We start from the raw sequence: 144,179 nt of genomic DNA, 5'->3' as shown, positions 1-144,179 counted from the left end.
CACACATCGTCATAGGAAAACTTGCCTCAAGAGAGACAAATTTTGTCGCTTTGCTTTCCCAAGGTTCCCCATGCCATTTACAATCATTCTCAGACCCACTACCAATGACTACGAAAACCGAATGAGACACAAGAAAACTTTTAAATGCATTAAGAATAGCCTTGATACACTTGCGACTGAAACTACCGTTTCCTTTGAGGAATGGCTACAAAGCCTGCATTTGATGTTCGAAGAATATACTTTGGCAATAAAAAAACTCACTATCCACAGCAGCAATCTTCTTGAAACAAAATATGAAGGGAAATTTATACAAACAGTTTCAATCCCACGATTGCAACACTATGGGAAGCAAACACTGATATCCAGGTCGCCTTGAACCCACATGGTGCAGCAAGTTACTACACATCATACATGACAAAAGTCGACAACACATTGATAGGAGCAATAAAATCTCAATTTGATATTGGTGTAGCCAATAACGCAACAACAATTTAGCGGCTACGTAAGGTCGGCAACACTATTCTTAACACACACCAAATTAGCGCACAACAAGCATCTTACATAGCACTATCGTTACCACTCCATACTACAACTCGTGACTTTGTATACATAAGTACTAACCCTCCGGACCATCATGCATTAGTTCTCAAAAGAAAAGCATCTCTACAGAAACTAGACTCATCTGACATAAACATACTCTTCCAAAATATTATTGCTAAATATGTTGAAAGACCACAAAGTCTCCATCATCTATGTTTGGTTGAATATGCATCAAAAATTCAAGAGGGAATGACATACAAACAATTGTGCAAAGCTAAGATCATAAGATTCGTGAAATATAACATTCTTAAAAACCCAGAAGACCACTATAGAGAACAATGCTTGCTATATCTTCCTTGGATCAATAATGAAAACCAACATTTGACAGAATCCTTTGCATGGAGTGATGTATATAACCAATATATACAAGTCATAAAATCAAATGAACTCAAGTTCAATAAAGGCCCAAGCCCAATAGAAAAATTTCAAATGCACTACATTTCCTCCCCAACCACAACTAGTACAACTTGCAATGACTCACATGCCTCACATCATGTAGACATTCCTAATGGTGTGCACATTAATATGCACTCTAAAAACCCTTTCCACCTGCAACATTTCAAGTACACGTCCATGAAAAATGACGACTTCCATGCAGGCATTGACAAATTAAATGACCAACAACGACACATATTTGATGACATAATGTTGAAAAAACAAATTCAGCCCAACAAACAGATACACCTCTTTCTCACAAGACGTGCAGGAACAAGAAAAACATTCACATTACTATTGTCAGTATAAGGATTGCAAAGATTTTACAGCCATAAAAGCGCACCAAATCCAAAATCTCCAATAGCATTGCTAATGGCATACACAGGAAAGGTAGCTTTTAGTATTGGTGGCATCACAATCCACTCGGCACTTCACTTGCCTCTAATTACCTCTACACAAACAAGGTTGAGTGCCGAAAAGTTGGATGTGCTTTCTCTCCTTTATAAAGACTTGAGAATTGTAGTTTTTGATGAGGTGTCTTTGATAGGTTCAAGCGTGTCTCCATGGCTGACTCTCGTTTGCGAGCAATCAAGCGCATTCACGATAAACCATTCAGTGGGTTGAATGTCATTCTTTGCGGTGATCTATGTCAGGCAGCCCTATTCAGGATAGTTGGATCTCCGTGCAGAAACATACGCTTTTAGAAGCAATTTCCCCATCATATTGGCACACTCATCCACAATGCTACGAACTTACATTAACAATGTGACAAAACAATCCAACGTTCATAGATATTGTTAATAGACTTAGAGTTGCACAACGTACTTTTGAGGATTTGGAATATCCTAACAACAACTACTATAGACCTGTTCCAATCAGCCATCAAGTTTCTCGTCTGTTTTACTCCAACAAAGAAAAGGACACTCACAATCATGTTGTTTTCAATCAAATGGAGGGAACACCCCAAACTTTCATCGCTATTGATAAAAGAAATAACTCATGCAACAAAACAATTAACATTCATGCAGATCCCAAATTCACTGGAGAATTGCATTCCACACTGAGCCTGAAAATAGGCATTATTGTCGAGCTATGCGTAGGGAACTTGGATATTCTTGATGGATTGGTTAATAGAGTAGAAGGGGAGTACAAAAACTTTACAGAAACAAGCAAAAAAACAATAATCTGGGTTCACCCTATAATTGGAAAGAAAAAACGCTATGAAAATCAAACATTGTATTCATCAACCCCAATTGAACGTGTCGTTCGTGAATTCCAAGTCAATTACAGTGCAAACACTAGCCTTCAGTCCTGAACACATAAGAACACACGGTCTCATATACACAGCATTGTTACGTGTTCGAGACCCAACTAATCTTTACCTACTCAAAAAAATACAACCTTCCCATATCAAGGTCGACCAAGCTGGACTAGAAGAATTGGATCCTCTAAAAGTGCAAGCTAAATGGATCTCCACCAAAACTCATTACAACCTTACTCAAACACACATATCATCATTCAATCTTTGAACGTTGTGTCCTTCAATAAACACATACAAAAGATTGCAGCAAATTCCATGCTAATGACATCACATGTACCTTGTTTGCAAGAGACAAGACTAACAAAAACAATAGCACATCCAATACCAAGCTTTCTACAACACCAATTTAATGCAAAAGTGGGTGTTTCAATTCTCCACCAAGAAACATTAATCCACTTTGACCATGGGAATATCTCTTGTCCAGGAATTGAGATGTTGCATACAACGATCAAGTTCACAAACAACAAAATCATCAAAATAGTTTCCCTTTACAATTCGCCTTCAGCACGACTAACAAATTTAATAGACGCATTAAAAATGTTGCTTGAACAACACACTATGGAAATTCCAATCATTATCTTGGGTGACTTCAACATTGACATTAAAGTTCCTAATACTTCCTACAACCGCCTTTCCTCTTTCCTAAACAAATATAACATCAGACAATTGATAAAAGATGTTACAACTATCTATGACTCTTCTTTAGACCATATTTGGGCTATCTCAACAATCTCCAAATACGAATCAGGATCCAGCTTCATGTACTGGTTCGATCACTCCGCGACATACATTATGCTACCTTTTGACCACATTTAACATTGCCACTCTCCATTCATTTGTCATGCTGCAGGCCTCAGTGATCTTTCACCTTTTTAAAAGAAAAAAAAAATAGAACTGAAGCAATCTCTTTTCAATCTAAAGTGTATAACCATTTCATATTTGCTTTTACTTGTCTTAAATATGGAGCATTTCAAGATTTGTTACTCAAGGAGGCATATTCTTTTCCATGGTGAGTGAATCTCTCTCTCTCTCTCTCTCTCTCTCTCTCTCTCTCTCTCTCTCTCTCTCTCTCTCTCTCTCTCTGTGTGTGTGTGTGTGTGTGTGTGTGTGTGTGTGTGTGTGTCTGTTTGTGTGTCTCATGACAGCTGCTACTATGAAAACGTTTATCGCGACATTTTACTATAGAGAGAGAGTCCAAAATGGACTCTCCAAAGAAGAGAGAGGGAGACGAGATGCCAAATTTTTGGTGTTCAAGTATTACTATGGATATTACCGTTGGCAATAGTGAACCCTCACTTGGCGCTAAAACATTCAAATTTGGATGTTTCTATCTATTTTGCTTTTTAAATAAAATAAACAACATAATTTTTATTTATGGAAAAATGATTAAAAAATGATATTGACAATGGTTATTGAATGAATCAAATTACGAAAAGCCCTGTGGCGGCTCTATCTCACTAATGTTGACTGGTAAGTAATACACGCATCGTGCACGAAACAAAAGAGGCTCGCACACTTCCCTCGAACATTGTACACATTTCACCTGAGCGGCTACATCCATGCATTCGTTGCATTCTTCACATATTAAGAGGCTCGCACACTTCCCCCGAACAACGCACACATTTCACCCGAGCGTCTGCATCCATGCATGCTTTACATATTTTGAAAGGCTTTACATAGTGGTGCCAAAGAGCTCTCTTGTCATGAAAAGGTGTTGAGCAAGGAGCACAATAAAGAAGCTCTTCTTTATAGCAGTTTTAAGTAATGGAAGCACTCTTGCATTGCACACGATACAAAATTTTAGCTCCACTTGCACCCATAATGCTTTGAAACAACAACAGAATGCAATGTGTGAAGGTGGATGTGAGGGAGAGAAAGAGGTTACAATCATCGTTATTGTCTGTAGTATTATCACGCAATGATTTGGAGCCAAAATATGAAAATTTGTGAACATTTATCTATCTTCTGTAAAAATTACAAAATATTTGTTATTTTTTATAAATAATTGTTATAAAAAATTATAGATATTTGTCATTAATTAAATTAATCACACCCACTTGATTAACATAATTTAGCATGCTTCACAAAATTAGAGAGAGAAAGAGAGCGAGATAGAGAGAGAGAGAGAAAGATGAATGGATGACACGACGATAACTTTTCATAACTTAAAGTATACAAAATGTTTATGAATCATCTTCCAAAAGATCTCTACAAGAAGCGTCATCCAATTCCAAGCCCATGGATCCCAAATCAATAAAGAGAGAAAGTAAATTGTTGTTTGTGGATGTGTTGCCTTCATCATTTTCCAATTCGTTATCCTCCATCTCATCATCATCATCATGGAAATCATGCTTGCTAAGATTGGCGGCCATGGGACTTGAATCATTGATCTCTGTCTCCTCTGAGTAGTAGGTGGGAGAGGGTCCAAGATGATCTCCACTTCATTAGTGGAAAAAATGGTTCTCCCCGGCGGTGTTACGGGAACTAAAAACCAAAGTTTTGGTTGGTGGATTGATGGATAATAAATGGTTCTCCCCGACGGTGTTACAAGAACTTTAAACCAAAGTTTTGGTTGGTGGATTGATGGGATATAGATTACCTACATAAGAGAATTTGAAAGTGAGTAACATTGGTATAATTAATGTTACAAGTAAATAAGGGTAAAGAAGGTAATCACTCACCTGCTCATAATTGCACGACAAAACTAAAATTGTCATACCTCCCAGGGTGATGCACACTAGAGTCCACCATGTAGAGGCCATTCTCAAGCCGTCTAGACACATTTGCAAACCACTAGTTGAAGAGTCTGTGTACACGGATGTGTGTGTGCGAGAAGAGGAGAGGGAGAGAGTAGACCGTGTGTGGGTGGAGTATGGCTCAAATGAGCTACTCCTTATCCTTTGTATATGTACAAGAATAAGCTTAGTAGTGGGCGAGCGCCCATAGCCTGGGCGGTTGGGCAAAGCATAGATGCCTTTACTCCAACAATCTCCTACTTAAAGTCCATAGTGGCCTAAGTGGCCTATATTAGTATAAACCTGTACAAATGTGAAGCATCATGAAGCTTCACCCTATGCCCATCATCTTAATGCAATGTGCGAACCGCTCTATGGTTAAGCTCTTTGTAAGAGCATTTTCATGGTTGTCATTGGTGTGAACTTTGGCTAACTCAATGCGTTTGCTAGCCAAAATATCATGTATCACATGATACCTGACCTAATGTGTATACCAAGGTATCCTACTAGACGAGATAACCATACAGCTTCCTTGCTAGCACTAGAAATTGCAACACACTCAGTCTCAGTGGTGGAAGACGAAGTACAATTTTGGAGACATGATCTCCAAGAGAATACCGCTCCAGCAAGCAAGAAAACATAGCTCCTAGTGTCCACACAAACCACATGATCTGAATCAGTGTATCCAACTATGGATGCATCATTGTTCCCAAAGCGTAAGCACTTGCTAGTTGAACCGTTGATGTATCTCAAGATATGATTCCCAATGCTTTTTGTCTGGATTTGCCATATACCTACTGACCACTTTGTGATCCTTCGCCAAGCCCAAGTTTGAGCTCCAAGCTCCACCATAGCCGGCGAGCTCACATCACTTCCATCTCTCGTCGAAAAGCTCTCGCGCATCGATGGATGCCATAGCTCTGAAGAGTGCGTGTGCACGGATGTGGTGCTGTGTATGCAGGAGAGAGGGAGAGAGTAGATTGTGTGTGGGTAGAGTATGGCTCAAATGAGATACTCCTTATTCTTGGTATATGTACAAGAATAAGGTGAGTAGAGGATGGGCGCCCATAGCCTAGGCGATCGGGCAAGGCATAGACGCCTTTACCCCAACACCGCTTGCACTCAAAGATGAAGGTATGAACGGTTCTAAAATTGACCTTTATTATCCTTTCAATAGTCCCACAGTACCTAGCTTCATCACGATATGTGTTAAAGTCTCCCATAACGTCATAGTCCATGGTGGTTTGACGCTTATCAATGTGGCATGTATGAAAGTGGTGACCCTTTGACCACATAGAGTTAAAGGAAAGGCACTATAAAATCAAAAAAAGTCTTTTATTAATTACAAAGACAAAATCAAGAAAAAACTATACAATATGGTTTAAGTATATGAGTACTCTACCTTCGACACACAACCTCGTGCATACTCTCATTCTTTGTCAGTGATGTCTTCTCCGCGTGCTTTTGCTTCGATCATTCTCTCATGAATCCATTCGGCATTAATGAGATCTGGGAAACATGCAAGGCATCAAGGCACTGGGATGCCCTCCTGCCCCCATGCGCTTGCTTCCATGCTTCCTTCTCCTGCAAAGACCTTGCCTTTGCCATTGTCCACAACTCCACTCACTTGGTCATAACCTTTGCATTGAGGATGCAAAAGTTATTGATCACTCGAGATAGATCCATATCCATGTTAGATAATTTTCCCTTTCCACTTGGCAACAAGTGTGAAATCATCCTTGCATCCTCCTCATCTGACCACATCCGAGGCATTGAGGGATCAATTTGTGTCAAATACTCAAAAATGTAAACAAATGCCTCTTGTACAATCCGTCCTTGAAACATGTATGCCTTTGGTTAGGACCGTAGTCGTACAAAATCTTTGAGAGTCAATGGTACACACGATTTCCACTGCAAGTTGTTAAGTAGCAGGGATGGCACTTCAATTTCTTTGGAGCACAAGATAACAATTTCTACAAGATAACACACAAGAGTACATTAAGTGGTTTTTGAGGGTATTGTGTACATAGAAAAGTTCAATTGAGTGGAGATGTGTTGTACCTTACTAACTCTCCGAATTTGAAAATATTTTGAAAATAGCTTCCCTCACTTTCTTGTCCCGGCATATGCACATACTCACCAACAAAGTGAACTACAGTGTCAAAAGAGTAAAACAAAATATGTGAGGAATTCATACACACAAATCATATCATATCTAAACGAAATGAGGGAGAGGATAAAAAAAGAGAAAAAGAATTACTTGTAACATCTTATGCCAATCATGGAATTTCAACCCATACAATTGAACGCTTCCACATTTCTTTGCTTTTGTGAAAGCTCCCTTTAGTGACCTCGTGTATCACGTTGGTGTGCAAATAGATGCAATGGAACACTTCACTTGATCTAGCTCATTTTTTGTTAGCATTCATGGGGCTTTAGGAAGCACAATCTTCCCATTGGGGGCTCAACACGGAGTGGTGAAAGGGGGGAGACATTTCAAGGCTCTCAAATCCTCCTTCGCCCCTAAAGAGTCTTTTTTGCCCATAATGTGGTCCCATAGGGTGTGAGATACATTTTTGAATATGTGCATGGGATCTAAGAGGTATTTTATTTTTAAGTACTTGCAATATGGAGGCCTTAAAAAAATGAAGTACCTCGACATACCTTTTGATGGAGTAGTCAGGGTTGAAAATCAGTTGTAGTGCTCTTCTCAAATAGTTGCCCAATTTCCCATCATGCGCTTTAGTGGCGTCCTCCCATTTGTTGGAGCCTTGTATTTGCTATGACTTTGGCATAGGAAATGATAAGTATTTGGATAGGTTACACTGCGCAAGGCATCTAGCCGCTCCATCACCAATGATTGCCCACAAGTAGGACAAGCATTGTGGCCCAATGTGGACAACCCTACACACATATCGCATCTTTAGAGAAAAGCTTCAAACTTTAAATGATGGAGAGAGAGTAGAATGAACATAAAATACCAAAAATCTCTTCAAGCCCAAGGTAGTCGTGCATAGTCCACATAAGGATTCCCCTCACAATGGCCTCTCTCCTCTCCTTTGGATGTGAAACATCGACAACGGGGATGCCCTTCCATAACTCCTCCAACTCCTTGATGAGGGGCTCGAGGTAGACATCAATATTCTCTGCCTTGTACTTCCTTGGCACAAGAAAAGAAAGAAGTATATTGCCCTTCTTGGTTGTCTCCCATGGTGGAATATTGTAGTTGATGATCACCACAAGCCATGTGCTCCATGATGTGGAGTTGGTGCCAAGGGGATTGACACCATCTCTTGCTAGTCCAAGACTCAAGTGTTGAGGCTCTATCTGAAACTCTAGCCATTGAGTCTCTATGTGACTCCATGCAAGTGAAACATCAGGGACACACATCATTCCATCATTTGAGTGGTGGTTGGTGTGCCATGTGAGAAGCTCCACTATAGATGTGCTTTTAAACATGTGTTGAATGCGAGAGATAAGTGGAAAATGCCTCAATACCTTGGGGGGTAGGTGTTTGGGCACTCAAAAGAAAAGTATCCTCCGTTGTTGCTTCCCATTGAGTACATGGTCAACAATCTTCCTCGCATATGTTACCTTCATGAGACAATAACTCATCAACCATGTCAAACATGTGCTCCTTCTCAAGCTCAAGGTGTCCCTGAGACATGTGTGGAGGAGCTATTGAAGTAGGGCTAGTAGGAGGGTCACCACGCGCAATGCCTTCGTCCAAGAGCTCTTGTCATTGTCTTTCGGCCCTGGGTTCCAGAGCATCACCGCCGAACACAGACCAATGGGGACCATCCTTAAGCAAGGGGGACTACACTCTCATCTACTCGAGCACTTTTTTGAGCACGCCAAAGCCCTTCATTCTCCACATGCTCCAAAGTAATGTGCCTCAAGCGAGGGATTGCATGTTTGCACTTGGTGCAGGGACAAGGGAGTTTTTCCTTGAGCCATCGGTCACGTTCGTGGCCATTCGGAGGGCCACAATCATCCCAATCGTCATGCAAGAACGCATGCAAAAAATGTGTGAAAATCTGTTACAATAAATTAAAACTGCAACAACACAATAAAAAAATGTATATGATAGGAAAAGAAATAAAAGATGAAAAAATAGAAAAGTTTTATAAAAAACATGTGCTCTATAGTTTGAATAGTTACTAGAGTAGTCCTAAGCTAATTTTTCAATAGTGATAGAGAAAGAAGTAATTAAGTAACAATTAAAAAATATATATATTAAAAATTAGCTGAGGACTACTCTAGTATCTACATTAAAAAATTAAAATACTAGAGATAGGTTATAATGCAATCTAAAGATAGCTGGGGGTGCTTTGTACCACGTCTACCTCGGATACTCTTTTAACGGTTTAAAATATAACATGGTAATACCCACGATAATATGTGCGATAATAATTGTGATAATACGCGCGGTAACAAACGTGGCAATAATTGACGTCCAATAAATTCATTTTGAGCAAAGTATGTCGTGTTTTTCAACATACTTTGCTCTCTATTCTTGCCCGCTATCGCACATGATTGCTCAAGCTTTACCTCTCTCCCCTCCTCTATCTCTCTACCATCCCCTTCTTCTCTATCTCTCTCTCTCTTTCTCTCCCATCTCTCTCTCTCTCTCTCTCTCTCACACACACACACACACACACACACACACACACACACATAGAGTGTCTATTTCAGATTGCAAAAGAATGGGTTTTTGTGGAGGGGCTTATCACGAACGATATTGGATGCTCAATCTAATCAGGTAACCTATCTTCTACAAGTTAAGGTAAGCACCTAAACAACCACCCCCCCCCCCCCCCCCCCCCCCCCCTTCCCTATTGTATTATACCACACACACACGCACATAAAGTTTAAAACAAAGAGAAAAGTAAAAGCATACCTCTTCTATTTGCTTGTAGGAGTATATTAAGTTTAGGGTAATCGGTGTAGAAGATGGTTTTTGCTTGTAAATCGATATAGGAGTAGATTAGGTTTAGGGAAATCGATGTAGAAGATGGTTTTTGCTTGTAAATTGATGTAAGAGTAGATTAGATTTAGGGAAATTGATTTAGAAGATGGTTTTTCCTTGTAAATCGATGTAGGAGTAGATTGGGTTTGCTTAAACCTTGCTTGATCAATTAGTTGAAATTTCGAAAAAAAAAAACTAATGGTGTGTAAATTAGAAATTAAAAGAGTAGAGTAGATAGATAAAAAAGAAAGACAAAGTCAAAGAGTAAAATAAAAATAGAAAAAATAGAGGGAGAGAGAGAGAGAGAGAGAGAGAGAGAGAGAGAGAGAGAGAGTAGAAATAGAGAAATGCAAGTATAATTAGATATATCTATTAGAGAGAGACAGAGATAGCAAAAGAGAGGGAGATATAAATAAAAAATTTAGAGAGAGAGAGAGAGAGAATTAGAGAAAAATAGGTATAAATAAATATATCTATTAGAGAGAGAAAGAGAGATAGAAATAGAAAAATAGAAGGTAGAGAGAGAAAAATGGAAAGAGGTAGAAAAGGTAGAGAAAAAAATAAAAATTGTGGAGAGAGAGAGGGAGATAGAGTAGAGTATAGAGAGAGGGAGAGTAGAGAGAAAGAGAGAGATGTAGAGAGAGAGAGTCCCTTTTTAATCGTAGTGTTGCGGTCTATGGTCTACTTATGTATGGATTATCGCAGCGTACCCTTGGTTTTATCATGATTAAGATTATGATGATAGCTAAAGAGGTGCCATTAGACTATTGGCACTTCTAGCCCCTAGTTAGGTCTAATAGTATATATGTGTGTGAGTGTATCTATGTGAGTAAGTGTATGAATGTATCTATGTGAGAAAGAGAAAGAGCGGTGTAAAGAGAGAGGATTGGGTGTAGACATGTAGAGGTATATAGATTAGATATAGAGCTAGGCCTAATACTTAACCTTTAATGTAGATGTCGCGAAGAGAGACCACCTACTAAGGAGCAACCCAGTCATTCGTCCTTTGGTTGGTTCACATCCCAAATGGGCCCCCATCTAGGGTGGACATCACCTCCAATGAACCCAAGTATTGAGGTTGTAAGTCCAAGAGCAATGGATTGAAGCTTATATGTAGCTAATTTTTTGTGAGCATGAGTGTAGATTTCTTTTTGTTATTTGCAAGCATGGCCCTCTTACACCTACGGAGGTGCCGGTCCATCTATCCAGATTCCGACCTCCAACGTGCATTGTCTTTGCAAGAGAAGTACCTCCGTTCGGCGCAGGGATTATTTGGCCACTACACTCAATAGCAACTTGTAGCCTATGGTCTTTCTCAATAGACCACGCCATGGGGAAGCTAGGGAGGGACTACGTACATCCAAAGGCTCACACCGACGACACCTCCTTCTATGCTCCCTTCTTACCGACCACTTTCCCTTCTATCGCGGGGCCCCACTCCCCTTCCATCACAAGGTCCCACACCATTCCATTTGTCTCTTACTTAACATAAGCATCATGACAATCCACAAGTGCTCGACGAACTTCTTCAAGCAGTGCGCGCCAACGTTCATCTCATGGCAGTGAGTGTCATGAGAGATGAAGCGACGGGGGATCTTGTGGCTTTGCTTGTTTTAGTGGTGGACGGGGGATGGAGTCCCCTATTTTGGAGTGTGCCGATCTAAGCGCAGATGACAAGGACACTGACGCACTCGTGCTAGACATGCATGAACACACCTAGAGGATAAAGCATGATGGCGAAGTCGTCTTTGGTACAGCATAGGACAGGGCATTTCGGAGTCATCTTTATATTCTTATACACTTCACGTATAAGAATTGTTTTATAAAATTCTGAGATCAACAGTCAGATCATGCATGCTACGTCCAAGAAGCGTTGCATGCTCGATTTCCAAATGCCCCCAATGAGTGTTTTTCAACACAGTGGTTGAAGGGGTATACCAAAAAAGGAAAAAAGAAAAAAGAAATCTAGTGTACAGCGTGCAGCAGCTAACTAGATCACAAATCCAGAGAGGAGCTATTGTGAAGGCAACATGACAGATGCGGAGTGGGAGTGGGGTGGACAATGGAGAAAAAAGGCAAACAAGTTGCAATGGGCTCATCCCACAGTCAACAGCGCGATGCTCAGGCCAAACAAACTCCCACACACTATGGTTCGGGAGGCAGAGCAGCTCAGCTTGGAAAGACAAATATGTAAGTTTTTTTAAATTGGGTCCTTAACCGGTTCAGAAAATGGTTTAGTTTATGAGGTTTTCTTGTTATTATTAACTTAGGAAAATATCACTTTGACCCGCCCAACCAGAGAGATGGCTAAGTATCGAGAGTGGCACACAGAATTCGGTACTTGGTGATGGTTGTTGGAGAACCAGCACATCTCTTACGAGCAATTTGACTCACCAATCGGATCTCTAAACGCGATAATTGTGTACAAATAATATTGTATTATTTGTTTTGAGTTATTAATTTGGTTTTGGTTATTGTAGAGTAAGAGTGATCAAATGTATGTACCTATAGACGAGGAAGAGGACTTCGATAGATAGTTAATTTTTTGTAGACCTCTTTTACAAGTGCAAATGTGGCACAAAAAGACCCTATGATCATATGTATATGAAACTCATCTAAATTTTTTATTTTATTTGTAATTTTTTTAAGTATTGCTCTTTTGTACTTTAAATCATCAAGGTAAGGTGTAATTTGCAATTTCAAACTCTGTTGTTTTTTTTTAATACACTTTCCAAAATGCAATTGATGTTTCATATGTTTTATGCAGGTCAAAAATAAAGGTGCTCATTCGGGCCACCCGAACTGAGCACCTTTATTTTTTATAAGCCGTGGGGCGGTAATAAACATGGCAATATGCACGGTAATAAGTGAAGTAATAATCGCGGATATATATCCGTGACTATTACTGCCACTATTGCTGGCAAACCATTGTCTTATTCATTGTCGGGGTGATTACCACACACGCAAATTTTCTCCCACATTTTCATTTGTTAATCCGCGACAATGTTAGCAGTTCTAGATTTTTCCTCTTATAGTGTGCACTAATCAAGGCATCCTTGTTTTTAAAAATAAAGAGGTGCGCATAGCACTTCTTCAACAAGAACGACTACTCAAGGGCACCTGGTCTAGATAAGTGAGGCTTCAACCCCTGCTTAACTCAAAGTCAAGAAGCAAGAACTTCAAAAGATATGGGATGCACAAGCAGCTGGCAAGTGGACCGTCTATCAAGGAGGCAAGGCTCGAGAACTCCCAATCCCTCCCCACATACCCTTGCCCCCCACCCCACTTCCTAAGTGACATATGTCACAATTTTGTTGTATCCACATCTAGCCATGCCCCCATCTACCCTCTTGATAAGAGACACTATCATGTATGTTTTCTTGGTCCCATGGGTCATATTTGGCCTCCAAGGACGATAATAAATCTCTCTCTCTCTCTCTCTCTCTCTCTCTCTCTCTCTCTCTCTCTCTCTCTCCACGCGCGCAAGGATTAGTGTTATACCCAAAACGCCCATGATGATTTTATTTTATTTTATTTTTATTGCAAGGTATGCCCAACATGGGTATATTGATGGGCAATGGCACAAAAGCTCTTATATGTTTTCATGGTCACAAAATGAGGGTCTCTCTTGTATGCCTTTGCCATTACACAAGAATCTAACATGCAAAATATATATGCATTATTAGTTGAGAAAAAAGATTGAAAAAAGATGGGGGGCGAGGGGCGGATTTGCGTTGTTTGTGCATTGTACAAAACAGAAATTTCACAATGCAGAAGCTTGTCAAGGGTTGTGGTGCAAGATGACTTATATTCAAATTCAATAGCATGATATCCTAATCACAAATCTTTTTGTATATTGCATAGGATATGAAGCAAGTGCACCCTTCCAAATCCAATCACTTATGCTTCCATCTTGAGGCATGTGGCCGTCTGCAATAAGCTAACATAGGCAAACAACTTAACAATGTCTTTGTCAGTGAGGGATCATTGAAATGTGTCATGCTCGGTACTTCTTTAGTTCCCATGTATGCCAAATGTGTCAAAGTTTTAGAAGCACAAATTGTGCTTGACAAGCTCTTGATTCAATCTCTCATCTCTTGCAACTCACTCATTGGCTTGATAGATATGTTGGAAGGGGGGAAAGGGAAACACACCCAATAACACACACTCATACATGCCTCTCTATAGCTCAGATGGAATCACAACACCCTAATCCACTCAAAGAAACACACCAAACAACAAAATCTTTGTTGCAAACACTGGTCTGCACATACCCAAGTCCACAATCACACACAAAGCTTATTGCATCTCAACCATTACAATCACTTTCCGATTCTCAACCACACACAAAACACCTCTCTCTTCCTCCTTATTTGCACACACACCAATTGGTTCGGGGGTTCACACACAGCCTACACACACTGACACCTTTGCACAAGAGAAAAGAAAAGAAGAAGGAATGGGGGAGACAACACCAGAGACGATGCAATAGAAGCTTCCTTCTTTTCCAACAAGTGATTGGCTATGGTGGATCATACACCAGAAGGCTACCTCACAGCTCTGTCTCCTTCTCTGTCCTTCCCACAACCTCCAAAAACAACAATTTACGAAAACTTAAATATCTTTCAAACAGTGTAGAATTAGCCTAAAAAAGCGTTTTCCTTCAGACTTCATGGACCGTTTTTTTTTTTTCGCGCTTTGCAAAAAGTTTACATAATAGGACTTTTTGCTTGTCCACATGCAGAAAAGATCAGCTACACATCCACTTCACTTTCTTTTCGTATCACAAACCGCATGGCCTTCACTCCTCCACTTGATCTTCATCTCCTAAGAGGTTTTCCACATGAATAACCTTCTTTAAAGCATCGAGCCTCTATGTTGATCCACATAACCACATAAATCATACACATCACAAACTTTTTCGTCAGCACTAAATCTTCACATATGCTTTGACATTCGGGCACATATCTGTAAGCACCTTGGATACTGTTTTTCACGCTTTCTGACATCAACACTTTTTGGCTACATCAACGTGGTAAAATTATTTGAGAGGCAATAATTCAAAAAGATGTAGTTCTTGGCCATAGTCATGATGTATGTCCAGCGTGTTGTACTCGCATCAACGTTGAGGGATTGGCTACAAACCATGAAGTGGTCATTAGTCATATAATCAGCTATACAATGGTGAGCTTCTTTACTAATGTGAAATCCAATGGAAAAGAGACACGGTGGTTCCAAAACTCATACCAATGGCCATGCTCACTCGTCTAGTAAGCTAATTTGGACCAGGTTTGTAAGATGTGGTTTGCACATGTTTGCTTCCTATATACTCTACAAAGTTAAGGATCACAAAGCAATGTTACATGGGCCATTGCAAAATCCAAAGCTAAAAGGAAAAATCCTCCCCAAATTCAAGACCACCCTCAGAGCACATTCTCGAAATTTAGCTACTTTTGAGAGCCAATTAAAACACAACTAGTTTAAGACTCATTACAATTTTGGACACAATGAGGTCTGCCTATGCACAAGGAGACTTATCAATTATAACAAAAAACAAAGAAGCCATGAAAAAAGTGCAAGGATTGGCTACTTCGAAGGTTGTGAAACCAAACCAAAAGTTGTCCATATACTCAAAAATACCTTTATAGAGGCGTGACACATTCATGCTCAAAAAAGAACTTTCATTATAAGTGTTTTCCTCTCTTGTGCCTAACTAGAGTCCCCCACATTGAGGGTAATGTTGCCTTATGGTGTGGGACAACGCGCCCAATCTTGGAGTAGACAAACAGATTATGGTGGGGTAAACAATTCCCAAACTCAAAATTGGAAAAATTATGCAAGACGTTTGAGGCTTAAGAAACCTGTAGAGTCATGTGTCCTACTCTAGGTAGGTTCTATTTGCAAAAGCATTTATTGACATGCATAACATTATGCAAAGGCTTGGGCCAAACCTAGAGGGACAAGAATTGAATTGGTTTCAAATGCTATAGCCTACTGCTCTTTATGACTTTGAGAACCTAGTCAGACATGTCATTGGATTGCACACCAAGATAATGATAAACATAACACTATGACTTGAGTTTTACGCTTTAAGCAAGAAAGGGTGAAACTATGAGAAATGCATAGTGCTCACACAAAGCAGTGCATTTCCACATGCCCAACACGCTAGACCCAAGTCATGGCAAGGTAGTTTCTTACTTCCAAGAGGGTCTTTACAATTGTACTCACTTTATTGTGTGCATTGGTATGCCATCAAACACGGTGACAATTCTTCACCAAGTCCAAGACATACAATGGCTTCTAGTGCATCCAAGGACAAGTTTCAAGTGATAAAGTGTGGAGCCCAAACAACATCTTTTCCAGACATGTCATAATTATCCCAAAAAAAGTTCCAAGCAAAAGTACAACAAGAGCAAGTTGTCTAATGCATCCAAGGAGAACATGCTCACCTTAGACATGGAATGGGTTGCAAATCTAGTGATGTAAGGTTAGGTATTTCCCATTGATAGTCTCCTTTTGTGTTTCAAGTGTGAAATGTAGAGCAAAAATGACATTTTCTATTATCCAATAAGCCGGTGCCAAGAAAGAGAAAACAAGAGCAAGATGATGAATCAACTTTATGATCTGCATTTTATCAAGCTTAGACTGATCACAAGTTAGATTGATATTCCAATAGGCTAGCAATGTACGACATACTCATGCTCCTATATAAAGTCCTTTGGCTATTGAGCCTTTTCTTTTCACAATTGATAACCTAGGTTGTTACCCATACATGATGGTAAGGGGCCAACTCTATTAGAAACATGTTCAGAATTTCTATAAGTAAACTCTAGCATTGGTAAATAATGTCCCTAATCAATTAGATTTACATTAACATAACCTCTTTGTATACTCAAGAGTACTTTATCAACACTCGTTTTAACCGCCAATTTAAAGATGATTGCCTATACCAAGATCGAGGGTGATACCCAACTTTTGGAATACTACTCTTCACAAATGGTTACACCACTTCCTACTGTGATTGCTAACAATGTTAATAGGTAGGCTACATAACTTATGCATCTTCCCCACATGCCCTTGCTAAAACTTTTAGGCCTTGATTTGATAGTGGACTTAATAGGAGTAAACATACATCTTGGTAACTGGTATACTTCTACTCAAATAGAATCCTAGCCTCGATTAGTAGGTTAACCAGCCATTACAGACAAAGCAACATAGCTATGGACATACTAACATAGCTATGTTTGGGGCACAGAGACTTTGCCAATTTATGGACACAATATCTGGCCTCTCCACAACAAAATAGTGGACTATCAAACTATGTTAGCAAATCAAGACAAACAATACAAAATCTCGATCACTCTTCCTACTAACTAGATTGGTAGTGTCAATGAGCAAAGAAGCTTTAGTGTACTTAACTACGAAAATATACCACTTCCAATAGTTCAATTTCAAGGGTGCCAAATGATTTCAAGCGAGGAGACAGGGTCTGCAGTAACATCTTGGCTTGCTCACCAAATCATTGCCTCCCACCATCTCTATGGTGGTATACAAACCACCAACTCTCTCTCTATCTCTCTCTCTCTCTCACATGGAAATGAAACTTTCTTTTGAGCACATAAACCCACACCATTGCAGTGCTGACATACAATATTTGCGACATCAAGAAAATTATCACCGTCATGAATCTCAAAAAATAAAAATAAAAGCGAAAGTGGTTAGCGCAATTTCATGTCTTCTTTTCCCTTTAGCTCCTTTGTCCTTATGGTAAGATTCGGTTACTTATTTAATTTTTACTCAGTCTGGTTGAGTTTTCGATTGCGTAACCAGCTTGCAAGCTGTGAAGCCACTTCTTCCAAGCCCCGAACTAGGGGCAGGCTTCTGATAGGTTGATTCAACTTATTTAAAATCACAGCCCTCCTGCACAAAAAGAAAAAGTATGGAGAGACCACCACTCGATTGAAAAAATTCCACAATTCAAATTTCTGTCTGGAAGACATTAAACTGTGCTCGAGGCCACGATAGCACACCCCAAACCATGAAAGCACGGTGATCCCCAAGCCCATCAAGAACTGCAATAATGAGAATCCATTCCCCTGCTGTGAGACACATAGCAGCTAAATACGTTCAAGAGGTTTTCATATTAGCAAAATTTGCAGCAGCTGCAGTTACAATTCCACTCTGACTACATGCACTCAAATCAGCAGTCTATCCTTCAACCTGCTCCCTCAATCGTCTGATGGTACTACGCACAGTTACAGCACTGGCAGTACTGCAATAAACACAACAGAAGCATCAGTCACCAGAAGGCCCTGACCAAAGGGTGACTCGTAACAGCTTAAGAGCACAACCGAAGAGAAAGTGAAATCTCCTCGCACCAACAATAATTCTTAGCTTAATGTTTCACATGTGAAGCTATTGCTAAAGTGCAGGCATTTGCTCTCAACACGTGAAACATTGAAATGAGGAAAAAGTGCCTAGCTCACTTTAACGTGTAGGCACCACCGGCCTTGATCTTGTTGCAGTCCTTGCAGGACCAGATTCCAACAGCTTTCCTCTTCACTGCAAACTGCACATTGAAATAAAATAGTGAACTTCTACGGAAATTTGATTCCAGGGATTGGTAACTACCTAGGATTAAAAACAAGATATCCATATCCTGGCACTCCAATTCTAACAATTTCTTCCTCTTCACATCATTCTCGGAATTTTGAAAGCCACTTCACCCTAGAGGGAAGATACCATCCTCTTCCTACACTAGAGGATAAGCTGCAAGAACCTTGCCAAACTTCACATGTGGAGCTAAGTAGACCATTGACAGAAACAATCTCCTGCTGATACTGAATCACCTCAATTAAAACTTGTATGATGCAAGGCGACGAAAAATCAGTGACACTACACATACTATCCCTCTCCTGCCCTGTGAAGTCAACTAGCGTATTGAAACAGATGCCCTGTATTACTTGGCAAGTTCACAGTTGTAAGACGTGAGGTAACAAATCAAAATCAACTATATGCCCTGCAATGTATCAGGAAAAACCGGCCTTAAGGATTCCCATGAATATAAAAAGCGATACTACAGAGCAAGGTAGAGAGACAAAATCCCACCCTGAGTGATTTGTAGCCACAAAACGGTTGACAACCTCCGTGGCGTTAGGGAATAATAAAATTCCAGCTTAATAAAGTATAAGGACTTACAACAGAGCCTTATGCAGAGAAGCAGGAGCAAGACAGGTAAGAATACATAGTCACAACTGAAGTATTCAGCAATGTACAAGATGACAATGCTAGTCAAACTTGATCGTATGTGAAGGTCATGCATGATAACAAGCATAGTTGATTGTCATTAAAAACAGCTGAATACACAGTGGAAAAGGGATGTCTTAATCTGCAGCCAAATGCGTCGAGTGACAGACGATCTTGAGTTCCCGCATCTGCAGCCAACCCTTGCAGAGAGTCCAGATCAAGACTACAATGGGTAACGAGGCCTACAATTAACGATTTGCTAAACTATGAAACCAGATGCCAGCAAATAATATTTGTTGTGGTGATAAGGACATCCAATCACGGATTAAGAAACTGAGGGAGCTATTAAGTTTACACCAAACAAACAATCGGCAAAAAAAGGCAGAAAAACACCAATGATAGCAGTAACACTAGGCTCGCACCTTCCCACAAAATTCACAGAAGTACTTCGCATGTTGGCTGACCTCCATCTTCTTGATTTGCTTCCTCAAACTCGCACCATAACGGGTTCCTGTCCACACAGAAAATCCTTAGGACAAAAACCCTGCGCAATACACACGCAGCAGAAACAGTACATGTTCTACCGCTACCCATAGACACATACACCAGAAGCAAAGAACACACCATATTTGCCAACAATGCCTGCCTTCTTTGTTCTCTTCGTCTGCGATCAACCAGGAGGAGGTTAGCAAGCGTGCGTGTAGTGAGTGTGTGCGTGTGTGTGTGATGGCGACGGGGAGAGAGAGAGAGAGGCACCATGGCTGCTGCAGATGTGAATCAAAGTGCAGCACTCCTGTCGAAATGGGAGCAGAGAAAACCGAATGCCGGAAAGAGTTAACCTATCGCTTGTTTTCAGATTTAGGGTTTGAGCCTTTGTCCTCGTCCACGAGAGCACGTTCACACGAGAGAGAGAGAGAGAGAGAGAGAGAGAGAGAAAGAGAGAGAGAAGAAGAAGAGATTTTATTTTTATTTTTTATTTTTTATTTCTATTTTTGCGGGGGGGGGGGGGGGGGGGGGGGGAGGCATAGGTACATTCGTCCTAATGGTAAGAAACCTTTTTCGGGCCCACCACCTCCATTGGTGAACTCATCACCCCGCAAATGCAAGGAATTCGCACTCTTTTCAGCGTGGAATGCCGGAGGGGGAGGGGGGAAGAGACTACCCGTCCCAAGACCTAGAGAAATGTGCAGGGTTGTGGCACAGTTACATTCGTCCTAAAGGGAAGAAATCTTTGTCTGGCCTACCACCTCCATGACCTCATCACCCTGAAAATGCAAGGAATTCACACTCTTTTCAACATGGAATGTGAAACAATAATTGATTAATCAACGTCACACACAAAAAAATCTCAGCCTACTTAGAAGATCTCCTTCCACTCGTTGATGCCACTGCAGTAAGTGTACCTTCTGCATAATGTGTGAATACTTGAGTGCGATAAGGGCAACGACGGTCCCACTAGTTGTGTGCAGTCTGAATCCTCCCTTACACACACCTATGTTCCAAAAAGAGGTTGCCTAATAATGGTTTGTGCTTATTAGGTCTAAGATAATCAATTGAAGACGAGTAATTAAAGCATAGGCCTACGCTTCGAGTGTGTATAATTGATGGAGAAGCTTGTAAAGGTAAGTTGTGTTATAATGCTAGAACTACTCCAACAATACTAGTCACTGAAATTTACAGACGAATAAGAATTGCTTTCCCTTCTCAACAATTATGCTAGTTTGAAAGCACTTGTCCTCGATTGCACTACCACATTTGACGAACTTTACAAGTTGACAATGTTGTCTCAATTAGCAATCTACACCATACTACCTCGATTGGTGATTTGTACATAACGATCATGCTGCCTCAACTATTGGTGATCTACACAATAATAGGCATTGCCTCAATTGAGACTCTACACCATATGAAGGAAACATTGGGGAACTTCAAATTCCAAACATCTGTTGCCTCAGTTGTGGCATCTACAAACACTACCTTAGCTAATAGTATGTGCCCTATCTATTGTGTGTCACTCTAGTGATTGACAGAGATTGGAGAGCAAGAAGGGGTGCTTGAATCCATTGAGTTTCCTTACTTGAGTGGTTTTTACCTATTATCTACTATCTATGGTATTGTTGATTAACATGGGTAGTAATCACATCGTTATCTAAAATTCTCTTAGGGGTCAAAGCTTCTACGTCAATTTGTAGTAAAGGAGGATTTTCAGTCACTAATGCAATGGCAAGATTGTGTTTAAGTGGTCATAGTACACTTACCAGAAAAATTGACATATATGCCAATGAGGAGGCAATTCTAGCTTGTAGTTTGTAAAGGGGGAGCAAGTTTACCTTAGGATTGTTTTCGGTGTCCCTAACTCTCTTTTTTCAACTCTTAAGGCATACATACCGGTTTTCTTTGTAAGCCATTGTGTTGGGGTATAGAACCATAGTGGTCGTCACCTTATGGTGACTAGCCCTATAACCCTAGACTAACATTAACTCACTCATTCTCCTTCTCATAAGCATAAGGAACCCTAGTACACACATATTGTGTGGTTCCACCCAAAGCCTCTCCTCTTTCCCGTTCATCTACGTGTCTTGTTGACCCATTTAGTATATTAAGCTTGATGTTTTTGAATAAAGTGGGCTATTTTAGAAAGGATTAAGCTTGATGCTTTGAATAAATTGGTCTATTTTAGAAAGGATTTGGCTAAGGTCTCTAGCTATTCTTAAAAGGAAGCAGAAGGATGGAGTTGGATATGTGCAAGAGAGAGAGAGAGCACAAGACACACAGATATGGTGGGAGAGAGCCTGCCCTCTTCTTCCAATAGCACACAATAGCGCATTCGTTTGTGTATGGCTTGTAATTGTATATCTATACAATTAAATGTTAGCAGACATAAGTTAGTGATGGATGGTGGGCGCCCAACCTAAGTGGTCAAAAACCCAACATTCTTTCACTTGATGGCCAATGTGGGAGGGCATAAAACTATACAACGTGTACAATTAGTGAGTGCATCAATTACGTTCTCTGATGTATGTATCTTCGCCAAGGCAAGCTTCTTGTTTGCTAGGCAATTGTGATGTGAGAGAGAGAGAGAGAGAGAGAGAGAGAGAGAGAGAGCACATGACACACATATACGGTGGTGGGGGGGAGCCTACCCTCTTCTTCACGATAGCACACAATGGTGCATTCATTTGTGTGTGGCTTGTAATTGTATATCTATACAATCAAATGTTAGCAGACATAAGTTAGTGATGGATGGTGGGCACCCAACATACATGGTCAGAAACCCCCAACATTCTCCCACGTCATGGCCAATGTGGGAGGGTGTAAACTATGCAATGTGTACAATTAGTGAGTGCATTGGCTGCGTTCTATGATGTATGTATCTTCACCAAGGCAAGCTTCTTGTTTGCCAGGCAATCGTAACTCGATTGATAACACACATCAATGTGTTTATGAAACACCAAATTCTTAGCCAAGGCAATAGCACTTTGATTGTCACAGTGAAGAACTGATATCTTCTATTCTAGTCCAAAATCTCCAACTAAATGAGTAAGCCATACAAATTCTTTGCATGCTTCACTCAAAGCAACATACTCTGCCTTTGTAGTGGAAATTGACGCATGGTCTTGAAGAACGGATGTCCAAGAAACAGGAGAACCAACAAAAGTGTAGATCCAACTAGTTATTGATCTACGATTGTCAACACAGCCTCCATAATCATTGTCAATATATCGCCCAATGGATAACTCTCCGTGACCATAGCATAATTGTCTATTCGTTGTGCTTTGAGAATCAATTTGACAGCATCCGAATGCTTCTTTCTAGGATTGGACATATAACTACTAACTATTCCCATTGCACATGCAATGTCACGTCTCGTAGCCACCATGGCATACATGAGAGTGCCACAAGCTGAAGCATAAGGATCCTTAGCCATCGTGGCTTTTTCCTCATCAGGTTTTGGATAATTATTTTTGTTGAGTTTCAAATAGGCATGTAATGGAGTACTCAATGACTTCCCCTTCTGCATATTGAAACACTCAAGCACTTTCTGCACATACTCTTTCTGGGACACGTATAACAGTCTATTCTTACGATCGCTAGTAATGCGCATACCCAATATATGTTTGGCATCACCCAAACCTTTCATGTCGAACTGACTATGTATCTTCTGCTCTAATACCAGAACGAAGGGAAGTGAAAAGGCAGAGTCTGACGAGAGAGAGAGAGAGAGAGAGAGAGAGAGAGAGAGAGCACATGACACATAGATATGGTGAGGGAGAGCCAGCCCTCTTCTTCATAATAGACCACAATAGCGCATTTGTTTGTGTGTGGCTCATAATTGTATATCTATACAATTAAAGGTTAGCAAACATAAGTTAGTGATGGATGGCGAGTGCCAGACCTACATGGTCAGAAACCCAACAATTCTTGTTATGAGACTGGGCACCCTCCTGTTGTAGTGGTTAGCTGCAATTGGGATAGCTGGCGTAATGGTTAATTATGTGTTGTCTATTTATTTTACTAATGGTCTTGATATGATTTTGGGAATGCCATTTCGTCATGAATTTGATCCGTTGATTAATTATAAAACACGTACAATGTCTCTCACTCATAATAATACAAAATTCTCCATCCAAGAAACACTGGCACATCAAAAATTTCCACTCCTCCAAACGAGCAATTCGAAAACAAGGGAAAACATATCTGGTATTGGTAAATCAAATTTCTACTGAAACTGAAACTTCACGTAACTCCACACACGATGAATTTCTCTCACACTTTAAAGATTGTTTCATGCTTGAGTGAACTCACCGATGCAAACTTCAACAGTGACTTGAGTTTTACAATTAAAACGTTGATTATTAAAAACAGTTTTGACCTTGTGAGGTGATGAGATTTCAGAGAGTGATAGTTGCTGTGCCAATCGTGTGGAAATGAAATCATGGCTACTACCATCATCTAACAGAATGGTGGCATTTTCACCCTTAACAGTGCCTTGCACTTTAAAGAAAGTGTGAGGAGATATAGGAGTACCTGAGGATGGGTTGTCATCGTTATCATAATCAGGATCATATCCCTCACCGTAGGCAGCTTCCACTTGATTGTCGTCGGGTGTAGCATCTTCGATGAGGTTAAGAGCCGCTCCGTTGGGGCGGTTGTTGTTGAAGGGTTTTTGACTTGAATTTCTGTTGACTCCATTGGAATGGCCATTGCCCTTAGCATGACCATTTGGGCACTTATCTGTATAGTGACCATATTGAAAGCATTTAAAACACTTCACCTTTTTGTAAATGAGTGAAGCTCATTAGTTCTTGCATGACCCATAAGGGGAGTTCCCACTACAACTATTTACAGAGCCGTGGCTTATTGAAAGTTATTCTAAGATACTGTGCAAATATAAAACGGCCAAGAGTAATTGCCGTCGCCTCTTCATCAACTCCCCGCATTCCACTCTACAAAATCATCATCAACTCAATTAAAAATAAATAGACAGCACATAATTAACCATTACGCCAGCTATCCCAATTGCAGCTAACCACTACAACAGGAGGGTGCCCAGCCTCGTAACAATTCTATCTGCTTCAAGAACTTTGTATCCAATCCAATATTTATAGTAGCGGTGTGCAACTTATGGCAATAGACATGAAACAAGAGCAAGAATGCACCTCTACATAGCACCAAGCTCTCTCTCTCTCTCTCTCTCTCTCTCTCTCTCTCTCTCTCTCTCTCACACACACACACACACACACACACACACACACACACACACAACACACACACACACATAAGCTCCGCCACACCCCTATTTATGTCCATGCCACCAGATTGCTTGGGTACATATCCTCGTGAAACAACACTTGAACTTTTTATAATAAGCTTACACTATTAAGATCAATACTCATACTTAGTATTATGCGACCACTAAGCCACAACCCCAAGCTCAATGTGCGAGATCATGTGCCCAACTATACGATATGTCACATTCCTTTCCCCTTGAAAAAAAAAATTTGTCCTCAAAATGTTTATTAAAAGAAAAGGACGTAAAATTGAGAAACCTTTTTAGAAGTGTGCTTGCTCGCTTCCACATAGAACTCTCTTCAAAAGAATCTTTCCACTTGGCCAAACACTCTTTGTATATTGCATGTCTGGTTGTCTTTTTATGAGTATCTAGTATTTTCTCATGCTCACGAGGAAGAGAGTGAGTATCAACGACTTCTAGAATTTGATCATCTTGGACCAAATTATCAGAATCTCCCAGTCTTTTCTTAAACCTTCTAACATGAAACACCGGATGAATTCCACATGTCTTTGGTATGTGGGAGTTTGTAAGCTCTATTCCCTATTTTCTTAAGTATTATTCAAGAACCACAATACCTAAGAGATAAATTTGGCCATAGTCCACAAATCAAAGTTTTTTATTTTTTACGCACCTTAAGATAAACTTGTTTTCCTTCCTCAAAGATGAGCGGTTTCCTATGAGGATTAGAATAGGATTTAGCTCTATCTTGAGATTTCTTAATGTTTCATTGAGCAAGTTTGGGCATTTCATTCACATCTTCAAAGATGTCTTTTGTTGCTTGAATTTTCTCCTTTTGCAATCCTACTACACAGAGAGCTTTTGGTTGAAATCTACACATTAACATGAATGGACTATATCTTGTGGTGGAAGAGCTTGGCACTATTAAATGCAAACTCTGCTATGTGTACGTATTTTTTCCAATTAGTTTGATTTTTTCTTACATATACTCTTAGCATATCCTTTAGGATCTGGTTAGCTCATTCAATCTAACCATCTGTTTGTGGATGGTTAGTTGTACTCATGCTCAGGGTGGCCACTTTAAAAATGTGTATCATATCACGTGAGTTAATTGGAGAGGAATATTAATAGCCCACAACATATACTTTATGTATACATTAAAGGAAGGTGGGGTTTTTTAAAAATAGGCCCACAATATGTAATTGAGGTAATATTGATAATCTCTTGAATGCACATGATATAGGGACATTTTGATAAGTGATCATCCTGAGTACTCGTGCCAAGCTTGGTCTCAAGTCTAGCAAAAATAGCTCTCTGATAGTGGTTGCTGAATTTTCTATCTCCATCAAATATAATGTCTATAGGTAGCCCATAACATCAATATAGACGCTCAACAAATAATCTAGCCAATTCATGAGCCTTTGCATCTAAATTGGTGGGAAAAAAGCTAACCACCTGGTTAACCTATCAACGATTATCCACACAGAGTCATTCCTCTTTTGTGTTTAGGTAATTTGATGATGAAATCCATAGAGAAACTTTCCCATTTCTCTACTGGAATGCCTAATGGGTGGAGAAGACTCCAACCTTCAACCTCTCAACTTTATTGATGTTGTAACATAGTCCAGGATGTCCTCTTGCACTTTTTACCAATAAAATTGTCTTTAAAATATACTATAAGTATTATCAACACTTACGGGTCCCGCACTAGGGGTATCATGACACTCATAGAATATCTGGCACCTTAAATCTTGATCCCTTGGAACACGTACCCTACCCTTGTAATGGATTTGAGAGGAATAGACTACCACCATCACTTGAACGTAATCAAAATAAGAGATTCATAACATGGTCAAATAACTACAACTAGAAATTTACACACACACACACACACACACACACACACGACACGATATTGAGGGTCAAAATGACCGACCCCCATTTTGTATTAAAAAAGCTTTCAATGAAGCTAAATCTATACTATAGATAAAGAGAGGAAGGATGCCAACATCCCCCCCACCATATGGCACTCCTAGATGCATCCGGCGAGTGGAGAGAGAGAGAGAGAGAGAGAGAGAGAGTTTGTTCGGCTCAAAGAGTTCAAAATTGACTTGAACAAAAATGGATGAGGGCCTTCAATTTGAAGGCCGCCTCCTTTATTTCATGGGAGCACCCGTCAAATCATTCCTGCAAGCTGAGCGAGAGAGAAAGAGAGACTCCCATGTAGGCCTTCCACTCGAAAGTGCCACGTTCTCAAAGAGGTAGCCTCTCTATAGAAAATCACACACTTGATGTACCTCTTTTGCATGAGCTATCAGTAGTGAAGCTGCCACACGGAATTCCAGACAGGTAGTGGTGCGTGCAAGTTTCTATTGGGCTACTATTTGAATAATTAAGGCCCGTTAGCAAGCTATGAGAAGTCTTGCATTACAAGCTGAAAGAGAGAGAGAGAGAGAGAGAGAGAGAGAGAGAGAGAGAGAGAGAGAGAGAGAGAGAGAGAGAGAGAGAGAGAGAGAGAGAACTCCTGAAAGCTATGTTGTGTTTGTGTATGTCGGCAGTGCATGTGCATGGACCACCTCCACTGTGTAGAGACCTTCACCACCTCCTCTCATGTGTGTGTGTGCGTTGGGGGGGGAGAGAGAGAGAACTCCTGAAAGCTATGTTGTGTTTGTGTAAGTCGGACGTGCATGTGCATGGACCACCTCCACTGTGTAGAGACCTTCGCCACCTCCTCTCATGTGGAGAGAGAGAGAGAGAGCTCCTGAAAGCTATGTTGTGTTTGTGTATGTTGGCCCTGCATGTGCATGGACCACCTCCACTGTGTAGAGACCTTCGCACCTCCTCTCATGTGAGAGAGAGAGAGAGAGAGAGAGAGAGAGAGAGAGAGAGAGAGAGAGAGAGAGAGAGAGAGAGCTATTGAAGCCCCTCGATTTGAGCTCTTGCAATCGCACCAGCTCCATCCCTGGCACGGCGCTGAGTGACCTCTCTTTGCTATAGACCTCCCTTCTCTTCATATGGCTCTGTTTCCTAACTACGTTAAAGATGAGGTGAGCGAATACCTGTTGGAGACCGTGATGGTATAAGCCATCTTATCATATCCGTTAGATCTTCAGTGCAATACTTGGCAAGAGAGGGGGGATCCACCCAGACATCGTGCATGAGCACCAAACAAAAAGAAGCAACCGATTCCATGATAGATTATACGTGCATTTAAGAGCTTGAAACCATGGCATTTTCAAGGCATCTTGACACAATACTCATGGACGTGGATGCTGTGAATAGTAAGGTGGTGCATGGCCCATCTAAAATGTTCATGTCATGAGAGGTGCAAAGCATGTCAGAGCATGCCATGCTTGGGTGTCACTGCGTAGTTGTATGAGGAGTTCGATCATCATGGGTATGGAGGCCATGGATAGTACAGTGATGCATGGACTGTCTACAATGTGCATGCCATTAGAGTAGCAAAGCATGTCAGAGCGTACCAGGCTAGGGCATCACTGTGTTGTCATATGAGGAGTTTGATATTCAATGATGATATATATACATCATGTCCCATGATTCCCCATCCTCCCATTTTGTCAACAACATCTTCTTGCAACTACTCCATAAAAAACTCTGTTAACAACATTTTCCTTTTACCCTTTGGCTTCTTCTTGCATCCTAGTCCGTCAATAGAGTTAGAGTAATCTATCAATAGAGTTAGCACAATCCGTCATCCCTCCTTCCTCATCCTACACTCCACCTTTGTGGTGCTCCCTTGACATGGACACACTTCCCTCCCGTGTGCTCCATTGCCAACTTGGTCATCCCATGTGACGGAGAACCCCTCTTTTTTCTACGGGCCACCGTCAAATTGGGTTTTTCATGGTCCTTGAAGGGATGTCAAGTAGCGAGTTACACAATTGAAGGTTAGACCTTCACGTTGTTAGGTGTCATCTTCTAAAAATTCACCCATGTTTTTTCGGGCTTTGAAGAGCATGATACAAAGGTTAATCATGGGAGAGCTCAACTATTGTCTCCTTTTTTAGCTCTGTTGGCCACGATCTATATTATTCTTGAGAGGTAAAGTATGCTTAACAAATTGACTTATGATGGTGTAGGGTTAATGACCATTTTGGTGAAAAATAGGGAGCAAGTGGAGACAAAAGTTGCATGGATTAAAGTGTCTGGATTTGTTTTCATACTACAACACTGACATCGTTATTAGTGACTACTATATATCGACAGTTGTCATGGTGACCAATGTTGAGATTGTGGAATCCATTAGACCTTTCAATTGTAACTCTTTAGTTACGTTAATTACTAAGTTTTGTTTGTTTAGGTCTTAATCAAGCTCGTGCAATCAAATTGTGCAGGGTTGTGTTTGATCCTATGGAAGCAAAAAGTCTAATGTGTTCAAATGCACATGCCAATGGCTATGAAAAGTGAATATTATCTCACTTGAGAGAGAGAGAGAGGTCGCCACAGGATGGTGCTCCTGACCCCACACCTCCCTTCTCCTCTACCTCGATCCATGCTCCCATCCATGCACGTTGGTGCAGCCAAAGTGTGTCGACTATAACAGCGGGCACAGATTTTCACGGCCAGTCTCAAGCTTTGTCGGAATATTATGGCCAGATGGCGCACCAGAAAGTAGTCAAAAAATGACTGATCGATTGGCTGGTGGCCGATAGTCAATGGTCGATTTCAAATTGGACTTGTCTTCTCAAGGGCGGCCACACATGGACGCATTGGAGAATTCAACTCAAACTTGTCTACACAAGGGCGTCTACACACGGCTGCCTCTCATGAGAGAGGACAACCCTTTTGGCCGATAAAAGGAGGCCTTTTCTACACGCAGAAATGGATTGTGAAGCATTGTGAAGTTGATGTGAGGTGGTGAGAGTGAAGCAAGGCGGGAGCTCCAAAAGGGTATAATCCCTTTGTAATCTACTTCTTGTTTTGAAGTACTAAAGCCATTGAGTGGCTGCTTTCCCATGGACGTAGCCCACATTAGGTGAAGCACGTATATTGTCTGTGCTCTCTCTATCTCTCTATTGTATAATCTCTCGTGTTTGAAAATTATCTCTCTCCATTAAGTAAACTACTCAATTATCTACTTAGCTACGTCATATTCCCCAACAACTATTATCAAAGCAAGGTTTGCTCGTAGCTAAATTTTCTCAAGGAAAGGATTCTTTGAATTGAGTGGGAGTAATGGCGGAGGAAGCGAAGCTCAAGATAAAGAAGTTCAACGGCGTGTCAGTTAGAAAAGAATCTTTACAGTCTAAAACAGTCATCAAGGGAGTGGTATTGTAAATTCTACTCGTTCATGCTCTTTGAAGGCTACAAATGTAGCGATATGGACCATTGCCTCTACACTAAGCGAGATAAAGATGGTAGTTTGCTGATTTTGGTCCTTTATGTGGATGATATGTTAATTGCCGAGAAATGTAGGGATGAGATTTCAACCTTGAAGTCAGAGTTACATGCAAACTTTGAAATGAAAGACATGGGTGAAGCAAGCCATATCCTTCGCATGCGCGTTAAACGAGACAGATGCAAGAAATTGGTCTATATGTCTCAATCTGAGTACATTGCTAAAGTGCTCAAGAGTTTCAATATGGATAGGGGATAGGCATTGAGTACTCCATTGCCTCCATATGTGAAACTTTCTAAAAATGATTGCCCTAAGTCTGTACAGGAAAAGGCTGAATGGCACAAGTGCCTTATTCATATGTAGTTGGGAGTTTGATGTATGATATGATTGTTACACGTCGTGATATTGCTTTTGCAGTGGGAGTTTTTAGCAGATATATTTCAAATCCAGGCAAGAAACATTGGGAGGTAGTGAAAGGGGTTATGCGATATTTGAATGGTACAAAAGACATGTGCATTTGCTTTGGAAGAAAGGAAGCATGTGTAATGGGTTACACGGATACAGATTATGCAGGAGACTTGGACAAGAGAAGGTCCACTTCAGGCTATGTTTCTGAATTCACTAGAGGCGTAGTTTCATGGTGATCTTGTTTGCAAGATTGTGCTACCTTGTCTACTACAGAGGTTGAATATGTTGCAGCTTCATGAGCTTGCAAGGAAGCTATATGGCTTGATCAGCTAGTGGGAGACTTGGGAATCAATGTTGAGATGCCTGTGTTACATTGTGATAGCCAAAGTGCTATACAATTGGAAAAGAATCTAGTGTTTCATGCAAAGACAAAGCATGTGGATGTGAAGTATAACTTCATTCGTGAGGTACTTGAGGACAAGCGATTGCAGCTTGCCAAGATTCACACCACTAAGAATCTTGCTGATTTGCTCACAAAGGGCTTACCTTCAGAGAGCTTTGCACATTGTCGCGCACTCATGGGCATTGGGTAGATGATCATGGTCATTGTCTACCTGTATTGTATGTATATATACATTGTCACCCCGTCTTAAAGGCACATTGTCCTTTCAGTGGGAGGTTGTTGGGGTGGTAAAGCCCAATGTGCCGCACCTAAGTGTTGGGCGGCCGGAGACTATCGGGAACTAACACTGACCATTCATTCTACATAAAAGAATAAGGACTCATAACCCTAATACTATTGTGTTTGGAGTCCACCCAAACCTATGTCTCATCTCTTCTCCTCTCTTCTCCATTCCTACACACACACACACACACACACACACACACGCTCTCTCACGTGCACTTCAGCTAGAACAAAATAAAGATGCTTACATCAAAAGAGTGGTAATAATCAAGAAGGGGTAAGATGATGGGTCGTGGAGGTCTCAGTATTTCATAAAGCATTTATGCTCCGAATAAGAAAACAATATTTTGCTGGTAGAATATCTTCCTATCAATATACATGTCTACATGCATGTGTTGCAAGAAACAGAAAGGAAAGACTTTTGGCCTATTGTTATTATCCATGTCGGGTGTAGGGAACCGATTGCTAGAGTTGCATACCTTAAGTGTTGAGAAGGTGACACCTTCACCACATGCCTCTACCTCTTATTGAAGTCCGCACAATCCTCCACATTAGGTTCAAAACAGACTGGGCGAGAAGAGTCTACCTCAATCGGCTTTCCATTATGCATGCGGCGGCGGCGCTTGGATGGTCGCACTTCACTTGAACTCTCTAGGCCTAGGGAGAGCGTAGGCGCACTTGCATCCACCAAATGCTTTAGGCTTTGTGGCTTGTGTAACATTTAATGGCCTAATAACTTGTGTGTAGCGGAAATGAGCATGAACATAGTGGGCATTTCATTAGAATAGATTTCTAATGAGAATTACAAGAGTGCTTGGGTGGAGAGAGCAACAAAAAGCATAACACCTAGTTAGATAGCATCGACAATACTTTCAAAAGAGAGAGAAATTAAGCTAATGACAACAGTTGAGGACCGGATTTACATGGAGCCGGTCCACCCTCCAAAAGGCTTTGTGTTATGGTTTCTCCCATCAAGAGAGACATTGTACAATACAATTCTTTGTGTTCCTTCAAGACTAGCTAGTGCAATGAAGATGAAAGCTTCATGCACTAAGCAAAACACTTAGCAAACACAACTTGAATTATCCCCGTTCTCAGACCCAAGACCTCACACACCTTCGAAGATGGTAAGAGCTAGCAGGGTATGAGAGTAGATTGAGAGGAAGAAGGAGTATCTTACGAGAAAGATGTACATCTCCTCGCATAATCACTCATATTAGCATAGCTTAGCTTAGTAATTAGCTTGGTAGAGGAGATGAGCATGCATTGAAGCTTGGCTCTTGGTTGGATTTGCATCCACATGCCAAGAGTGTGTTGATATAGGCTTCTATCTCACAAGCTTGGAGTAGGTGATGAGCTCTCCATTAAAGCTTGGGAAGAGATAGTCTTCTCTTTCTTCACACATGAGATTGTGTGAGTGTGTGTGTGATAATGCCTTGCAAAAATTAGCCCCCTCTCTCTCTTGGGCGAGCCCTCTTGCTATTTTCTCTTGCTGAGCCCTCATTGGCTCTCCCCAAGTCAAGCCAATGACTATTAAGAAGCATAAGTGATAGCCTTCTGACATGTGTCCCCCTTTCCCCTTTTGTGAGAGCTTTAGGTAATTAAATAATTAAACTAAACTCTCATTGGACCCCTTTGCCTCCTGGCCAATAGGAATCAGGCAAGCCATTGGGCTCCTGAATGCTCATTGGACCCCTTGTGAGACTACCCAATAGTCTTCTAGGAGACTCAATTCTCATTGGTTTCTTTTATTAAATGTTTTTAAATTAATTAAACTATATTTTCTCTCGCTTAATTCTCATTGGTCCACTTCAAGGGTCATCCAATAGAAACTGGACACACCTTGTGGGCATCTGGCCTAGGGAGCTGACATGTGTCCCTCATTCCCTGTGTAAAGGGAGCCTGTGTGTGTGTGTGTGTGTGGCTTTCTCTCTCATCCCCTAGAAGAAGGGCTCGCCCCCTCCCATGTAGGGATATGTGTTGACTTTGGAGAGCACACAAAGCATCCAATTCCCCCTAAGCTTTAACCCTTTGGACACAACCTTTGAATTTTGGAACCTTAGCATTTTGGAAGTCTTAATGGGCTGAACCTTAGGGTCTTTTTAGCCCATTGTTGCACATGGCTCTTTTGCAGATGGCCCCCCCTTTGGATCCCTATTGTGGCCGGTCTGCTAGCTTAACCAATATTCTAGCCTTTTCTCCCCTGGCACTTCCCCACATTAAATTATTAGCTTAATATGAGAAAATCATTTAGGAGAATTAGATATTGATTATTATGACAGTTTGGACTTTGTGGTTGATATAGTTGACGACTCTTCTCGGACCATTACAGAGAAAACACTTGGTGCTACACAAAATTTGACTGTCGTGAGAGTGTTGCAGTTCTTAAAAGCAAACCTCACCATTCTTTCTTCACCTCTTCTATCGGCACTCATTGACATAATGCTTTGGTTGACGACAATGACGACATTTCATAGCCCTTCCACTTGATGCTCTTGATTTGCGATTAGCACGAGCAATGCGAGATGCGGAGCTTACCTCTTGGATATTGATGATGCTACAACCTAGCAGTAGCACTTCGATGAAGGCGGTCAGTGCTTCTTCAGTCTCTTCTTCCTCCGTTCTCCAATCGGAGAATTCTTGCAGCCATTCGTCCATGGTCGACGATGTGCGTTGTTTTCAGCATTGTAAACTGGAGGTTTCCGAGAAGCCCTCCTCAGTGGGGGCACCAAATGACGAGCTCAAAGCGCGACACGGACCCCGCCGGTCTCAACGCCAGGACCGTGCACGTCGAGCTGGCCATGGTGAATGAACAAGGGGCACTACCTAGCTTTGAGAGGTTAGGACGCGGACAACGGTGATTTAAAATAGCACAAACACTGCACACACACACACACACACACACACACACACACACACACACACACAGAGATAGAGAGAGAGAGAGAGAGAGAGAGAGAGAGAGAGAGAGAGAGAGAGAGAGAGAGAGAGAGAGAGAGAGAGAGAGAGAGGATCTTGCTGAGGACGAGAGGGGAGAGATGAGGGAGGAAGGTGTGGGAGTGTGTGTGTGTGTGTGTGCGAATAAAGAAAGAGAGAGAGGGAGACTCTTGTCCCATTGCATGGCGGCCCCTCGTGGGTTGATGGACGAGGGGGGAGAGATATTTTATGCGCCACATGGGCTCGGCTGACAAGAGAACGAGAGAGGGAGGGTATGAGAGTGAGTGGGCGAGAGAGATGCTGAGAGAGCGGGTGATGGGGAGAGGGGCTGAGGGTGGTGCCAAAGGAGGGCGGCCCGTTGTCGGCGCATGCATGGGAGGAAAGAGGGTGGCGGTAGTGCAGGGGAGGAAAAAAAAGGGATTTTTTATATTATTTTTTGCATTATTAAGCCTCCCCGGTTAGGGTTCGTTCCCGTGGCCGCGGCTCGTCAAAGCCGGCCATCGGAGGGCTAATAATGGGCAGTGAGACGGGCCATGACCAGGGGTGCCACAGAGCTGGGCCGCGTGGGTCGTGAGAGAGAGAGAGAGAGAGAGAGAGAGAGAGAGAGAGAGAGAGAGAGAGAGAGAGAGAGAGAGAGAGAGAGAGAGAGAGAGAGAGAGAGAGAGAGAGAGAGAGAGAGAGAGAGAGAGAGAGAGAGAGAGGGGGGGGGAGCCACAAGCCTGGTATGGCGGGTTTGCCTTGTCAAAGTGTTAGCAAGACTACTCGAGATCTGCGACGGATGAAGGGTTGAAAATGCGCCATTTGTTGCCACCGACCGACCGGGGCACTGCCGAGTCCTCCGGTGGTGTTGCCATGCTTCGGGTAGAGGAAAAAGAAACGTTTCTCTTTTTTTTTTCTCTGATTTTTGAAACCCGGCTATCAATAATAAAAATGCCCAAAAATCATGTGTCATGTCTGAGCTTTACCTTGTGGACATGAAGCATTAGGACATCCATCCCCTCTGAACCTACACATTCTCCGACATGTGCCAATCGTTTAAAGTGCAAGTGTCAAATGTGATGATCCAACCGCTATCCCATTGTGGACATGCTATCAATAAACTCCCAAAATTCAACCATGTAAAGATAAACCTCTAGGATCGAAGGAAAAACTCAAAAATTTTCCTTCAGTGAAGTGCAAACATCCAATAACCCTTAAACCTACTACACTATAAAGCATGTAGATAATCTGCCATAACATATAGCATCATATACACCACCAAGATCATATGGCATGTAGATCAACTACGATAGATCGTGCACATAACCATGTCCTCCTAGATAAAATGGTATCAAATACTTAACAAACATGTCGATCACATCTCTGTAGCACCCCCTATAGTCACATGATTCCCATCCAAATTAAACATCAAATGGAACACGTCATAAAACTAAAGCAAATAGGTAGTCATCCCCATCCCTGGCATAAATGGTACTAAATCGACATCACCCTTTTGATACGCAGTCTAAGCATGCAACAAGAAACCATCTCTTAATATAGCATCCATAACACTATTTAGTACCTGAAAATCTGTAGGCATATCATCTCTAGCTAGCTTGAAATCCACTAGAGTTTAATATAGTATTTGCATGAGTTCTCCATTGAGAGATAGTTTTCAAATTGCATTTCATCCTCTCAGCAACACCATTTTGTGGAGGGTTATATGGAGCAGTCAACTCTCTTTTGATGCCTTTGGAATCACAAAAATTCTGAAAGGCTTTAGTGACATACTCACCAGCCATTGTCTGACCTTAAGCGCCTAACTTTGTTGCCAGACTGATTCTCCACCAGTGCCACAAAACTCTGAAATTTTGAAAGAACTTCATCCTTCTTCCTGAGAGGATATACCCACACTTTCCTTGAGAAGTCATCAATGAATGCATCAAAGTACAATGAACCTCCCATGGATACATTAGGCATAGGTCCACACACATACTATGCACTAACTCTAATAGCCCACTTTTCCGAGTGCTTCCCCTTTTGTCATCATGTAAGCTTTCACAGCCAAAGCATAACAATCTGTTGCATAAGATGTGTGGCGAGAGCCTAAACGAGTACGACTAGACAAAGGTGCGGCCAATTTACTGTCACGCAAAGTGTGCAGCAGCCATTTTCGCATACCTCTAGCCTGCTCATTTTCAGCCCTTTCTTCATCAAGTACATCATGTACATATGCATCAGTAATAGGCTGATCTATAACATTTTCAGAAACCCCCATAGACTGTACATTTACCTCATTCGAAATTACATTCATATTTCCACCACTGAAAAGAGGCAACAAAGTGTCATAAATATCCTGTGAGCTTACAAAATTGTCTCTAGTACATGACAGCAAGGGCTGAACAGAATCTTCCACAAACACTACATCCCGTGAAACCAGAATACGCTTTGTTTGCGGATGATATAACCTGTAACCTTTGCTTTCAGCACTATAACCAACAAAAATACATTTGGCAGCCTTATCATCCAATTTTCTGCGTTGTGTTTGTGGCACCAAAGCATATGCCAAACAACCAAAAACATGCATGTGCTCAATAGAAGGCTTTCTATCATGCCATGCTTCATATGGAGTAATAGACTACAAAGCTTTCGTAGGACACCTGTTAAGTACATAAGTGGCACACGTGATGGCCTCAAGCCAAAAAGAATGCGGCAAAGCTTGACTTTTGACCATACATTGTGCCATTTCCGTTAGTGACCTGTTTTTTGTCTCAGCAACACCATTTTGCTTAGGTGTATAAGGCACTGTATATTGGTGTTTTATCCCACGACTAGCCAGAAATGCATTAAATTCATGAGACATATACTCCCCCCTCAATCAGAACGAAGGGTGCCCATAGTACATTTCGAGACATTTTCAGCCATAGCCATAAATTGTTTGAAGTACATAAGAACTTCGAACTTTGCTTTAAGCGGAAATACCCATGCATGCCTAGAGTAATCATCAATGAAGGTCACGAAGTAAAGGTAATTGCCCAAGGATGGAGTTGCATGGGCCCACAAACATCACTATGCACAAGCTGCAACCTGCATGTGGCCCGAACTGAACCATCCTTTGGAAACTTGGAACGTTGCATCTTACCCAAAATACAGCCTTCACAAACATGTTGGCAGGTGCTTCAAGAGGCGGCAAAGAAGCAACCATATCAGATTTCTGCAACAAACGCAGCAAACTGGCAAAATTCAGATGACCAAAACGTGCATGCCAAAGTTTTGCATCTAAAATAGCCCTTGAATCTGCAACAGTATTTGCAAAATTTTGTCCACACTTGTCATACAAAGTGAGCTTATACAGCCCATGGCACAAAGCCAGATGCAACAATTCCATCACCAAAACTGAGATCATGAACTGTACATCTGTTATCCACAAAATTTGACTACAAGTCCAAATCTAGCAAGTGCGGATACAAACAGGAGATTCTTCTTGATCCCAGGTACATAATGTGCATCAACGAGTGTGAAGGAACTGCCATTTACAGCAGTAAGCACAATCTTTCCAACTCCCTGAAGCGGATAAGAGGCATTATTGGCACAAGTGGCTGAATTCCCACGAGGGACAGACTCGAGAGAGGTAAACAATCCACGATGTGAGGTAATGTGCTTTGTAGCACCATTATCGAAATACCACACATGTGAATCTGCAGCAACTTACAAGCATGCATCATGGACAACAGGATTGTAAGTGCACTCTGTGCTAAAAGCCCATTGTGCATCAACATCAGCAACACAGTTTCCTTTCACAGAAGACTCAACAATGGTTGCATTTGTAGTGGAACTAGCATTTGCAGTGGAACCACCCTCTTTCTTCTTAGCCTCTTTGGCTTTCAACTTAGGACATGACTTGATCAAGTGATCATTAGCTTTACAATAATGGCAACGCATCTTCTTTTTTCCCTTATCACCAGATTTTCAAGACGAATTGCTACCAGTAGAAGCATTAGGAACATAATTTTTGCCACTCGCAGCAAAACCATAAGAAGTGGCTGCATTACTGTTACCACCCTTTCTTTGAGAAGCAATAAAAGCATATTCAACTGCACGCTACCTAGTCCTGTTTTTTTTGGAAAGTGACTCTTGCAACAACAATGTGCATAATGCATCAAACTTGACAACTTCAGGATGTCCTTGGGTCATCAGTCTCCAAGACTAACAAAAGTTTGGTAGGAATTTGGTAAGGCATCAAGAACAGTCTGCACAAGGGAACTGTCTGAAATGACTTCACCTGTAGAAATAAGTTGCTCATTGATATCCTTGACACCAGCAAGGAAAGTGTCCATATCATCTTCCTCATGCATAATCTTCGACTCCAGCTCTTTACGCAGCAAAGCAAATTTACACAGCCGCTCTTTACGCGGCTTGTATAAAGACCTGCTAGAATATCCCAAGCCTGTTTTGCAGATTTTGTTGAACGAATGTGAGGAACAATGGTGCACTTCACAGACAACACAATTAATGCATGAGCTTGCTCATCCTTTACATCCCAACGAGCTTGTTCTGCCGTAGGCAAAACAACTCTAATAGCAGCAATTTTTGCAGCAAGACCTGCAACATCCTCAACATCGCCTACATCCTCAGAACCAGGACGTTGGAGAGGGGGAATGGGGGAACACACCCGGCACAAACACAAGGGCCTCTCTATAGCTCAGGGTATTCACAACACCCGTATCCTCTCGAAAAACACCTTCAAAGACACTTCACACTAGCAGACCACCACCTTCTCAATTTTCACTGCTCACACACTCCACAAACCATCAAGGTACACCCACTACCACTGCCTGTCTCCACCCTTACACACACACACACACACACACACACACACACACACACACACACACAGCCACTCAATCTCACTCTCTCACACAAAACACTGTCGGTCCGGGGGGGCATACACTTCCACACAGCCGGCACCGACGAGAACCATGAAAGCAGGAGAAAGAGAAGGGGGGAAGGGGAAACAACAGCGAGAAGAGGCAACAATGGCTAGATTGCACTTTGCAAAACATGCACACATGCTTACACTGCCATCACCCTAGCCATTTTCACAAGAAAATACAAAGGGGTTTGACAGGCACACTCCTCTGTCCAAAAGCTCACTTTGCAGGCTTCAAACGACACCCAAAAGCCAGGAAAAAAGCCCCTAATTTGGTCCATTTTTTACTTTTATAGGGTGGGGGGTTTAATTTGGGAAATTGCCCTTCAATTGGTCCATATGGCACCTATTTTTGATATCTTTTGGAAGGGGCACCGCCTTGCTCTATCTGCTCTCTTCTTCTCTCTTTTGCACTTGGGGGGGGGCATTAGCGATGTCGCTATTGCCCCTTGGCTTTTTATTTTTTATTTTTTTTAATCCTTCATTTTTCACCCCTTTGTGGGCTTAGCATTGCACTGCTTGGTTTTGTCTTTTTTCCCTCTTACTATCCGACTCCTCCAGCCTTCTCTTTGGTCCTTGGCCACCCTTTGTCCGGCTTCCATTTTGCTTTTGCTTTGCTGGACGGCCCTTTAAACGGGCTTCTTGCCACGTGGGACTCTCACCTTTTCCAACCTCATGCTTGCATCCTCTCTCTCTATCGTGGGACTCGCTCCCTCCCCTCCATGGGCAATAGCGATGTCGCTATTGGGGGGGGGGGGGGGGGTACACCCTTTAACTCCAAAAATAGGGGCCCTTAGCGGGTGTGGGCATGGGCCGTGACTATCCGCCACGTCGTCACTGTGAACAGCATCGCTGAGCGGGCGCAAGGCTGACCAGCCAAATGTCGCCACCGGTGCAACCAAAACACCCTCCATCTCCGCCCTGCAGGGCCGCGCGCTCACGCCACAGTGCCCATTGGGCGGCAACCATCACCGAGCTCCCCGGGAGCTCCTTCTCCCATTACACCTACACAAGGGCCCACGCCCATGCTCATATACCCCGGTCGCTCGCCACTGAGCCCCGCATGCGGGATTATCCAGCCTCCACGTGGCAGCTGCTCGTGGGTTGTCTCCAAAGACACCCTTTTCCATGAGAGAATTGTAAAAAATTCCCACTTTATGCCAAATTTTTGGTCCTCCTTGGCCCAGCTCCCATTTTGCTTACGGCCCCAATCTCCAAGCACTAAAGACCCACTAAAACTCCTCGTTTCCTTTCGTCAAATTACCTGCCTCTTTCCACATTTTGAGGTTTCTAAGACTGCCATCCGAGGCCGCAAAAAAACGGGAAAGTCATTTGCAAACCTCTCACTGCCAAATGCTCCCAACTTCATCTTGCCGCATCTAGTTGACCTAGTGTCTGATTGATGCACCGTTGATTTGTGTTGGCTCCACGTGATGCACACCATCACCGAGAACTTTGGCGAGGCCCAAAAGACGCCAGATGGCACGTCCTCCAATGCGGTCAAATGAGCTTAGACCCGGCCCCCGAAAAAAATTCAACTACCATATCTTCCTAACTAGAGCTACGATTCGCATTCCGAAAAGACAGACATGCTCCGTAACTCAAGCTCTACACATGTATGCACTAACACCAGTTTGGGCCACTGTCCCCAGCTGCCTTGTCCGTCGGGGATCTGCTACACACTCTTTCTTTAAACTGCAATATCTTGAGCACCCCGGCTCCGTTTGACGAGCTGTCTGGACCGGATTCTAGAGCACAATGAGCACTACATCTTTGGACATTGACTTGGCATTTTGGTCACCTTCATCTGCCATCCCATCTGGACTATCCCGCAACACTTTTTGCCTAAAGAGACTCTTTAAGCATACATTCCCGCTACCCTTTGGCTACCAAGGGCCTTGGCACCTGCCCTAGCCTTCTGCACTGCACTCGACTGCTGCCCCTGCCTCACTACAAGAGGTTGTGTGCTCTTGTGACGCTGTTAGCGACGGAAATACACTGGGTTTTTATAACCCCCGGCGTCGCTAAAACCGTCACTACGAGCGTCGCTACGAGAGCGTCGCTATATGCATCGCTATAGGCGTCGCTATATGCGTCGCTATATAGAGACGCTCATAGCGACGGTTATAGCGACGTTTACACAGAAGACTATAGCGACGCTCATAGCGACGCTACAGAGCCATAAATAGCGACGCCCGAGAGAATTTTTTTTTGGTGGCAGGGCATTCAATGCCCTGCCACCCATCAACCATATTGTACTTGATTCACTTTTTAAAAAAAGTGCAAGGGTAGATAATAGACCCAAAATAGTCACCCACAAGACGCATTGTTTGCAAAATTGACAATTGTACACATCATAGGCAAAATAAATTGATTGGCAAATGTAATAATGACAATTGTACAACATCATAGGCATAAAGAATTGATTGGCAAAAGGAACTATGGTGACAAATGTAATAATATACATGGTTCAAAAAGACGTATAAAATCCGTCTCATGATACATAAGCTATGAGAAACCCTAAACTAATGCTATCTAGCTACGGCTAAACTGACGTCGTCTAGTCAGACGTCTCATCGCGTCCAAGCGGCGTATCTGTCGGATTCTGCAAAAAAAGACAATAAGACAGCTTTCAGTAAGTATAAACATATAACGACATTTATAAAACAATACAAAAAATAAAAAAGAGTAAACCCTAATACTAACCATGCTGCCGCGAGAACTGAGAATGTCCATCAGGGCGTTTAAGCCCTTCCTGCCTGCGTACTCGCGCTCGTACGGTGTGGGATCACGTCCTGTCATCGACCACTGTCAAAACATACAAAGATTTCATTATGTTAGAATTAAAAAACTCATAAACCCTAAATTATCGAACATAAAGAGCAATGTGAAAACACTTACAAAATCGGCCTCAAATGATGCCCATCCACCGCTCCCCAAGTGGTGCGAGCTCCCTGCCTCTACTCGCGCTCTGGCTGCATCCTTTTGTTGCTTCCACTTGTCGGGATTCTCGCGCGCTGCTCTCTTCGCATTCTTCCAATCTTCTTTGGCCAGCCAATCTGGCCTGCTCCACCCATTCTTGATTGCTTTTTGCACTTCGGAACGCTTGTATTTGCAGTATTCGCGCATTCGAATCTTCATCACGTCTTCATTGAAGCGCTGATCCCGTGTTGGAACGGGAAACTCATCATGAAGTATGCTGATGACTCTGTTTTTTAAATCACTTGGTACTTCACTCCATTTGTTTAGTATGTAGTGTCTAAACAGCTGAGAGCAAAGACCACGCATGCGCGAGATCACCTTCTTGCCGTCATCATCCATGATGATGCCGCCGCTAATGTCGACGGAGTAAGGCAAGCCCTCTGGCCGGTGACGTGTGAACCTGGGTGTCCCGGCAGGGGTCTCTAGCGGCGTGTCGATGGGGGTACGGACGTCAGGTGTCTCCACCGGCGTCTGGGCCCCGAAGCGAGGAGTGTCGAGTGGGGTGGCTCTTGGCGGAGTAGGTAGAGGTGTGTAGCTTCTAGGAACAGTCAGCCGTGCAAAACCTGGCGTAGATGGCGATGCTGTGGCTGGTGTGGGGGCGGGCAAAGAAGGGGAGGGTAAAGAGCCTCGTCGAACACGAGGCGGTGTGGAGGCATCGGTGGCGGAATCCCCACAACAACCGCCACCGCCACCACTAGAGCGCCGGTGTCTAGACGAGTGTGAAGCTCGTCTCGTCGACGCCGAAGCTTCGGAGAGCGCCGAATGCTCCGAAAGAGAGGGAGATGCGGATGGAGTAGGAACGCGCAATGATGCGCCAGAGCGATGACGCTCCACGTACCACTGTCTCTGCTGCGGTGACAAAGAAGAAAGAAACTCCTCATCATCCATACCTGCATTAAACACACGAATATTTAAACTTAATATCGAATGAATAGAGTAGACAATGACGCAAAGACCATTAAATACAATGACGTAATGACGCATATAAATACAATGACGCAATGAATTGAGTGATAGAAGAGGCAAGTCGAAAACTCAGAATTTTCAATCAAAAGATGTGAGCGCGAGTAGAAAAGAGCGTTATACACCATGGAAGGTACTTAGAGAGCCAGAGCTTTTACAACACGGAGCAAAATTGTTCAAATACAATATTTGTGGCTTTAGGAGATCTCTCTCTCATCCTCGCATAACTCAGCATAACTTCCTATATCTATATAGAGCTCTCCGTTTAAACACATATCCTCTGTTTCATTTCGTAGCTCCTCTGCATGCACCCCATATAGAGTAGTAGCATCTTGATGCTCGTCTGGCACCACCGCAGCGGCTTCTGATTGAGCATCTTCTCTGATCTCCTCTATTGATGTCGTTGTGATTGGCACATGGTAGCCTTCATACGTCCTTGCACTACGAGGGGCTACCTCTATGACGTACCACCAGTTTGATGTAGACTTTGTAGGATGAAATATTACCTGCCAGAGCCACATAACTTACATGAGAGCTTTCAAGCACATAACTTGTAAAAGGGGGATGTTAACTATTTACATACTTACTTGTTCACAATGCTCGGGTAGTACGAAAGTGTCTCTTAGGTCATTCCATTTCTTAGTAGAATCCACCTCAAGAAAACCAGACTCTCCTCTACGCACAGTAGCGTTGCGACCCTCCATGATTATCTTGAACCATTGCACGTCGAACAAGTCGACAAAAAATCCTCTGTAATCGATCCTCAAAATCTCTTGCAGCGTGCCGAAGTAAGTGAGTTCCGCCACCACAGGATCTGCATCAGAGGAACGTCGTCGACTAGACTGTTCAAATTTTGCCATGATTCCACAATCTTGAGTAAAACGCTTTTTATCGATTCGTTCCACCCTAAAATGTCGACCTTTACACCATGCTGCTGTGTATGACTTATACTACAACGAACAAAGATTATGAGTGGCCGTTCAAACGTTTATAAATAAAGTCACTTGCTAGTCGTACATTGCAAACTTACCTTGGTCGCGCAACCCCGAGAGTACTCCCACTCTTCTTCAGTCACTTCGTCACCGCATTGTTGTGCGCTTTTCAATTGGTTGTGCAACCATCTTAAGCTCATGAAGGTTGGTAGGCTCTCCAGAACCGCTAGATAGTGCATCGGTGGTCGTCTTCCCCGTCTCCACTCGATTCGTGCCCTTTGTCGCTCTTGCTTTGCATCCTCATATTGTGAAATCCACTTTTGCATCACTGGATTGTGAAGCATGCAAAATCAGTTGATTTTAGCCTCTAGATCTTCCGTCATCTTCTTCTCAACACCGAGATTGCACATGACAATCCCAGATATGCGCTCATCATCTATGGTTCGCCATAGCGTGTCCCGGGCTTTATCAAATCCGTCTAGCCACTCTCCAATGTACACTAGGGACTCTGATACCAACCAACCTTCTGCCATCCTACCCTCCGGACGTGCCTTTTGACGCACATATCCCTTGAGCGTTTTCATGAAACGTTCTAAGAAGAACATCCATCTGGAATGAACTGTGCCAGCTATTTCCACCTCATCAACTATGTGAACAAGAAGATGCACCTGAATGGTTAGCATGGTAGTAGAAAAATGTTTCTCAAACATGCACACAAGCTCCGCAGCATTTAGTTTGGCGAATGGTATGGAGTCTACGTTGATCTCCTTTTGTGAGATCCATTGCACCAGCTTTGCAAGTTTGTAGATTGTGTTACGGACGTCGAGAGACAAACATCCCTCAATGGCAACCGGTAAAATAAACTGTAAAGTATGTGCAGCAATGATATTAAAGTCCACTATGAACATACCTGACACATTTTATGCCAATCGTGTGACTTCAAACCGGTAAGCTTTCCTTCTTTAGTAAAACACGTTCGGAGCGAGTGCATTACGCCAGTGGGGGTCCGCAAAGATCGAATGGTCTCTTTTACTTTGCGTTCTTGGGCTCCTGTGAAAATCCATGGTGCTTTAGGGAGTTTTATCGATCCATCAGACGCTGTTTGCGGCCAATATTGCTCCATACGATCCACATTTCTAAGGTCAACTCTGGCTCCCAAAGTATCTTTCTTGCCGGTTAGATGGTCCCATAGTAGATTACCCACATTCTTGAATATGTGCATTGGATCGAGCAAGTGATTGATCATGAGTCGGGGCCAGTATGGTAACTCGTACCATAGAGATAGTCTCTTCATCCCTGGAGGCAATCTGTCATCGCACATCTCCTTCTGCTCTAACCATGCTTGTGTAGACATCCTTGGTGGCTCTCTTCCCAAAAAGCCGTCGCGTAACACATGATTCTCTGGAAGATACGCTTGATGACCTTCGTAGATTTGCTTCTTCAGTGAGGGTGCCCTACGTGCATTCAGTCTAGGTCCACATGTGACACATGCTCTGTATCCGCTTGTTTGAAGCCCTGCATGTATACACATGATAATAGATCAACTATGGGAAAAGACAAGATTTACAGTGTCTGAGTGAGGAGTGTCAATAGATCACCTGAGCATTCTGTTAGCCCGGGATAGTCATGCATGGTCCACATTAGAATGCCTCTGATCAAAGCATTCCGTCGTCCTGTGTGTCGGCTCACATCCACCACCTCTATGCCAATCCACAATTGTTGTAGCTCTTCCAATAGTGGACGAAGATACACATCCATATTCCCCACTTTATATCGCCCAAGCACAATCAAGCTTAGCCATAGGTGCCCCTTCTTCGTAGTCAACCACGGGGGAATGTTGTAGTTGACGATGACAATGGGCCATACACTGTAAGATGTTGATCTTTGACCAAATGGATTTACGCCATCCATAGCCAGGCCTAAGCGCAAATTTCGAGCTTCCCTGGCAAAATCCGACCATGTTCCATCTATATGTTTCCACGCTACGCAATCTGCAGGAATTCGTAGCACACCATCCGAAGATTTATTCTCCTCATGCCATGATGCTAGGGCGGCCATGGACTTACATTCGAAGAAACGCTTGATGCGAGGAAGTAGAGGGAAATGTCGCAAAACCTTTTGTGGAATTTTTGTCCCGTGGAGATCTACTCGATATCTTTCGGAATCACATTTCGGACACTTCTCCATGTCTATGTATTCCCCTCTGAAAAGAATGCAGTCATTAGAACAAGCGTGGATAGAATTGTAATCCATCCCCAAGTTTCGCAAAGTCTTTCTTGCTTCATCTCGGGAATCTGGCATCACATTGTCAGCTGGTAGTATGTGCTCTTTCAGCAATCTACACAACATAAAAATATGATACAGTCGTGTAAAAATCTATCAGATCATTATACATTTAGAGTTTTATTAAAGTAAACTAATTGTAATAGATCACCTGAAAAGCGCTGTGACGCTAGTGTCACTCCATCCAAACTTTGCCTGCATGTTGAGAATGTAGACATGTAGTAGTGTTAGTGTGTATACGCGCTTCACCAGGGGCACTTTTCTCCCACTGGGTTTTTCCCCCTGGACATCTGGTGTGAAAGGACACCTTATCTCTTAGGGTTTCATATAAGCTTTGTAGCTCTGAGTTTGAACACATTATTATTATTATTCCAATACAGAGAGAGAGACTACAGAGATCTCGTACACAAGCTCTGTGTCTTCTCCTTCTCCATCTTCTTCCTACTCTGAGTTGCTGTCTTCCTTCTGTTTCCTGTTTCATCATCTTCAACAATTGGTATCAGAGCAAGGTGATTTCCAGAGCCTCTACTTGCGTTTTCGCGTCCGCGCGCGCAATCGCAGTTTTCAGGCAGTTTTCGGAAAATTTGTTCGTGGGAGCATCCTCGACGTTCCGGGGGTATTCTGACCAGGCGACCTGTGGTTTTACCCCCCTTTCGAAGCCGTTCGAGCCCTCAGAATTTCGTTCTGAGCAGCGTAGCAGAAGTTACTTTTCCGAGGCGTTTAGATCAAGAGGGTGTGCTTTTTGACAGATTTTCTTCAGGTAAACAGTTCTTTTGGGAAGCAGCTTGTCTTAGCTTTGTGCTGAGATTTTGTGTAGAGTTTTGCTTGGATTGGAGAGGAGATTTGTGAATCTCTTGGAGGTTCTTTTGCTCTCTTGTGTGCATCTACAGTATGGCTCAATCTACGGAGAAAGAGATTTTTGGTGCGTTTACATCCGAAGACAAATTGGATGGTACCAACTATTCTCTTTGGTCTTTTATGGCCAAAAATGTTTTGGTTGGTAAAGGATTGTGGGATTATGTATCTGGAGATGAAGTTCGTCCAGGTAGCATTGCACCTGCCACGCCTGGTCGTGGTGCAGCTTTTGGTGCAGGACCCTCACAAGTCACTCCAGAGCAAAAGAGATGGGATACTAAAGATGCACAGGCTATGGCTGTGATTGCCTTAACCATAAAGAGGACAATCACACCACATATCAGATCTTGCAGAACTTCTGAGGATGCTTGGAACACTCTGCAAGCTATGTTTGGAGGAAGAAACGCTGCCAGAATAGAGTTTTTGAAGAAACAACTTGACAAAATACAGATGGACGAAGGTGACGATATTGTCGAGCATCTTACAAAAATCAGGGATCTTAAAGAGCAATTGCTTAGCATTGATGAAGTGATTCCAGAGAAGGACTTGGTTTCCAAAACACTCAATTCACTACCACCATCTTATTTGACTTTTCAGACTTCTTTGACTCTGTCTTTGCGAGCTAATCCTGACCCTCTTCATTTTGAAGAGTTAGTGGCTTTGCTATTGCAGGAGGATCAATCACGTAAGAACAAGTCTTTACAGGTGGATGGTATGGATCATGCTCTTGTTGTACAGAACAAAAACAGGGGTAAAGAGAGTGCTCATCACTCCAAGTCTAGTGCAGGACAATCTTCAGAGAAGTCTAAAGGTGATTCCGACAAGTCCAAGAAGAAAGGTAAATGTCACTACTGCAAGAAACCTGGTCACTACATTAGTGAGTGTAAAAAGCGAATTGCTAAAGAAAAGAAGAAAGAGTCAAGTTTGGTTGTTTCAGCTTCTGGTGATTCTTCTACAGCTAAAGAAGAGTCTGCAAACTTTGTGCAGGATTCTTATGCTTTTGTAGTATGTTCAGATTTTTCTGCTTACAGTGTTGACAAGACACAAATGATTTGGTACTTTGATAGTGGTGCATCCAAGCATATTACTTCAAGGAAGGATTTGTTTTGTTCATTGGATGCAGCTCCAGCAGGAAAGAAGGTGACATGTGCAAATAATGCTTCTTATCCAATCAAAGGCGTTGGTAAGATTTTGATTACCATTTCAGATGGTTCAGATTTATGCTTGCCAGATGTCTTATATGTTCCAGGGATCAAGAAGAATTTGTTGTCTGTATCCTCTCTTGCAAAAAATGGTCTTCGGGTCATTTTTGAGGATGACAAATGTGTTGTACGAGATCGAGAGAATGGTTATTCTCTTATCACTACAGGTACGCTGGAAAATGGACTATTTGTGCTAGATCGTTATGAAAAGCAGATTCAGGTATGTATTGCAGAAACAAAGACTCAGGCCATGCAGAATGCTGAGTTGTGGCATGCTAGATTTGGGCATGTTGGTTATGGCAGTTTGATGACTTTACAACGTCATAATATGGTGCATGATTTTTCTTTATTGGAGATGCCACCAAGACATGTATGTGAAGGTTGCGTTCTTGGAAAGATGCACAGATTTGCATTTTCGCAGGATGGTTCAGTTAGAGCGACACGAAAGTTGCAGCTTGTACACAGTGATGTATGTGGTCCTATGAGGACGCCATCTTTGGGAAACAGCCTTTATTTTGTGACCTTCATTGATGACTTTTCCAGGTTTTGTTGGGTGTATCCACTCAAAGCAAAGTCAGACGTGTTTGCAGTTTTTCAACATTATGTCGCCATGGTTGAAAATGAAACAGGTTGCAAAGTACAGACTCTTCGTACCGATCGAGGAGGTGAATACATGTCAGGTGCATTTAAGGATTTTTTGGGAAAGAAAGGCATTAAACACCAATGCACTATGCCATACACACCACAACAGAATGGTGTTGCAGAAAGGAAGAACAGGTCTTTAATGGAGACAGCTAGATGTATGCTCAAGGCTAAGAGTTTGCCTCATAAGCTATGGATGGAGGCAGTTGCTTGTGCAGCACATGTTTTGAACAGGTGTCCTACTCGTGCCTTGAAGACCATTACTGCATATGAAGCTTGGTATGACAAAAAACCTTCAGTCAGTTATCTTCGTGTTTTTGGTTGTCTTGCTTATGCTCACATCCCTCAGCAGTTACGTGGAAAGCTTGATGATAAGGCAATCAAATGTATATTTGTGGGGTACAGTAGTGGAAGTAAAGGTTATAGACTTTACAATCCTGCTACAAACAAGATTTTTGAAAGTCGCGATGTAATTTTTGCAGAAACTACTGCTCAACCTATGGTTGCTTTTGATGTACCTCATATGCAGACACATGATGTATTTGAAGATTTGCTTCCTTCTTTTGTGGAGAATCAAGAATCACAACAGGTTGATAATCTTGATCAATCTTTTGATCAGCATGTGACACTTCATGATGTAGAGGAAATTGTGCGTGAAGAGCAAGAAGTTCTCAGGGAAGAAAGAACCTTGCCTAAATGGGTTCAGAAAACTTTGCAGGATAGCAAGTTGGATGCACCGTTGCCACGAAAAACACGTGCTGGTACTACTTTTGGCAGAGAGCAAGTAGATTTGGCTTGCTTTAGCACTCTTTGTGATGCAGATGAGCCTGATTCATTTGAACAAGCTTTAGAGTGTGTTCAGTGGAAAGATGCTATGCAGCAAGAAATTGATTCTATTCATAAGAATCATACATGGGATCTAGTGGACTTGCCTACAGGTAAAAAGCCTATTGGTACAAAGTGGGTTTTTAAGGTAAAAAGGAAACAAGATGGTACTGTTGACAGGTACAAAGCAAGGCTTGTGGCAAAAGGCTATGCGCAACAGAAAGGCATAGATTATGATGAAACCTTTGCTCCTACTTCTCGTGCGTCCACAGTTAGATCACTAGTTGCAATTGCTGCTCATCATGGTTGGAAAGTGCATCAGTTGGATATCAAGACTGCTTTTTTGAATGGTGATTTGCAGGAAGAAGTTTATGTAATTCAACCAAGTGGTTTTGTTGTAAAAGGTCAAGAGCAAAAGGTATGTAGATTGCGTAAATCTTTGTATGGTCTCAAACAGGCTCCAAGAGCATGGTATGAGAAGATACATACTTATTTGATTGGCCAGGGATTTCAGAATAGTCCAACAGAAAGTACTTTGTATGTCAAAAAGAGAGATGGAGTTCTCATTATGCTAACACTTTATGTGGATGATATGCTTCTTACAGGCAATAATGCAAATGAAATTGAAGCGTTTAAAGATGCTTTGAGAAAAACCTTTGAGATGTCTGATCTTGGTTTGCTACATTATTACTTGGGTATTCAGTTTGTGCAATCAGAGGATGGCATATACATGTTGCAGGCAAAATATTTGCATAAAATTTTGGACAAGTTTGGTATGCAAAATTGTAAGCCAATCTCTACACCCGTAGAAACTGGATCAAAGTTGAGCATACACGATGCTGGAGAACCTTTTGATGTACATACTTATGCAGCAGCCGTTGGTTGCTTGATATATTTGGCAGGCAACACTCGTCCAGACATTCAATTTGGGGTTTCACAAGCAAGCAGATTTATGCACAGTCCAGGTATGCATCATTGGCAGGCTGTGAAGCGCATACTTCGTTACCTTTCAGGTACCCCTAATCTTGCCATGTTCTTTCCAAGGGGGGATATGTATGGAAAGCACAGTTCTATGCAGCTTCTTGGTTACAGCGATTCAGATTGGGCTGGTGATTTTGACACACGACATTCCACAAGTGGCAATTGTTTTTTCTTGGGAAATGCATGTATATCTTGGCTAAGCAAGAAGCAACCCACAGTGGCTACATCAACTTGTGAAGCTGAGTACAGGGCAGCTTTCACGGCAACAGTTGATTGTGTATGGATACGCAGGTTATTGGCAGATCTTTGTGAGTGTCAACAGGCACCCACTACCATTTTCACTGACAGTCAGAGTGCTATTGCAGTTGCAAGGAATCCAGTATTTCATGCAAGAACAAAGCACATAGAGGTTCACTACCACTATGTCAGGGAAAGGCTACATGCAGGGGAGATCACACTAACTTACTGTCCTACACAGGATAACATTGCAGATCTATTTACGAAGGCGTTATCACGAGAAAAGTTTGAAGCTTTCCGAAAAGCTTTGGGCTTACTCTCATACACATGATGATCTGCTACCTTGTACGGATTCACACTATCACTACAGGGGGGATTTGTAGACATGTAGTAGTGTTAGTGTGTATACGCGCTTCACCAGGGGCACTTTTCTCCCACTGGGTTTTTCCCCCTGGACATCTGGTGTGAAAGGACACCTTATCTCTTAGGGTTTCATATAAGCTTTGTAGCTCTGAGTTTGAACACATTATTATTATTATTCCAATACAGAGAGAGAGACTACAGAGATCTCGTACACAAGCTCTGTGTCTTCTCCTTCTCCATCTTCTTCCTACTCTGAGTTGCTGTCTTCCTTCTGTTTCCTGTTTCATCATCTTCAACAGAGAAGAACCAGGAGTGCTTTCAATCCAGACATACGTGCTCCATTATACAATGGCGTATCGGCTTCACTTTTCATATCATCATAGATAAGCCTTTCTGAATCCATGATCGTCTCGATCATTTCATCAATCTCGGGCTCAAACATTGCCTCGTTGGGAATGTGCTCTGCATGATCATCCCCCGAGCTGTCAGAGGCTACATCTTGTGGCCTCACATATGCTGCTTGACCAAAGCGCCTGCGAACACGTCTATTGGGTTGCAAGATTGCTGCTTGTTGGCCAGCGTCAGAGTCCGACGAGTTATAATTGGCAACAACTCGATCTATAATAGATGGATCGAACTCGCCAAATTCGCGAACGTGCTACAAAGAAACGCATCTTGTCCGTCGCACAGCATGCTTGCATTGATTACAAGGACATAAGACCCTCGTTGAGAGATAGGTGTTTCGGTTGGACGGTCCCACATCCTCGTCGCTACTCATAATGAGGATAAAAAACTTATAACCTGGACAACAAATTTAATATTCTATTGGCATTCTTCGTCTTATCTCTCTCTCTCTCTCTCTCTCTCTACCTCACATTCTCTAGTCATGTCCAATCCCCTCACACCTCGGTCTAGAGGTGCACGGAGATCAGAACCACCGGGTTATAATCTCGTTTTTATTGGTCAATACCTATATTTGTGGGTACAAGAAATCTACACACCCACGTCTACATGATACTGCTTGTAGTGGACAAAACCCCTTTGCCTCTTCTCTAGCTGTAGCACTTCACAGCATCTTAACATCTTTTCACAGTAGATCTTTTCACTGTTCGTCTAACTCTAAACCCTAAACCGTAAGTAATTCTTGCGTGGACTCGATCTAACGTAAATAAGCGTAAATCTAAATAAACGTAAATCTAACTAAAAATAAACCTAAATCTAATTTAACGTAAGTCTACATCTAACCTAATCTTTAACGTCTTTTGGGATAGTTTCCTACGACGTTAAAACTCTCTTCTTCTTGTGTGTGTGTGTGTGTGTGTGTGTGTGGGTAAACCTAAATAAACCTAAGTCTAATTTAATATAACATAAATCTAAATCTAACGTAAATTATGTTATATTAAAAACAAAGAACTAAACTAACAGGGATTATAAGAACCTTAAAACTGATTTAACACATAATTTTTCACATAACTCGGCAAGAGTTGACATTCTCATCACTAAAGATGTGAGAGTTAACTTCCGGCGGTGACGCTGCCTCATCTCCATCCACATCTGACGACAGCAATTGGCCCTTTAGACCGTTCTTGCTCTTGTTACTAACTTTGAAGTTGCTGTTGAATGACTAGAGGTTGTCTAGATGGTCATTGTGTCGGGGATGTAGTGACTCTTGCCGCCCTGAAGATCCACCTTCTTCCCTATCTTCTGAAGACATTTCACCAGTACTTTTGGATCGACGGAGCCCACCATGAGTGAAGGCAGCAATACCCTATATTCCATTGAGGGCTTTCTTCACCCGCTTCATGCAGGCATCGCAGTCTATGGAGACCTAAATCTAATCTAATATAACGTAAATCTAAATCTAGCGTAAATAAACGTAAATCTAGTTAAAAATAAACCTAAATCTAATTTAATGTAAGTCTACATATAACCTAATCTTTAACGTCTTTTAAGATAGTTTCCTACGACGTTATAACTCTCTTCTTCTTGTGTGTGTGCGCGTGTGTGGATGTGTGTGCCAATAAAAAGAGATAAATGGTATAACCTTTCTATCACCCATGCCAAGTATGATATATTGATTATGCCATTTTCCTCTTGAATAATAGGTCTTGAGTTCAACTCCTCGTCGGCTAGATCTTTAGGTCTTTTAATTTTAATTAGTTTCTTACGACGTTAAATTAGTTTCTCTCTCTTTCTCTCTCAATGTGTGTGCATTTTTTTGGATCGTATGCATGTTTTCTCTTTCTTTTCCTCTCTCAATGTGTGCGTTTTTTGTTTATGCATGTTCTCTCTCTCTTTTCCTCTCTCAATGCGTGCGTTTTTTGTTTATGCATGCTCTCTCTCTCTTTTTCTCTCTCAATGTGTGTGTGCATTCTTTGTTTATGTATGTGTGTGTGAGTTTTTATTTTTGTTTGTACTCTCTCTCTCTCTCTCTCTCTCTCTCTCAAAAACACTATGTGTGTGTGTGTATGTGTGTGTGTGAGAGAGAGAGAGAGGGAGAGAGAGAGGGGAAGGGAACATGAGAATGAGGAGAGGGAAGGAGCATACCTGGCTCTCCTTCCTCTCCTCGTGTGTGTGTGTGTGTGTGTGTGTGTGTGTGTGTGGAGAAGAAAAAGAGAGAGAGAGAGAGAGTGAGGGAGAGCGTTACCTGCTCCTTGCTTGAGGGTGCCAAAAAACTCAGATCTGAGATCTGAGTTTTTGGGCGCGCTCGGTTATTTTTTTAGCCCAGCCGGCGTCGCTATGAGCGTCGCAAATTTCTTTGTAAATTTGCGACGCTCATAGCGACGCCGGGATTTTTTTTTTTGAGCGTCGCTGTGTGAGCGTCGCTAATATGAATAGCCTCTTGTAGTGCCTGGCATAGGCCATCTCCTAGCTTCGACCAACTTTGGCGGCACCAACGTACATCGATGCCCTGCACAATGTTCCGGACGCCCTTTGACACAAGAACATGTTGCATCATATAAGCCCACATAGGGTAGTTGTCCCCATCCAACCTATCCTCAGCAGCAAACATCTTGAACACATCTGTGTTGTTGTCAGCCATGGTAAATGTTGCACCTTATGTGAGAACTACCCAAAAATAGGAGAAACGGAGCGGGAACAACACGTGTTGTATAGCACAAACCGTAGAAGACTACGAGGCACCTGTTATGCAGAAAACGACACTGACAGAAATTCTGCACAAAATGACGAAATAGCCTGTGCAGTACTATCTGTAGTGGAAACGGAGGCCGAAATGAGCCCGAATAAAAAATCTGAGCAGACTAAGCTCTACGAGCTTTCCCGAAATTTTTGTCGACCTGCGAACGCTTGCCAAAGCTCACTGAAATCGGAGAAAGTGAGCAGGCGTGTGCTGGAGCAGCTGGCGACTAAGCCTGAGAGGACGCAACGTGCTCTGATACCAATTGTTGGAATTAGGGTTGCAGAGAAACGCACATAGCTTGGAGAAGACAAAGGAATCTCAAGGCACACAATGAATGGAAAGATGGATAGCCCTAGAGTGATGGGCGTATATACAATGCTCGGGGGAAAAAACCTCCTAAAGAGGGAAAAAATGCCCCGACAGTCCTAGCGTGTTCACACACATCACTACCACATGTATATGGTAACACAAAGTGCCTTTTGCGCCACAATCTTGTCTATTGCGCACCTATCTCTCACTTTTTCCCACAGTGAGGAGCCCAATGTTGACCCGGCTCACCTCACAAATAAAAAATCCTCCAACACTGTAGGTATAGTAGGCAAGCATGAGAGGGTCCGAATAACCTCCTAATGACTACGACTCCTAACATATGCTAGTGACCAGAATGCTCAAGCTAGGATCATTGCCTGAAGACTGCCTAAATTTTGGATTGGGCCTCGGCCAATAGCAAACAATGGACTTCTGACATATGCCACCGGCCAAAATGCCCAAGCTAGGATTTTTGCATAAAGAGTACCTAAAGTTTAGAGTGGGCCTCGACCAATGACAAACAATGGAAAGAGATGTTGAAAGTGGTCAACATAGAGATGGTAAAGAATGCTTGACCATCCCCTCTGATGAAGCCATTCACAAAGGCTAGTTGAAGTTAGACAGATGCATTATTCTTGAGATTAAGCAACATGCAGAGGCCATCTACCTTGCATGCATGTGAACTACTCTTTTCCATACCAACTCTCCATGGTGGTTAACCAAAATGTTATACATGCAGTATGTGATCAGATAGCGTGTGGAATTCAGCTCTAGAGCTCCACACAAAGCTGTGGATGACATTTGAAGAGAGATAGTGATTGTGTTCAAGGAGGAGTTGAGGTACACACTTACTAGTGTAGCCATGGAGACACACAATGTCATGGAGGAGCTTCAGACACATTTGCAGACTACCTCAAAACCTACAGTTCAGAGCTCCTTATCTAGAGAGTTGCAACATGAGATGAAGCTTTTTAGATGATAGCTACATGACATGGAGGAGTGGTGCTAGCCGCAATATGTGATGACACTCAACAAGCATCCCGACTTGATTAAGCCTCTGCCAATTTTTCCTACTATGCCCACTGGCCCCTGTTATGTATGCTCATCACTTTCACTCCTGGAGTGGCCATTATAGGTTTATGTGTGGTCATATGTACCACTTGACTTACCATGCAAAGTATGCTACATAGAACAATGTGTCTCATCTATAATGCGAGACAGATCCCCCAAAATGTATACTTTGTTTGAGATGTTAATGGCGTACTCCCACCTGGTAGAAGTTGAAAACAAGAGTGTGAAGATGTGATTGGCAACCTAAATCTTTATAGTTGTGACTTGAAACCTGGAATTTCTATGTATACGATTAATGACCTTGTAAATGGATCACTTTTTGAAACACTTGTAAATATATCTTTGTCACAACAAAACGTTTGAAGTTTTGGCACAATGTTTAAAGTCTTAGGGTAATGGCATAGTTTTTGAGCTCATTGCATGCTGTTTAATCTTGTACCACATTGGTTAAACAATGCCAAAGCGTTTGTTAATCAAATCATAAATACAACGAGATTACAACCCAAAGTATTTGAAGTCATTGACAGAAAAAAGATTGCAATTGTTAGAGTGATTACAAACCAAAGTGTTGCTCATTGCACAATGTTTAATCTCTTACCATACTTGGATAAACAATGCAAAGTGTTAGCTAAACAAAGTGCAATTACAAACCAAAAGCGTTTTAAATCAATGGAATAGAAAAGAGATTGCGTTTATCAGAGTTATTACAAACCAAAGTGTTGCCCATTGTGCAGTCTTTAATCTCGTACCACATTGGTTAAACAATGCCAAAATGCTGGCTAACAAAGTGCACTTATAAACCAAAGTATTTAAAGTCATTGAAACTAAAAAGAGTTTGAAATTTTTAGAGTGACACCACAATGTTGCAATCATCCACTCCTTTTGACCGCAACCACCTTCTAGTGAGACCATCCAATGACTTCCAAGTTGTCTTCAATTTCTTGCATAATACACCTGCCCAACTCCCACACTTCTGTTTGCTCGATTGAAATAACCTCCATCTCCTTGATTCCTTTCTTGAGATCCACAGTCCACCATGGTGCATCCTCCTCATAGCCATCAAACTGTACCCTCCCAATTGCAATAAATATACCGAGCTAGCTTGTCTAGCTCTAGAAGCCCCAACCTACTATGTAGACACTCCAGTACCATTAGCACCCTGTGCAGAGGTAGCGCAATTGGTGTTCTCGTTGGTGAAACATTGTATTGCCAATTAAATTCATTGAAACTCGGGCTACATTGAGTTGGGTGTTAGTATTCTAGTTCTTTTTGCTCTAGACAATTGCCCTGATGTTTCTTCAAGAACTTTGCAACATTGTCAACACCTACACCCTTGCACTTGTCCCCACTAGCTCTAGGTCCTAAACCAATGACATGGTCTCTAATACAAGGAGCACCTCTTGATTTGGGGATGCCACATAGATTTCAATGCCAATCTATGAATCTCCCAAGATTTGTAGGTTCCATTCAGGGCTCGACATCTTACCACTAGCATTTGGCTTACCGCGATTGTTTGTGTTGTTATTTGAGCCATCTCTTGTAGTGGTCAATTGACTAGCACCGAGTTTTGTGTTGTTTATGTCATAGCCATAGTTGTCCATATTACCTTAACCTGCATGTGACAATCATCAATGTTACATTTGCATAAGAAGTCGAAGTCACAATTAGTTGATGTAACAAAATTAAGTAGAGAAGAATTAAAAAAAAATTAAAATTACTGTATCAATGTAGTGATGAACAGTGCTATATTCCAACATTACGAATGAGCCCCAAGCACTTGCACCACCTAAGCCTCCTCAAGAATGCTTCGTACCCAAGCTTGTTTCGGAGAGGATAAACATCCACGATGAGGTAGCTTCGATCAAGACTAAAAAACAAAACATTTTATACCAGAATACTTTAAAGGAAATCACACTAGAGTATTTTGAAAAAGGGGTTGAACTACAAGAGGGGACATTGCCAAAGGCGACACGAGGCCCTTGGGAAATGGGCCAAATTTTATATAGCCTCCCCTCCCTCCCCAAAAAAGGGCACCAAATGGTGGATGTTAGGCCTGACAGGCTACTTAGCAAGCTATCTAGGAGAGTCAAGGATAGACATTGCAGTGCATAGGCATTGCTTATACCAAGTGGTAGCCTGTTGGCTTGAGTGGATAGACATTGGAGCCCATAGGCATCGTTTGAACCAAGTAGTAGCCTAGTGGCGTGAGTGGATATTTTATCTTGTTTCTCCATCGATTTTAGAGAAATTTGCATTGCTTCATGGGTTATTAATGGTGTAGACCTTATAGTTTATGGGGTTTCACCCTAATTTTTTAAAGCCTCTTGAGGTGCGTTTGCCTCACTCATCACACAAAGGTTTAGCATGTTCCTTATGAGTGGCAGGTTGAGAGGCATACCATTTTGAACTCTGCTTGATTTTTCTCTGAAGCTATTGAACTCTCTAACATTGTAATATCGCACATATCTATTTTTTCTCTATGGTTTACCTTGTCCTTGGCATACTTTGGTTCCATGATCTAAGATTTGAGAAGATGTGAACAAGTCAATATATACATGGGAGCCCTGTCCTTAGCCTTGTGTGACTTAAGGTGTAAGAAACTATGGTCTTTATTACTTGGTGCGAAGTCCATTCATATGCGTGTGATAGGGACTTAGGCAATGGTCACACATGCATATTTATCAATCACAGCTTAAGATTATAATGCCTCTGCCTTGGTCACGCGAGGCAAAAGACAAGGCTTAGTTGTATGATACACACGCTTTCGCAATTATGCCAACTTTGGCATAGTTAAATTGCATACTGAAGTTAGCGTTCACATAGAGTTTAATAAATGGCAGCAGCTTTTTGACCCAATCATGCGAAAATTGCATTGCGACAAATTAGTGCATGACGCACATGCAAGATGGATGCCTATTGTTAGTGAGCTTCCTCTTTACGTGGGCTAGTAACTTTGTCGTGGGTGATCAGGACGGAGCTAGATGAAGAATACACATGCCGGGTTATAATTGCCCCAAAGCATAGCTATCCATAACTGATAACTATGCTCGTGTGACAAGGCTCTTAAGATGAAGGTACAACATTCCCAAAAACGATGCATGCAAACACCTTGGAGTTATTGCAAAATAAATGCGCAACCGATGCATCAGCCTCTGGTGTGTGTGCATGCAGGCATTTCTTTGGTTGACGATGGCGAACGCTAGCACGGTAGGCAGTGGGCACGTACTCATGCATATATGTATTGTCTTTGGTCGACCATGGCGAAAGCTCTGGAGCTAGCAAGGTAAGGCAGTGGGCTCTAGTATGTATGCTTCAATACGTTCTCTCTCTCTCTCTCACTCTCAGAGTTTGCCGTCTAGAGCTCATGTGAAAGCCTAGTTTAATGTATACCACGCAGGTAGCCGCAGCCAACAATCGAACCACTGAAGTTAAGGCGAAGCAGTCGATTATTTTGGACACTCAACAGCTCATACAAGCATGAAGGGAGGATCTCGTTTCTCACTTAGAATTGGCTGACATGCGCAGTCCCTCTCTCTCTCTCTCTCTCTCTCTCTGAGTTCGCTGTTGAGAGGTCATGTTAAACCCTAGTTTAATGTACTCCATGCAGGTAGCGTAATAAAAAATCCGACCACTTCAGCTGACGTGCAGCAGTCGATTATTTTTGGGCACTCAACAGCATGAAGGTGAGGATCTCGTTCTCACTCAGAATTGGCTGCCATGCGCTTTGTAAAGTGACTAGATATCTCTGATATATGTTGTTTCTAAACGAGGGTCTTCTTGGTTGCATACATACATATACATACCCAGGCTTGCTTTTGTAGCAAGTCTAGTGGAAGTCTGCTAAGTTAGGCCCTTAACAATTCCAAAACGTGCTAGATTCATTATAGTTGTGAGGCAAGCATGTACCCATAGAGGATAATTAAGTTCTAAGGGGAGCAGATCCATTGTAACTTGTAAGGCATTGTACATTGAGCAATAACCAACTAGGTTTGACGAAAAGTTATCGATATAGATTCTGTGAGGTTTTTGTTCTTAGTAAAAGCACAAGGAGCTACGCAATGGTGTCAAATTGTGCGTGTGTGCATGTGCGTGCGTGAAGAGTGCTTCCTTAAAATTCCTGTAGGCACTTTAAGTAAGCCGAGAAAATTTTGGATAAATGAAGCTTTGGGAGCTCACAGGATTTAACCTTTTCTTTTCGTTTTCCTTTTTTTTTTTGGAGTGTGGGGAAACAAATTAAGGAAACAAAAAGTTCACATCATATCTTAGCTAGGGGCATCCCTAGTTTAACACTCAGTGCATATACTCACTAATTATCCTTTTAAGTGTATACTATGTCATTTAGTCTCAAGGTCTAATCCTTCTGGCTTGCATTATGCTCAAGTTATGGCAAGAGTTGCAACTATGGCTTCATTAACTTAATGGAACTACAATAATCTCTCTGATTCACTTACACTAGTCTAGACTCATGGCTTGACTCTAAGAGAAAATTCTTACCTAGCAAGTTAGAGCATGTTGTACACATGCTCGGATCGACTACACACCAGTACTAACGTAACAAGCAGAATTATCCTATTTAAGCATGTCCTCACCATAACATACAAGGTGTCTTCCTCCAACCAAAGGATTTCATCTGTAATATGGAATTGCCTGAAAGGCCTAAGAAGTTAACCTTACATAGTTTGATGAAGGATGTCTCGAGCATCTACTATATGCCAATTCAAAGCTCGTAAACATGAACGAATACTCTTTACATCTCCTCTCGCCAGCAATATGTGGGCCATGTTCATGGCATATGGGATCCATCATCATCATTCCGACATTCCTAGAGAGGACACAACCATCTTGGGTGGACACACTTACCACTTGACCTTGACACGTCAGATCACTTGCTTACACAGGAGCATCTACATGGACTTAGGGAGAGGATCTTGGATCTCTTCTTAGACGGGTTCACTGCTTGGATCTACAGACTGGAGTGGGACTTCACTGCTTTGGACTCTCTTGGAGAGTTTACCCGCGAGATGTGGGAGATCATGCATCATTACGCGACTACATCCGGAGTCATTAGGAGCTTGGCTTGGATGGTAGTGTAGTTGCTCTTCTACACTCCTGATCATTTGGATTGCTACCTTCAGAGTTGCTTACACTCACCCTCAGTAACCTTATAGCAAACTTATCTCCCAATCTGAGCAGTAGGCCACTCTCAGCTCATTCACATTGAGAGCCACACAGAGTTGCGGTTTGGTGGCGTTGTTGGCGCGGATTATGTTTAAGTTGACACCGGAGGATTGGAGGCAGGAGATACAGGCAAGATGGCGTAGACATCTTAGCTTGGCCTTTCCTCTTCTCAAAGGATCTTCATAGCGTAGACTGCTCAATCTGGCTTCCCTACTTCTACAAGATGATTACGGTGCAGACAACTTGGTTTGACCACACCTCTTCTTAGAGGCCCTTCACAGGGCAGATTGTTGAGTCTGGCTTTTCCCTCATCTTGGATTCCCCTACCTACTGACAGGACACCATCCGGTGGTGGTTCGTGCGGTCTATCGATGACTTTGCTGCAGCTTACGGTAGCTTCTACAGTGTAGATTGTTCTGGCTTTCCTTAATTCGGAGGACGATTATGGCACAGATTTCTACATCTGGCCCTCCTTGAGTTTTTCACAGCTTAGCCACCTGTCCACACTAGGTTGTAGGTTCATGCATTGAGAGGCTTCTGGTCATTCTCATGACGGTTCCTGGGCTTCCCCATTTTCTCCAGACGGTGTGACTCTACAAACACCACAGGTCCTATTGGCAGGACACTTGCAGGTCTATTGGTACTTCTTTCACGACAAGGAGTTGTTTTCATACTCAGTTCGGAACCTTCACGCAGTATCTTCACACTATATTAGCGGAGTACAATAGTTTGCTACACTGCTCGCGACGACATCTTTCCATTGAGATTTCTTGGCCGTTGTGACACCCCAGACTGTTGCTACACTCATGGAATATTGTCCTTCAGTGGACATCGCAACAGACATCTTCATCATTTGTCTCACATCTTTGGCTTCATGCGGTTTGTTCAGCATTCGGTGCTGAGAGGGGGTGTTAGACTTACATCACTTTGCTGCTTCACAGGTCTAGGACATACATGTACGACTAGTATGTCTCCGGGTTGGCCACCGATAGTCTAGGTTGTACCTGGTCTGGCCGCTCGAGTTTGGGGCCGATCGCCCACTTTTGTTTGGGCATCTACATATATTTCCATATCATTTTTTTGTTGGGTCCTTGGGATTTTGATCAGGCCTTGGCCTACTTCCCTTGGGCATCTATTTATGGGGCCAGGGGTACCCACTTCTGTAACAGACTTGGACACTCCAAGTCAAGAATCAACCGCGACAGCACCAAATAACCACTTCTCTAGGCACGGAACTCTGCCGGGCCAGTGCAAATCTATTGTGATCTGTGAATTGTTTTGAAGTGGTTATTTGGTGCTGTCGCGGTTGATTCTTGACTTGGAGTGTCCAAGTCTGTTACAACTTCCATATCTCTCATCTCACAGAGATCACACATCTGATTGTATTGGGTCTTCTGCTCTGATCGCCCCTTCTTCTTGGCGTTTGTGCTCTCTCTCTCTCTCTCTCTCTCTCTCTCTCTCTCTCTCTCTCTTCCGCACACGCGCACACTCACAGAAGGGCGCCCGAACTCTACGCGAGTCCAAAAACCCTCTCGTTTTGCACAAATGGCAATACGCAACTTCAACCGTATGCTCCTTTGCTTTGTGTTCTCATGTGCAGTCTGAATGCTCTTTTAGACTGTTTGTCAGCCGGCCTGTCATTCATGCCCAAGCCAGAAGCACCAGCATCTTGCAAGACTCAAAAGGATCTATTCGCACTGCCTATCACCTCTAGCATTCCTCAATCATGTTCACAGGTTGGAAACCCGGTAGCTTCCATGTGTCCAGGAGTTGGGACTTCGAGTATACAACCAAACCAGAAGGATCAACTCACTCTTTGCCAATCTGATTGCCACCCACAGCATGTGCTAAGGCTAACAAACTCTTTTCCTTTGCACAAAAACACCCTCCCCGCCGCTCCCCCTCTCGAGAAAAAAACGGAATCCCTTGATGACATGTACATCCAGCTTTTGATAGTCAATAGATAGCACTAACAATGCACAATTCCACACGAAACCAAGTGAATGCCTTTAGAGAGGCATAACACTACATTGAGAGGCATAACACTACATTGCACCAACCGGAGTTATTAACTCACAACTTGCCGGATAGCTTTAGGAGAGTTTAACATCATACATTGCTGTCCTATGAGTATGAAAAACATGCAAAAGCATCATTCAAAAACTTAGCCTATGTCACCCTCACTTAAGAAAGAAGGCAACCATTTCCAACAAGCATAAAAGTATTGCGATTAATACCTCTAAAGCTAATCTCAGATAAGATGGAACCAACAGATTATCAACATCGAAATAATTGAAGTCCCATCCTTGACAAGCAAGAAACTCCCAAAATTGAACACTTAAGGAGTCGAGGTCCCAAAGTTGAAAGGGCACCACAACCACCACAAATCATACATGCAATAACAAATAATACGAGTTTTGCGTGTAAGTTTTGGTAGGACAATCGATGCTTTCATATACACCCAAAAATCAATCACTAATAAGCTTCAACAGACAACAAAGGAGTTCAAGAAGATGATTATTGATATTGAATATTCCAAAACCAGTGCAACAGAGAGTGGTTGTCACAAACACAAAATTGCAATTCAAAAATCCCTTAAACTATCTCATCCTTAATGCTGTGATCATTAGGACCGGGCAGTACCTACTCATCCTCCTAACTACGAAGCCTTGCAGAACCATTGGTAACTGCAATGTTACACTGAGCGGCACGCTTCACAATTGATTTCCACTTCAAAGTGGAGACATTATGAGAAATCTCAGCACAAAACTTCTTGCAAGCCCATTTAACAACTACTGTTAGCACAAATCTGTAGCCGACCGCCACATAAGGCAACTAACCTTAAAAGCAAAGAAGTCTCAAATTGATCTTGTCATAAGAAGGGCCCACGAAAAAAAAATTGGACCTGTTTTTCTTTATGAGAAGGTCCAGTTCAACAGAATTGTGCACCAAAAACTTTGTGAAACCATTGGATAGCACATGCTTTGTCTTCTTGTTTGAGTCATACCCAATATTAGGCATCAAATGCATCCTTTAAATTTCCTCCTAACATGTGAATTGATACCCTTTGGTCTGCGCCAGCTTGGTTGAGGAGAAATAGGTGAGCATTAGCGCTCTCTCTCTCTCTCTCTCTCTCTCTCTCTCTCTCACACACACACACACACACACACACAAAAGGAAAGGCGGTACCTTGACACTGATCTTGCGATCACTCTGACCGCGCTTGAACTTCTCAACACGCTTCTTCACAATCCTGGGACTGGTAAAATTTTTACAAATTAATAATTGAAACGTACCTTCACCCTTTAAATAAATAGCTCATGTAACCCATTAAATCTTCAACAAAACTTGTGGGAAAACTCTCAAATATAGTTTGGTTATTTCTATTTCTTTTTTTGCCGTGAGTGTTCTCTTTCAGCATGTGTGACGGTGCCATTTTTCATAAGCCTCTTTTCATAGAAGAAGGATCCACTAATTACCTTTCTAAGAGAAATGTATTATTTGTCAAAAGGCCCATCTTCGAAGGCCTTGAAGATAGTGGTACCTATAAGCTTGAGCCATTGAACCATTCTAGAGGTTATAGGGTGAAAGCATGAGTGGGTGGACAACAAAGCTGAAGTGTTTGACCAAATATGAATAACCAAAATGAAAAAATCTAGGGCATATTATATATCATTAGAATGCTCTTCAAAAGGAGAATCTAAATCTATAATGGGCGCACAATCTAGAATTGATTTGTAAAAATTTTACTAGTCCCCACTTTTTGAAAAAGTAGCTATTGAGAATAGCTTCCGCATTAAAAGTGTATTTTACCCGTTCATGCTTTCATCTTGTAATGGATCCATGTAGTTGTTCAGTACTTCACTAAATTGTACTTTTAAGTCTATCCAATCTCAACCAGAGGGTGAAGAGGCCAAATTAAAGAAAAATTCCAAACACAAGCCTAAGAAGTAGGTTGTGCTCCCTCATTTAATTTTCCCTATGTCCAAGGCTTTTTATTAGCCTTTTCTTGTAAAAGCTTATCTTTCTTTTATACAATTCTATGCGTTTTATGGCAAAAAAGTATAAGTAATATTTATCTTTTTTTTATACAATTTTGTGCGTTTTATGGCGAAAAAATATAAGTAATATTTTCTTGAGAAGATCATTATGTTCTATGACAAAAAAGAGAGCTCTCAAAGGCCATTCAACCTTCAAAAGTAACCTTTTTTAAGGCTTTGTTTCAAAATAAAAATAACTTTTACTTTAAGTCTTAAACTAGTTATACTTGGTTTATCTTTTTGTCATGGTACTTTTTAGCTGCACATATGTAAGGGTTCTCATTTTTTTGTAACTATCAAGATAAAATATAAGTACTTTATATCTTTTCATGCAAAATATTTATCAAGTTTCAATGCTTGTAAATTGCCAATGCAATGTCATGTTTCCAAATGGCATGGGGTGGTTTAGAGGGTACATGTGGTTGAGGTTGGGAATTGCAATAAGAGATCAATGTATTTCGTATGATGAGTGTGGTTAACCTAGGGTAAATTGAGGGTGAACTAGCGGTTGCCTAGTTCATCTTTAAAATCCGACGATCAAGATCCCCTCGTATTTGCGATTCTTGGCAATTCTTCAAGAGAGAGTATGCATTGACTTAGTAAACAAGGTGTTCACTATGTAAAACAGTCCTACATTTGAGGAGCTTTGAATAGTTAATAAATGAAGAAATTGTATAAAGATATGAAAAATTATATAGACCTAGGACTAATTGGGTGCCATATCACCAAACTATTTCGCAGTTTGGTAGAGAGTTTGCATAGTGTCTCCCAAAGTTATTTCAAGAATGGAGAAAGTAGGCAAACCGAATAACTCTAGATGGAAAACTTTGCGAGTCATGCAAGAAAAAGGACAGAGGGCCTCCTAAGCAACATACATAGTAAACTAGGGTAAGGTGGAGAAACTCTCTCTGTCAAATGCCATGACCAAAATTAAAACCCTTACGTAAAAAATAATAAAATGACCAAAACAGGGTAAAGATGAAAAAAGTGTAAGTGCAAATCCTAAATGTGTATGAGATTCCTCTCCAACAAGTGTATGAGTGGCCAATCCACAACCAAGGGTTAGTCTCTCACGGGGACGGGCACCACGTGCCAATAGAAAAGACCAGACTGAACAACTTTAAGCACTTCAAATAACAATTGAACCGAAAGAGGGTGTGCGACCACGTGCCAACGGAAAAGACCAGATTGAACAACTTTAAGCACTTCAAATAACAACTAAACCGAAAGAGAGAGTGTGCGACACACGAGACGGGGAGTGGCAGAGTTCCACCTCGAGAGAGCACTGGCCCCAAACCTTGGCGTCCCTTTCGATATTTCTTTATATTGCTTGAACTCAGTACAATGCCGGTACTCGCGCTCTGCACCTTCACCCATAAGAGTGCTAGAGACTGAGCCCTGTGCATATATTTAAGCAGTTTACATGAAAAGCTTCAAACTCAAAAGCATCTGGTCTTCAAAAGCTGCCAATGCGTTTTGCGGAAATCCGTACAGGTGCCACATCAGCATGTTAGCGCGTTTTGCGGGGCGTCCGAATAGTCATGTCACATCATCAATCAACAAAAATTACGGGATGGCTGTAAAGTCTGCCATGTCATCTGTTGGGCCGCATGTGCGCGCGTGCGTGTGGGCTTTACTTCTAGTGACTTGGGTCCCCGTTGGACGGAGTCACAGGTGCCACGTCAGCATGTCAGCTCGTTTTGCAAGGCGTCCGTACAATCATGCCACGCCATTAGTCAACGAAAATTGCAGGATGGCTGTAAAGTTTGCAACGTTATCAGTTGGGCCGCCTGTGTGTGTGTGTGTGTGTGGGGGGGGGGGGGGGCTTTACTTCTGGTGACTTGGGTCCCCATCGGATGGGGTCCCACAAGTTGGTGGGAACTCCTCTTTAAAAAAAGGCCACTCGGCAAGACTTTGCAAGTTGGTAAAACTTCTTCTGCTGCTTTTGCTTCTTCTACTGCTTCTTCTAGGGTTTAGGCTCCTTGGTCTGGATCTGTAGGTTGGCTCCGTTCTTCAGTGGCTTGACACATCAGCAGTTTGTGACACAGTCTATGTGATAAGAAGCCTGTGAGTAGGAGGAGAAGCATGTGGAAGGTGAAGGTGAACTCTCACAACTCCGGTTCCCCTCAAGAACATATATTGAAAAGCTATCGAGTAAAATGCATGAATCTTGAAGACTTTTCATGTTCATATTAAGAGGTGGCCGAGTATAAGTAGCATGGGTGGTAGGCGTCCCCAATCTCTGAAAAATAAAATTCCTTTCAAAACATCTCAAATGCACTAAGTAAAGCGTGAGTTTAGGAAATGAAAAGCCCCATGGAATGGACGATTAAAGGAATTTGCATGTTCATATGAAGTGGTTGCTGGGTATGTGCTCACGATAACGACGTTCGATCACTCATTGCACTTTTTGATTTGAGGGGGAGGGCGGGAGGGGATTTTGGATACTCAGACGATCTCACCGACATGGGGAACGGTGTTAGGGAAAGCCTTTTTCCCTAGGTAGCCTTGTTTCCTCCTCCTCAAGATGCAAGCTAGCGCTACTAGTAAGGTTGGGTTCAAACGGGGCGGAGGCAAGCAAATCCAAAGGGGCGTGGAGAGTACATGGCTCTCAACCATTGGATGTGCTTGACGCCTGCATTTTCAGACCCACCTTCAAAACAGGTGAACCCCCCCCCCCCCCCCCCCCCCCCGCGGGAAGAACTAGACTTCCGCCTGTAGTCAGTAGCGGGAAGGCCGTGCATTCGTCGTCAGCAATGGTGGACGTAGGTGCGAGCCAATTAGGTACTGCTCTGCTCGCTACTATTAACTTTTGCTACCGGCCTTTGTGGACAAGCAATGCGGAAGTACTATGGTGATGGGAGTGCTGCCGTCGCCCTCGTCTGAACCCGCCCTAAATCTTTCAAATTTGCAAGATTTTTGATCTATTTCCTTGTAAATTTTACCGTTTTTCCTTCCCTTCCCTTCTTGGTCTTAAACCGGCTAATCTCGAATTTTGAACCGGCTCTAGGCTAATCTGAGGCAGACCTTTCTCGAACACTGGGGAATTCTCTTAGAGAGAGAGAGAGAGAGAGAGAGAGAGAGAGAGAGAGAGAGAGAGAGGAGCTGTCGTACAACAAAAACCCTAACCCTAACTTCAACTCGTTGCTCTAACCCTAAACCCTATCAAAACCCTAATTTTGCCTTACCCTAACCTTGTCGCAGCCTCACGCAATCTCGTAGACTCTCCCCTACCACTATAGTGCTACTCACAACTCTGCAAACAGAGCTTGTAATTCTCCTGCTGCCATCGTCTGCTCTCTGTGCCACCTTCCTCGGTACGCTCCACTGTAGCCCAATTCGTGCCATTGCCACCACTGTTGACAATGTTGCGTTATTGCTACCCTTGTATACAGCTACCATTCTGCCCCTTTTCACGGCCTTTTCTGCCCCTGCTTGCCTATCGCGTTTCACCCCTTCATGACCAGCTCCCTTGTTTTTGTCGCTAAAATTATTTCTAGTTTTAAAAAGGAAAAAATTGATGATTGGGTCCTTAAGTTCGTGCACACTTATTAGATAGAGAAGATGTCGTGGGAATGACTGCCTTTTTTATGAGCAGTTGCGGCTTAACACAGTTGGTCTCTCTCATCGTCTCATTTGTCAATGACTGTAGCGAACCTGTGGCTTTTGATCTCTCCTTGAATTCCCACTATCTTCACAAAAATGTGACTTGTGCATGGCCGCTCTAGGCACTTGGCAGCTAATTCTTTCTGGGTTGTGTTTTCCTATGCCTTGGCTTCAGGATGAAGCTGCCCCCTCTTTGCTCTTGGTGTGTGTGTGTGTGTGTGTGTGTGTGTGTGTGAGAGAGAGAGAGAGAGAGAGAGAGAGAGAGAGAGAGAGAGCTCATTATTCCCATGGAAGCTTCAATCTCCCCCTTCCCCTCTTCTTTTCTAGGTAGAAGTGTGTGTGCACGCACGCAGTGGTTGCTTCTCAACATGTCTCTTGTGTGGGTGCAACAACAACATTCAACCAAAGCAATCATGTACACAGTAGTGGTAGCGGGCTAAGCATGCGGCGGAGGAACAAAAGGTCAGGACGGCTAGTAGCTCACAAGTACAATCGTGTACGATGGGGAGGGAGATGGATCATTAAGGGCATGCAGGCTAGGTTGAAAGTAATGTTGGATAAGTCAATGGATGAGAGACGAAATTTTAATGGGGATGAGAAACTGATAATCGATGAGCTAGTAAACCGGCAAGCCAGCTACGGGTGTGCTCAAGCCCGCAAGCCCTACACAAAGACGGTGCCAAGGACTTTGCGTGTGCGTGATGGCTTGTCTGCATGTGAGGGGAGGTTGGTAGTAGTGTCCGGATCATGTGAGGTCATCCTCCATGCCACCAATTTGAGTTTCATTTGAATCAGTTCATTTTGGCATTGCCATGATATAATGACGGCTCTAACTAGCTACAGCTCAAGACATTGCCCCTCTAAAATTTCTTCTTTCAAATCTTTCTTTTGAGCAAACCTGCTACAACTAATCCTAGTTGTGTTCTTTGTATGGAAAGCCTTCTCCTTACAACTACTAATTTGTGGGGCAACCTGGTGTGCCACCTGGTCTTAACCTTGCACTATGCCAATGTCCCACTTTCACTTTCTTATAACCAAACCTTCTGGAGGCTCATATGTCCTATTGAGTAATTTTTCTTGATTCTCAACATATTGTCGTTCTTCTTGATTCTATTGTTGGACAGTGTTGTCTCTAGTACTAAGAGCGCTATATGAGGAGCTCTCTCTCAAGGATGTGGCCTGCTTGGAATGCATGTGAAAATGCTCTATGTATGTCATTCCTATCACCCTTCTATGATGTAATCTTTTGCAATAGCATAAATAATATACTTTTTTGGACATGTATTGATTAGTAAACAACTTGGTTGTTTTGTCTCTCTTTTGTAGCTTGGTGGGCAATGCTCATGCTCATTTAAAATTCTTGATTATTGATCCAAAACTAGCTTGACTTGCAATGAAAACATGAAGGATAGATAGTCATGTTCCTTCGCCATTTGAATGTCTCAAGATACATGTGCTTAGCTCTTGATTGCAGATTTAACATCGTGAACTTCATTGAATACCCTTAGGGTTTAGTCCTCCCTCTCCGCGCATCTCTATTATGGTAAGAGCTAGCAAATATTTTTTCTAACCATGGAAATAATGGCACAATTAAAGCTTCCTGACTTTTAGGTTAATATTTGAAACATTTGCAACTTTAAAAGTTTTCTTCAAGGCAAGCTTTAAATCTAGCCACGGTTTTGCAAATGATTTAGAGAGTTAAAAAAAAAGATTTTTATTTAAAGCATTCTAAATTTTATCATATGACCAATCTATCAATTATAGGCATGCCTCGTGATTTTATCGCTTGTTTTTCTAAGAAAAGATCCTTCCATCAGTTATAGAACTGTCTAAAGGGCTACAATCTACCCCTACTAGAGAGGGATACATCCCCTACTAAAGAGGGCTACATAAGCATGTGGGGAGACTCCCAATGAAAAAACAAGGTATATACAATGAGGGCTAGATCAGGAAATGGGAGGAGGAAAAAGCCACACTGGTAGACGATACTGTCATTTTTGCCGGCCATGAACCATGGTGAAGAAGGGTCCTGGCGCCAAAGTCGCAAGAAGGCCTCGCACGCTCTCTCATGCAGTCGGAGTTTCCTTGAAGTCTCTCAAACTGGCCTCTGAGTGTATGGGCTAGCTCCAGTTAGATGTAGCGAACAGTCTCCGTTGGAGGAATAGGACGAGCCTCGAAGATACGAAAACATTAGGCTCGGCAAATGAACTATAGTGTAGGTCGCAAATGAGCTCCCAACACCAATCTCTCTCATTGCTCCACTTCTGAGAGAAGCTCTGTGGCAGGTTGGAGTGTAGGACGACTCTCCTAGATCACTATCATCGTGTTGATTGAAGCCATCTCAAAATTGAGTGCAAGGTTGTGAGTGTAGACCACGCTGCAGTTCCCCAGGCGTACTGACTAGATGTATACAACGCATGCATCGATCGAAGGATCGATAGCTAAGCTTGTTGTGCTATGGGGCAATCCCATAGACAGTGACAGTGGGTCTCAAGTGGGTGGTCACAAGTAGCACGAGCTGCCTAGAAGCCGCTGTGTACCAATCAACTCCCAACTGCAGTAGCTCGATGCGCAACTAGCCACTGAAACATGGTGACTCTCAGCTGTCTGCTGTCCAGAACCCTGCCAAGAACTTGGACGTGATCCCCTCCTCCTGCCAGTGAGTCGCTACCGTAAAACGAGCCTCTTTGTGTTGTCAGTATGTGTCAGCCCAACCAAGCTGTGTACTGGAAAAAAGGGGATCCTTGGGCGATCGGCAAAAGCAAAGGGGTCTTGCCAAAACCACTCCCCTAGGTGCCACTATAGCCGTGTCAAAGGGTGGCTCTCCCAAGCCCAAAGCTACCAAGTGTCCCGACTCTTGTTGGTCGGGTTGGGGTCCATGACACAAGTACTCCCATTGATGCTCACCACTCGAATCCTTTGAAAGCAGCACTCAGTCACCTTTGGTGTCTCAACGATGACACGTGAAGGCCCCCAAATTGTGAAGACGACCCTCTCCTTGAATCTCAAAGAATCTGCAAGAGCTTGTGTTTGAGCTCGTCCTAACTGCAACGAGGACCTTCAGGCGTGTTAAGGCCCCTTCCAACGGGGAGTTGTCGGCTCTAGAGGAGTGAGCCACTTCTTTGGAATAGCCTTTGCAATATTTTGACACATGCTTTGTGCCCCCCTCATGTCCTGCAATTGGATGTTTTGGATTTTCTCAGAAAGTCTTGTAAACTTTTGCCAATCCGCAAGAGAGTGGGCTGTCCCCTTTGCGATGGGACCCCAAGAAACATGAGGTCTGTTACCAACCATGTGGCCTTGTTAGGTGCAGACCATATGGTTTTAAACAAGTGGCTGTCCCAAGCGCTCTTGAGTGCATGTGGGTTGATGCTGCTCAAGACCACTCCGTAGCTGCTCGCAGGCCCTAAGTAGGCTCGTTGCAAAGCGGTCCTCCCAGCTCTTGTTCAAGCCTACTTTGCGCGTCTCTTTGAAAATCCATCGTATGGAAGGGCTCCATAGGCTGCCTGCCCATTTGAGGGACTCGGCACGCTCCATAGGCTGCCTGCCCATTTGAGGGACTCGGGCACTAATATGTGTAGCAATAGCTCCTTCTAGGGCTCCATCCCTGGAAGAAGACCTTTGATCACAAGCTTCCCAAAGAGGGTTCTACTTTGTCGTGTTGGGTCGATGATCCCAGACCCTCCCTGAGAGCAAGGTAAAGTAATGACTTACCAGGAGACTTTGGCCTGTGATGACTGTGTATCATGCCCTGACAACAAAAAGTTCTTGATCAACCTTTTCAGCTGGCTAATGCAAGAGCTCGAAAAAATCCAGCAAGACGTAATGTACCACATAGTAGCCAAGAGCACCTAGTTGCATAGTCACAGGGGATGCCCATTTTTGGGCTTCCCGTCCCCACTTGTCGTCCCGTCCTCTTTTTTTACACTAAAAATCCATTTGAGCCTCGTCCCTCGTCCCCACTCCTCGGGACGCGTCCCTTGTGACTATGCCTAGTTGGCCACTACAACCTTGCCAACAAGAGAGAGCTGTGCTGAGCTCCAGTGAAGCAGCGTCCTCCTAATGGAGAGAATGTATCTACTACACTGTGACAACCCAAATATCGTATGGGTGTCTACTACACTGTGACAACCCAAATATCGTATGGGTGTCCCTAGGGGGGATCCACCTATAACCCTCTTCAGGCGACCAATTAGGCGTGGAACCACTGCCAACCTAGAAAGCCACTATCTTCCTCCAGTTGACCAATGCTCCTGATGCACAAAAGAACACCTCAAGAGCTTGCTTACACATGTGCAAGTTGGCCTCTCTGTCCTCCAAATACATGCCTGAGTCGTTTGCAAATTCAGCGTCCAAGAGCTTCGCTCCCCTAATAGGCAACTATAGTCCTCGCAGACCGACCTCCTGTGAAGTCAAAAATTTGCTCATCGTCTCAGCATAGAAGAGAAACAAGAAAGGGGCAAGAAAATTTGCTCATCGCCCTGGCTGACTGTCCGTGTGAGCATGAAACGGTCCCTTCTTCCTCTTATCAGAAGCACTTGACCGTGAGCCCGCTTGTAGAGAGCTGACATTCCCCTAATCCAAGCACAAGGTTGCAGAGTGCCCTCAAGGAAATTCCAGTGTTGACCCATGGGTCAATAGTACAACATAACTCAATTTTCGTACCAAAGTCTTATTTTCTGAAATGATGTGGACTATGGTTAAAAACATCAATTGTAATCAGTAGCTATTTTAGTTGCAGAAGCGTACAAGGATTGAAGCAAAGACCGTTGCTGACTCATGCAAAGACTCCCAAGACGTCTCTTCAAACACAAACAAAGCAGGGACAAGCATGGGTTCCCAACAAACAAGCATCCCGTCCCCACTCCTCGGGATGCGTCCCTTGTGACTATGCCTAGTTGGCCACTACGACCTTGCGAGCAAGAGAGAGCTGTGCTGAGCTCCAATGAAGCAGCTTCCTCCTAATGGAGAGGAGGTATCTGCTGCACTGTGACAAGTTACAACCCAAATATCGTATGGGTGTCCCTAGGGGGGATCCACCTAAAACCCTCTCCAGGTGACCAATTAGGCGTGGAACCACTGCCAACCTAGAAAGCCACTGTCTTCCTCCAGTTGACAGTTGACCAATGCTCCTGATGCACAAGAGAACACCTCAAGAGCTTGCTCACACATGTGCAAGTTGGCCTCCTGTTTCTCCAAATACATGTCTGAGTCATTTGCAAACTCAACGTCCAAGAACTTCGCTCCCCTATTAGGCAACTACAGTCCTCGTAGACCGACCTCCAGTGAAGTCAAAAATCTGCTCATCGCCTCAGCATAGAAGAGAAACAAGAAAGGGGCAAGAGGGCAGCCCTGTTGACTGACCGTGTGAGCATGAAACTGCCCCCTGTTCCTGTTATCAAAAGCACCTGACCATGAGCCCGCCTGTAGAGATCTGACACTCCCCTAATCCAAGCATCTGAAAACCCTATCCGTTGCAAAGTGCCCTCAAGGAAATCCCAGTGTTGACCCATGGGTCAACAATACGACATAACTCAATTTTCGTATGAAAGTCTTATTTTCTGAAATGATGCGGATTATGGTTAAAAACATCAATTGTAGTCAGTAGCTATTTTAGTTGCAGAAGCGTACAAGGGCTGGCAAAGACCGCTGCTGACTCACGCAAAGATAAGGTGGATCCTAAAGAAGTCTCTTCAAACACAAACGAAGCAGGGACAGGTATGGGTTCCCAACAAACAAGCATCATCAACGAAACAATCAGTAATAACAAAGAAGTGGGTCCCAAAGGAAATTGATAAAACTATTGTCATTGCACCTGCGTTGAATTCTTTCATTTCCTCCTACGGTTACAATACAGTTAGAAGAGAGCAAGTTGCTAACTTCACCACTGCATGTTGCACAAGGCTTACGGATCAAGAGATAATGTGAATGCACAGGAAAAGCTCGGAAGCAAAATTACCAAGAGGCAACCAAAGAGGAAGTCCAAATCTCAAACAAGTAAGCTAAAACCTTTGAGACAAAGTGGATTTTACAAACGACTGTGTTCCAAAGAATGTGATCTCAGCACAGAAAAGTCACGAAGACGTAGCTATCAAGGTCATCAAAGTTGATTCCGGAAATTAGAACAAAGCACATGTGGCTACCAAAGAAGTTGGTTAAAGCACAGGCTAATCAAGCATACATATGGATAATAGGTATCGAAGGTCAAGCCAAAGCCCACTACCGAGGAACAATTCCAAATATAACAACCAACAACAAGGCTCAAATGGATCCCAAAGAAGCATCAAACAGATAAGTAAGCCTCCAAAGAATAAAAAACTCTACAACCCTCAATCAAGCAAACGACACAGGAGCTTCAAAGATCATCACATTGCTTAGATTAGGAAGCTTCGCCAGCCAATGCTAATAAGCAAATTGCTTATATCCACATCTTGCACAACATATATTTTTTCCATGCATTGACTGTATATGCATAATAGGGTTACATTACAAGGCTTGCATTGACACAATTTTTAATTGCCCAAGCACAACACACCCCCTTGGCGATACCATGTTGTTCAAGAGAACTCCAAATAGGAGGAGGGGAGGCATTCTAAATGCGGACCTAATATTATGAATATTAGAGGGCAATGTTTTGTGAGCTGCATTGAATTTTTGCATTTGATTGTGATAAATTTTTGACAAAATTCAGAGTATATGGCCTCATAATAGCGTTACAGGAGGAATACGGGGACAAAAATTATATATGAGCCCCTAGGGACATGTGTACAATGTACATAGCGTTTAGAATTCTGTTTGAATGATTATGCTTTTTGTTGAGTTGTTTTTTGGTTTTATTTAGTTAATTTTGAGATTTAAAAAACAAAAAACATGAAAAAATTCATAATCCAGATGAAGAAAAGATTGAGGAGATGCTTGAGCAGTACAAAGGGAAGAACGTACAAGGAAAATGACGAAACTTCACGAGGTATGTCTCAAAAGCCATATGCACAAGGCTATAATGTCAGAGGTAAGACAAGAATGCTGATCAATCTTCAACAACAATATGAGGCCAAAAATGACTGAGAATGGTCACGGGATGGCCTACAATGACAAAGAAAGTTGGTGATGTGACTAAGTGCAAGCACCCATCAAGTGCAAAGTTGCCTCTCAGACACTTCACATGACTACAAGGAGGAACAAAGAAGTCCCCAATGAAGAAGAGCAGACACAAAAGTAACCAAAGGATCGCAAAAAGATGAATGGTTATGATGATAGACGGGGCGATCCTTGATCATTCCGAGAGTGCAAAAGTGATTTTGGGGGCTCTGGCTGGGGATCAGGGTGGGAAAAACGTCAAAGGTAGAGCCTTCATATGGAGGATGGGGTAAGAAAAAAAGTGTGGCCCTTTCTGGTTCGACAAAATTTGACATTGGTTCTGCTACTGGAGGTTGGGGAGAGTGGAAGCTTGACAAAAGAGAAACTTTTCTTGCTCGAACAAAGCGGGACTTGGATGCTGTTGATATCTCTCCCGTGAGCTTTCAAGGCCTTCCCTCATTTAAGAACTTTTATGTGGAACATCCCAATTGCTATCCATGACAGCGAAAGATGTGGCTGCCTACCCCAAAAAAAAAACAAAACGGGAGATTGTAGTGGAGTGTAATGAAATCCCCAAGCCCATTCTCTCCTTCGAAGAGGCTTCCTTTCCTGATTTTGTTCTTGGAGATATCCCTAGAGCTGGTTTTAAAGAACCAACAACAATTTAAGCACAAGGCTGGCCAATGGCTTTGAAAGGAAGGGACCTTATTGGGCTTGCAGTGAAGGGACCTTATTGACCTTATTGACCGGGTCAGGGAAAACACTTGCCTACCTATTACCAGCCATTGTTCATGTCAATGCCCATCGTGCAGTGTCACCAGGTGATGTCCGATTGTTCTCATCTTAGCACCCACTAGAGAGTTGGCCGTGCAAATACAACAAGAGGCAACAAATTTTGGGGCTTCATTGAAGATAAAGAGTACTTGTGTTTACAGAGGTACACCAAAGAGACCGTAGATAAGGGATCTTCAGAAAGGGTTACATATCTTGTCCTTGATGAGGTGGATCGAATGTTGGACATGGGTTTTGAACCTCAAATCAGAAAATTTATCTCCATATTCGGCATGACAAACAAACTTTGTATCAGAGTGCAACTTGGCCTAAAGAAGTAGAAGGTTTAGCCAGACAATTTCTACAGAATCCTTACAAAGTTGTCATTGGTTCACAAGATCTGAAAGCCAATCATTCAATTCTACAAATTGTAGAAGTTGTTTCTGAGAATGAGAAATACTCAAAATTGGTAGATTTTATTGGAGCGTTGATGGATGGAAGTAAAGTGATCGTATTTATGGAAACAAAAAGAGCCTGTGATCAAGTTACTAGACAACTTCGAATGGATGGATTTGTAGCTTTATTTCTCCATGGTGATAAGAGTCAAGCTGAACGAGATTGGGTTCTTTCGAAATTTAGATCTGGCAATAGCCCTATAATGACAACAACAGATGTTGCAGCTCGAGGCTTGGATGTGAAGGACATAAAGTTCGTCATCAATTATGATTTTTGTGGATCATAGTTCTTGTTGTGGTTTGATAAAAGTACAAGCAGTGGAGCACAAAAAAGCAAAACGACCACAAAGACCGCACCGACATTGACAATTAGGTCATTTTAGGGACGTAACTCAATTTTCGTAATGAAGTCTTATTTTCTGAGAGTTATGAAATGATGCGAATTATGGTTAAAAACATCAGTTGTAATCAATAGCTATTTTAGTTGAAGAAACCGGGGTGCGATGGCACTTTCAGATTGTAAATACAAAGCCATTTGACCCATTGAACTCTATTTTTGGTTTAACCTATGGTAGCCTTAGTATATAAGGTACCTAGGTCATTTTGTAAAGAGAACTTTGTCTTAATCAAGTTTTTGTGCTGTCATTGAGTGTGTGTGTAATGGAAATGGCGTCCATAGTATGCACTCATACCAATAAAGCTTCGTAGCTCATGTAGATTCTTTGGATTAGGCCATGTCTTTATTACCTCTAACTTAGATGATCCATACGGATACCATCTTGAGAGATAATATGACTTAAGTATTGAATCTCTTGAAGGAAAAATTCACTCTTCTTTTGATTGATAAAAAGCTTGTTCTCCCTCAAAGCTTGAAAAATTACGTGGAGATGTTGCATATGCTCCTCAAGGACATGGAGTAGATGATGATATCGTCAAAGAACACTCCAATGGATTTGCGGTAGGGTCTAAGGATTTTTTCCATTAAACGATTGAACGTGGTTGGAGCATTTGTCAAACCAAAAGGCATGACAAGATATTCATAAAGACCAAACGTTGTACGGAACGCGGTCTTTGCAATATCTTCTTTCACTATCCTTATTTGATGATAGCCACTTTTAAGGTCGATCTATTGAAGTAGGTAGAGCTTGTAGCTTATCAAACAAACCTTCGACCTGCGGCATGGGAAATCTGTTTTTGATAGTGATAAGGTTTAATGCTCTATAGTCCACACACATACGGTAGGTACCGTCTTTCTTTTGCACTAAAAGAACAGGTGAGCAAAAAGGAGAGGAGCTAGGCCTCACCATCCCTTTGTCTACCAATTCTTGGACTTGCCTCATGATCTCCTCTTGTTGAGCTTGGGAAACTCGATAAGGAGGCTTGCTAGGTGGTGAGCTTCCTGGTAGGAGCTCAATTCGATGGTCATCCTCCCCTCGTTTTGGAGGTAAGTCCATAGGGATATCATTGATAAAAACATCTTGGAATCCATTTAGAAAATTAGACAAGCCTAACTCTTCTTGATTTCTACCATTTTCATGTGATTAAACAATAGCGTCATTTAGAGACCCTTTGACAAAAATCATGTACGCAGAAACTGAGCTTTTCATCGACTTATCAAAAGCAGGTGAATTTACAAGTGATATAGTACGACCAGACTCATTAGCATCTATATACAGGCTCTTTTCCCTGTAGGTGAAATAGATTCTGTAACAGACTTGGACACTCCAAGTCAAAAATCAACCGGACAGTACCAAATAACCACTTCAAAACAATTCACAGATCACAATAGATTTGCACTGGCCCGACAGAGTTCCGTGCCTAGAGATATTGGCCCCAAAGACTGGCGCCCCTTTCGGTATTTCTTTTTATATTAATCAGTTCAGAGTACAAGAGAGTGAGTCGGGATTCACTCTCAGACTTTGCATCCAGATGCTCTGAGAAGTGAGACTCTCACCACTAATTTAAAGGTTACAAGGGATGCCCAAAAGCAGAGCCCCAAAAGCTTCAAATCAAAAGCAATTGCTCTCTCTCTCTCACAGAGAGTCAAAACTTGAAAGCAAAAGCATTCTCTCTCTTTCTCATATTGAAGAGAAAAAGCAAAATTTGCGTCGCTCATCATTTTCAAAATTTTTTTTATAAAAAATTTTATAATAGCCTTCGAGATTTTCGGAAATTAGGGTTTTGGGCAAAAATTAGGGTTTGCAGGAATTTTAGGGTTTTTGGCAGAAATTAGGGTTTCTATTGTCCGTAGCCACGTCATCACTTTGTGACATACCCCCCTCTTGAAAGCATTGTAATCGACCGCGATTACGCCTGCAAAACCGACAAAAGCCATAAACCGTCTTAGCAGACACTGATTGTTAGTACCTACGTACTAGGAACACACATCTAGCACATGTACAAAATCGACAGTCACATCACAGGACATCACATGAAATTCAACATTCATTCGGATCTTAGACCATGATTTATCGGCAATGTAGCTAGCAATCACATCTAGGTCCAATCGGGACCTCATCGATGTCCGATTGACTAACCCCTATTGCAACCATGTCTATTCGAGATCAATTAGACCAAAATGCTGCAGTCATTTTGGCTATCAGTTCCTGCACTCAAAAGAAGTCAAAAACAAATCAGTGTCATTATCAGGAATTCCATTTCATAAAGTCATCCAGCAGAATACTGTCAGCTCTCAGTATCCCTGAAGCTCAAAGAGACATCAGTGACTTTAGTGTCAAAATAGAGGCATCTGTTGACAAGGGAGCGGAGCGACTCTCCTCTTGTGCATCCCACTGCACCAGATCTCCGGCCAAGCTGAATTGTGGGTTCCGTTTGGAGTAGACTATGCTAAACCAAAACATCGAGGTAAAGTTTCACAATCCGAGGAGTATCTGCTAGGTCCTCCTCCATCCACTTCGCATCAAATGCAGGAAAGTTCTTGAACTTAACCAAGAACCGCCTTCGGACTTTACCTTTCTTCGTATCGTTATGTGCCAAAATCTGTTCATGAACAAGGATCTCCTCGTTTTCTTCCACTTCAGGTTGCTCATAAGGCTCCCCATCATCAGACACATCACCCTTAACAGGTTTCAAGAGACTCACATGCAATGCATTGTGAATCCTCCAAGTGTCTTGGCAGTTTCAATCGGAAGGAGACATCATTTATCTTGTCAGTGATCTGGAAAGGTCCGTAGTATCGCATACGAAGCTTTAGAAAAAGCCTCTCCTTTCCCTTTTTCTTTCGTAGGTGTGCCTTCTCAAAATGTAAGAGCACCCAATCATCCTCCTTTAATTTCAAGTTGCGACAATGGCGATCCGCTGCCTTTTTCTGTCGTTCTTGAGACTCTTGCAAAGTCTCGCGAACCTTGGCAAAAGCCGTATCCAAATCTCGCGAATATTCATCCGCTTCCAATATCTAATCTTTCATGCTCAGGAAGGATGGAACCTTCGCAGCACTTTCAACAATCTCACATGGCGTCTTTCCGGTCGAAGAGTATCGTGTTATTGTAGGCAAATTCCACCAAAGGTAAGTTCTTTTCCCATTGAGTCTTCTGATCCGAGATACAAGACTTCAATAAATCTAAAATCACTCAATTGGCAATCTCAAATTGCCCGTTAGTCTGCGAGTGGAACGATGACGAGAACTGCAACTGCGTGCTAATGTTCTCCCAAATTGCCTTCCAAAACAAACTCATAAATCTGGGATCTCTGTCTGAGACAATCGTCTCAGACGCTCCATGTAATCGGAAAATCATCGTGATCATTCTGTATTCTCGGGAGATCGAAAATGAAATCCATTTCAATACTTTTCCAGGGGCGGGTGGGTATGGGTAAAGGCTTTAACAATCCCTGTGCCTTATGCCTGTCAAAATTGACCTTCTGGCATACTAAGCAACTGCACACAAACTCTTCCACACCTTTTTGAGTCTCGGCCCAAAGAAGTATCTCTCTACCTCCTTCATGGTGGTAGCAATGCCGCGGTGACTCGTAAAAGGTGGACAGTGGCATTCAGTCATAACCTTTTCCCTCAACGGCTGTGTAACGCACAACATAGTCTTTTTCATCAAGTAGCCTTCACGAAAGGTGTATCGAGCTACTGACTCCCCATCCTGTATCCGTGTGAAAAATATCTGCAAAATCTTTATCTGTGGCATACCGATCGACCATATCCTCGAAGCTCCTACGATGTATCGCGGAAATAGCGAGAACCAACGACCTCCAAGACAAAGCATCTGCCACCACATTCTTTTGTCCCTGCACATGGACAATCTGGAAGTGAAACTGTGACAAGATGTTCGCCGACCGCATCTGCTTTTCTGGAAGCTGCTTTTGTGACAAGAAGTAGCACAAACTCTGATGGTCTGTAAAGACTGTAAAATCTGCTCCGAGTAGGTAATGCCGCCACTGAGTAAGAGCATGGATAACCACCAAAAGCTCTTTCTCATAAATCTGTGCTGTGTCATCTCCGGCCTAGAGAACAATCGGCTCTCGTAAGGAATGACATGGCCTTCTTGCATCAAGACCGCACCCAGACTACGACCACAAGCATCACAAAATACTTCAAATGACTTCTGCAAGTCCGGCAAAGTCAAATCTGGTCCCGTAGTCAATTTCTTTTTCAATGTCTGAAAGGCAGTCACCTCTGTGGGTCCCCACGAGAAAGGTACTCCTTTCTGTGTCCAGATATGCAAAGGGGAAGCAACCTTTGCAAACTTTCGTATGAACTGTCTGTAGTACGAACACAATCACAAGAAGCTTCTAACTTCATGGACATTCCTCAAATCGGGCCAATCACGGATAGTCTCTATCTTGGCGGGGTCCATTTGCACTCCTGCTGCTGCTGACACACTGTGTCCCAAAAAATGTATCTCTGGTAGGAAAAATTCACTTTTCTTTGCATTAATTACTAACTTGTGATCTAGTAATGCCTGAAAGACTTGAAGCATATGATCTCTGTGTTCTGACTCATTCTTGGAGAAAACAATGATGTCGTCAAAGAAACTGCCAACAAATAGCCTGTACTATCAAAAAATCCTGTCCATCATCCGGTTAAATGTCGCAGGAGCATTGGTTAAGCTAAAAGGCATCACCAAAAACTCAAATAACCCAAAAGTCGTCCGAAAAGCTGTCTTGTAGACATCTCCTTGCGCTATCCTCATCTGATGATATCCACTCTTCAAGTCAATCCTGCTAAAGCACGAGGATCCCTGTAACCTGTCGAGTATATCATCGATCCTAAGAGTCGGAAATCTGTTCTTGATGGTGATTTCGTTGAGAGTGCTATAATCGATGCACATTCTCCAAGATCCGTCTTTCTTCAAAACCAACAACACTGGAGAGCAATACGATGAAGTACTAGGTTGGACAAGACGCTTTTCTCCAAGAGGTATTTCACTGGGTTCATAATCTTTTCATTCTGTACTCGGCTCACACGGTAAGGTGGCCGATTCGGTGGCATGCTTCCATGTATCAGATCAATGGTTTGATCTTCAGGCCCTCTGAAAAGCAATCGGCATGAGTGTTGAGAAAAATCTTGGCGTTCTTTTGATCAGGTCAAAACATATTCAACCTTTATCCATCGTTCAGTTCTCTCCCAAAAGAATGAGTAAGAAACCGAAGTTCATCAAGTACAATCTCTAAGCCCTTCATTTATCAAAGTCGCTTTCTCGGCCCGGTAGTCAACCACGGCGTAGTTCTTGTGGTACCAAGGGATCCTGAGTAGAACGTCACTTGCGTGCCCTGAACACCCCTGTCATTGCAAACAAAGTTTGCAATGCTCGGTGTAATGGCAACATCCCATCCAGGTGCCAGTCGAACTACCTCCGTCTGTGCGTCAGTCTGTCGGGCGTAATTCCAAATCGAGCCGTCAATTCCAAGTGAAAAGAATTTGCCCTTGGCTCCTTCAAAAGAGCTTTCTGATCCTTCACTTTGCCCCAAAAAGCGGCAAACTTTGTACCTTCATTCATTTGATTCGATGCAAGTCCCACGCCATGTGGTACCGGTTCTGCTTTTCATCTGCCTTTCTGTCACGTTCCTAATCTGCTCTCGAACTCTCAGGCCTGTCGTCGTCTTTATCATTCTGTGCCTTTTTAGGGCACTTCGCGGAGATATGTCCATGTTCCACGCATCCAAAGCACTTTCCCTCTCTGATGAAGCGAGCTCTCTCCCTAGGAGTAAGCTTGGGTCGTGCATCCTTTTTCTTTGGGTTGCTCTTTTTGTTTCTACTTTCATTCGCAGAAGTCTTTTCGGCTCGTTGTGTCATGGCCTCATGTGTGGGGTAGGTCAGACTGCCAGAGTGAATGGCAAAGCCCTGCTTCGCATGACTCATCAACTCCTGAATAGAAGCTGACTTCTGGTCTAAGCAGTGATTTGGGATCTCTGTAGGTAGACCCAAGGTAAACCGCTCAATCTGTTCTTTGAACGAGATCTTCCTGAATGAAAACGTGGGTAGAAAAGAGCTCTAGAATCTTTCACAATAAGCATTGATTGTGTCTTTCTTGGTCATCCGAAGATGGTTCCAAGCAGCTCGTACATCTCGTTCATATTCTTGCGTCAACCAAGAAGAAATAAAAAAGCTTCTTAAATTTCAGCCATTTAACTGGCGTAGTCTTGTTTAAGAGAAGAGTGGACTACCAAGTGCGAGCATTCCCTTTAGAGCAAGAGGCAGCTCTCCGAATCTTGGAGTGCTCTGAGTAGCGTCCTCCCGCGAAAGCGATATCAAACTGCTGTATAAAAGACAGCCTTCGAAGCATCTGAGTATCCTGAAAAAGTATGAAACTTGATTGAGTGGCCACCTTCCTTAAACTCTCGGACTTTCTTGCTTTTATCTTCGAGAAAGTCATACTGGTTGGCTTTATAAAAATTCTTCTTGTTCACATAAAAGTTTCCATCATCAGAATCTAAGCTGTCTGTAGCCGAGTCCTCAGTAGAACTGTCAGTCTCTGGGCGAGATTGAGACTTCTTTCCCTTTCTCTTGCCCTTTCGGAAGCGTTGCTTCTTGCTTCGCTTTTCACCTTTTCTGTCTTCTTCGCTCGAATCCGAGGAGCTAGAAGAACTGTTAGAAGAAGAAGAACAAGAAGAACTAGGTACTCCTTCAAATCGAACACGCTTCTTTTGTTTCTTTGCCTCGTCAAATGTCAACTGACGACCCAAATATCCCGGGAAGTCAGCGCTTTTCTTCTGCTTTTTTGCTGTGCTTTTTGGATTTCTTTTGCGCGTCAAAAAGCTGAGCAATCCGTGTATCAACCACCTCTTCTAATTCCTTCTCTAAATATTTCTTGTGAGCAGAAGGTTTCTTGAGAGTGGGTGTAGTGGTTTTCTGCCATTGCTCATGCACTTCTTGAAAAGAAGTCTCGCTCATATATTTTGCAAATTTTGGGTCCTTCGCAAAATTGAGCATCATCTTCATTGCATTGCTGATCAACTGGCGACGCTCCATCTCTTGTTGCTCCGCCTGAGTAGGCCGAGGAGGACCATACTCTGTCTGAATCTTTGTTGTGATCCCAGCCCGCATCTCCAGATGCAAAGGGAGTCGACTGATCCTTGCATGAAGCCATAGGTGCTGCGGAAAAAAAATTGGGGATCGGATTTCTCGTAGAAGAGAAATCGGCCGTGCTCTGATACCACTGTAATAGACTTGGACACTCCAAGTCAAAAATCAACCGCGACAGTACCAAATAACCACTTCAAAACAATTCACAGATCACAATAGATTTGCACTGGCCTGGCTGAGTTCCGTGCCTAGAGATATTGGCCCCAAAGACTGGCGCCCCTTTCTGTATTTCTTTTTATATTAATCAGTTCAAAGTACAAGAGAGTGGGTCGGGATTCACTCTCAGACTTTGCGTCCAGATGCTCTGAGAAGTGAGACCCTCACCACTAATTTAAAGGTTACAAGGGATGCCCAAAAGCAGAGCCCCAAAAGCTTCAAATCAAAAGCAATTGCTCTCTCTCTCTCACAGAGAGTCAAAACTTGAAAGCAAAAGCATTCTCTCTCTCTTTCTCATATTGTTGAGAAAAAGCAAAATTTGCGTCGCTCATCATTTTCAATTTTTTATTTTTATTTTTTATTTATTTTTTTATAATAGCCTCCGCGATTTTCGGAAATTAGAGTTTTTGGCAAAAATTAGGGTTTGCAAGAATTTTAGGGGTTCTGGCAGAGATTAGGGTTTCTACTGTCCGTAGCCACGTCATCACTTTGTGACAGATTCTCCTTTCAGGGAACTTCATGTTGGCAGCCATGGGGTTGAACCATGGTCCCCCTAGGATAACATCCTCATGTTGGAGAGGAGAGATGAAAAAGTCTTCTTTGTCGACGTAGCTTTGGACATGAAGCCTCAAGTTCCCAATCAAGGTAGTAACGGAGGCTCGCTGTCCCTTGAAAGCTCCATCGGCAGTTATAGTATCTCCCATCTCGAAAGCTTGAATGTCCAACCTAGTGGCCAACTCTGTTGATATGAAGTTGTAAGTAGAGCTAGGGTCAAACAGCATGAAGGCATCATGCTCCCTTACCTTTCCCCAAGCATAGGAGAGATGTGATCCTTTGCAATGAGCATCCTCTTTTGGAGCCTCGATCATGGAAGATCTAGGAGTTTCACTGCGGCCATTTCTTTTGGGGCAAGAACGATAGCCATGTCCTTGCTCCCCACACTTAAAGCATTTGTGGTCCTTACGAAAAGCTTCTAGCTGTCATGAGAGAGTTTATTTTTACCTTTGTGAACTCCCTTCTCCTTGGACCGATTGTTGTTGTTGGAATTGCCTTGGGAAGAGTTCTTGGCATTATTCTTCCCCTTTGCATGATTTCGATCTTTGTTTCCCATGGGCTTGGCATTCCTTTTAGCCCCTTGTTGGAAATTGATGCGCGAAGCAACCATAGTGTGGTGGATTACTTCGGCGGTAGAACCTGGCCGTTGGGAGTTGACATACTCTGTCATTTCTTCAGGTAATCCCGCACATAATTGTTGCTTTTGCTCGGTGAAGTCTATCTTTTGAAAGACAGTAGCCTTGAGATATAAATCCCATAACTTATCCACATATTTGTGGATAGACTCGTTGGAGAGCAGCTTCAAACTCCTCCATTCAGTAAGCACTTTGTCCTTTGCATTGCTTGCAAGGAATTGCTTCATAATGGGGACTCGTAGAGTTTTCCATTGCTTTGGGGCTTTGCTGTGCCAAGAAGGCTAGCCCACCATTGACGAGCAGATTTTTGGAAGTGCATAGCTACATGGTGTAGCTTGGAGGACTCTGTGAAGCCCTCGTCTCCAAAGGCCGCATCGAATTGTTGGATGAAGGCCAATACTTTGTCGGTAGCACCAAAGGTCTCATCATAGGTGAGAAAAGAGATACTCTTTCCTCCCTCTTTGAAATTCTTGAGCTTTTGAGACCTTCACAATGCAGGGTAAGATTTGCGATGTCCTCTCCTCTTGTATTCTCTAGGAGAATAGCTGCTGCTTTCGTCGGAAGAGGAGGAAGGTGAAGAAGATGGAGAAGAGAGTGACCTCTTTCTTGCCTTTTTCTTCCTTTGTTTTCTCTCTTCCCTTTCGGAGTGACGAGGAGGAGGACTATGGGTTGACTGTTTCCTCTTGGGAGGAGTTGGCGATCGTCTAGACCACCGTCTTCGTGGAGCCACATCTTCAAAGGAACATAGTGATTTACTTCGTTCTCGTTCTTTGGATTCCTCGTCTCTTATGGGAGAGAGTCTTCTTTTGGGAGTCTCATCAAGAGGCCTCCTAAGCTCTCTCTCCTCTTGGAGAGGAAGGGAAGTCCCATAAGCACGAAGTTGTTAACTTCGGCTTGCAAAGCAGGGTTGCCCATAGCTTGTTGCAACCTAGTAGCAAGATAATTAACAAACATGGGGGCATCATCATTAGCACCTTCATGTGCAAAATCAAAGTTGTCAATATTCATTCTACTCGCTTGGTTATTGTCAGCCATGCTAATGAAATTTATGTATAAATTACTTTGTGCTTTGGTACCCTCAAAAACCTTAAGTCGCTACTCTTCTTTACCTTTGAAAATTAGTTCTTAAGAAGCCACATTCGTGGTTTAGACATTGTTGATTGCAAAGACTAGTGGAGAGGGTCTAACATTGCTCGGTTGATTAATCTCAATAATGGTTAAGCCAAAGGCAAGCCTTGAGAGACTCCATATTAAGACAAGAGTTCCCAACGGTGTACCTCGAACTAAGTCCTTTTCAACCAAGATAATAGATCCTTGTCCCACTTACCCTATTGCAATGAACAGGTCCAACCTTTCATTGACAACTTAAGGACCTCTCTTCTTAAGCAAGAAAAGAGAAACCAATAGCTGTGATACCAATGTGATGGAAATAGCCTATTAACTTTGAGAATAGTGGAATTAAGAGAATTATAGCGAGCATTTTTATGAGACTACTCTGAGAACATAGAGAGTGAACTTAACTAGCGGTAGCAACACTACCATTATACTTAATTAACTTGGCATGAACAATACTTTTACAAGAGAGAGAATTAGAGAACTTGAAAACAGTTGAGAACCAGATTTATGTGGAGTCGATCGCCCCTCCGAGAGGCTTTTGTATTATAGATTCTCCCATAAAGAGAGACTTGGTACAATACAATCTTTGTGTTCCTTGTGACCTAGGTGATGCAATGAAGATGGAAAGCTTCATGCATCACAAGCATAACATAAACTTTGTAAAAGCATTAACCATCCCCGGCCTCAATCCCAAGGCCTCAAACACCTTCAAAGGTGACGAGAGCTAGCGGGGAATGAGGGTAGGGAAGAGAAAGAAAAAGTAACATACGAGAAAGAGAAAGTTCTTCACTTATCATCACTCTTCTTGCATAACATAGCATAATAGCATAATAATGATGATGAAGAAGATGGCACTTTAAGCATCATGGCTCTTGGTTGGATTTGCATTCCATAGCCAAGAGTGTTGGTGTAGGCTCTCAACTTCTCAACAAGCTTGGAGAAGGAGATTGAGTTCTTGCACTTGGAACTTCACACAATGAGAGTGTGCGTGAGAGTGTGGGAGAGAGTATACCTTGCAAGCAAGCCTCCTTCTTGCTTGGGTCGACCCCCTCTTCTAGCTCATGCATGAAGCTCATTGGCTCTCTCAAGCCTAGCCAATCACAAGCCTGGGTCAAGTCAAGCGGTAGAGGTAGTCTTTGGACAAGTGTCCTCCTTTCTCCTTTGAGAGAGAGGGCTTCATAAATGCCTAAACAATTAATTAATTAACTAATTTATCGTTGGACCTCTCTAAGGGTCAACCAATAGGCTTTAAACACACCTTGAGGGCAACCTAGCTAGGGGCTTGACATGTGACCAGTATGCATGTTTGAGCAAGGGGTGCCCCTTGGGTGAGGAAAAGGTCATCCATGCATATCCCCTCCTTGTAAAGCTCGCCCTCTTCTTTGTAGGCATATGTCTTGACTTTCTACCCCTAAGCACCTTGGCCCCCTAGTTGCTCAATCACCTGAAGGACCTTAGTCATCATGCATGCAAATAGCAAGAGCATTGCCTCTCTCTCTACCATCCCCCTAGCCTCAAGGGCTCGCCCCCTCCTTGTAGGGATTGACTTTGATCTTCAAGCACATGCCTAGCTTAAGTTTCACCTTAGTTGTCAAGCATCTCATGCACTTTTAGATATCAAGCTCCTCAAGCGTAGGCCTAGCTTTAACCTAACGTCTAAGGACTTTTACACTAACCATTGGAGGTCTTTAATGAAGCTAACCCTAAGGTCTTTAAGCTCCATTAGCTAGCATTGCTCTTTGACAGACCATCTCTCATTTGGACCCTTTAACTTTGGCCCCGTGTTGAGTTAGATCCATAAGCACATGTCTATATTCTAACCCTAGTTCTCGTTTATTCTCCCACATTAAATGATCAGTTTAATGTGAGAAAATCATTTGGGTTGGTTAGATATTAGATTTTATGACAGTGTGTGTGTGAGAGAGAGAGAGAGAGCGTGAGCTTCATCTTGACGCAACTCCCTGCTCGCTCATCGCATTGAAGATCCAACTGCATCATTGCAATAGACTCAGAGAGAGCTACGCAACAACACCAATGCAAGTAGTCGTTAGAATCGTGGCAACATAAGCTACGCATGGGTACTCATAGATTTCAATTTCGGGCACTTTCTAAATTCTGCTCTGTCTTCATACGCGTTTTCCGCAGATGGGTTTGGAGTGAGGATTTCGAGTGTAGAGGCTTTGGGACAGGTGTATCCTAGTGAGGTGATGCTGTTCCTTAAGTTTCGTACAATTCTGGTATGGTTTGGTGAGTTTCCTTTCGTTTGTGTGTATGTGGGTTGGGTGTTGTAGTTGAGAGTAGTGGGATTCTTGATTTTGGTTTAGTTGGTCTTCCACAATGTTATATGTGTGGGATGGTCTCAGCCTGACAAGCCATAGAGATTGCCTCCGTACGCCTATCATGTCATCTATCCTCGATTGACATTATGTTGATCTAGGTAGTGTTTCATGCACTTTATATGTCACGTGACACATTAACCCTATGTGCACGTGGACAGGCTACTTCATGACTAGGGTTCAGTTCAGTCAAGTCAGTCTAGATTAAGAAGTGATCTGGCACTTTTGTGAGTCTGTTCGTAGATCGTGCATGTCCAGACACTTAGAATAGATGTATATTCTCTGGTTGCACACAGCTTGATCATCAGATTACAGTCAGAACCCATCAGGAGCATTTTTACAATGCATAGACCTATTTTCCCTATTTTTGACATTTTTCACTTATTATTTTTAAGTGACTTTTGTTGGAAACTGGGTAGGGCAATTTTCACAAGCATGTATATAAGCAAACCTAGCGCTAGCACTTTCTGGCAGAAGAGGCAACAGGAGCACCTTTGCTCAACAGGCACCTTCTCAGCTGAACCCCCAAGACCAACCTAGCGTTTTTGCCAAGCAGAGACCTAGCGTTTTCATCCACAGCAGAAGCCAGCGTTTTTGCACTGCAGTAGCCTGGCGACAACAGAAGACAAATCAGCCTTAGCGTTTTGCATTTGCAGGACAACCCGGCAGGAGCAAGACAATAGATTTCCAATGCAAGACTCATTTTCAGCCCTAGCGTTTTTGCAGATCTTCGCGACAGAATCAGCAGTAGCACCAGCGTTTTCATTTTTCAGCAGTCAGACCCGCAGTAGAAGTCCCGAACCTCGCAGACTTCACAGATTCTCGCCGCACGGTCAGATCTAGCGTAGTTTGCAGATTTCAGCCATTAGCATTTTCAGATTTCATCCGGAAAACGCAGATTTCAGCATCTGCGTTTTCAGCGCGTCATCGTCGCATCGTCGTCAGCGACATCGTCACTGACATAGAGTCAGAATTTAGCAGATAAAGATTTGCAGATTTCAACCCTTAGCATTTTGAAATCCAGCCCGTCTCGTTGTCGTCCTCATCGTCGTTGACATCGTCGGCAAGTCCAAGCATTGTAGAGATTTGTGCAATCAATAGTAGACCGCTCTCGCCATAGAGAGTGGGGCCTTCGGAGGAGGGTTTGACGACATTCTAGTGTCATATTCTTCACTCTCTATCTCTCAGTCTAAGCACCTTCAGTCACATTGTTTATCTACTTTTTTTTGTGTCCATTGCACTCTCTCACTGAAGGAACGGAAGGCTCTCCCTTCTGTAAGTAAAAGGAACCCTTGAGCATAGTTCGGAGCAGTCATCTTGAGCAAAGTTCAACATTCACTTCCGCTGCACCTTACATTATAGGTGGTGTGATTCGCTCCCACAACACCCAGTCAACTCTGTCATATGCCTTCTCAAAATCGAGGAAGAGTACCACAAGATCCTCTCCTTTGAGGTGTGCCAAGGGCAGTCACCTCCCAGAAACTGAAGATGTTGTCAAGGATGCTGGGCTCTTTGACAAAGCGTGTCTGTGTCTCATGTATAATGCTCTCTAGCAGTGTTTGGATCCTCAAACTCAGAGCCTTTGCTAAGATTTTGTAGGTTGAGCTAAGAATGGGGATAGGTTGCCAATACCGAATCTCGTCTAGAGATCCCCCCTCCTTGGGGATAAGAAAGATCAAGCCCTCACTCAAGTTGTCCTACATCTCACCAGTATGCAAAATGTGTTGATAAGCGCTACACAGGTCAAGACCAAGCATCTCCCAATACTCTAAGAAGAAACTGGGAATGCATCCTCCCTTGGGCAGCTACCCCGTGGAAGTGCATGAGGGCCTTGTGCAACTCCTCTGGTTGGAGAGGCATCTCAAGTCCTTGGCCTTGCCCTTGATGGACGTATCCTACAATCAATTTGCTACGAGTCTTCAAAGACGACATACCGGACAAGAAGCTCATCAAGCACTTTTTGTGCTTTATGAAGTACATGACTTTTGGAATTCATGTCGACCAAGGAAGCGCCAAACACAACGTCTTTTTTAAATAGTCCTTGCCAAAAAATTATCATCATGATTTCTTTTGCCCATATCAATAGCATGTGTAATGCTAGATGCCTTCAAGATGCAAGTGTGGGGTGATTGCATTTGGACAGATGCCCTCTCTTTGCATTTGTTGAAAACAACCGAGAGCTTCACATATTGGGCATATCCTACAATCAGCAAGTTCCAAGAGATGATGCTCCAGAAAAGAAGCTCGTCAAGGAGTTATTGCGCTCTGAAAAGTGCACCGCACTTGAAACACATACTGACTAACTTGTTGCGTAAGTACGTGCTCCTTTCAAGTAACTCACTATCGTGAATATCAACGTGTGTCCTACTGCCTATGTACAAATCCTTCTTGTTAGCATAGTCTTTAAGTGAGGTCACAAAAGAAAGACTCATTCTCTTCCTCTCCATGTTTGCTCGTGTAGCGGATATTGCTTCTTTCTCTGTGCTACTCTGGGAACATGAATCCAGCGGCGCGTAGAGAGTAAATGAATTGAGCGTGTCTGTGTGTGTGGATGCACGCATGCAAAAACAAAGGCTCTTACCTCTACCAATATATTGGCAAATCATATCATTGCAGTCGATTTTACCTGCCAACAAAGGGGATGAAAGCTTACTTAAGCACGTGTTGGTTGGTGGGTTGAAAAAGCCTTATATTTTCTATTTGGGTCATGGTTTTAATCACGACACCCCTCTCTCTGTCCCATCCCCCTCCCTGCAAATCTCTCTCTCTCTCTCTCTCTCTCTCTCTCTCTCTCTCTCTCTCTCTCTCTCTACATATCCGTAGTACTAGTGCTCCACCCATCCCCATAAATTTCATCACCCACCAGAGTCCAGACGTCCTCTCTTTTATTTTGTACCAGTTTGAACTATTTTGTCTTTTCCGATAGACAGAAGACATACACACATGTATGTATATTTGATTTGTCTCATAGGCCGACTTCGGCCTTACATAGACGTTAAAAATCTCTCTCTCTCTCTCTCTCTCTCTCTCTTTGGCACTGTATAGTGTGTGCAAAGAGACTTTGGAGATACTCAAAAGGCCTTTCATCTAGAGGATGTACAAGGCCGGGAGTACAATGTGAGGGCTATGTTTACATCAAAATAGCCTGTATGAAGAATGAAAAATGAACCACTATGGAGGTGCTTAATGCCAAGTGATGTGACCATGGTCCAGATTGAAAAGGATTGAAGGTCTTGCCTATGTTTAGGATCGACGCCTCTGCGTTGCCGTGGAAGAGCTTGTTGAAGTATCCCACTGGCAATCACATTGAGTCGATGATTATTTCCACTCGTTCATGGATCTTACTCAAAGGGGGCATTGACGTTTATAGGCTACAACTAGAGAATGCTTGCACAAATGAGAAGGTGCCATTGTGGTTATGGTAAGCCACCCATTGTGGTCTAAGGACTCAATAAAGGCGGTATGATTACCCCCCGGGAGGTCAACCGCCAAATGTATAATCATGAGTTCAGCAAGATGGTTTTTTGAATCCATTTTGGAAAAAGACCCTTTAATTCATAAAAAAAAGAGGGATCAATCTATTCATGTTAACACTTTTAACAGAGCTTTTTGAAGTACCTTATGAATGCTTGTTATGTAGGGGAGTTCATAATAGTGGACCCCCCGAGGGTTAGCCACGCGCTGTGCGAGGCTTCAAACCTTTCGTAATAAAATATTATCGTTTTTTTTACTTAATGCTTTGTTTCGACCAGATTCATAGTTGCATTGAAGGAAGCTAGAATTGGTGACAAATGCATTGTGAGCACCATGGGCAAGCTTGCAAACTAGAAATCATGCACCAACCGTTGCATTTCTGGACTTTGGATTCCTGTTGCATAATGCAGCCCCAATATGTAAATCTCATGTCTTTCCATTTACTTTTTGGAGCCCCTTACAAGACACGAGTATTTTTATTAGTTGGTTGGCATAAGGGTTTTTTTGGAAATGAGCCCTCAAAATTCTACAAGGCTCCGAACGCTTAAAATTCTCTCATTCACATCAGAGCCGCCACCTGCTTTATTTAATAACAGCCAACTAAGGGTTCGGACGCTATCTGCGTTGCTTGAGGCTTTTCTGTGTAAGAAGCATTGACTAAGGCCTCCCTTTGACAGCAACGTAAGCAATGTGCATCACACACTACTTGCATCGTGCACAACAGCCTACGTCCATAGCCACAGGCTTTTACAGCAGCCTGCGTTTGTCGTCTAAGGCTTTTCGAAGCTTGTGCTTTCAACATAAGCAGCATAAACAACCGTCGTCTACACACTGTTGCATACCATGCCACGCCACACACAATGAATGACGACTTCCTTGGATATGGCCTTTTAGTCTTTTCATATTACCAAATTACCCCTCTAATTTGGGGAAATTTCCCAAATACCCCCAATATTTTGTCATAAATTCCCAAAATGCCCTTCAAATTCTTCAAAATTCCCAAACTACCCTTGGTTGTGAGATTAAATATCTCCAAAGATAAAAACATTTCTAGATTTTGATAAGAAGATTGATTGTCTATTAAACAAGATACTAAAACTAGAATTTGAGTTGGTTACGGAGGCTTTGGAGATGAATTGCTCCATTATTTTCAGACATAATTGCCTTTTTTGCGAGGTAATTTGTGACAAATTGCATGTTGCCTGCGTTTGTCTTCATTTCAACTTTTGTAATGTCGGTTTGATTGTACAACTTATTCAAGGCAAGGTTGTTATAGTGTTAGACGTTTGATTTGTAGGTATAGATTAATTATCGTAGTAGAGTTGTTGATGTAGTCATGCACATGCGCTTCATCTATAATACATGCACCCAAGGTACAATTGATCTCATATAAGGCTGGTTTTCTTTCACGAATAATGGTCAAGAGCTGAAGCAATTCAGGGTCCATTGCATGTCTTACAGAGCATGACATCTTGTACAAAGTTGCATGTAGCTAGTGGAGCGAGCTTGTGATATGGCATGTGTTACAAAGCTCCGTGTGTGACTACAAACTGGGGTTAGTTGGGCAAGATCACCGAGCAAGAGAACACATTTGTTGCTGAAGGGATCTGTCAGTGTACTGCTTGTTACGTTGACATTTTTTCTTATGATAAGGTCAAAAGTCATTTGGGTTAACATGGATAGCTCGTCTATAATTTTATATCTACCTCTTTTATGTCCAAATATCGCTCTCATGAATAGAGAGCGGATACTGTTGATTCATGGTTGGTATGTTGAAGTGGTAATGGACTGTAGATGCAATGGTGCTAAGTCTTGTTGCTGCTGCTCCGATGGCAAAGCGCCCAACAATAATACAAAAGTGGGGGCTGCTTGCTCCAATCTTTATACAATGCAATAATTTCAAACCATGATCTAGCATATGGACGATAAGCTGGTTCCAAGTTGGCTGCAGTTTGCTCCCTAGCTTATTGAGAACTTCATACTGACACCTAGTACAAGAGAAACAAGGACATATATAGTATGTGATCAATTATTTAGACACCTAGTATGGTATCAACTATTTAGAGCTAAAGTAATGATGCACAAGGTGAATTCACTACTATGATACACCACATGCATTCACTACTTGTGTATTCACTATTGTAATACAGGGGAATTTATGGTTAAGAAGTGGGTGGAGAAGGCTCTTCCCAAAACTTCCCAGCAAAAACTCAGAGTCTTCGACCTGACGCCACTCTGGAGGAGTTTGTCGTGGTTGCTACTAGGATAGAGGGAGCTAGGAAGCTATTCACCAACTCCCCTCAGGTAGAGACCCACTCAGTGTTTTCGGAAAGTCCTTCTGATCCGTTAACTTCTTTACGCAGGGAACTGGAAGCCCTAAAGTTACAACGAGCTCTTTAAGAGGAGAAATCAATCTCTCTCAGACAAGAGAAGCCCCCACATCACGACGCTTTGGATCAAATCAAGAGAGAGCTAGAAGACCTTAGGTCTCAGCAGGAGACTAAGGCTATGGTATGGTGCAGCTCGTGTCACTCTCCAAGACACCCTCCATAGGTCTGTCCCCTTCGTGCTTATTGTCATTTCTGCGAAAAATCTAGGCATGAAGACAAGGATTGCTACTATATCAAGGGATTGCGGCAAATACAACAAAGTCTAGATCCTTCTCTCCAACAAGGGCTAGCACCAACATCCAACATGGTTTCACGGTTCACCCTATGGCCATCAAAACCCGACGCCACCTCTGCTAACGACACCTCCTATGCAAGGTATGCACAACAACTTTGCATCCCCCAGCTTTTATCATGCTAATGCTCCCTCAGTTCTCCAAAGCTTCTACACATCAACATCCGTCTCCATGCAGTAAGGGCCGAGACCACCTCGCCCCTCCAATAGGCCAATTTTGTGCTACAGGTGCGGGGAGTATGGACATTATCAGAGCAAATGTCCGTTGTCAGAAGGGTCCCCTCCTTGCCGACACTGCCCCGAAGCTAAGGATCACTATAGTAAGGACTGCCCAAAACAACGTGCATCTATATTTGCAAGCACAAGCCAGAACCAGCAGGAGTTTACATTCCCAAAGATTAACCTCATCGCAGTAAGCACCATTCCGCCTTCCACTCTTGTAGTTGCCTCTCAAGATGGGTTGAAGCAGGTGGAAAAGCCGGCTGGTGTGCTCACACGGGTACAGAGAGTTGCTCTTGGTCTCAGCCTCTGTCACTAGCATGTGACTACTATCTATCCTTTTTGTTGATTTCTTTCTTATTATTTATTTACTTTCACTTTTTGGAAACACCCCTCGGGAAATCTAACTGCCCTGCATTGCATAGCTAGTGTGGAACTGTTCAGAGGGAGTCTAGGCCTGAGAGCAAGAGAGCACTAAGGTTGGAAAAGCACTATGGTTAGCCAATGTGGGGTCATTGACTAGCCAAAGTGGAATCCTTTGCTATAGAGGCTACATTTCAGTTCTGGGTGTGGCTGTAGGGTACAAAGGGGGTCGGATGACTTAGAAAGATACAATGGCAGCATCTCCTAAAATTTAGGGAACTGCTATTTTGGGACCTGAAAATGTGTTCGTGTCATTATCTCCGGAATGACAAGGGGAACATTTTATTGCTCTGCAGTGAAGTCAACTGGGCAACCGGTCGGGAGATTTTTAGGCGGCAACCCCGAAACGGGAAATGGCCTGTAAGTGTGCCAAGTGGCACATTTCTGTGCAGTTTCCTCATGCAAGAGAAGGGGGCGCTGATTTTTAAGCTGGGATGAGCCTCCTTTTGCAAACTGTCACAGGTTAAGAGCTATGGAGTGCTTCCTTTCCCTCTTATGTACAGTGCAGTGCCAGGAGTGATGCCCTGCACGCTATGCACTGCTCTCTCTCCCCCCTATGGCAGTATGTTATGCCCCACTAGTGGGCTTTTCATTTGACCAATGTACAGTTATGTGGGTTCATGCGCGATTGCCGAGGCAAGAGCCTTTTGCACAAGTATTGGATTAGCTAGCGGCTAATCCCCCGCAGGTACAGGTGAATTCGGAGAGGTTTCACGTCAAAAATCTCGTCCGATTCAAAGGGCAAGTAGCCCTACAGGTGCGGGAGCTCGAGGGCTTGCTACGGATGCGACCGGCACGCAAAACGGAGCCCGAAACAGTGAATTACAGCCTGCTGTGTATTTTTGCAGGTTTAGGGTTTTGGCCCTAAACGGACCCTAATACCCCAAGGAGGTTCGGGGACGCGAGGGGACCATTGTACAGGTGATCTGGCTCATTTTCGGGGCTGAAAACAGAGAATTCAGCGTGCTGCAGATTCTCGCCAGGTTTTGTAAAGTGTCCGTATGCGTCGGGAAAGTCATCCAATGCGTGGGAATACGGACTGTGAAGGGTCCTAGTACAGTTATGTTGCCGAAATCAGGCCAGAACAGTTGAAATTCAGCCAAGATTGTGCGGGGCAGCTTGTAGGGAACCACAACTTTTATTCCCTCTGTTAAAGAATAAAGAAATACCGAAAGGGGCGCCTGATTTAGGGGCCAGTCTGGTGTCGGTCTTCTCATACAGGTGCAATCTAGCAGCCTGTATCCCTTTCCCCTTTTGTTGTGTCTTGAAAGTATAGGTAAAGTGGGCGACAAATTAAATGGGTGAAAGCAAATAAAGTTTAAGTCTAAAGTCTACCGCCCTTCTTGGATTAAACAGGCCGGTTTCAGCCTCCTTGGCAGTCCAACTTTTTCGTCTCCAGTCACACAAATGAGTCAAACTCCCCTAGTAGCTGACAAACCAACAGGTAGTGCCAAGAGCCAACCTACCTCTCTTCTATCAGAAATTGATGGTGCTTTCATGGAAGCAGTAGAGGACTTGCAGAAGCTTAAGGTATTAGAGAAACCATTGGTAGAACAAGAAAAGCTTACAGTAGAGACAGTCTTGAAGAACACTTTCCAACAAGTGTCCCTCTATGATTGTTGTGGCTAGTTGCGAGTTTCAGAAGTGACACCCTTGCAGTTATTCAATCCCTTTACCCCGGAGCAGGTCCTAGTGGCGGGCACCTCCTAGTATGACCATCAGAGTCCTATATGATATCCAATCCTGCTGCTCCCTTCATTGATTATAGAAGCCCTTGCCTGACAGTGTCCGTCTTGGGCCGGCAATTTTCAGGAGTGATTGTGGATGGTGGATCTGGCATCATATTATGATGGCTTTAGGCCTGCAACCTATTCAACCTGTCCCTTCATAGTAACATTGGCCGACCAGAGGAGAGTATACCCTGTGGGCATAGTGGAAAAGGTGCCTCTGCAATACAAGATTTCACTTTTAATTTGGATTTTGTTGTGGTTCGTTCTCCACAGGTGGAAGGCGGATTTTCCTTGCTCATCGGTAGACCATGGCTGCGACACACTAAAGCACTTCATCATTGGGAAAACGATGCCATGTAGATACATACTCCTTGCTCCCAGATGCAACCCATTCGCCTAGAAGGAGGCGTGGATCCTGTTGTGCAACATAGTTCTTTGTCCCTAGCAACCAGCCTTGAGTTGGATCAACCTACTCCACCTAACGGGTCAGACGAGGATCTGTTGGAGTGGTTGGATGCTACCAAATCTATGCCTTGTTATGGAGTCTCTATTCACTCTTTGCCTCAAGGTACACCCTCTTCCAATGTTTCCACAATATGTAAACCTAATGAGCCACTTGAGCAAGCTCAAAGGGTAAGGGTCACAGAAGCTACTCCCTGTGTGCCCTTGGTGGAAGCCTTTGGATTTGGTGAGCCTCTGAAGAATCATAGAAGCGGAAAGGAATCTCCCCTACAGGAGTTCACTCCCCCTCAACATCACCCCCATTGGTGTCTGCTTCTCCGACCAGAACAAAGCTCTCCTTTGTGTCTAGCGAACTCCCTTCACAAAGCTTCCTCAAGACGGGATACAACAAAAACAATGTTGATTTCAAGCTTGATGAATTACCTGATCATGATATCTATCTACTGGATTGCCATCTCCCCTCACTACCTCCTCGCCCTTACTCACACCCTCTCGCCCCCATCTATCCCCTATCTCCTCGACCCTACCCTCCCCCTCACACTCACTCTCCCCCTACCCACCCCTCGTCCCCCTACCCACTCACCCTCGCCCCTGCTCTCTTTCCCTTGCCCCCCCCTACCTACCCCTCGTTCCCCCTACCCACCCCCTACCTACCCCTGGTCCCCCCCTACCCACCCCTCGCCCCTACCCACCCCTAGTCCCTCCCTACCCACACCTCGCCCCTACCCACCTCTATTACCCCCCTTACCCACCCCTCGCCCCCCTACCCACACCTCGCCCCTACCCTCCCCTAGTACCCCGTACCCACCCCTCGCTCCCCTATCCACCCCTAGTACGCCCCTTACCCACCCCTAGTCCCCTACCCACCCCTCCCTCCCTCCCTCCCTCCCCAACACCTCATTGTGTACTAGTTCTCCGGGCAAGCAGATTCAGGTATCCCTAGGTGGCTTTCCTTCTATTGGATGCTTGTTGTACGTCTAGCTATTGTTGGGAGCATCTTTTGGGTGGCCAGATTGTAGGCAAAGGCTTTTTGATGCTCGTAGAGTGATAGCTCGTGCAAATGCTCAATCAACGAGGTTAGATTGATTCTAAATCCGCATTATATCGATCATGTACACGTTAAGCTCTTCTGGGTCAGTAGAATCTCGGGCCCATCCCCTCTCCCCTCCCTTACCTACTCCTTCCCGTCTAGCCAACTGCAACTAACTGCAAATTCCTCCACTTCGGGTCCTTTGTGGGCTTTGTTAATCTTGGCAGTCTTTAGTCTTCTGTTTCTACTTTCTGGTCAGCTTACCTCATTGCGTTGGAGTCATTACTTCTTTCGTATATCTTGCAAATATCGACAATGCGTCATCGGTACTTCTTCCTGGAAACTCAAATCTTCTCCAAACATCACCTCCTTCAGTCAGAGCTTATTACGTTTTTTTTCGTTTTTCTTGGTGGTTCAAATGTTCTCTCTAGTCTCCCTGTTTTTTCTCACTGAGACGGTGAGTGGTTTTGTGGCGGGCAACCTGTAGCAGGGCTACAGTGTCATGTCACTTTCACAGGACACATAGTTAGTACAATTGGTATGGTCTGTTTCACACTGGACGGACTCTCTGGGCTAGGCAGTGACACGTGGCAGGGATACAGACGGTGGTCTAGTGGACATCGTGGCCAGGTCACCACCACCACTCAGTTTGGGGATAGACTTAGACGGCTGACATTTATGAGCCGTTGGTGGCTCTTATGGTTGTACATATGAGTAGCAGCTGTTTGGTGAGGATTATCATCCTCTTCATATATGGTCCAACGTCGTCGTCTAGAGTAGTGGGTCTATACACACAGCACGTCTGCACCATCCCTGCACATCTGAGCCTCGACACCCCCATTTGTACCTGTGAGTTCTGGGCTGGAGCTGAGTGTGCTGCCACGCCAGAGTCTGTATCGGTTCTTTGAGATAGTCGAGTCCATATGTTCTGGTATGCTACTGTGTCTATGTTGATTAGTTGTTATCTATTGTTTCTTGTGTTTTCATTCTGTTTTGGGTGAGATGTCGCGCACATTGCACTGAGGAGCACCCACTGTAGAGAGCACGACATACTATCTGCGCTACAAATTGGTTCCGCACTCAGACAATATATTAACAGCAGGATGCCCCGCGCTATGGAAGGTTAAGTCGTTGTTGGCAATAATTGCACTCGGCCGGTTCGGCATACTATAGCTGCTATATGGAGTTTCTACCTCGACCGTGTGCTGCACAAAAGACCTTTGAGAAGATGTGAATAGATTTTCACTGCCTGCCTTGGAGTAGCTGAATGAGGAGTTCGATTGAAGCCAACAGCTCATCAGACCATGACTTGCACTAGTTGCACTAGTGGCAATATTCCCCACTGCCTTTCCCTCGTTATTGAGTTGTCTGCCACTAATCCCCTCACACTCTCTGCTAAAAGCGCAAGCAGCTAGCACTGAAGCCATTGGCTAATTAACTACTTGGAGGATAACCATCATAAGCTTTGGTGTGATTGATCTTGCTAAGCTTTTCTTCCCTCATGTCCACTTCGACATTTACTCTTTCCATTTCTTCGACCCTTGCCGTTTGCTCCGCCAACAGCATGATAGCATCAACAGAAAAATGTGTTGAACGGGCAAGGCAATGCGTTTTTGTGATTCGACTCTAGATTAGGCCAAGTGATCATCAATCGAAATCTGATAACTTCTATTTCAGTAGCACTAGAACAGACCACTGCCATGGGTTGATCGCACAAAATATCTAATCTTTGAGAGTGCTCATCATGTCGGCAAGCATCCGAAGTATCCTTCAGCTTGATGATCAACGAAATATTATAACCAGGGTTTGAAAGGTCTCCGGTACTTATTTAATCCGGTTCTACCCGGCTTGTTGTTGGAAGGGCAAACTACACGGAAAAGAATTGGTGTGAATCTTAGAAATTAGGCATGGGGACCTGTTGCATATCATTCCATGAACATTGAAGGATGACCGAGGGCACAGGGTTGTTGAATTTGCATGAGCTATACTTGGAGCGGCATAATGCTGGCATAACTAGTTGCGCCTACAGAAACGAGCTGAGTAAGGTAGTTGAAGTTGGATATACTGTTCAGCTGGCCACCGGGCCTCGTTGCACACAAAGCTGCTATGATCGCTACGTGGGGAAGGCGCAGGTAGGCTTATAATTAGGTATTGAGGCTTCACTGCAAAAGAAGGCCGATTCCAATATGCCGTTGGGGCAAACAATGACGTTGTCGACCTTGTACTGTTGGAATGAATAGGGAGGAGCTTGGTTGAAACCGGCCCATAGTGGGGCGTTGGGCTTTGGCTCTCACCCGAAATTCTTTACTTTAGACACACACACAGAGCACTTTGCAAAGGAAACTTGCAATGGGAATTAACACTTAATCACACAGGGTTCGGAAGCTAGAATGCCCCGAGCAGACGCCAACAACCTGTAGGCCCCAAAATTGGCGCCCCTTTCGGTATTTCTTTATTCTTTGAGAGGGTAAATTACAAAGTAGTCTTGGGAATCCTTTACCTGTATCCAACTAGATACCACTTGATTTGGCCAAATTTCGGCAGCATAACAGCCCCAAAACTTGCGTGAAACCAATTCCCTTGTTGGAACTCACTTCCACTGGCATAAACCCTCTGATTCCTTCCCAAAAACAGTAAATTCAGCATGCTGTATTTACTGGTTTTTTCCCTGTTTTCAGCCCCAAACAGTTCCCTAATTGTCCTCTGCCAGTGGGGCACTATTCCCAATGGTTCTGGCGTCCATATGGCTAAAAAACAGTCAATTTTCTGCGCATACACAGCGCTGAATTTGCACCTGTACGGTGAGGTTATGACCCTCACCGGTGCCTGCTTTGGAGTAGCAGTTAGCTACCCCTGTTCCTGCTCAAGGAGGCTCTTGCCTCAGCACAAAAGCATGAACCCACGCAACTGTACATCAGTCAAATGAAGAGCCCTCTTGTGGGGCATCACATAACTGCACGTAGGGGAGAGAGAGAGCAGTGTGTAGTGTGCAGGGCATCACTCCTAGCACCACACTGTACATGAGAGGGAAAAAAAGCACTCCATAGCTCTTAACCTGTGAGACAGGTTCTCAATGAAGCATCCCCCAAGCATAAATCGAGTGCCCCCTCTTCTGCCCTTAACCTGTAATGCATCTGTGAACAAATAGATGCAAAAAGGAGAAGATTTCCATGGCTGCCAAAACCTGCATATCGCTGAAAACGCAGCAAAACAGCTCTGTAAACACGCATCTGATGCCTTCCAATGCTGAAAATGAGCTCCTTAGTCTTAGGTAAAGTCATGGGAAGCTCAAAAATGGAGAGAAATGGCTGAAAATCACAGTTCTCAGCCTACAAAACTGCTCCAAAAAGTCAGTTACGAGTTCTGTTCTCCCAAACTTGGTAAATTGGCCAAAAAGTGCCACTTGGCACTCATACATGCAATTTCCCTGCATTGGGTTCCTGCTTAAAAATCTCTCAACTGGTGCATTAGTTGACTTTGCAACAGAGTAATAAAATGTTCCCCTGGTCATACCAAAGATAATGACGCGAACACATTTCGTGGCCCAAAATAGAAATTCCCTAAATTTTAGGAGACGCTTCCGTTGGGCTCCCACTGGTCATCTGACCATCTATCCTCATCGGAACCGTATCCAAAAGTGCAATGTGGCCCAACTGTAGGATACTTTCTGTTGGTGATTCCACCTTGACTTTATTCCTTTGTTGAGTTCACTTCCTAGTATCCAGCAACTTGCTAAGTGCCACGGGGGGACCTACATGATCTTGAACTGAGCCTAGACATCCTTTTACTTTACGAGTTCCAGTGCCGACCAACTTCTCGTCTGCGGGTGAAAGTACCGTTCACATTGGCCATACAATGTCCGACCATTTGTAACTTGAAAAGAGGGTCTCAAAAATTAAACAAAAATCATTGGAAAGAAACTAACAACTAAGGTTAGCAGTTGCCACGTCCTCGTGACATACCCCCCTCTTGAAATTGCAAACGTCCTCGATTGCATACCATAAATACATGCCAATGATGATCTTGTGTTGTAAGCACCCTTTTATAATCGCATATATCCGCAAGAAAGACTGTCAAAACATGTGTACAAATGACTTAATGAGACCTTCATACTTTTGTCAAATTGTACATTGCTATTGCACTGAATCCATGAGTACATTTGATGTGCTAGCTCCATCATTACGCCTCCTTTGCAGACATTGGGTTGGGGCATATGTATGCTGTAACCGAAAGGCCTCAAGGTAAAGCTGCAATACATTTGGTGACTCTGACAGTTCATACTCTTCCATCCACTTTGCATCCATAGGTGGATAGTTCTTGAACTTCACCACATAGCATCTTGCAACCTGTCCCTTTACTTTTACGTGTGCAAAAGGCTCTTGCCTCTGCAAATGAACATAATTCCACAACCTGACGTACCACCCACGACCAAGCAAGCTCAAATTTCAAGATGATTTACCAATGCGTCATAGAATCCAAGCAATCGCCTCAAAGAATCGGTAGCAGCGTGTCCCTGGCAAACCCACATCACTCCCGTAGGAGATCTAGTGGCCAATCTACCACCTCTCCCTATCTCATCTTGGTTCATACTTGCAAACCCTGAAAACGCAGCAGAAAATCAGCCCTAATTTGACCACTTTTTAGCAAGGCGTACATGCAGAATTTCCTGTTTGTCCTGTGAAGAGAAACCCTCTTCCTTGGTGTCGTTCATCCTGTCAGTCATAGTGTAATTCCAAGTTCTTGTACTCTGTGTCTGTACCCAAAACAACCGAGGCTAACTTCTCGAGGAAAAAGTGATTTATATCCTGGCAATGGAACCTTGAAACTGGCCCGTAGTGGGGCGGTGGGCTTTGGTTTTCACCCGAAATTCTTTACTTTAGACACACACACAGAGCACTTTGCAAAGGAAACTTGCAATGGGAATTAACACTTAATCACACACGGCTCGGAAGCTAGAATGCCCCGAGCAGACGCCAACAACCTGTAGGCCCGCCCCTTTCGGTATTTCTTTATTCTTTGAGAGGGTAAATTACAAAGTAGAGTCCTGGGAATCCTTTACCAGTATCCAACTAGATACCACTTGATTTGGCCAAATTTCGGCAGCATAACAGCCCCAAAACTTGCGCGAAACCAATTCCCTTGCTGGAACTCACTTCCACTAGCATAAACCCTCTGATTCCTGCCCAAAAACAGTAAATTCAGCATGCTGTATTTACTGGTTTTTCCCCTGTTTTCAGCCCCAAACAGTTCCCTAACTGTCCTCTGCCAGTGGGTCACTATTCCCAATGGTTCTGGTGTCCATATGGCTGAAAAACAGTCAATTTTCTGCGCATTGTAACAGACTTGGCACACTCCAAGTCAAGAATCAACCGCGACAGCACCAAATAACCACTTCAAAACAAGTCACAGATCACAATAGATGTACACTGGCCCGGTGGAGTTCCGTGCCTAGAGATATTGGCCCCAAAGACTAGCGCCCCTCTCGGTATTTCTTTTTATATTAATCAATCATCAAAGTACAAAAGAGCGGTTAGGGTTTCACTCTCAGACTCTGCGTCCAGATGCTCTGAGAAGTGAGGCCCTCACCACTAATTTAAAGGTTCCAAGGGATGCCCAAAAACAGAGCCCCAAAAGCTTTTAAAATAAAAAGCATCAGTTCTCTCTCTCTCTCTCTTAGAGAGTCTTTTTCTCTTTTTTTTTTATAAAAAACAGCAAAATTCGCGTCGCTCATCATTTTTCCAAATTTTTTTATAAAAAAAAGCCTCCGCGATTTTCAGAAATTAGGGATTTTGGCAGAAATTAGGGTTTGCAAGAATTTTAGGGTTTTTGGCAGAAATTAGGGTATTTGCTATCCGCCACGTCATCACTTTGTGACATACCCCCCTCTTGAAAGCATTGTAATCGACCGCGATTACGCCTGCAAAACTGACAAAAGCCATAAACCGTCATTGACTGTTAGTACCTACGTACTAGGAACACACATCTAGCACATGTACGAAATCGACAGTCACATCACACGACATCACAGGACATCACATGGCATTCAACATTCATTCGGATCTTAGACCATGATTTATCGGCAATGTAGCTAGCAATCACATCTAGGTCCAATCGGGACCTCATCGATGTCCGATTGACTAACCCCTATTGCAACCATGTCTATTCGAGATCAAGTAGACCAAAATGCTGCAGTCATTTCGTCTATCAGTTCCTGCACTCACAAGAAGTCAAGAACAAATCAGTATCATAATCAGGAATTCCATTTCATAAAGTCATGCAGCAGAATACTGTCAGCTCTCAGTATCCCTGAAGCTCAAAGAGACATGAGTGACTTTAGTATCAAAATCGAGGCATCTGTTGACAAAGGAGCGGAGTAACTCCCTCCCCTTGTGCATCCCACTGCACGAGATCTTCGGCCAAGCAGAGTTTCTGCGTTCCGTTTGGAGTAGACTATGCTAAACCAAAACATCGAGGTTTTCGTCCACTTCGGGTTGCTCATCAGGCTCCCCATCATCAGGCACATCACCCTTAACAGGGTTCAAGAGACTCACATGCAATGGATTGTGAATCCTCCAAGTATCTGGCAGTTTCAATCGGAAGGAGACATCATTCATCTTTTCAGTAATCTGGAAAGGTCCATAGTATCACATACTAAGCTTTGGAAAAAGCCTCTCCTTTCCCTTTTTCTTTCTTAGGCGTGCCTTCTCAAAAGTAAGAGCACCCAATCATCCTCCTTCAGTTTCAAGTCGCGACGATGGCAATCCGCTGCCTTTTTTTGTCGTTCTTGAGACTTCTGCAAAGTCTCGCGAACCTTGGCAAAAGCCGTATCCAAATCTCGCGAATATTCATCCGCTTGAAATTTCTAATCTTTCGTGCTCAGGAAGCATGGAACCTTCGCAGCACTTTCAACAATCTCACATGGCGTCTTCCCCGTCGAAGAGTGTATCGTGTTACTGTAGGCAAATTCCACCAAAGATAGGTTCTTTTCCCATTGAGTCTTCTGATCCGAGATACAAGACTTCAATAAATCTAAAATCACTGAATTGGCAATCTCAAATTGCCCGTCAGTCTGCAAGTGGAACGATGACGTGAACTGCAACTGCGTGCCAATGTTCTCCCAAATTGCCTTCCAAAACAAACTCATAAATCTGGGGTCTCTGTCAGAGACAATCGTCTCAGGCGTGCCATGTAATTGGAAAATCATCGTGATCTTTTTGTGTTCTCGGGAGATCAAAAATGAAATCCATTGCAATTCTTTCCCAGGGGTGGGTGGGTACGGGTAAAGGCTGTAACAATCCCTGTGCCTTATGTCTGTCAAACTTGACCTTCTGCGCACAAACTCTTCCACATCCTTTTTGAGTCTCGGCCCAAAGAAGTATTTCTCTACCCCCTTCATGGTGGTAGCAATGCCGCAGTGACGCGTAAAAGGTGGACAGTGGCATTCAGTCATAACCTTTTCCCTCAACGGCTGTGTAACGCACAACATAGTCTTTTTCATCAAGTAGCCTTCCCGAAGGGAGTATCCAGCTACTGTCTCCCCATCCCGTATCTGTGTGAAAATATGTGCAAAATTTGTATCTGTGGCATACTGATCGACCATATCCTCGAAGCTCCTATGATGTATCGCGGAAATAGCCAGAACTAACGGTTTCCGAGACAAAGCATCTGCATCCACATTCTTCTGTCCCTGCACATGGACAATCTGGAAGTGGAACTGTGACAAGATGTTCGCCCACCGCATCTGCTTTTCCGAAAGCTGCTTCTTTGACAAGAAGTAGCGCAAACTCTGATGGTTTGTAAAGACAGTAAAATCCGCTCCGAGTAGGTAATGCCGCCACTGAGTAAGAGCGTGGATAACCGCCAAAAGCTCTTTCTCATAGATCTGTGCTGTCATCTCCGGCCTAGAGAACAAACGGCTCTCGTAAGCTATGACATGGCCTTCTTGCATCAAGACCGCACCCAGACTACGACCACAAGCATCACAATATACATTTAAATGACTTCTGCAAGTCCGGCAAAGTCAAATCTGGTCCTGTAGTCAATTTCTCTTTCAATGTTCGAAAGGGCAGTCACCTCTGTGGGTCCCTACGAGAAAGGTACTCCTTTTTGAGTCAAGGTATGCAAAGGGGAAGCAACCTCTGCAAGCTTTCGTATGAACCGCCTGTAGTACGAACACAGTCCCAAGAAGCTTCTAACTTCATTGACATTTCTCAAATCGGGCCAATCACGGATAGTCTCTATCTTGGCCGGGTCCATTTGCACTCGTGCTGGTGACACAATGTGTCCCAAAAAGTGTATCTCTGGTAGGAAAAATTCACTTTTCTTTGCATTAATCACTAACGTGTGATCTCGTAATGCTTGAAAGACTTGAAGCAGATGATCTCTGTGTTCTGTCTCATTCTTGGAGAAAAGAATGATGTCGTCAAAGAAAGTGCCAACAAATAGCCTGTACTCTCGAAAAATCCTGTCTATCATCCGGTTAAATGTCGCAGGAGCATTGGTTAAGCCAAAAGGCATCACCAAAAACTCAAATAACCCAAAAGTCGTCCGAATAGTTGTCTTGTAGACATCTCATGGCGCTATCCTGATCTGATGATATCTACTCTTCAAGTTAATCCTGCTAAAGCACGAGGATCCCTATAACCTGTCGAGTATATGATCGATCCTAGGAATCGGAAATCTGTTCTTGATGGTGATTTCGTTGAGAGTGCTATAATCGATGCACATTCTCCAAGATCCGTCTTTCTTCAAAACCAACAACACTGGAGAGCAATACGGTGAAGTACTAGGTTGGACAAGACCCTTTTCCAAGAGGTCTTTCGTTGGGTTCATAATCTTTTCATTCTGTACTCGGCTCACACGGTAAGGTTGTCGATTCGGTGGCATGCTTCCAGGTATCAGATCAATGGTTTGATCTTCAGGCTCTCTGAAAAGCAATCAACATGAGTGTGGAGAAAAATCTTGGCGTTCTTTTGATCAGATCAAAACATATTCAACCTTTATCCATCGTTCAGTTCTCTTCCAAAAGAATGAGTAAGAAACTGAAGTTCATCACGTACAATCTCTAAGCCCTTCATTTATCAAAGTCGCTTTCTCGGTCCGTTAGTCAACCACGGCCTAGTTCTTGTGGTACCAAGGGATTCTGAGTAGAACGTCACTCGCGTGCCCTGAACACCCCTGTCATTGCAAACGAAGTTTGCCAATGGTTGGTGTAATGGCAAAGCCCATCCGGGTGCCAGTCGAACTACCTCCGCCTGTGGCGTCAGTCTGTCGGGCGTAATTCCAAATCAAGCCAATTCCAAGTGAAAAGAATTTGCCCTTGGCTCCTTCAAAAGAGCTTCCTGATCCTTCACTTTGCCCCAAAAGCGGCAAAGTTTATACTTTCATTCATTAGATTCGGTGCAGGTCCCACGCAATGTGGTACCAGTTCTGCTTTTCTATCTGCCTTTTCTGCCACGCTTCTCAGCTGCTCTCGAACTCTCAGGCTTGTCGTCATCTTTATCATTCTGTTCTTTCTGTGCCTTTTTAGGGCACTTTGCGGAGATATGTCCATGTTCCCCGCATCCAAAGCACTTCCCCTCTCTGATGAAGCGAGCTCTCTCCTCAGGAGTAAGCTTGGGTAGTGCATCCTTTTTTTCTCTGGGTTGCTGTTTTTCTTTCTACTTTCATTTCCATAAATCTGTTCGGCTCATTGTGTCATGCCCTCATCTGTGGGGTAGGTCAGATTGCCAGAGTGAATGGCAAAGCCCCGCTTCCCATGACTCATCAACTCTTGAATAGAAGCTGACTTCTGTTCCAAGTAGTGATCTCGGATCTCTGTAGGTAGACCCAAGGTAAACCGCTTAATCTGTACTCTGAACGAGATCTTCTTGAATGAAGAGGCGGGTAGAAAAGAGCTCCAGAATCTTTCACAATAAGCATTGATTGTATCTTTCTTGGTCATCCGAAGATGGTTCCAAGCAGCTCGTATATCTCGTTCATATTCTTGCGTCAACCAAGAAGAAATAAAAAGCTTTTCAAATTTCAGCCATTTAACTGGCGCAGTCTTGTTTAATAGAAGCGTGGACCACCAAGTGCGAGCATTCCCCTTAAAATAAGAGGCAGCTCTCCGAATCTTGGAGTGCTCTGAATAGCGTCCTCCCGCGAAAGCGATGTCAAACTGCTGTATAAAGACAAAGCCTTCGAAGCATTTTAGTATCTTGAAAAAGTATCAAACTTGATCGAGTGGCCACCTTCCTTAAACTCTCGGACTTTCTTGCTTTTATCTTCGAGAAAGTCATACTGGTTGGCTTTAGAAAAAATTCTTCTTGTTCGCATAAAAGTTTCCGTTGTCAGAGTCTGGACTGTCCGTAGACGAGTCCTCTGTAGAAGTGTCACTCACTGGGCGAGACTTAGACTTCCTTGCCTTTTTCTTGCCCTTTCCGAAGCGTTGTTTCTGGCTTTGCTTTTTGCTTTTCCTGTCTTCTTCGCTCGAGTCTTAAGAGCTAGAAGAACTGTCAGAAGAAGAAGAAGAAGAAGAAGAAGAAGAAGAAGAACTGGGTAGGCCTTCAAAATTGACGCGCTTCTTCAGTTTCTTTGCCCACTCAAATGTCGACCGACGACCCAAATATCCCAGGAAGTCAATACCTTTCTTCTGCTTTTTGCCGTGCTTTTTGTCTTTCTTTTGCACATCAAAAAGCTGAGCAATCCGTGCATCAACCACGTTCTCCAGTTCCTTCTCCGTATATTTCTTGGAGGCAGAAGGTTTCTTGAGAGCGGGTTTCGGGAGTGGTGTTGTGGTTCTCTGCCACTCCGTGTGTACCTCTTCCAAAGAGGTCTGGTTCATATATTTTGCCATCTTTGGGTCCTTGGCAAAATTGAGCATTATCTTTGTTGCATTGCCGATCAACTGGCGACGCTCCATCTCTCGCCGCTCCGCCTGAGTAGGCCAAGGCGGGCCATACTCTGCCGGAATCTTCGTTGTGATCCCTGCCCGCATCTCCAGATGCAGAGGGAGTCGACTGATCCTTGCGTGAAGCCATAGGTGCCGTGGAAAAAAAATTCGGGGATCGAATTTTCTGTAGAAGAGAAATCGGCCGTGCTCTGATACCACTGTAACAGACTTGGCACACTCCAAGTCAAGAATCAACCGCGACAGCACCAAATAACCACTTCAAAACAAGTCACAGATCACAATAGATGTACATTGGCCCGGCGGAGTTCCGTCCCTAGAGATATTGGCCCCAAAGACTGGCGCCCCTTTCGGTATTTCTTTTTATATTAATCAATCATCAAAGTACAAGAGAGCGGTTAGGGTTTCAGTCTCAGACTCTGCGTCCAGATGCTCTGAGAAGTGAGGCCCTCACCACTAATTTAAAGGTTACAAGGGATGCCAAAAAACAGAGCCCCAAAAGCTTTTAAAATAAAAAGCATCAGTTCTCTCTCTCTCTTAGAGAGTCTTTTTCTCTTTTTTTTAATAAAAAAAAAGCAAAATTCGCGTTGCTCATCATTTTCCCAAATTAAAAAAAAAAAAAAAGCCTCCGCGATTTCCGGAATTAGGGTTTCTGGCAGAAATTAGGGTTTGCAGGAATTTTAGGGTTTTTGGCAGAAATTAGGGTTTTTGCTGTCTGCCAGATCATCACTTTGTGACACGCATACACAGCGTTGAATTTGCACCTGTACGGTGAGGTTATGATCCTCACCGGTGCCTGGTTTGGAGTAGCAGTTAGCTACCCCTGTTCCTGCTCAAGGAGGCTCTTGCCTCAGCACAAAAGCACGAACCCACGCAACTGTACATCAGTCAAATGAAGAGCCCTCTTATGGGGCATCACATAACTGCACGTAGGGGGGAGAGAGCAATGTGTAGTGTGCAGGGCATCACTCCTAGCACCACACTGTACATGAGAGGAAAAGAAAGCACTCCATAGCTCTTAACCTGTGAGACGGGTTCTCAATGAAGCATCCCCCAAGCATAAATCGAGCGCCCCCTCTTCTGCCCTTAACCTGTAATGCATCTGTGAACAAATAGATGCAAAAAGGAGAAGATTTCCATGGCTGCCAAAACCTGCGTATCGCTGAAAACGCAGCAAAACAGCCCTGCAAACACGCATCTGATGCCTTCCAATGCTGAAAATGAGCTCCTTAGTCTTAGGTGAAGTCATGGGAAGCTAAAAAATGGAGAGAAATGGCTGAAAATCACAGTTCTCAGCCTACAAAACTGCTCCAAAAAGTCAGTTACGAGTTTTGTTCTCCCAAACTTGGTAAATTGGCCAAAAAAGTGCCACTTGGCACTCATACATGCAATTTCCCCGCACTAGGCTTCCTGCGTAAAAATCTCTCAACTGGTGCATTAGTTGACTTTGCAGCAGAGTAATAAATTGTTCCCCTAGTCATACCGAAGATAATGACGCGAACACATTTCGTGGCCCAAAATAGAAATTCCCTAAATTTTAGGAGACGCTTCCGTTGGGCTCCCACTGGTCATCTGACCATCTATCCTCATCGGGACCGTATCCAAAAGTGCAATGTGGCCCAACTATAGGATACTTTCTATTGGTGATTCCACCTTGACTTTATGCCTTTGTTGAGTTCACTTCCTAGTATCCAACAACTTGCTAAGTGCCACGGGGGGACCTACATGATCTTGAACTGAGCCTAGACATCCTTTTACTTTACGAGTTCTAGTGCCGACCAACTTCCCGTCTGCGGGTGAAACTACCGTTCACATTGGCCATACAATGTCCGACCATTTGCAACTTCAAAAAGAGGGTCTCAAAAATTAAACAAAAATCATTGGAAAGAAACCAACAACTAAGGTTAGCAGTTGCCACGTCCTCGTGACATTGGCCTACAGACTTTATGTTACTGAAGAATGCTCTCGTCATGTTGACAAGGTAGGATTTTCTTCATGGGTCTTTGCTTTCATGTGAATGGGTATAAAGTGCCAATACAGCTAGCTGGGCGTTGCCACTTCCAACACCATAGATCAGAGGATGAGAAGGCAGCAGGGTCTGCCTTTGATGGTTCCATTAAAGCTCATGCGCGACTAAAGCCATCATCGCCTACAAGCGTCATAGCCTACTCTCTCTCTCTCTCTCTCTCTCTCTCTCTCTCTCTTTTTGCCCGCCCCTCGCGCTCCCTGCCCGCCCCTACCCCTCGCGCTTCCCCCCTGTTGCTCCCTCTCTCTCGTGCTGCGCGCCCCGCTCCCTCTCTATCGCACCCCTTGCTGCACCTGCCCCTCGCGCTCCTGCCCGCCCCTGCCCCTCGCGCTTCCCCCGTGCTGCTCCCTCTCTCTCGCGCTGCCCGCCCCGCTCCCTCTCTATCGCGCTGCCCTCCCCCCCTTTTAATTTTTAATTTAATGTTAGTTTAAACCCCCCCCCCCCTTCCTCAGTCTATCGCCCCTCTCCTCCGTCTATCACCCCCCCCCCCTATTTAATTTAACTTAAACTTTAAGTTTTCCAACTACTCCCCCTCCCCTTATCTATCGCCCCCCCCCCCCCCCCCCCTCCCCTCTCTCCTCAGTCTATCGCGGCGTTCCCCCCCCCCCCTCTCCTCAACCTATCTATCGCACCTCTCTCTCTCTCTCTCTCTCTCTCTGATTCTCTGGGCCTCACCGTAATGGATCCACTTGAAGAAGACCCTGATTCTTTGGGCCTCACCGTAAGGGATCCACTTGAAGAAGACCCTGCACAGGACACGGAAGCCGCCAATGTCTCACCTGTTTGCAAGCCACGAGCAAAGGCAACCTTCGTGCTCACGAATAAGCGGATGGCGCAGATGGAGAGGGAAATGAAGGAGTGGAAAACAGAGATGGAAGGATGGTGGAAGGAGAAGGCCAACCTACTTCAGATGGTCTTCAATGAGGGCGCACAGTGGAAGAAGGAGAAAGAGAGCCTTAACGCAGAAATACAGACACTCAAAGAAGAAGTCTCAACCCTCAAACAGGAGAACCCAAACGTCGAGATACGGGTACTCAAAAAAGAAGTCTCAGCCCTTAAACAGGAGCTTGCTGATAGAGTAAGCAATGGACTAGAGGAAGGCGAATTTCAACCCTCGGTAATAGATGAAATCAAGGAAATTAAGGAACAGGTAAGGATGATCACAGAGGAAGAGAAACTGAGTGTGGCAAAGACATCTTCGTGGGCGGAGATGATAACAAGGACACAGAAAAAGGCGGACGAGGCTGAAAAATGGATTGAGGTCGCCAAGAAAGGGAAAGGTCAAGAAACTCCTTGTACACCAACGCTTATCAACATGACTCTCGAAGAGGAACAAAGAAGGCGGATGCGAGCACTGCATGTGAGAGTGACCGGTCTCAAAGACATAAACAATGTGGAGAAAGAGGTCACAAGCCTTACATCCATGATGGGGATGGAAAAGCCTCTGCACACAAAGGCATGGAGGGTAGGTAAGAAAAGTGATGGCACGGGTGAGTCTTCAAAGGGGAGAGCTCTCATACTATGCTTTCCCTCGTTGGAAGAGAAGAAGGAATTCTTGATGAAGAGGCCTACTCTCAAAAAGACAGGAATTTTCCTCGGTGATGACCTGACTCTCTCACAGCTCGCACATATGAGAGAGGTAATGCCAGAGATTACAGCGGCAAGGGAGAAGGGAAAGATAGCCTTGTACAGAGATGGACGGGTGGTGATTTTAGAGCGGCGTACTGCATGACGGTGCGAGACCTATGGGACCACACTGAAGATGGCTACCTGGAACTGTAATGGGTCTATGAGGTTGGACGTGGGTGCATTTGAGGAGAGTTTCAAAGACAAGGATATTGTGTTCTTCTCAGAGACTCATCAGGCCCCTGGACAGGTAATGCCACATGTGGTGGGATACAGATGGGAAACAGCTCACAGGACAAATGCGAGATCTGAGCACGGGAGTAGAGGTTCAGGAGGAGTAGCAGTGCTATTCAGAGAGGAACTACAACCATTACTGCATATTGTACGAAGAGATGATCATGCTAGATATATGTGGGTGAGACTGAGACCTGACACATGTCGATTTTTATATATTGCCATATGTTACTTTCCTCCTAGTACATCAATGTATGCCGCATCCAGAGGGCAGGCGCCTTTCTCTATCCTAGATGATGACATTTGGGAGTTTTCTAGGGATGGTGATATCATTCTCCTAGGGGACTTCAATGCCCGAACGGGGAACTCGCAGACAGTCTTCTACGACACTTCAAATGAGATGCTTAGAGAGCTGAATGTGGGTGAATTGGGGCTTGGCAGATGCTCAGATGACAGAGAGCAAACGGAGTATGGGAGTTACCTCATGGAAATGACGACTACACATGGATTAGCCATACTTAATGGCTTACAGCGATTTCCTGGAGCAGCCGGTTTCACATGCTTTCCACATGGACATGGGGCCAGTACAGTGGATTATGTTATGACCCAACCGAGCTTTATCCCCTGCATTCAGGATTTCACAGTGGGAGCTAGGCCAGTGGGCATAGCAGTAGACCATGCTCTCTTGACACTATCCGTTAAATTTCAGTATAGTACAACCCAGACATCAGGAGGCAGGTCACACACCCGCTATACATTTACTGTAGAGACTGATTTCGTTTATTCAGAGGAGATCTGGCACCGTCTATTGGAAGGCACAACTGGCACAAATGGTACAGGTCTCTCAGTGGAGGAGTGCACCACGCTACTGACTGAGACATTGCACGGGGCTGCATCAGTGGCATACCCACACACTCAGCCGGGCAAGAGACGACATTCTGGGAGCATGCCCCAGAATAGTTGGTATGATGAAGAATGCAGAGAGATGAGAGACCAGCTTTAGAGGGATCTTCTTTTAGGAGTCATCACTTATAGACAGTCTCGGATTGCTTTGCGACGCCTTGTGCGACGGAAGAAGTGAGCTTACCTAGCCCAAATGGAGCGAGGCTTGTATCAGATGTTCTTGAGTAGGGACTCAGGAGAGGCATGGCGTCTCTTCCATGAGCACTCCCCTCCCCCAGTGATTACTTCACCTGAGGTGTGGGGCCAATATGCGACATCATTATATACGGTTCTTGGATAGGAACCCCTTCCAGACCCTACCAAGCCTTGCCCAGCTACGAGCACTTTCTTTACACCTGAGATGGTACAAAGGGCCATTGACAGAATGAAAGACTGGGAAGGCATATGATCATGACGGTCTAGTATCGGAGCACTTTATACATGCCAGGGATATGCTGATGGAGGTTCTCGCAGTGTTGTTCAATCGTGCCATGTGTGAGGGATTACCTGAGACTTGGGAGATTGTCTAATATTGTGCCCATCTTCAAGGCTGGTGACCCTACAGAGCCTGGGAACTACCGCACTATCATGGTTGGACACACATTGGCGCGGTTGTATGCATCCATCCTGGAGCAACACTTGAGTAATTGGGCAGAGGGCGAGGGGGTACGGGCAAAGGGTCAAGCCGGCTTCAGGAGGGGTTTCTCCACTCTTGATCATATTCTGACACTCAGGGCCATCATTGAGGAGGGCAGAGCACATGGGAGACTAATATATTGTAGCTTTGTGGACTTTCGTAAAGCATTTGACATGGTACCAAGAGCTCGATTGATGCGTAGACTACAGGAGATGGGGGTGCCCATAGAGGTGATTTGGGGGATTATGGCTTTGTACAGATCAGTGATGGGACGGTTACGCACTCCGGAAGGGGTATCTGATTTAGTTCACTCTACCATTGGAGTGAAACAGGGCTGCCCATTGTCTCCTACTCTATTTGGTATGTATGTTGATGAGGTGTCTGATTACATCGATAGAGAGGGTGACAGAGGTGCACAGCTGGCAGGGACGTGGATCCCATTGTTGCTATATGCTGATGATATTGTGCTGATATCTGACTCACCATAAGGTATGCAACGATAGTTGGATGCACTACGCAATTTTGCAGAGGATAGTGGATTGTGTGTTAACCTAGGTAAAACCAAGGTTATGGTGTTTAACACCACACCGCAATGGGTCAGGAGATCAGTACTCACTTTCAAGTATGGTCAGGAGATTGTGGAGTATACAGATGCATACACTTACCTGAGGGTAGTCTTTACTGGGCCGAGATTTTCCTTGAGAAGAGCAGCAGAGACTAGACTAACTAGAGCTGGTGCGGCTCTGGGAGGAATGGAGAGGATGTGTTCACAGGTTCAGTTCCAGGAACCTAGGACAAAGTTATGGCTCTTTGATACTTTGGTTGCCTCTACTATGTTATATGGGGTGCAGGTCTGGGGACCTTCTATAGGCCAGGATGGGTGGAGGCGTATGGAGAAGCCCCTAGTATCTATGATCTCTCGGCTGATTAGAGCCAAGGTTTCTGTACTGCATGATATCATTCGAGCGGAATTAGCTGCCCCCCCTATGGAGATTGAGGCGCTCACAAGATCAGTCTCCTTTGTACACAGTCTGTGGGATACTACCAGAGATAGATATGCCAGGGTGGCTCTAGAGTCCTCCAGACAATTAGCTCTTAACGGGGATACATCATGCTGGTATGCTCAGATAACATCATGGTTTCAGACACATGGTTTCACCATGGACAGGTTGCCTCCTTTTCAATACTCTCTTCAGGCACCCTTGAGGTCTCTGACACAGGTAGAGATTAATAGACTCATCCGTCAGGATTTGATCCAGTTGGAACGAGGAGGACATGGATAGAGCCGTTACAAGAGTTGGGCACAAAGATGGCTTTCTATAGAGAGCATCTTCTCCACCTCACGGGAGATGGGTTTGTAATTCGACCTAGCTATATGGACACGCATCTCTCGCATGGTTTGCGTTGTGCCATTGGCCAGATACGCACGTCCTCACATCAGCTCGAGATTGAGACTGGCAGATTCAGAAGGACACCAGCAAAGAACAGAATATGCCGCTTATGCCATCTAGAGCGAGAGAGAGAGAAGTACATTACATATGTCATTGCACAGTGTACTATGAGATACGAGGCCGTTTTCACTGTCTATTCAGAGAAGGTTTTGGGCCTCTATCTAGGGTCATGAGTTATGAGGATCAAAGATGTCTTGGGCTTTATCTACTTGAGTTACACAAGCATAGAGAAACCTTACTGAGGAGAGGTGAAGAGAGACATCCCAGAGATAGATCACAGATTTCTTTACACTAGATATTGTACACCCAGAAGAACAGACAGAGGAGCAACCAACGACGGTGGAGAGGTCTACCCGCACTACTGGCATTCTCATAGACCGAGCATTGGAGCTAGGGAGATCTAGACGACCCCGAGGGAGGAGAGGAGCTACACAATTTCGAAGGAGGCTATGGCAAAAGATTCAAGCCACACTCTTTCGTCGTCCAGAGTGCAGATGAAGATGGATCTCTACTCCCCTCCCATATTGTCTTCACATTGTACTGCTTAGTTTAGGATCCCGCAATATTTATATTTTGTTATCCTAGTTTAATTTATTTTGTTAATCTGACTTTGTATGAGATACACCGCATTGTAACTTTCTGGTCTCATAGGTCACTTTGGCCTTTTGAAGACGTTAATATAACATTTCATTTCATTTCATTTCATCTCTCTCTCTCTCTCTCTCTCTCTCTCTCTCTCTCTCTCTCTCTCTCTCTCTCTCTCTCTCTCTCATAACAGGTCTTGAGTTCAACTCTCCTCGTCAAATATATCTCTAAGGTCTCTTGGGATAGTTTCCTATGATGTTAAAATACTCTTCTTCTCGGGGGTGCCTGTGTGCGCGCGCGTGCGCGCTAATTAAAAGAGGAAAATGGTATAACCTATCACCCAAGTGTGGTAGATTGGTTATGCCATTTCCCTCTTGAATAACAGGTCTTGAGTTCAACTCTCCTCGTTGGATATATCTTTAAGGTCTCTTGGGATAATTTCCTACGACGTTAAAATACTCTTCTTCTTCTTCTTCTTCTCTCTCTCCCGCGCTTGCAAAGAGTGGCTAGAGACAAATTACCTGCAGACAAAACTCCGAGCTGCTTCTGGGGAACCTGCGACCTGCTTGTGGAGAAGATCTAATTGCTTCTGAGAGCAATTGAGCAACGAAGAGTGCTTTTTTTATTTTATTCACTTGGTAGCTTTTCACGCGGAGTTTATTTTATTTAGAGCAACGAGGTTTTTTTTAATAAAATTAAATCTAATGCCACGTGGTGGCTTCTGCGTTGAGATACTGGAAAAAGAGCCTTTGGCTCACCAAGTAAAAACGAATCTCAATTGTTGAAAAGGAATAAAGATTAGTGAACTTGAACAATCCAACCAAAATAGATACAATGGTATTTTGGGAATTTTTGAAATTTGAGGGGTATTTTTGGAAATTCCATAAATTAGAGGGGTATTTAGGTAATCTCCCCTAAATTCTTTGCTCCGCTTTCGCCAACCTCCTGGTGATCGGCGACAGTGCTCGAAAAAAACTTTTTCCAAAAACTTGGCAAACCTACATATGTGAAACAACAGAGGTAAATTGACAAAATTTGAAGGTTTTTACACCGGATTACACTAATTTTTTTAAAATTTTGTAGATTTTCTCACCTTCAAGTATAAAATATGGAGGTAAATTTCAAAATTCGTGGGTGGGCCAGCCATCGTGTCTAGCTAGCAATCCAATCCATCTCAACCCTAGCAGGATGGATGGAGTGTGAGCCAGCCGTCGGGTCCTCAATCCATCCTCTCTCCACAAGATAAATCACTAGTCAATTATAGAATGCATCATCGGTGACAGCAAGCAATGTGTCGGCCATACCATTACTTCTTTAAACTAGGAAATTAAAAAAACATAAAAGGAACAAACAAAAATCTCAACGGCTTCAAACAGCCTCCTTCGTCAAAAGTTAAGTTTTCTCACCAGGATTTATGCTGTTCTTCCCTCCAAAAGCAAGACAGCAGGCAAGGAGAAACTGAAATGTGAGCCTTCAACTTCAGGCTTCTCTGGGCTTTCTGTCCCTGATGACAGAGGGACAATCAATGATCTGAAAGGAGCTTGAGCATGATGCTAAGTTGAAAGAAGAGCAACAACACAGAAGCAGTGGTGATGGTGGAGTGACCATGACAGCAGAAGAGATGATGATAGAGATTGCCGTAGACACTATCTACATGGTGATGGAGATTGAGGTAGACATGAGAGAGGATATGAAAGACGAAGAGACCATGACAGAGAGGATAAAATATAGAGGGGTTCGTAGCCACATGGGTGGTGATTGTAGGGCTCACAATTAGCATGAAGATTTCAGGGTTAGATACAATGGATATGTTGGCAGTGACGAAGATGATGAACACAGAGACCGGAGCAGGATGGATTGAGATGATAGAAACCCTAGCTCTTCAAAAGGGCATCAACCATATGAACTTGAGTTTTTCAAACGAGGTAGGGGTTCACGTGTCATGGATCATGGCTGCTTCGTGCAGCTTGCAGGCTTTCACAATTGAAAGGAAGGGATTGTGCATGTATCGCAAATTGCCACATGTATGATCAAGACTTATGGGTTAAGGTTATTTCCATGTCTGGGAATAAAATTAGCCTTTCCATGAAGGAGGTGGACCAAAAGACAGGGCAAGATCATCTAATATTGAAAAGCTGCTCTTTGGAGGAATCCAATTCCTCTTGTATGAATCAGCCTTCTATAGGTCGCAAAGGGCTTTCTAGGATTATCGAGGATAAAGTAATTCCCTTTGCTGAAGCCTTCACTCCCTACTGCTCTCCATCGCGTGCGTAGCCCCCAGCCTACTCGCCTTGGTGCCCCCTCCTCCCAGCCCTTTTGCCCTCGCGCCCCTATCCTCTGCCCACCCGTCTTGCTGCCTACCATTCAGCCCGTCCTCTCCTTGCAGCCCGCTTCCAGTCCCTCTCCCGCTGCCGCATTCCCACCCTAGCCTTCCCACCTCCTCTCGCTTTCATTTTTTGAGTATACTATATCCCTTGGGAGAGGATTATCTTGAGGACACGATGGTTGGCTCACCCTCCATCTCAGTCAGATGTATGGCAAGATCAGTGCACCTCGCCAGCTTTTCAGTGACAGTTTTGGTCATGCATTTGGACCCTCAGGATCAGCCACAGGATATGCTATTTCATGTGGATGATTGCATATGCAGGATTTCCCATTGGCACTAGGACTGAGATTACTGGTCATGATCCGACTTGCCAAAGAGGTACTTTGCAACCTGAGTCCTTGAGGCACTGTTCTTGGGTTTGTCCATATGCTCAGCCAGTGTGGAGAGTTGTTTGTTGTTTCATGATCAGAGTGGGCATTCATGATGGGTTTGCGGTGTGGAGGGAAGTTGCGTGGTTATTGTGGTTTCCAGGCTTTTTTCAATTCTCTCCGACAGAGCCAATCTTCATGCTTACTTCATTGGGATATAGATTGGGCACTTTACAGATGATTCTAGATATAGGTCATCAGTTGGACTTCTCTCAGAGCAAGAGTTTTTACTACGATCTGAAGCATCACTCTATGGACTATGTGGAAGGCTTGTTCTGCTCATATGTTGGGCTCGCTGTCTTCCCCTACATCCACTATTTGGAGTCAGCTGCTGCATACTCTTCATAGCACTATTCAGTGTCACTACAAATGTGACATTTTCTAACATGCATTGTAAAGTTGCAATTGTAGAGATCCCACAGGTTAAATAGGACATTGGCAACTCAAAACGTGCTTCTCTCAATTCTAATGGCTACTGGAGTTAGTTGATATCAGTAGATGCATGCTGCAACTTGAAGATCAGGCCTACACTTCTGTATACACACCATTTTAAAGGCTTGCCTTTCTCTTGTGTATGTGTGCATAAGAAGAGGAAACTGGAATAACCTTTCTATCACCCAAGTGTGCTAGATTGGTTATCCCAGTTCCTTTTAGAGACGAGTTCTTGAATTAAGACTCGTGGGATAGATCTTTAAGGTCTCTTAGGATTGTCGATGTTAAAATCTCTCATTTTGTGTGTGTGTGTGTGTGTGTGCCCTTTGGAAGAGCCATTGCCTTTGAAGGAATTGTTTGCTTGGCGTGCTCCCAGTAGGCTCCTTGCTCAGTGCTCGTCGCATCTGCTCCTCTCGTTGTGTTCGTCGCTCGGCTGTGGAAGAGACTGTCAGTCACCTCCTTTGGGATGGTTGCATTTCTCGAGGATTTCTTCGCCGCATAGCAGCTGGTATGCGACTCCAATTCCCTTCTGTGGTTTTCCACAAACGCTTTTGGGTTTTTGGCATTCTCCTGCCCTCCTTACAAGGATTTGATACTTTCCTGATGTGGGTCCGATTTTGGGCTTTTTGCTGACTCTGTGGTGTCAGCGCAACAGCTGCATGTTCTCTCATGCTGATGTGGATCCCTTTCAGTTTTTCAGGCTTTCCCTTGGGCAATCTTTGCGCTTTGCCTGGGAGGTTGGTGATGTCACTACAGACATGTCACTACAGACATGTATCAGCTTTCCTATGAATGCTTTGTCATTTTTTGATGATGAACACTTCTGTGTTCATGCTATTGTATCTGATCTTTTTTGTGGGTTTTCCTTGCCTTGAGGTTCCGCACTTGTAAATTAATCTCAAAGATTTACAGACAAAAAAAAGTGTGTGTGTGTGTGTGTGTTTGTGTTTCACACTTATGAAGAAACTCAATTTTCAGAGCAATAATTACAGGCAAAACTTTACATTTATGCTCACAATACTAAAATACAACCATCCCCAATACCTACTTACACCAATATCCCACAGCTGAGTGGTCTGTTGTCCCCCCTGAAAATCTTTGGTCTGTCTGAGCATTTCTAAAGTCAGACGCCGGCGACCCACTGGCTTGCCCTCGAATCTTTGACTGCTGTCTCACAGTACTCTGAGCAAGATCACCTCCACCCCATCCTCTTTTTGTCGCTGATGCAGGAGAAACGTCATCCTGCCCTCTCAATGGAGGCTTCTCCACCCATTCCTTCCCAAACTTCACCAGAGCTGAGACAGTCCTTGTGTTCCTCGCAGATTCCTTACAGCATTAACAGCTCCTATCAAAAGATGCAGCCTCATCCTTAGATTGCTGACCATTGCAATAAATTAACCCCTTACAGAAGTACTGCCTCTTGGATGGAATCTCATCCCATTGCATTGGCTTGATGTGTGAGATAATCTCGTCAAGCTGAGACTCTTGCTTCTTATTAAATGTGTAAGGTAATCTCGTCTAGCTGAGACTCATTTGCTTTGGAATTGTCAGCATTTTGTTCACAAAGTTGCTGGATCTCTGAGGTTACGATTTTCCTCACAGCATTTTGGAAAACACTTTTGGTACAAGGCCCTTGAAGACCCTTGGAATATACTCAAACTTTCACCAATAAGCTCACAAATAGTGGCATTTGTGTCTGTACATAATGGACCATTTCATCGTCAGAGCCTAGAATTAAGATGGAGATGAGAGCTTCCTGTCTCTTGGTGTTTCATTTTTTATTGGCCTCTATTCAAAGATGTCCATTGAAAGTAGTTCCTAAGAAATCTTTGAAGAGAATCTCTCTTTGAGAGCACAATGCCCGAAATCAAACTTTGGATCAAAGTAATTGTAGTATTGTTTGTAAATAGAGTAATGCAGTCAAGCTACTAAATGTACTCTTGTGGGGTAGTTTTCCTCGAGAAATGGCTTGTTGAGTAGATTTTAATAAGTGGTGGGAATAGCTTCGAAATATTGCCATGCTTGTGTGTATTTCTTGGGTTTGAATTGCACTATGAAAGTCTTGAAAAATAACAAGTTAGTACTCAAAATAATATTTTAACCCAACAAATACCTATCCTACTTTGTGTTAGTGTAGAATTAAGATAGAGATGAGAGCTTCCTTGCCTCTTGGTGTTTCAGTGTTTATTTGAATCTCTTCAAAGATGACTGTTGAAAGTAGTTCCTATGAAATCTTTCAAGAGCATCTCTCTTTTGAGAGCACAATGCCCAAAATCAAACTTCGGATCAACGTAATTGTAGTGTTGTTTGTAGATAAGAGTAGTGCAATCAAGCACTAAATATTTGATCTTTACAAATTCTATTAGTAGCCAATTCTGAGGAGGCCTTATGTCTTTTGCAGATGTTTCTCTATGGTGTTTGAACAGGAAACGGAAAAGAGACCAACCAGCAAGGCCGTCTAAGATGGAAACAAACGGCTTACTCTTTGCAATGGAACGGATTTGAATCAGTTTCATAGAGTTATGTTTTGTATGTAACCTTCAAAAATTCATTAAGAAACGGCAGAACAGAAATGAGAAATGCATCGCTTTTGGGAAGGGAGTTGTTCCAGCCGTCAAAATGGAGTTTCAGTGTTCCTATGTTCCCATCCTTTCACACATATACTTTGTACATGGTTTTGTCTCGTAGCCAGTTCTCTTTGGCCTCTAAAAAGTGTCAATACAGTCTTTTGTTCTCAATGAATCTCACATCAGTACTATGGATAATTTTATGAGAAATTGGATCCCACAATGATAACCCATCTTACCAGTTTCTCCATAGACAGTTTATGCAAAGCTCTCTATGCTTGAAATGCAGCTTTGTATACAACAGGTCATCAAGAATGGTGACAATGACCGAACCTGTGAAGTTGGGTGCTACATTGAGCATTGATACTAAAGCTTGTTAAAGTTCACTGTGTCCGAGGTTTCTCTTCATGTTTGCAGTATTTCCCTCAAAATTTAGGCAAGCGTTTTCCGTTTCCTCTTCCTGTTAATCGACATTTTTGAGTTTTTGAGCGACAATTGTAAGCTGAGACGCACTTTTCCGAAACACTGGTGGTTTTTGTTGTGATGAGGGGTAGCACCCATGTGATTAGGGACTCTTGAAGCATGGTAAGGGGTTGGATGGTTAGCAACAAAAGTAGTGTTTTGACATGGAACTACTATGAGAGTGGAGCTTGCATTTGCAAAAACATGGTGGCCACCTTGTCTATGGGGTTTAGTAAGAAGAATCCTAATATAAACAGGGATGTACTTAGAATTTGGCAAGAAAAATAGAAAGCTAACCAAGATTTGAAACATCATGCCATACAGAAGAACTTTTGGACAAATTCTCACAATATTTCCCACATTGTGACTTACCTCAACATCATGAGCTTCTGTGAGGGAGGTGCGGCATACCTAGCTAGGTACGATTGGGGGTAGGGGACTGCCGGCCCGGTGGGGGGGGGGGGCTGGGGGTCCCCTGCCCCCAATTGTACCTAGCTAGGTATGCGGTGCCTCTTGAGCAGAAGCTCATGATGTTATGCATTGTATGAAAAACACTGAGAAGACTCCGTTTTCCTACATGAGAAAACTTTTAAATCTTCTTGTGATAGCTGCTACATGAGGAAGTGGAGAAAGCAATAAAGGCACTTTTTTTTTTTTTTTGGGTTCATCATCTCCCATACCCACAAAAAGACTTTTGGGCTCCTCTTTTGACAAATGAGTTTTGCAAAATAGTCAAATGGTCTGCAAGACCCTTAAAAATAATGCCATTGGGCTAAAAATAGCCCATATTTTCTTTATTTGCATGGGAGGCTAAATCCAAGTTTGTGGTGTATGTTTTGCTCGGATGCCCAAATTCTTATATAAGGTGCATGAACAAGTGAAAATAAGCATGGACTCCATGTGACACTGTCAAAGTGTCAATACAAGTGACATTTTCTACTTGTTGATTGTAAAGTTGCAATGGTAGAGAGTCCACACGTGAGATAGGACATCGGCAACTCAAAATGTGCTTCCCTCAATTCTAGCGGCTACCGGAGTTGGTCATTATTAGTACATACAAGTTGCTTAGGCCTATACAAAACACGCCGTTTTTAGGGCTTGTCCTTTTCTTGTGTGTTCGTGGTGTGTGTGTGTGTTTGTGTGTGAGAGAGAGAGAAATGAAATGAAATGATATGATATATTAACGTCTTCAAAAGGCCAAAATGACCTATGAGACCATCAGATACAAAGTGGTGAATCTAATACAATGTTTGAAGTACAAGTTCCAAAAAGTATTGAATGTAAAAAACTGAAAACTGAAAATGAAGTGTGGAATGTGAAATGTGTAGCGTGGATAATGTGTCGTGCTCTCTACAGTGTGGGTGCCCCTCAGTGCAATGTGTGTGACAATCTCACTCAACAGATGGAAACTCACTCAAATAGAATGAAACACAGAAACAATGGATAACAACAGAACAACAGAGACACAACAGTGGACCAGAACATGTGGACTTGACTATCTCAAAGAACCATGTACAGACTCTGGCGTGGCAGCACACTCAGCTCCAGCCCAGGACTCTCAGATACAATGGGGGTGTCGAGGCTCAGATGTGCCGGGATGGTGTAGACGTGCTCTGTGTAAAAACCCACTCTAGACGACTACTATGTACAATAATAATACCACTGGCCCAGAACGACTACTCATATGTACAGTCATCAAGAGCCACCAACGGCTCACAAAGAATATCATCTAAGTCTATCCCCACTGGGTGGTGGTGATGACCTGGCCACGATGTCCACTAGACCACCCTGCCACGTGTCTGCCCAAGTGTGAACCGACCATACCAAAGACCAACTGACCAAAGCCCAACTGTAAACTACTGTCATATGAAAGTGAAAGTGACACTGTAGCATGTAGCAGGCTACAGGTTGCCCGCCACAAGTCCGCTGCCCGTCCCGAAAAGCGAAACTAATGACTTGAAATATCGGCAATCTACTGTTGGTGGTCGGATGATGGAGGAGGAGGTGGAGGAGGCTGATAGTAAGTTGGGTAAGGAGATGGAGGCCAAGTGTACGGTGAGGGGTAGTGGCCATGAGGAGGGTACATCGGGTATGGAGCAGCAGGCTGCGTCATGTGAGACGGTTGCGGTTGAGTAGGTGGAGCTGGTGGAAACCCAGGAAACGACTGCGCAGGCTGCGAGGGTGGAACAGGTTGTTGGAATCCCGGGAAGTCGTAGAAGTGCTGAGGATAGGATGGAGACTGGGAGGGGGAGGCCATAGAGGGACCTTGAAATTGTGATGAGACCGATCCTGTTGGTTTAGACTCCATTTTGGTAGAATTTTTCTTCTCTGTTGTTTGAGAATCCCCCGAGTGTGCTTTGGAAACGTCCGTCTGTGTCGGTACCTGTGGTGCCATAGCAGGAACTTGTTGAGAAACCGGGGTTGTAGTTGTAGGTGTAGCTGGAACTACCTGTGAAATGGCTACAGCTTGGTATTTTGCGCAAGGACATAGTGTATGTACCACCGGAGAGAGGTCCTGAACTGTTGCGGTCATATCATTTGCCTCTTTTAACTGTTTTTGCTGAGTGTGGACAATATGTTTGAGGTCCACTACCTGTTGAGTTTAGATTCTTATACGATCTTGAGCTGTAGCAATGAAATTGTCCCTATCCATCGCTCGTTGAAGATGTGTTTGCACTTCTCTTGTCATACCGTCGTAGCAAGAGCGATGCATACCGTTGGTACCTTGCAATGAGAGGGCTGCATTGATAATCGTCGAAATGGCTCTTCTGTCTGCCTCTAAAAGTCTGTCGGCCTGAGGCGCAAAAGTCTCATACATGTCATGCTTGTCAGATGTAGGCGCCCGAGCTAGATGCCCCTGCAGTATCCTTCAGTGCCCCAGCAGTAAGAGTAGTAAGTAGTGCTGGCGACACAACAGGAGGTTGTGTATTAGTGACTGCAACACTACTCACAAGAGGTGGTGTGAAAGTGGAGGTGGCCACAGAAGTAGACATACGCACTACTGGTGTTGTAGTATGGACGTCCGAGATTTTGACCTGCGATTCTGAGAAAGGTAGTGTTGGCAGCTGCTCAGATGAATCTTTTTGTACCTTTGCCCTCTTGCGAAAGATGCCTTTCCCTTTGGCCATTTTGGAACGTTCTTGCTCTTTTGGATCATCTTGAAGGGTGAGAACTGCTTTTGCATCCGTCTTTTGCTGCATAATCTGTACTACCCAATACATAATAGGCGCTGCATAGCAATTGAACCTTTCCGCTTTGCCTTTACGTTGAGTCCGAAAACGCTTTGCCCTGTCCTGCAGCGCTTTAAACAACAAATTGTGAAATGGGTATGGAAGGCAGTGGTAGAGACAAAAAAGAGCATCGCATATTGCCGGAGAACCTGGAGAAGATGGAACCCCTGTTCTTTCACGTGCTCGCAGTAAAAAATAATACTGTAACACTGAATACAGTTGCTGACTCCTGTGATAGTCTGAATGTGAGTCCAACAAAAGTTCCTGACAAGCATTTGCCGTTTCTTCTGGTGAAAGATTCGAGAAGGTTTTTGTTGCGGACAGAGGTGTCAACACAGTCAATATTCTTAGAGCCTGTCCGATATCCTCCGCTGTAAGTGCAGTATCATTCAGCTTTGGAAAAGTTAGCAAGAGGGAACATAGCTTGGCAGTAGAGATATTGGCAGACAAATCGGTCTGAGCCAAATTTTGAAGACCCAAGTGTATCAGTTGTTGTTGAGAGAACACCTCCTTGAGTGCTGGATTCGGAGCCTGTAGATGATATATCATTATTAAAGGTACCTTGGAGAGGGCACCAGATGGGCGAGACACCTGGAGAGTGGTGACTTTGTCAGCAGTGGCTGACTGTGGTGAATCTTCCTCTGAAAGCTGCTCTGAACTAGGAGTATAGTCTGATTTACTATCAGAACTATCCCCAGATGCAGAGGACTCTTCCTATGATTGCAGATGCTTTTCCCTATTTCGAGTACGAACCATCTTACTAAAGTGTGCTTGGACTTCCAGTGAGAAATTTGAGTAAGTAGTGTTGAGGAGCTCCGGAAGAACGGAGGCACTTGCAGGTGGGCTGGGAACTGTGAAGATTCTTGGCGCTTCTGATATGAAGAAGTGAAGTGAAGATTGAATGACTTTTAAATTTAAGCTAAAGTAGCTTTTCAGTATTTTTAAAAGCTGGTTTTTTATGTTTTTTGCTTTTGCGCAAGGCAGGGGTAGGGCTAGGGCGAGGAAAAAGGCGGCCCAGGGCTAAGAACAGGCATGGGCTAGGGCGAGGAGCGAAAGACAGGGCAAGGGCTAGGGCGAGGGAAAATGGAAGGGCGAGGGGTTAGGGTGGGAGAGGACGGGGCTAGGGCGAGGGCGAGGGTGGGAGAGGACGAGGGAGGGCGAGGGCGAGGGCGAGGGGGTGGAAGGGTTTAGGCTAGGGCGAGAGGATGGGCGAGGGCGAGGGCGAGGGCGAGGGTGAGGGGGTGGGAGGGTTTAGGCTAGGGCGAGAGGGTAAGGGGGAAAGGGCGAGGGCGAGAGGATGAGGGGGAAAGTGCGAGGGCGAGGGGGTGGGCTAAGGCGAGGGCGAGAGGATGAGGGGGGGGCGAGGGCGAGGGCGAGAGGATGAGGGGGGGCGAGGGCGAGGGCGAGGGGGTGAGGGCGAGGGCGAGGACGAGGGGGTTAGGGGATGGGAGGGTTAGGACTAGGGCGAGCGGAAGAGGGCTAGGGTTAGGGGCGAGGGGGCTTGCAATTATGTATAAATTTAGGGCTTACCCACTTAGCTCAGCTGCAGAAGTCGTGGAGTTTCTCTTCAGTAGCAAACTGAGCACCACCAAAGGCGCCTTCAATTGGCAACTGCCACCACACACCGTATTTATGGAGGAGATGTGAAAGTTAAGCGAGGGAAAGGGAAGGATTATGGCGAGGCTAGGGGAGTTGGTTGAGAGGTTAGACAAGCTGAGGCAGAAGAAACAGTTAGCTTTAACGCATGGGATAGTTTCGGAAACTATCCCAGAGACCTTAAAGATTTAGCTAATCCAAAAGAAAAGCAAGCATCGATAAAACCGAGTTACCAGAAAGAATCAGCAATTCCAGATAAAACGCGAAGTATCATCCTACATAAATACCCCACTCTAGGCATTTATGGCTTTATGCATCTCCAAGAAGTGAGTTTGACTTGAGAGCAAAATCTGAGAAAAGGAACTTACTCAGATTGGGGAGATTAGGTTATGTCCAAGATAGACAAAGATTGAAGACAGAGAGAGTGAAGGATAGAGTTGATCAAGTCCAGAATCAGACCTATGAGCTTAACAGAGTCTGCAGAAGGAGAGCTGCCTAAGGAGAGGGTCTAAGAGAGATACGATAAAACAGGACAGTAAGATGTGGAAGATAGTGATTTCGAAGCTATTTAAAGGTTCAGGAGTCTGCAAAGCTCAACACTTGCTTTGATTGTCGCGCGGTTAGACCCTTGAGCGTCTTCTCAAGCATGATAGCACTTGATCCGAGATCCATTGACTAAAGGCAGAGAAACTCCTTCGAGAGTGGCTAATTGTACAGCGCCGTGGGGTAGAATCTCCATCACCTTATATGGTCCTTGCCATGTTGGGACCAACTTCTTTGCTTTTTTCAGAAACTTGGCCTGATAAAGTAGCACCAGTGCTCCTTGCGTTATTTGCGGCTTCCTGAGATGGCGATCATGCCAGGCTTTATGACGAAGCTGCTCTGCTTCTAGAGCCAGTGAAGCCAAACCTCGACTTTCCTCCAAAAGGAAAAGACGAGAGAGTGATGCGACCCCAAATTTCCATTGGCACGAAGACTCCCCACTCGCGGGGATCTTGAGTTGAATTCAAAAGGTGCTATCGCTTCCAGCCCGAAAGCCAATTGAAATGGGGTGTGACTGGTTGTGGCTTTGAAAGAAGTTCGATATACCCAAAGTGTACGTGGATAGCTTGAGCCCAAGTCGAGGGATGAAGATGACATGCTTTCCGCAGGAGTGCCTTATTAGTGCTCTCTGCCTGCCCATTTGCTCTAAGGTAATATGAACAAGATTTTCTGTGAAAAATCTTGTAGTTGGCCAGCAAGGTAGAAATTGTTTCATTCACAAAGTGACTACCCCTGTCACTGGTGATTTCCAAGGCACATCCAAACTTGCACAAAATATTTTCATAGAGAAACTTGGCTACTGTAGTGCCAATGCAGTCAGTTGTTGCAAGTACCTCTGCCCACTTTGTTGCGTAGTCGGTAGCCACCAACAGATACTTCCGATTGCCGGGTTGGGCAGAGGGAGTAATTGGGCCTACAAAATCTATGCCCCATCTCTCAAAGGGTTGCCATGCCATAGAGACCTGTAGAGGACGGTTTGACTGTTTGCTTGGTTTAGGGCCACAGCGCTGACATACATCACATACCTTTACATAGGCAATTGCATCGCGGAAAATATAGGGCCACCATAAGCCACACTGGAGAATCTTTTGTGCAGTAATATGGCCAGGGTAATGGCCACCAGTGGGACCACTATGGGCATCCTCTAAAATATACTCGACTTCATAAGGGGAGACACACCGCCTCAGAACACCATCCTGTCCTGATTTGTATAGCTGGCCCCCAATGAGAGTGAAAGGCCTAGACTTCAGCAACAGACGTCTCTTCTGCAGGGGAGAAGCATTCTCTGGGTAGAGGCCACTAGAAAGCAGATGCAAAACATCTCCGTACCATTCCGGTGTGGTATACACCTTGAAGAGACTGCTATCAGGAAAGTCGTTCGCAACCCCTATTGCTTCTTCACCAGTGTGAACGCGAGAAAGGTGGTCGGCAAGGACATGATGTTTGCCGGGCCTGAGTACCACTTCGAAATCGAACTCTTGAAATAAGAGTAGCCATCACCATACTCTACCTGCAATCTGCGGCTTGTTGAGCAGATATCGCAGGGCATGGTGATCAGTAATAACTGTGAAGTGGACCCCTAATAAGTAGTGCCGAAATTTTTGCAGAGCATACACAATAGCTAAATCTTCCCTTTCTATGGTGCTATAGTTGCACTCTGCCTTGGTGAGTAAGCGACTTGCATAGTGAACAGGGCGATCCAGGTTATACTCCTTACTAGGTTGAGTCAGCACCGCACCCACAGCCAGTTGACTGGCATATGTATACACATGAAAGGTGAGAGACCAATCGGGAGCTACTAAGATAGGCGCTTCAGTGAGTCGTTTTTTAAGGTATGCAAAAGCTTCAACCTCTGCCTTTGACCATTGAAAGGGAACAACAACACTGGTTAGGCGGGTCAGGGATTGAGCCACCTGTGCATACATGCGTATAAACCTGCGATGATACCCTGTGTGGCCTACAAAGCTCTGTACCCCTTTTGGGTTGATGGGAGGTGGTAACTTTAAGATTGCCACAATCTTCTCTGGGTCAGGCGCTAAACCTTTAGCAGACACCACATGGCCTAGAAGTGTGCCTTCAGTAACCAAAAAATGACATTTGTTAGGATTTAGCTTTAGGTGTGCCTCTCTGCACCTGAGGAAGACAGCAGAGAGCTGAGCGAGGTGTTCCTCTAGGTTTTCCACTGGGGTTGAACATTGAGCACCTGAGAAGGTCGAAAAATCGTCCATGAAGATGCGAAGATGATCCGTAAGCAGAGGACAAAAGATGAGATATACCGCCCTACTGAAAGAAGGTGGGGCATTTTTCAACCCAAAAGACATTCGAGTGTATATAAAAATACCCTAGGGAGTCACAAATGCCGTTTTCAGCTGATCACCTGGATGGATGCCCAACTGATTGTATCCACTAAACCCATCCATGAAACTGTACAATACATGCCCTGCTACATCTTCGAGCACACGCTCAGTGAAAGGTGTTGGGAAACCATCTGGGATAGTTATCTTATTCAGAGCACGGTACTCGATGCACACACGGATTTTGTTGGATTGCTTCTTAGGCACTATCACCATGGGTGATAACCACTCAGAGTGCTCCACAGGTACTATGATCCCTGCCTCTTGCATTTTTTCAAACTCTGCCTTGACCGCCTCAGCATACTTCGGGTTGAGCTTGTAAGCTCGGCCTCTTACAGGCTTAGCCCCTTCAACCAGAGGTATAGTGTGGACACCCAATTTTGGTGGAATCCCCTCTAAATCCTTGTAGGAACAAGCAAAAACATCTTTAAAAGAGTGGATGAAAGAGACTACCTGATTGAGTAATGCGGGATGCTCCCATAACCAAGCTGCTAACAGTTCGTGCTGAGGGTTGTCAGGATCTCCCAGGTTGGCTTCTTTGACCGGGTCTGGGGGTGTAGCTGGAGAGGGTGCTTTTGAAGATGAGAGGTGAGCTGCCTCTTGGAGCTTCAAGACATCACGTGCAGGTGTTTGATCGATTGGAAACTTTGCATACTCAACTTGTAACCATCCCTGTGGGAGCTCCTCGAAGGGTAAATCTTCAGATGCAGACGACATGACAGAGTGCTTTTGAAGGGGGTCCGACTTGGGAGATGCTCCAGGAAGGGGGAAATCTTTGGTGAGTGCATGCAGAGGAGATTTCCCCCCCCTTCGGTGATGTGTTATAGGTTCCCCAAGACCGAGGGCTTCCATCGGCGGGTCATTCGACGCATGAGAATTTGGGGCTGACACACTTACTTCTTCGACTGTTATACTGTCTACTGTAGGACTTTGGACAGTGTCCTCCTGAGGCTGAGGATTTTGAAGAGAGAGTGTTACTGGCAGCACGGGTAAGTTTGAGTAGAGACCATGTAGCATGGCATCGAAGTGGTAGCTTCCAACCACTGTAGCAGGTCCTCGTCAGACCCATCAAGTGGGATGGGCTGCTAAGGGTCGGGGTTGGACTGTACTGTCAATGAGCTGTGCTGAGCCACTGGATCCATCCCTCCTTCAAGCCGGATTGGTTGCATTTGGGAGCCGGGAGTGTGTATCCACATGGCGTCGTTTCCCCAATCATGAAGTGCCTTAGTATGTCACAACCATGGTCTACCAATCAGCAAGGAAAATCCTCCCTCCACCTGAGGAAGACTGACCACCACAAAATCCAAGCTAAATGTGAAGTCTTGCACCTTCAAAGGAACCTTCTCTACTATGCCCACAGGATAGACTGTCCACTGGTCTGCCAATGTAACAGTGAACGGAGCAGGGCGAGTAGGCTGCAGACCTAAGGCTGACATGGTAAATTCAGGCATTAGATTGATTCTAGACCCACCATCCACTATGACGCCTGAGAATGACTGCCCAAGAATAGATACACAAAGACGTGGACTTTTATAGTTGGTGAGGGGAGCAGCTGGATATGAAATCATGTAGGACTCCAGGGGCTGCATAGGTAGGTGCCCGCCACTACGCCCTGTACCAGGGTACAAAGATTGAATTATTGAAAGGGTGTCACTTCTAAGAGTTGCATCTAGCCGAAGCATCTCATAAAGAGATACTTGCTGAAAGGTGTTCTTCAAGATTGCTTCCACAGTGGGCCTAGCTTCTACAACTTGGGCCTCCTCGGAAACTTTGACCTGTTGCAAGTCAGCTACTGCTGCCAGGAAGGCTCCATCAATGTTCGAAAGCATAGAGATTGGTCTATTCTTTGCACCATTTACGGGTGCGACATTTTGAACAGGTTGCTGAAGTGTTGGACCTGATGGTCCAGTTGGCAAACTTAAACCCAAGGCTGCTCTTTGACGCCCAGAGTGGCATCAGGTCGGAGGCTCTCCCGGAGTTTTTGCTGAGAGGTTTTTGGAAGGGCCTTCTCCACCCACTTCTTAACCATGAATTCACCTGGTTGCTGGGGAAGCTTGGCCACCAGAGACTTGGTTTTGGTCATAAGCTCCGCAAAAGTCTCCTCTGGTTGGAGCACCATGTTGGCCAACTCATCCAACACTTTCTCTTGGTAGTCGCCCGGCCTGAAAGCTGCACAGAACTGTTGTCTTAAGTCTGCCCAAGTTGCAAAATGATTATCTGCAAATTGGCTGTACCATTTGTCTGCTAAGCCGTCCAAGGTGGAAGAAAAAAGTACCAGATAAGCATCTTCCTTGTTAAGACCACGTCCCTACAGAGAGATACGAACCTTCCGAGGAGAGTCCTTTGAAGGTGGGGAACTTGATGTTTACCTTGGCCAACACGCTAGTCAACGCCTCCATGGCCCCTTGTTGCAGCAGAATAGGAGAGAGCTTTACTGGAGAAGGTGATCTGGAAGATGTGGAACCTGATGAAGGAATGGGGAATGAAGGAATGGGAGATGAAGGAATGGGGTATGGCGTATGTGGAGGTAAGGTTGATGAGGTTAATGGACTTCTACTAGATACCACCGGGCGTCTTCTCTTATAGTGCTTCAGAGGACTCAATAGTGCACTTTGACGCTCAACTGACCGCCTTGTATGTGTCATGTAGTGAACAGTGAAGAGCACAGGTCTAACACAGAACACGTGAGGATATGATTAGGCCACCTGGTCCAGGACTAGTGACTAGACCACCTAGCAGGACGAGGAGGGATGGACCAGGGCGAGGACTAGACCAGGATCCAAGACCAAGGACCACGGCGAGGACTAGGACGAGGACCAGGACCTAGACCAGGGCGAGAGAGGACCAGACCAGCAAGGCGAGAGACTAGACCAGCTAGATTAAGTTGTCAAGGGTGAAATTGGACCAGACCAACATGCTGCACAAGCGAAGCGAAGAAACCAGCTACTCAACAGAGTGAGACTTCAGTTGAGGTCCCACCGTGATCGCCAAAATGAGAGCACCTGTAGCGTGGATAATGTGTCGTGCTCTCTACAGTGTGGGTGCCCCTCAGTGCAATGTGCGTGACAATCTCACTCAACAAATGGAAACTCACTCAAACAGAATGAAACACAGAAACAATGGATAACAACAGAACAACAGAGACACAACAGTGGACCAGAACATGTGGACTCGACTATCTCAAAGAACCATGTACAGACTCTGGCGTGGCAGCACACTCAGCTCCAGCCCAGGACTCTCAGATACAATGGGGGTGTCGAGGCTCAGATGTGCCGGGATGGTGCAGACGTGCTGTGTGTAAAAACCCACTCTAGACGACTACTATGTACAAAGATAATACCACTGGCCCAGAACGACTACTCATATGTACAGTCATCAAGGGCCACCAACGGCTCACAAAGAATATCATCTAAGTCTATTCCCACTGGGTGGCAGTGATGACCTGGCCACGATGTCCACTAGACCACCCTGCCACGTGTCTGCCCAAGTGTGAACCGACCAGACCAAAGACCAACTGACCAAAGCCCAACTGTAAACTACTGTCATATGAAAGCGAAAGTGACACTGTAGCAGGCTACAATGTGAAATGTGAAAATGTAGAATAGGCCCTCAATGACACTCTAGGTGTTGTGCTAAATGCCTCTGATCCTCTGCTGGAGTCTCCGTCGATGGAGTGTGCTCTTGTGTCTCGGTCGTGGTCGTCTCGATCTCCCGAGCTCAGTCGCCCTGTCAATGAGGGTGCCTCTGGTATGAATGTGGGTACAACCTTGTGCTGGTGGTTGGTCTCCTGGCTCCCTCGATCCAAAGAAGTCTGTGATCTGTCTCTGTGACTGTCGTACTCCATGTCTCCTCAGTAGACTATCTCTATGTTGGTGTAGCTCAAGTAGATATAAGCCAAGGCATCTCTGGTCCTAATATCTCATGACTCTATCTAGGGGTCCAAAACCCTCCCTGAATAAGCAGTGGAAGCGCCCTCGTATCTCATAATATACAGTGCAGTGGCATATGTAGTGTAGCTCTGTCTCTGGCTCTCTATCGCATAGTTGGCATATCCTAGACTCCGGTGGTATTCCTCTGAATCTACCTGTCTCAATCTCCAACTGGTGTGAGGATGTGCGAATCTGACCAATATCACATCGCAGACCATGAGACAAATGAGTGTCCATGTAGCTTGGACGAATCACAAACCCATCTCCCGAAAGTTGGAGAAGATGCTCTTTGTAGAAAGCCATCTTCGTGCCCAACTCCTGCATCGGCTCTACCCATGTCCTCCTGGTGTCCAACTGTATAAGATCCTGACAAATGAGTCTAGTGATCTCTGTCCGTGTGACTGGCAGGGAGGGTGCATCCAGGGAATACTGAAAAGGAGGCAATCTATCCATGTTGAAACCATGCCTCTGAAACCATAAGGTCATCTGCGCATACCAACATGATGCGTCTCCCTACATCACTAACTGTCTAGAGGACTCAAGAGCGAATCTAGTATATCTGCCTCTATGTGTATCCCGTAAACTGTGCATAAAGGACACTGATCTGGTAAGAGCCTCAATCTCTATAGGAGGGGCGGCTACCTCTGCTTGAATAATCGCATGTGGTACAGAGGCCTTGGATCTAATCATCCAGGATATCATAAGTACCAAGGGTCTCTCCATGCTCCTCCAACTGCCATGATTCACAGATGGTCCCCAAACCTGGACCCCATAAAGCATAGCTGAAGCAACCAAAGTATCAAAGAGCCACAGCTTGCTTTGTTCGTGGTTCTTGAAACTGAACCTGTGAACACATCCTCTCCAGCCCTCCCAATGCCGCATAGGCTCTGGACAGTCTAGTCTCTGCTGCTCTCCTCAGAGTAAACCTCGGTCGCATGAATACCACCCCCAGGTATGTATATTCATCTGTGTACTCCACAGTGTCCTGACCATATATGAGTGTAGGTGCCGATCTCTTGACCCACTGTGGTGTGGTGTTAAACACCATAACCTTGGTTTTACCAAGGTTCACAAACAATCCACTATCCTCTGCAATGCATCCAAATGTCTCTGCATGTCCTCTGGTGACTCTGATATCAACACAATATCATCAACATATAATAATAAAGGGATCCATGTCCCTGCTAGCTGAGCGCCTCTGTCGCCCTCTCTGTCAATGTAGTCAGAGACCTCATCTACATACATACCAAAAAGTGTAGGGGACAAAGGACACCCCTGTTTCACTCCAATAGTGGAATGAACAATGTTAGAAATCCCTTCAAGAGTGCGTACCTGGCCAGTCTTACTGAGCCGTATAAAGCCATGATCCCCCATATGATCTCTATTGGTACTCCCAGCTTCAGTAGCCTGCGCATCAATTTGGCTCTCGGCACTGTGTCAAATGCTTTGCGGAAGTCCACAAAGCAACAATACATCCATCTTCCATGTGCCCGACCCTCCTCAATAATGGCTCTGAGTGTAAGAATATGGTCCAAAGTGGAGAAACCCCTCCTAAATCCAACCTGTCCTGCTGCTCGTATGCCCTCATTTTTTGCCAATTTACTCAGTTGTTGCTGTTCAAGAATGGATGCATACAACCGTGCCAATGTGTGCCCTATCATAATAGTACGATAGTTCCCTGGCACCGTGGGGTCCCCTGCCTTGAAGAGAGGTACAATAGTAGATAATCTCCAAGACTCGGGTAGTCCCTCACACATGACACGTTTAAACAACCGCGCGCGCGAGAGAGAGAGAGAGAGAGAGAGAGAGAGAGAGAGAGAGAGAGAGAGAGAGAGAGAGAGAGAGAGAGAGAGAGAGAGAGAGAGAGAGAGAGAGAGAGGGAGTGAGAATAGGAAGAGGAATTTGGATAACTTAAGTGTGGTAGATTGGTTATCCAAGGTCCCTATGGAGTATCAGGTCTTGAGTTCAAGACTCGATGGACAGATCTTTGAGGTCTCCTGGGATTGGTTAAAATCTTTGTTGTTGTTGAGAGAGAGAGAGAGAGAGAGAGAGAGAGAGAGAGAGAGAGAGAGAGAGAGAGAACTAGAATAACCTTTGTATCACCCCAAGTGTGGTAGATTGGTTATCCCAGTTCCCTCTAGAGTATCAAGTCTTGAGTTCAAGACTCGTCATATAGATCTTTGAGGTCTCTTGAATCAGCTATCCACAAAACGATATAACCATTATCTATTTAAAAACTTTGTATAATTTAGCAAAAATTATCAAAATAACCCTAAGATTTGTGGAAATTCCCAAAATGGCCTTGTACCTTTATTTGTCTTATACTCACCATTTCATCATCAGAACCCACAAATGCCTTGTAAAACTCCATATCTATCATCTTCTACTAATGGAGACTATCCTCCTATGAAGAGTTGCAAAAACAAAGTCTTTGGAGATGTTTGCCAAATTAACAAGGGGTATTTTGGGAAAATTTAAGGGCATTTTGGGATTTCTTTTCAGAAAATATGAGGGGAGTTTGGGCAATTTCTGAAAATGGAGGGGCTTCTAAAAGATGTACCCTTCCTTGTGTGGAGTAGTTTTCCTCGAGAAATGGCTTGTTGAGTAGATTTTAATAAGTGATGGGAAGAGCTACAAAATTTTGCCATGCTTGTGCTTGTTTCTTGGGTTTGAATTGCACTATGAGAATCCTTGTATACAACAACTCATCAAGAATGGTGACAATGACCGAAGCATTGCTTAGATATGTGTTTCATAAGTTGGGTGCTACATTCAACATCGATACTAAAGCTTGTTGAAAGCTCAATGCGTCGGGGATAAAGCCAAAAGCTTTCGCCATGTTTGGCATCAATGAGTGAAGGTGGAAGAATATCATCAAAATTACTACCAATTTTGGACTTTTGATGGTGCGATTCAGCCGCATTGTAATGAGAACAATGGTGTGGCTCTCGTGTTTGTCGTTATAAGTATCATTAAAACTTTGGCGTGTAAATTAGCATACTTGGTAGTCATTTTTTGCTTCTTGAGTTCAATATGGCTTTGGCTATCGATGCACAATCAATATTGTCGCATCCTAGTTATGCTATTCAACCTAGCCAACTTTCAAATTTCAAATTCCTCCCCCTATGGTCTTGATGGATGCAATAAGGCTTGCCCAAAAACTGTGTGTGCGCGTGTGCGTGCACCATTTCCATCTTGAATAATAGGTCTTGAGTTCAACTCGTCTTATAGATCTTTGAGGTCTCTTGGGATAGCTTCCTATAAGGTTAAAATGATCTTCTTCTTCTTCTTCTCCTCTCTCTCTACACACGCACACACTCACAAACAGAGATAACGTACAAGAGTGGACGCAAATGTCCGGCTTTCTGGCATGTTACAGATCAGCCCCAACATTCTTCATGGGCTTGTTTTAGTTCCCCTAGTGCATTCCAAGATGATGTTACAACGAGTGAGACATGAGTTGGGCCCAATCTCGAAGGGGAGCGTAGGGATTGAGCTCGACAAGAACATCATGCCAAACATGGATGTAGCAAGAGCAGGTCCTACCGCGTCTCACAATGACAACTACCAACAAGCCTAATTACATTGGTAGTGCCCTCGACTAACAAGCCAACAATAGAGGCCTGTACCACATTGTCAACCATAACCCTTGATTGTGTTTGCAATGTCCCTACCCATGATATTGCTAGGGATGTTGATACTATTTAGAAATTCAAGGAGAGCCGGCATTATAACAAAGAAATCTTACATAACCCCCTTGAAAAATATCAATATGCCGTAGGCAAGAAAGGAGGCAATTTGATCAAGAGTAACAAGATGATGTTGGCATATGAAGAGCAGGAAGATATCATCTCCATTAAAGTGGAGGTAGTGGGGCGGAAGCGATGTGGGGTGTCGACAGCGAGGGTGGTGGGAGCGGTGGCGCGAAATGGGCACCCATTCAGAACCCCTTTTCCTCTCGTTGAGGATGTTTCGATGAATCGGATGGGGGAGGGAGGATTGGAAACTGTAAGGCGTAACTGGAAGAGAATGCGAAGCAGCTTGTTTGGGACATCTTAGGTGTTGGTATTGAGAGGTTGAAAAAAGCTTAATTTTGAGCTTCTCCTGCGTCAGCTGCTCATCTGGCTTGCTGCCGCCAGGCATTGCAAGGTGCAAAGACAGTGGAGATGCAAGGGCAAGGCAGTCGCACCCGCGCGTAGACATAGAGCAACCTGTTGAGCACGAAGGCGCAGGCAGTAGGGTCTCCCCATTCATTTATCCACATTCATTGGCAAGTTTTTACGTTTACAAAGTGCAGCTATGATCATAGCCTATGTGTCGCTCCTCTATGAGACCATCCACATGGAGATAGCAACGTGGGAGAGAGAGAGAGATGTGAGCCGACGCCCTTCCAAGCGGGTATGGCATTTCCTATGCGAAAACCGTCGGGTTACAAAGGCAGTTTAGTGAGGTGAGCGATAAGTTACTTGGAGGAGGCAACTTCAAAGGGAAGGCCGAAGCAAGTCCCGCAGTACCTGGGCCTCTGAACAGAGGTACTTGGTCGCTGTCATGCCCAAATCAAGTTGACGAAATGGGTCTCTCGAGGGAATAGTCATGGCCCTAGGAGTGTAGATAATTCTGGTCTCTCGTAGTCCAGAGGAAACTAGTGACAAAAGCGTCTGCCTTAAGATTTTGGGTGCATAGTCCTGGTCGTTCTTCTTGTGCACTTTTCTGGTGTATGAGGAGAGCGGCCGTGCGTGCCCTACCCAACTCCTAAAACAGAGAGAGAGAGAGAGAGAGAGAGAGAGAGAGAGAGAGAGAGAGAGAGAGAAAAGAGAGAGAGAGAGATTTTACAATCACTTTTCTCTTGCTTTCTTATTTTCCCGCGATATCAAACTCTGCACAATGTCAAATCGATCGGGAATGATACCGAATGAGATCACCCCAACGAGTGGGTGATTTTTTGTTTCATGCTCGCCTACGACCACGCACTGTAGCGCCCATTGCGAGTGCATCTTCCCTTCTCTCTTGTGTTGCTCACTGCCAACCACAGTTCACGATGTTTTCCCCTTTTTATTACATTCATTAGCTCCCTTCCAACTTTGAGTTACCTTATGTGGCCATGCTCTTGAGCTTTGGGTGGCCATGCGATCCTCAACACTAAGTAACACCTACATTCAATGTGGAGGAGAGTAATGGGATCGACGGTGGGGAAGTTCATGCACGAAGATCGAAAAGATCACAGCCGCAGATGTCTGCTCAAAAACTAAACCTGGACAACGTGGGCAATGCATATCAACTCACAATATTACATCGTAAAAACGGTTTGGGATACACAATGTACACGCATGTGAGGTGGTTAGCCCATGTGACCCTAAACGTGGACCCCGAGGTCACGGGTTCAAATCGCGGCGGTGCGCCTCGTTTTTTGCGTTGACCAGATTTAGTACCCCTCATTTTTCCAACGGCGCGCCTCGTCTTCCCACTGGCCAGGTTTAGTGCACCTCGAGATCCCACCCCCCAACCCCGATCGTTGATCCCATTACTCTCCCCCGCATTAGATATAGGTGTTACTTAGTGCCAAGGCCATGCGATCCCCTCAGGCAAACCACATGTCAAAGAAGGCAATGCTTAAGCACAACTCCGCTTGCTCTAGCCAACATATACCGCAACCAAAAGCTCCTCAAGTGCTTATTGTTCTCTAAAACGCACCATATATGGCATGTATACCGACTAAGGCATTGTGAAGCATAACTTATGGGGTACATATCGGTCAAAGCCTTGCCAAATACATCATTTTCTCCAATGCCTTGATAAAATTCAAGCAACTCAAGCTTCTCTGTCACTGCCATATTGAGCATATTCAACAATCAATGTGTTCCAATAGAAAACATTTTGGACTGAAAGCTCATCAAGGACTTTATGTGGTTTCGTAAGGGTACCACATTTGACATACATTTCATCTAAAGCATTGTCCAACACAACCTTGCTTTCCAAATGCACTGCATTTGGCATACAAATCCATCAAAGCATCCCCAAGCAACACGTTTGGTATACATATCAATCAAGGCATTTCCAAAGCTCATCAACCACTTTATGCCCTCTAAAATTCATCACATCCGGCATAAATACCGGCCAAAGCATTGCTAAACACAACATTTGGCATATGGGTTAACCAAAGTATTGTCAGGTTCAACACTTAGCCCACATTTCGGTCTGAACAACATCAAATCAATCGGGAATGGTGCCGAATGAGATCACCCCAGCCAATGGATGATTTTTTTTTCCATACTCGTCAACGTCCACACACTGTAGTGCCCATTGCGAGTGCATCCTCCCTTCTCTCTTGCACTGCTCGATGTCGATCATAGTTCACCATGTTTTTCCTTTTTCTTCACACTCATTAGCCCCCTTCCAACTTAAGTTACCTTGGGCGGCCATGCTATCTCCTCAAGCAAACCACATGTTGACCAAGGCAATGCTTAAGCACAACATTTTTCTCCAATAGCTCCGCTTTCTCTAGCCAAAATAGACATATACCACAACCAAAAATCTCCTCAAGCACTTATCGTTCTCTAAAACACACAATATCTGGCATGTGTATCGACTTAGGCATTGCCATGCATACATATCAGTCAAATCATTTCCAAATACATCATTATTCTCCGATGCCTTGGTAAAAGTAGAGCAATTCAAGCTTCTCTACCAGTGCCATAATGAGCATATCCAACAATCCACGTGTTCCAATAGACAAAATTTTGGACTGTAATGCCAAATGAGGTCTTAAAAGCCAATAACTATGTTTTTGGTGCATTAAGTGGAGATTCTCAAAGTTGTCAAAATGAGAGTTTATGGGCTAACTATGTAGTACTCGAAATTCTCTACAAGCTTGTCTTTACGGCTCACTGATTGGAGTCCAAATGGGGAGTTATGGGCAGTTTGGTATTTTCCAGGGGCCAGATTTTCTATCTTTAGACCGGACTTGAGATACGTGCTCGATTGTTTTTCTTTGATTTGATAGGTTTTTGGGTGATAGAATCTGGCACGGGCTTGAGCATCTACTTTACAGTGCACAAATCAAACATTAATTACTCAGCTTTTGGCCGATACAACTCTCTCTACGGCTTCGGGCTTTCATGTGCATGGGAAACTGATGTAAAAGCAAATAATGTTGTGCTCGGCACTTCTTTGGTCGGAATGTAGGCTAAGTGTTGAACATGAGAATGCTTTGGTTAACCCATATGCCAAATGTTGTGTTTAACAATGCTTTGGTCGGCATTTATGCCGAATGTGATGAATTTGAGAGGGCATGAAGTGGTTGATGAGGTTTGATAATGCCTTGATTGATATGTATACCAAATGTGTTGCTTGGGGATGCTTTAGTAGATTTGTATGCCAAATGCAGTGCATTTCAAAAAGCAAGGTTGTGTTGGATAATGCTTTAGTTGAGATGTATGCCAAATGTGGCGCGCTTAAGAAAGCACAGAAAGTCTTTGACGAGCTTTTAGTCCAAAATTTTGTCTATGGAACACGTTGATTGTTGGATATGCTCATTATGGCACTAGTAGAGAAGCTTGAATTGCTTTACTTTTACCAAGGAATTGGAGAATAATGATGTATTTGGCAAGGCTTTTACATATATGTACCCCAAATGTTATGCTTGGCAATGCCTTAGTCGATATACATGCCATCTATTGTGAGTTTTAGAGAAAAATAAGTGCTTGAGAAGATTTTTGCTTGTGGTATATGTCCATGTTGGCTAGAGCAACCAGAGCTATTGGAGAAAATTGTTGTGCATAAGCATTGCCTTGGTCAACAAGTGGTTTGCTTGAGGAGATAGCATGGCCACCCAAGGTAACTTAAGTTGGAAGGGGGCTAATGAGTGTGAAGAAAAAGAAAAAATGGTGAACTATAGTCGACAACGAGTAGCGCAAGAGAGAAGGGAAGATGCACTTGCAATGGGCACTACAATGTGCGGACATCGACGAGCATGGAAAAAAATTCATCCATTGGCTGGGGTGATCTCATTCGGCACCATTCCCGATTGATTTGATGTTGTTCAGACCTTGGCCTACCACATCATCACACCTTGTCACATGCCACATCAGTCACGATGTCTTGACTGATGGGGGAAGGCAAAAAAGGGGGTGAGCATAAGTAAAGAGGAAAGTGTATGAAGGAGGGAAGGTGTGAAGGATACGAAGGGGAGGAGGGAGCTCGATGGCAAGCAATCTCTCTCTCTCTCTCTCTCTCTCTCTCTCTCTCTCTCTCTCTCTCTCTGCATGAAGGGGAGCACCAAGG

At 43.8% G+C, this 144,179-nt stretch overlaps 1 protein-coding gene, 1 long non-coding RNA gene and 1 pseudogene across 4 annotated transcripts; 2 read left to right on the top strand and 1 right to left on the bottom strand.

The window, feature by feature from the left end:
* Window positions 1-18,173: 18,173 nt before the first annotated feature.
* Window positions 18,174-20,181, bottom strand: LOC147417780 (large ribosomal subunit protein eL43z). 2 transcript variants are annotated; one of them, XM_086506765.1, is made up of 5 exons: window positions 20,063-20,181; window positions 19,931-19,970; window positions 19,729-19,817; window positions 18,547-18,629; window positions 18,174-18,332 (listed from the first exon to the last, which is right to left on the bottom strand). In XM_086506765.1, exons 1-5 carry the CDS (start codon window positions 20,063-20,065, stop codon window positions 18,269-18,271), a joined length of 279 nt encoding a protein of 92 aa, XP_086362891.1. In that variant the 5' UTR covers window positions 20,066-20,181; the 3' UTR covers window positions 18,174-18,268. The 2 variants fall into 2 exon arrangements, with proteins under 2 accessions (XP_086362891.1, XP_086362892.1); XM_086506766.1 differs by lacking the exons at window positions 18,174-18,332; window positions 18,547-18,629 and adding an exon at window positions 19,090-19,548.
* Window positions 20,182-59,270: 39,089 nt separating this feature from the next.
* Window positions 59,271-124,198, top strand: LOC147417778 (uncharacterized). 2 transcript variants are annotated; one of them, XR_015187301.1, is made up of 4 exons: window positions 59,271-59,426; window positions 59,541-59,826; window positions 75,859-75,934; window positions 123,620-124,198. It is a non-coding gene; the product is annotated as an uncharacterized LOC147417778 (long non-coding RNA). The 2 variants fall into 2 exon arrangements; XR_015187302.1 differs by lacking the exon at window positions 75,859-75,934 and having other exon boundaries at window positions 123,620-124,192.
* Window positions 76,205-77,557, top strand: LOC147417779 (DEAD-box ATP-dependent RNA helicase 20 pseudogene; annotated as a pseudogene).
* Window positions 124,199-144,179: the final 19,981 nt, after the last annotated feature.

The sequence above is a fragment of the Adiantum capillus-veneris genome, chromosome 30, assembly GCF_014529385.1.
Source record: "Adiantum capillus-veneris isolate H3 chromosome 30, ASM1452938v2, whole genome shotgun sequence".
NCBI lineage: Eukaryota > Viridiplantae > Streptophyta > Polypodiopsida > Polypodiales > Pteridaceae > Adiantum > Adiantum capillus-veneris.
Note: the sequence above shows the minus strand (reverse complement) of the source record. Positions and strands in the feature narration are given on the sequence as shown.

What these genes read in the sequence shown, in the direction of transcription:
- LOC147417780 (XM_086506765.1), bottom strand. An exon ending in TCTGTGAATTTTGTGGGAAG is followed by an intron (nt 18,630 to 19,728) that starts GTGCGAGCCTAG and finishes TTCAATGTGCAG; the next exon opens with TTTGCAGTGAAGAGGAAAGC. An exon ending in GGTGGTGCCTACACGTTAAA is followed by an intron (nt 18,333 to 18,546) that starts GTGAGCTAGGCA and finishes TGTTTATTGCAG; the next exon opens with TACTGCCAGTGCTGTAACTG.